The sequence below is a fragment of the Gossypium hirsutum genome, chromosome D01, assembly GCF_007990345.1.
Source record: "Gossypium hirsutum isolate 1008001.06 chromosome D01, Gossypium_hirsutum_v2.1, whole genome shotgun sequence".
Taxonomy (NCBI): Eukaryota; Viridiplantae; Streptophyta; class Magnoliopsida; order Malvales; family Malvaceae; genus Gossypium; species Gossypium hirsutum.
The window spans coordinates 4,151,028-4,295,206 of record NC_053437.1 but is presented as its reverse complement, the minus strand read 5'-3'; the positions used below and the strand labels follow the sequence as shown (position 1 = coordinate 4,295,206).

The 144,179-nt window shown below is 32.0% G+C and overlaps 12 protein-coding genes and 1 long non-coding RNA gene across 16 annotated transcripts in view; 4 read left to right on the top strand and 9 right to left on the bottom strand.

Moving 5' to 3' along the window:
* LOC107928116 (protein SRG1) overlaps positions 1-207 on the top strand; it is a 2,327-nt gene extending 2,120 nt beyond the window's left edge. The window contains exon 4 of the mRNA XM_016859292.2: positions 1-207. This exon is cut by the window's left edge and continues 196 nt beyond it. Coding sequence (XP_016714781.1) covers positions 1-56 — 56 coding nt within the window. The 3' untranslated portion in view covers positions 57-207.
* Positions 208-1,437: 1,230 nt separating this feature from the next.
* Positions 1,438-3,314, bottom strand: LOC107928115 (tyrosine--tRNA ligase, chloroplastic/mitochondrial). The gene is made up of 2 exons (XM_016859290.2): positions 3,176-3,314; positions 1,438-3,041 (listed from the first exon to the last, which is right to left on the bottom strand). Exon 2 carries the CDS (start codon positions 3,022-3,024, stop codon positions 1,549-1,551), a length of 1,476 nt encoding a protein of 491 aa, XP_016714779.1. The 5' UTR covers positions 3,025-3,041; positions 3,176-3,314; the 3' UTR covers positions 1,438-1,548.
* A 796-nt stretch (positions 3,315-4,110) lies between these two features.
* LOC107928111 (mitogen-activated protein kinase 19-like) lies at positions 4,111-9,168 on the bottom strand. The gene is given in 10 exon segments (NM_001327282.1): positions 4,111-4,505; positions 4,619-4,767; positions 4,939-5,040; positions 5,143-5,354; positions 5,515-5,670; positions 5,799-5,948; positions 6,525-6,584; positions 6,670-6,797; positions 7,039-7,447; positions 9,145-9,168. Coding segments are annotated over 10 exon segments (1,785 nt in total).
* A 10,367-nt stretch (positions 9,169-19,535) lies between these two features.
* On the bottom strand, positions 19,536-20,292 carry LOC107928074 (dirigent protein 4). Its single transcript, XM_016859225.2, has one exon. The coding sequence runs from the start codon at positions 20,196-20,198 to the stop codon at positions 19,665-19,667; it is 534 nt and encodes a 177-aa protein (XP_016714714.1). The 5' UTR covers positions 20,199-20,292; the 3' UTR covers positions 19,536-19,664.
* A 1,823-nt stretch (positions 20,293-22,115) lies between these two features.
* Positions 22,116-23,382, bottom strand: LOC107928075 (E3 ubiquitin-protein ligase RING1-like). Its single transcript, XM_016859226.2, has 2 exons — positions 23,295-23,382; positions 22,116-23,191 (listed from the first exon to the last, which is right to left on the bottom strand). Exons 1-2 carry the CDS (start codon positions 23,380-23,382, stop codon positions 22,389-22,391), a joined length of 891 nt encoding a protein of 296 aa, XP_016714715.1. The 3' UTR covers positions 22,116-22,388.
* A 15,830-nt stretch (positions 23,383-39,212) lies between these two features.
* Positions 39,213-109,340, bottom strand: LOC107928037 (putative disease resistance protein At4g10780). Of its 4 annotated transcripts, XM_041086818.1 has the most exons (7): positions 109,168-109,340; positions 109,035-109,074; positions 104,330-104,493; positions 104,175-104,242; positions 41,673-43,878; positions 39,969-40,981; positions 39,213-39,475 (listed from the first exon to the last, which is right to left on the bottom strand). In XM_041086818.1, the coding sequence occupies exons 5-6, from the start codon at positions 43,861-43,863 to the stop codon at positions 40,020-40,022; spliced, it is 3,153 nt and encodes a 1,050-aa protein (XP_040942752.1). In that variant the 5' UTR covers positions 43,864-43,878; positions 104,175-104,242; positions 104,330-104,493; positions 109,035-109,074; positions 109,168-109,340; the 3' UTR covers positions 39,213-39,475; positions 39,969-40,019. The 4 variants fall into 4 exon arrangements, with proteins under 4 accessions (XP_040942752.1, XP_040942753.1, XP_040942754.1 ...); XM_041086819.1 differs by lacking the exons at positions 104,175-104,242; positions 104,330-104,493; positions 109,035-109,074; positions 109,168-109,340 and adding exons at positions 45,447-45,512; positions 45,596-45,657; positions 48,645-48,990; XM_041086820.1 differs by lacking the exons at positions 104,175-104,242; positions 104,330-104,493; positions 109,035-109,074; positions 109,168-109,340 and adding exons at positions 45,447-45,657; positions 48,645-48,990.
* LOC107928077 (secreted RxLR effector protein 161-like) lies at positions 76,044-76,679 on the top strand. The gene has a single exon (XM_016859229.1). It carries the CDS (start codon positions 76,044-76,046, stop codon positions 76,677-76,679), a length of 636 nt encoding a protein of 211 aa, XP_016714718.1.
* LOC121213767 (uncharacterized) lies at positions 84,612-87,314 on the bottom strand. Its single transcript, XM_041086821.1, has 3 exons — positions 87,114-87,314; positions 85,411-86,438; positions 84,612-84,917 (listed from the first exon to the last, which is right to left on the bottom strand). Exons 1-2 carry the CDS (start codon positions 87,232-87,234, stop codon positions 86,047-86,049), a joined length of 513 nt encoding a protein of 170 aa, XP_040942755.1. The 5' UTR covers positions 87,235-87,314; the 3' UTR covers positions 84,612-84,917; positions 85,411-86,046.
* Positions 87,317-89,305, bottom strand: LOC107928078 (probable disease resistance protein At4g27220). The gene has a single exon (XM_016859230.1). The coding sequence runs from the start codon at positions 89,303-89,305 to the stop codon at positions 87,317-87,319; it is 1,989 nt and encodes a 662-aa protein (XP_016714719.1).
* On the bottom strand, positions 95,574-100,445 carry LOC107928100 (probable disease resistance protein At1g61300). The gene is made up of 3 exons (XM_041087845.1): positions 99,638-100,445; positions 98,247-99,500; positions 95,574-96,553 (listed from the first exon to the last, which is right to left on the bottom strand). The coding sequence occupies exons 1-3, from the start codon at positions 100,443-100,445 to the stop codon at positions 95,574-95,576; spliced, it is 3,042 nt and encodes a 1,013-aa protein (XP_040943779.1).
* A 4,576-nt stretch (positions 109,341-113,916) lies between the features above and the next one.
* Positions 113,917-116,928, top strand: LOC121213768 (uncharacterized). Its single transcript, XR_005909188.1, has 4 exons — positions 113,917-113,967; positions 114,417-114,491; positions 116,192-116,269; positions 116,775-116,928. It is a non-coding gene; the product is annotated as an uncharacterized lncRNA (long non-coding RNA).
* A 17,004-nt stretch (positions 116,929-133,932) lies between these two features.
* LOC107928079 (putative disease resistance RPP13-like protein 1) lies at positions 133,933-138,153 on the top strand. The gene is made up of 2 exons (XM_016859231.2): positions 133,933-134,718; positions 134,768-138,153. The coding sequence occupies exons 1-2, from the start codon at positions 133,933-133,935 to the stop codon at positions 138,137-138,139; spliced, it is 4,158 nt and encodes a 1,385-aa protein (XP_016714720.1). The 3' UTR covers positions 138,140-138,153.
* A 261-nt stretch (positions 138,154-138,414) lies between these two features.
* LOC107928045 (probable disease resistance protein At4g27220) lies at positions 138,415-143,372 on the bottom strand. The gene is made up of 2 exons (XM_016859199.2): positions 141,173-143,372; positions 138,415-139,391 (listed from the first exon to the last, which is right to left on the bottom strand). The coding sequence occupies exons 1-2, from the start codon at positions 143,370-143,372 to the stop codon at positions 138,415-138,417; spliced, it is 3,177 nt and encodes a 1,058-aa protein (XP_016714688.2).
* Between the last annotated feature and the right edge of the window lie 807 nt (positions 143,373-144,179).

Sequence of the window (144,179 nt, the reverse complement as noted above, 5' to 3'; positions counted from 1 at the left end):
CTCGTAAGCTTCAGGGAAAATCGTATCTTGATTTCATGAGAATACAACATGATTAAGAATGAAATCAGTTGATTTTCTAGTAGATATAATGCAACAATTGAAGGAAAGCGATCCTAAATATTATGGATCAAGTCTTTAGAATAAAACTGCATGTATATGTACATATATAAGCATGTATGTATATGCTATCATTGAACCTTATAGAAACCCAAAGCAAGTATACTTGCATAAACTTGCAAATATATAAATCATCTTTTCTTTTTAGTAAAAAAAAAAAAAATCCGTGACTCGGAAATAAGGTAAATGTTTTAGAAGCTGAGATTCAAACTAGAAACCTGTCTGATATCAACTCTTAAAGGTTCGAAACTATCTTCTAAGCAAGAATACACCATGAATTAGATGCAAACTTAAAAGATTTATGGAATTTGCTACCAATGCACAGCTACAATATTTGAGGGAAACTTTCCTGAAAAATTGTGAATCCCAGGGTGAAAATAAATCTGAATGACACTTCTAAAGTATTTTAAATATGTAAATAGACCTACGTGCTCACGGTCAATGCATTTACATTTTATTAGTAGAAGTTGAATTATGATGATATGCACATTTCATACACCACTTTCCAGTGAAGATAATAAAAGCAAATAATAACATAAAGAACTTGCACAAATTGAGATGGTCAAGCGCTACCATTGTAAAACTTCGGGCAACCTTTCTCACTTGAGATATAGCAAACTGAGTAGCATGCCACCATTAAAGCTGAGCTCAAGCCGAAGATAGTACAAAACCATTTCTGGAAACTAGTAGCTTTATGAGTTACCTTAAATCCATTGTCTTCAAAAATGCTCCAAAAGCATTAGATAAAGCAAAAGACATAGATCATCTGTGAGGATCAGCAATCTGCATAGAAACCCAATTCAGAAAAACAAAGGTATTGCTGGAGTTTCCAGGCATGTCCATGAAGTAACGAGGTTTATGACTGACCCTTAACTTCCAGAATTTAATCGCAAACAGCCTGCCAAAAGCATTAATTTTAAATTCAAGCATGAGTTGATCCATGCACAAAGATATCACCATTTCCCTAAGCGTCCTGCTTTAGATGTTAGCCTCAAAGGTTCTTTGGTATTTACATTCTTTTCGGCACTTAACTGCAATGCCAGAGGCCCCTTTCTGTTATCAAGCATTCACACAGTATGTACACTTGAAAAGAATATGGCATTCCATGGTTTAAAACATACATGTGAAGACCACTTCACACAAGATGGTCCGTCTTTCCTCGGAAAATCAAAATATGCCTTGTTCATCCATATAATTCAAAGGATATGGATTTGTAAACAAGACAAAGAAGAGAAACTATATATATATATATATAAAAGAAAAATGATCATGTCTAAAGGCTAGAAATAGGAACTCTTGCAACCACTATAACAACAAACAAGAAAAAATTACCTTGATTTGTTCATATACCGTTAAATTCAAAACTTTGTTTAACATACAAGAATGTGGCAACACAGTTTCTAAGAAATAATCAGTCACTGCTACAAGCAATCAAGATATTCTTACAACTACTTTGTTCTTCTTGCCTGCAGATAAAAGAAGAACTTTGCCATCCACAATGTCTTCAGCCTCTATTCTTTTACTTTCATTATCCACTCTATTGTTGTTCAAGTAGATACCCCCTTGCTTCAAAAGACGACGTGCAGCTGATTTGCTCTCAAACAAACCAGACGAGACAGAAAGATCAACAATCGAAAGATTCAACACTTCGGTGTAAGGCAAGGAGCAAGATGGAACATCCTCAGCAATCCCTTCAATAGTTTCCCAATCCAATTTCGTCTCGGATCCTGGTCTCAAAGCTTCAGTTGCCTTAAGAGCCTCGGTTAAACCATCTTCACCATGAACAAAACGAGTAATTTCCTCAGCAAGCTTCCGCTGAGCTGTATTTGGCACATAGCCAGGTTTTTTCATTGCACTTTCCAACTCATTTATCTCTTCCATATTCAAGAACGTAAGAATTTTGAGGAACCTCACCACATCTGCATCTGGAACAGAGAAGAAATACTGATAAAACTTATATGGAGACAACATAGACGGTGAAAGCCAAATTGCACCGTCTTCCGATTTTCCAAACTTGGTGCCATCACTCTTCAACAAAAGTGGAAATGTCAATCCATAAGCTCCTTCAGCTTGTAAAATCTTCCTTATCAACTCAGTCCCAGCAGTAATATTACCCCACTGATCACTCCCACCGATTTGTACATTCACACCTTCATTCTTAAAAAGGTATAAAAAATCATATCCTTGCAACAACTGATAAGTAAACTCAGTATAGCTCATCCCTTGTTCAGATTCCAGCCTCTTTTTAACACTCTCCTTACTCATCATACTCCCCACCCTTGCATATCGACCGACTTGTTTAAGAAAATCGAGCAACCTAACCTCTTTCCACCAATCATAATTGTTTAAAATCACAAAGTTAGAGTTTTGTTCAGAACCTAAATTTGCATTTTTACTAAGAATCTTATTTACAATCTCCATGATCCCAGCAATGTTTTTTTCCAATGATTCCAAATCAAGTTCAGGTCTTTCTTGGCTTTTCCCAGAAGGGTCACCAATTCTACCAGTAGCTCCACCAATCAAGGCAACAGCTCTGTGACCACATCTTTGGAACCAAGAGAGAACAATGAGCCCCAAAAGGTTACCCAAGTGTAAGCTCTCAGCAGTTGGGTCAAAACCACAATAAACTTTGAGAGGACCAGCAGTTTGGTCTGAACAAACCAACCTGAGATTTTCATTGGTTATGGATTCAAGCAATCCTCTTTCTTCAAGTATTTTGACAACATTTGGGGTGCTACCCATTTGAAATTTCGGTTCAACGGTTGGCTGAGGAGTGTTTAGGCTGCAACTTACGGAAGAAAAGCTCAAACTTTTTATGGGTCTTCTAGAAGCAGGAATAAACTTGGTTGTAGTAAAGGGTAGCAAAAATTTCCCATGGTTGAAGCAAAGGAAAGTCCTTGAAGCCATTAACAGTGTTCTGTTTCCTATTTTAAAAAGAAAAAAAGGGAAAAACAAAAGCTTTTAGCTTTATGTAATTAACAATGCCAATCTTTGAATACGAAACTATCATATTGAAATTGATTTAAAAAGGCAAAATGAAATAAAGAGCAAGACTGACCTTGGTGACTATGGCTGTCCACTGAGTCTCAAAGCAGAGAGAATAACAGAGAAAAATTGTGGGATTAGGAAGAGAAGGATAAGCCGCTGTGTGGGTTTGGATTTTGGAAGAGAATTTGGTTTTAAATGGCCTAAAGCCCAAATTTGAAGGCTTTAAAAGAAATATTTACAAATATTATGAATTTATGAATAATTTTATTTATTTCCTAATTCCCACCAAAAAAATATTTTACTTGTATAACACAAAATTGTGGTGATCATAAATAAAAATAAGATTAGGAAAAAATTATGCTTATGCTTGTATTTATATATTATTTATCATATCTATTATTTTTATAAATGTTTTATTTTTTCATTACCAGTAAAATCTGCATTTATATTAATATTTTTATTTTCATAAGTACAAAAATTTATGAGTGAACTACATCACTAGTCACTCAAATATTAACAAGCTTTATATTATGTGTAAATTTTACAGTTAAATTTATTAAATTTAAGTCAAATTAATAAAATTTACATTGAAAAAACCTTGTTAATTAGATCATATTTCAAAATATTTTACCATTCTTCCAATATTGTGTACATGCAACAAAGCCTACAAAAGAAGTCAATATTGTGTGTGTCTGTTGTTTCTGTAATACAAATTGAAATTTGAAAACAAAATAAAATGATTGAACAATATTTTATAATGCTTTGTCCAACTAGGCAAAAATCTGGGTGTGAATGCAAGTAGTGGTACTGAGTCTCCTCCTAACAACTTGAACCAATTTATTTGATTTTTTATAGAATCCAATGATACAACCTATAATTACAAAAGGGAATAAATTAGAAGACAATGGGAAAGAGCAATCGCCAAAAATGGCATTCATAAGCTCAACCACCCTCCACAAATATTTATCCCCAATCTACCCTCATCTGAGGTGCAAATATCAGTTTTTAAGACAATCCGTATTGAACTGTCCCTACATTCATGTGGGCGGCTACAGCCACCGCAGCAGCACCAACTGCACCAAACTGGGTTTGTGCGTGTAGAAGTTTTGCATCAATCGGTAATCTATCGGTTAATTGGTCAGACTTGGTTTGCGGATGGTAATAGAGGTGGTTGTTAATGTCGACAACCATTCCTGGGGCTGGTTTTGCCACCATAGTAAACTGAGGTTGTATTCCGGATTTCTCTTGATGTTTGGTGGTGGTTCGGTAGAAACAATGGGGGGAGATGTTCTGCGGAGGAAGCACTGCATGTCTGTAAATGATTTTAGAATCGAAACCATCTTTAGTGTTTTTCCCATTCTCGTAAGGTACGACAGATCCAACGATTCTCCCTGGTTTAGCTGTACAAAACAAGAGGTTTAAGAAAAAATCTGGCATCAGCTAAATGGCGTAACAAACGGGCATGCATACCTAACGGTTCAGTAGTTTTTAGTAAAAGCATAAGAGTTGGTACCTGATGGCACCCTAGGTGGTGGCCGTGCAGCAGTCTTTGGATAACCAGCAACAGTATCTGTTTCCCTTCTGGGAGCCTCATCTTTAACTCGTTGGTTCTCACACAAAACCGAAGTTGACTGCGTATTAGTGTTCGAATGAACTGTAGACCTGCAATTGAACAGAACACAAATTAAAAAATTTTCATCTCCAGAGGGGGAGAAAATTCATACATAATAAAGAAATACATTTGTCATGTTTATGCTATGTAATTATGGCTCTATAATACATCAGTATGCATTTTTAGAACACAGATTGTCCAAATTCCGAAACAAGTAATACCTTGGGAGGGACACGTGCTTCCTCTCCAGAGGGAAAACTGGTGCGCTTCTACCACCGTTTTCCTCAAGGTATGCAAACTGCTTTCTGAATTGACCAATGGCACTGCAATTTATAGAACACAAACACAAACACACAATATTATCATGTGGATCAAGGGCGAAAAAATACAAGCCGAGAAGCATTAAAATTTGAAGGCATTCAGACCTTGGATAGAGAAAATTGGGTCCTTCGTTTCCATTTATATAGTCTTTGAGCAGCTGAGGATGATATTCTAGTATCTCCCGGTAAAGCAATTCTCTAATGTCCTCCTTTGTCAACCTTCGCCTCTCAAACTCAAACTCTAATTTCGAGATTGGCTGACAAGAAGGTTCCCTCTCGATTTTAGCCAAGCCTTTGAAGTAAGGATCAGCTAATGCCTGTTACATTAATACAGAAAATGTTTCACTATGATGAACCTAAAAATCACGAAAACTTTCAGACAAGACATAGACATGCACAAGAAAGATCCATTTACGATTGATTGGATTGAATCTGAAGGATGCCATATTTATGGCACAAAAGATAAGGAAAACACACCTCCGCAGCAGTTGGCCGGTCCTTGGGATCAAATGCTAACAGCCTCTGCAATAGCTGCACTGCTAATGGGTCTGCATTTGGGAATTTCTTTGAAAATTGAACAGGATGTTTTTTCGGCATTTCTGACAAGTATTTTCTTGCTTTGTCATTTCGAACCTGCAATTGATGAGACACAAATTTTTCTAATTCACTCTCTAGAAAGGAAAAGGAAAATAGCCCCCAAGGTAACAAGACAGATGCACACACACACCCACACCAAAAAAAGAGAGAGCAAGAAGCCGTACTCCAGATATGGTTTCTGCTGAAGGTGTCCCCAAAAGATCGGTGATCAATTCTAATTGATGAACAACGCTTTTTCCAGGAAACAGGGGCTTCCCTGTCAACACCTCAGCAAAGATGCAGCCGATGCTCCAAGTATCGATAGCAGGTGTATACTGCAGACAGTTACCAACAAAAATCAAACCCTTGAAAACATAAATTTAAAAGTCACACCCCAAGTAAAGCAATCCATAGAAACAGACAAAACCCGACACATTTACCTGAATGACAGATATTTCAACTTCCAGGAGAGTTCAAAGTCCTCCCTGAACAACAATTATTTTATCTAGCATTACTGCTTATTAAGAAGCACTTAAGCATTCTTTATGTAATAAAAATGTTTTGAATTGCCAAGTATGGTATAGCTCAACCAAGATTAGAGTGCCTCGATGAGCAAACCCCAATGTCAAACAATATATTCATAATTGAATTTTAATAAAAACACTGAAACCATACAACTAAAATGGAAGGTTCATAAAAAATAACCAATAAAATACAACATAATGCTCTCGGAAGTGAAAACTAGAAGATGCTACAAGGTTCAACCTTGACTAGTTGACTTCAAGTAGCAGATAGGCAAACAACAAATCTGTGCCAAGCTTTTGGTCCATGATACCACATATCTTGCTTCACCATGTTACTATTTACATTGGAAGAAAAGAACTAAAGGCCGTATAGGACAAATTCCATACCTTAGAAGAAAACGATCCACACAGCTCGGGAGCCCTATACCATCGTGTAGCAACATAGTCCTGTAAGGAACAATAAATAACATATAAACATGCATGTTCACTCTTTAAGTGGAAAAGAAAAAATGAAGGGTAGAAAACTACATACTGTCCAGAAGACTGTAGTCGGGGTGTCACTGAATGCAACTCTTGCTAGCCCAAAGTCACAAATTTTAAGTTTACAATTTGCATTTGCCAGTATATTCTTCGGTTTAAGGTCACGATGGTACACATTAGCTGCAAACCAATTTGTAGCAATCAGTGTAAGTTTGCAATTACATTAAGCTCCCGATCAAAGCTAATTTCTGATCTATTAACACATGTAAGAACGTCCATGCTAGGTAATAAAAACTCAGGCAAAGAGAATTTCCTTCAAGTATGGTAAAAATAAAATGTTGATAATATATGGCTAACAACCCAAAAGCTATTGAAAAATCTATCATGATATCATAAACACATAAGAAGCCCAATGTTTTACCTGTATGCATGTATTTCATCGCACGAAGCATTTGGTAAAGGAAAAACTGGTGGTGTTCACGTGTTAAATCATCATTAGCTTTTATGACTTGGTGAAGATCAGATTCCATGAGCTCAAAAACAACAAATATGTCTTTGAATTCCCTCTTTGATGGTGGCAACATTATTCGCTTAATTTCTACTATATCAGGATGTCTAAGAAGTCTGAGCAGCTTGACTTCTCGTAAAATCCTTATAGCATCAGATGCATGCTCAAATACATCTTGTATTTTCTTTATTGCCACTTTCTCCCCAGTATGCGTGTCAAGTGCTGCACAAACAACTCCATAGCTTCCCTTCCCAATAACTTCAAGAATCCTATACCTGTTTGCATCCTCATATTCAGTGAAAAAGTCCATCTCTTTTAGGTCCTGAAAAAATGAAAAAGAGAAAAAAAAAATCAGAATGGTTGGTCCATAAGTAAATTATATATTCTTCAAGAAAAGGAAAAATAACAACGGGAAAAACAACAGAATCATGCATAGTTGAGTCCTACACGAAGTGCCATAAGTAAATTTTCCACAGGTTCAAAAGAAGAGGACAAAGTAAATTATCCAGAGCAATAAATACAACATAGTTGTATAAACAACAAACAACCACAACATGCACCCATTCAAAACCATACATTTAAGTAGACTTGAAGTTAGAAATCAAATTTGACCCGAAAACATGAGCATGTTACAATTTGGAACTCAGTACTGTAAAATTGAACCAGGTTTAAGATGTCAGAGATGTATGCAAGTCTTTACGTGGATTAACTGGATAAGATAAACCCGAAGGTGCTTGAATGAAGCCAAAAACAGCTTTAATAGCCTTTAAAGATGCAAAACTAAAAAATTTAAATATATACATCCAAAAGTCATTGCTTTGAGGAAACAGAATTAGGTTCTAGATGTTGCACTTAGCTTGGCAATTTCTATTAGTCAAAAATCAAACACAGAATCTATTGAAATCGATTCATTTATTGGAATGCTCTCCATATAACTACAGAGGAAACCAATACCACTTTTGATAAAGAAAGCAATCTAGAAAGAAATCCAAAAATATTAGTAGCCATCTTTATCATGCTATGAAAAAGTGAAAACATACATAAAGGAACCAAAAACAGTAAAAATAGAATAATGTTCATTCTTCAAGAAACATTTTCAACATTTGTTGAAAATAGAATAATTTTCAACATACATAAAGGAATCAAAAACAGTAAAAATAGAATTATCTTCATTCTTCAAGAAACATTTTCAACATTAAGCACTAGCTTGATTGAAGCAACCCAGCGGATTATTGGCCACCAATTATTTTAAAGTTAATTCCATACCAAAAAAGGTAATATTCTTAAGACAAGAAATCAAATAATATGATAACAATAATCATTCAATACAAAACCTGTAAATGGAAATATGTAGGATTGTAATTCACACCACAGGCTACAAATGCCAAACATGTCTAGAAAATTTTTTAAGCTTCAAGTTGATTTTAAAACCTGAAATTTAAGCACAAACCAAGCTTCATTTTTCTTCCTTCATCAATATTGATTTCTTTTATAAACAAGTGTGTGAATTAAGTTTTATATTTCCTCTATTCAGTTCCAAAATTAATCCTCTTCAATCTCAGTGAAAATTAAAGCCAAAACTTAACAATTTCATTTTGGTTAAAAAGAATCTAACCCAAACTTCAAAATCTCAACTTATCACCTCACATGACACCTCTAACCTTTTTTTTTTTTAATGATAAAATTTTAACCAAGGCCCTGCCTTCTCCAAATTATTTGATAAAAAAAAATATTAATTCAAATTTTTAATAAAATCTAAACAGGTTTATTAGCTTGAAATCATAGCACCTAAGCCACATCATTTTTCCTACAAGAAAACATCAATAAAGAACAACCTTGAAAGTTTTATCTTCAAACCATGTTCAAAAAAATCAAAAGGTTAAACCTTTTACACTTTGATACACAAAACCCAGATCCTATAATTCCTAAAAACCTAAACTTAGAAGTTCAAAAAAGAAGTAGTAATAAATTCTAAACAAAAAAGAAGAAGATCATGATGAAGAAGAAGAAGAAACTAACCTTCTTCAACTGATTTGGCTGCATCTTCTCTTCAACCCAAGATAAAGGAAACACCAAAAAGATCTCTGCTTCCTTTTCTAGTTCTCCTTCAGTAAATAAAAAGAGACCGAGAAACAGGAAGAACAGAAATTTTCTCGGCAGCCAAACTCAAGCAGACTAGAAAGAGAAAATCGACCACATTTGCCTCCCACCTGGACCTACTTGTTGTCACCAACCACGCAAGGCTAAACCTTTTGTTTTCCTCTTCAAATGGATGCTTTAGAAGTTCCAGAATTCTGGGTCTTTTAAAAATCTACAAGATCTGGTAGATACAGTAGAAAGAGAACTCAAATGGGTTTCCTTTGGATATCAACGAAAGCGAGATGATGATGATGAGAGAAATATGAAGATCGGCGGTGAATGAAAATTATAAAATTTAAAAATAGAAATTGTGATTTTGGTTGGTTTTTTTTCTTTATTTTATATGGAAAGAAATCGTTATATCCACTGATTTTAATATCAACTATTTTTTACCCCCTTTTTTTTTTTTTTACGGGTTTGCTACTTTGTTTCACAAAGCAACTTGCCAAGCTGGTTTTTCCCTTTTCTGATAATTTATTTCCCTTTTTTAAAATTCTAGAATTTAACATTTTAAAATTAAAAAATATATTTTTGAAAAAGGAAAACTTTATCTTATAAAATAAAAAAACCAATAATTCATAAATATTCTAACTCTTTCATAATCTTATTATCAAAAAAGATTTTTTTGTGATAAAAAATTAGTTAAATTTTGAATATTTTAATATTAATTAGTTTATTCTAAACCTAATTTTCATCAGTAATTTTGTTTTTTTATCAACTAAAAACATAATTTTTAACAAAAGATAAAGTTGAAATTTAAAACAAAAAAAATCTTTGTTATGTTATGCAGAATATGATTGAAACAAAGTTAAATTGGTTATGTTTATTAGTTAAATTAATTGATTGTCGAAATAAATATTAAATTAACGAAAATTAGTTTTTTTAACAATTTTTTAAAGAAAATGTAAAAATATGAAATTTAAAATATAATAAAACGTTTAAAACATATGTCTGAATCTACAAACTGGAAACGTGTGTAAAATTTTAGCGGGTAACAATTCATATTTTAATCGTTGACTGGTAAAAGGTCAAATTAATACAACTATAGAAGTCAAATAGTTACTGCTTAATTTTAGAGCTATAAAGGTTAATTAATTGAGTGATCTGTTTCGTAACCCTTTCTTAGAAAGTGCAACTTAAAGTTTCAGTTTTTTAAATATATGGTTAAAATTGTTCGGATTATACATACAAATAATTAACATAGTTACTATTGATATCTTTCTAAGAACTAACCTAAGTAATTTTCATCACTATTGGTTAGATTTTTGGCGTATTTATTAGAATAGGTCGATTTTTGAGAGAAAATATGAAATCATGTTTAGTTAGATGCGTTGTATTGATCATGTAAGAAAAGGCTCTTAATAGGACGCGTTTTTAATTGCCTAATCAGAAATATCGATACCCTTAAAAAAAAGTAGCAAAAAACGTTGATGAAACTAAAAGCTGAATTCAAAAACCCACCACCGTCGTTGCCATTTCTGCTGACCCTTATATCATACTAGACTCCCCCATCATCAAAGCTTACCAATTACAACACCATATTATCAAGGAGGAGGCGGAGGAGAAGGGTATCGATACATGGTGAAAAGTATGAATACTTTCTTTAGGATATCGATATTTTTGGCTAGGCACTAAAAAACGCATTTTGCTGTGCTCGTTTTCTTGCACAATCAAATGAAAACATGTCCAATTTTACCTTCTCTCTTTAAAGTTATCCCATTTCGATAAATATCATAGAAATCAAACTATTCTCTTTAATTTTTTTTAAATGGACGTTTTTGACCGATTTAACCTATTCATTGTATATAGAAAATAAAATAAAAAATTCATCACTATTTTTTTTTCTAAATGAGCTTAATTCATTATAAAATTTGTACAAGAAAGAGGTAGGTGGCAGGCTTTTAGTTAATCAAACTCAATTTGAATTACAACAAACAAAAATATATGATATAAATCGTCAAACAAACTTAGATTTGTTCTTTCTGTCCTTTTTTTTTCCGCAATAATATAATACTAAAATCTAAATACAATTCTAACTTATCACTCTTGATTATCAAAAATTTAGTTGTTGCTCATCTTTAAATAGATATTCAAATTTCAAAAATATTATAATATATTTTCGTAGGAAAGAATCCACTTATACTGTATAAAAAATAAAGTAAATTTACATATGTTCGTAATTATTTATATGATTAATATTTTAACAATTCAACTGTTGAATTTATCAATATAATTGTACTTGTCATGCATATAAATTTTTAAACCAATCTGATATCTCTATCATATTGATTTAAAATACTCTCTCTCTATATATATTAATATATATTTAATGGTTGAATTTTTTTTACGTAAAACAAATAGTTAGTTAGAAGTTTTAAATTTACATCAAATTTGGCATTCATGATCTACATGAATATACCATGAAATATAACGGTTGGGTCATTAAAATATTAATCATATAAATAGTTACAAAAGTGTGTAAAACTACTTTAATTTTTACACCCTATTTTCATTGGTCAAAATATGAAAAATAAAACTTAATAAATTTACATAAAAAGTTAAATTATGTTATCTGCCTCTGTGATAAATTTTTATTTTTAATCATTATACTTAAGAAAAGTTAAAAAATTAAACTTTGTAATTATTTTTTCATTTAAAAAAAATTAGTTCAATGGATAACATTGTTGATTAAAAAGTTTTAACATGTCATAACCTAATTAGCCTGTCATGTAGACAAAATTTGACAAAAAAAAAACTAATCATTTTAATAATTGAATTTAAATTTTAAAAAATAAAAAAAATTATTTATTTTAAGTAGTGTGACTAAATCTTGAATTTTTTAATCAAAATATACAAAACCGACAGTATATATTTTTATGGCCAACGGACAGTATGCTTAAACCAAAACAAAACAAAATAAAATAATTAAAACATTAGAAGGAACAGGTGAGATTTAGGCCACTAATTAAAGAACAATAAATATGGATGGAATGTCATGATCCTTAACGGTAGGATTGTATCTTTCAAAGTGTTTCATGGTCAACCGCCTTCTACCAATCAAATTCATTATAGCTTTAGGAAACTCCATGGAGGTTCAAGAACATCCTTCAATCTTGTTATTATACATATTAGATTATGGCAGATGACGAGTGTGGGAAAATTATGTCAATAATATATAAATGTGGTACAAGTTTCTAATATATTTCGTGCTGCAAATAGTGGATGGGAGTCAGAATAAATTTTGGAGATTGAAATTAAATTTTATATTTTTATAATATTAAAAATATAATTTTATCATTTTAATAGTTTATTTCTTTATAATTTTTAAATAGTTAGATTAAATTTTTATCATTTTTGAGAGGTCAAAATAAAATTTTACCATTATTAATATAAAATTTTATAAATTATAAAAGACTTAAATTAAAATTTTACCGGGAGTGATGGTCTATTAGTGACCAGCCACAATGAGAGCAAATGATTCGAACAAGTTAAAAGGGATCAAAAAGAAAACAACCGATAATAACATGTACCTAGGGTGCAATTTTTTTTTTGTTTTACGTATGATAATGATCTGCGAGTTCTCTTTAATTATTTTTATATTCTATTTTTTTTAATATTCAAATCTCGAACTTATAAAATTGAAAACTGTTTGGTTTCGAGAAATATTGGTTATTTTTGAGGGATTTACCAAAAAAAGCCAATTTTTTTATAAAATTACCGAAATAGGCCGATTTTTTAATTATTTACCGGACTGGGCCATTTTCCCCAAAATCGAGTCACGTCGGAGCGATGTCAGGGGACGGGCAGAAGGTCGCGTCCACGTCAACGCGATGTCAGGGTACACGCAGGAAATCGCGTCCACATCAGCGCAATTTGCTGACGTAGAAGAAAATCGCTCCCTCTAGGACGCGATTTGCTGACGTGGCATGAACAGTGTGTTTTTAGCTTGGAAAACTTTGAAAGGCTATAACTTTTGGCTCGGTTGTCCGATTGAGACAAATTTTTTTTTGATTTCAAATAACTTTTCGAGATCTACGCGCTGGAAAACTTCTTAGAGATGAATAGGGACTAATTTGTAAAGTATAATTTGTTAGTTACGAGTATAGGGACTAAAGTGTAATTATTTCAAAATTAACACGAAATTTTTGTATTTAAGAATATTTGAATTTTATGGAAGGATGAAATTGAATTTGAATTGAAAAACGAAGCTTAGATTTGAAAATATGACTATTTAGGTTTTAGGGACTAAATTGAATAAAATGGAAAATTTTAGGTAACTTCTCAAAAGTGGAATGAGCTGACTTATACCTATAACAGGATGATATAAGACAATTCTGTAAAAAAAGATCCGGTGTTTACTTCAAATAAATGAGGAAAATAACGATTTGAATGTTTCAAAATTCAATTTTAAATCGAAAAAATCAAAATTTAGGGGCAAAAAAGGATCTTTTTCGACTAAAACTTCGCCAAATTTGGCGGTTTGCCAGCGCGTAGATCTCGAAAATTTATTCGAAATAAAAAAATTCGTCTCAATCGGACAACCGAGCCAAAAGTTATGGCCTCAAAGTTTTCCAAGCTAAAAACACACTGTTCATGCCACGTCAGCAAATCGCGTCCTAGAGGGAGCGATTTCCTTCCATGTCAGCAAATCGCGTTGACGTGGACGCGATTTCCTGCGCGTACCCTGACATCGCGCTGACGTGGACGCGATTTCGCGAAAAATGGCCCATTCCGGTAAATAATTAAAAAACCGGTCCATTTCGGTAAATTTTAAAAAAAAACCGGCCTTTTTTGGTTATTTGCCCGTTATTTTTGTTGAGAAATTAAAAAAACAATAAAGAAAATATGTCTTGTCGAAAATTTTAAAATAAAAAACAAACAACAGTTGTTTTCATGCTTTGCAAAAATTAGAAAAGTTGAAAAATATCTAGATCATGCTTTAAATTCATATAAATTATTTTATTTTACTTTTTATGTTTCTATTATAAAAAAAATAAATATTAAAAGTGTTTTTATATTTTCAATATTTGTTAACTAATGTAGATTGAGTCTTAATTTGATTAGTATCGAGATCATTATATATATTAATTGTATCCGAAAGTACCATTCTAAAAATATATATTAAAATAGGTTCCAACTTTTGCAAATTTATATATTAACCCACTTGTTTATTTTTTTCCCCTTTTTAGTTTCATCATGAATTTCTTTTCTTAAAAAGAAGTGGGATTATTATTGTTATTATTTTCTTTTCATACATTATTAAAAAATGGTTGATGAAAGGTCACATATCATATCAAACAATATATGCATTAACATTGGAAACTTTCCATAAAACTGAGGAACCAAAATTGTCTTGTCCCCACCATATTGTGCTGTCTTTTTCCATCGATAAGTTGATCCAAATATTGAATTGCTAAAAATCAAACCATATAAATTCTATTAAATGATCGAGATACGATCATATATATGAGATATAAAAAATTTTAAAATTATATAATATAGTATAAATATATAAATAATATTATCAAGGAGAAGAGAAGGGTAATAAGGTAAATTAATTATATAATCTCTTCAAATTGCACATTAACTCCCTAAAATTTTATTATTGTTGTTTTTTAACCCCTTAAAATATCTATGTCGTGCAAATAATAAATTGTTAAGAAATGTAGGGTAACCAGTCCAAGAGCTTGTCTCATCCCCTCCAATTATACCCACACATAGAAAGCTTTTTATGCTCCACACAATCAAACAAACAAACAAATAATTGTTGATTTTATATGGTTTTGTTTTTTTTCCATAAAAGAATTAATATTTTTTTTTCTTTCTGAAGTAATGGAAATAAAAGCTAAGTAAAGCATTAAAAGGGTCTCAGCTGTCCAAGTCATTCAACATCTTTAAGGCAAAGCATTCCTTTTCCCATCATGCAAAAGGGAGGAAAAAGATGCTGCGGAGGGATTTTGAAAATTTGAAATATATATATTGTGCATGTATAATTTTTTATAAAATTGTACATAGTTCTTCCCAACCCATAAATAAGAGTATAATGCGTTTCAGTGTATTCGAACTCACGTTCTCATGCATTGACAACAATGTACATGCCAATCGAGTTAAAACTCAATCGAATATGAAATACATATGAATTACCATGCAGATTGTCATGTTTAAAAATTTAATATTTTAGTCGGTATTTTCATTAAAAAGACATCAATTCAACTTCTTTTAGCTTAAAAGAGGAATAAAGACCAAATTGACATAAAATATAAATGTTAGGCTAAATATATCAATAAACATTTATTTTTTTGTATTATATTTAAAATAAATAAATATGAATATGCTTTATTGGAATAAATTTTACAGATTCGAATCAAAATTAACGGATATATATTGAACTATACTGTACATATAGTTGCTTTGATGTGACTTTCAAATGGGGTGCCCCATTTGTGAGGTACAATCATCATGTATATTATTATTGGTAGTGGAAAATTATTTATGGATGCAATGGACCACTTTGGAAATTTTGTTGATAGGAAGGGCATTTAAAGCTTCTAAACTTCTCTACTTTAGCTTGATATTTTTATTCTTCACTTTCCAAATATTTAATACACTCTCTCCTTTGGATGCCTTTTTGCTTCAAAGCATATTCTTTTTTATTTTGTAATTAGTGAAAAAAAATAGCATGGATGATAAAAGGTAGGTAGACCCTTTTTCCTTTTTCAAATGAACTTTCTTTGTGTAAAATGATTGAATAAAATGTTAATTTTGGAAATTAAAATTCACAGGATAATAGGTAAAAAGATTATCTAAAGAAACATTAATTTACTTTTCTTTTTACTTGATCATAAATGGTATATGGATGAAATTTTTGGTATATTATATTCAATTAAAACATATTTATTTAACCAACAAGTGGCCGGGCGTAATGATAAGGCACATTGCATTTTCAATGGGAGGACCCAAGTTCAAACATTAGAGACGACATTGTTGGGAGGGACAACTAAAAACCCCGAACATGAACCGTAAATCTGACATGAAAAATATAAAAAAAATATTTATTTAAATAGGGAATGATAATTTCTTAAAATTATTTTAAAATTTACTCAACAAAGCAAGTTAATCTAAGATTTCTTTTTTAATTTACATTTTTTTCAATAGGCAATCAAATTTTTTATTGTTTTTTAAAAAAACAAAAATGGAAATTGAACCACTTAAATTACTATATTTTATTAATTAAAATCAAAAGTTTTAATAAATAGAAAAAAAGTTATATTAGGTCCCAATTGGGAAATTACCATAAACTTATTCGTTTAATAAAATAAATGTAAAATAGGGATTTGAATCTAAAATATTGTAATATTTAATATTTTAAGTTTACTATTTTAATTAAAATTTTATTTTTTTATAAATGTTTTCTATTTTGTGGATGTGTCGTAATTTAATAATAGTTTAAGGACTATTTTAGTGTATTAGCCGAAAATAAATGAAAATGACAAATATATTAAAAAGTAACATAGATTTTCATGTTGGTCCTTCAAAGTATTCAATAAGTTTCAAGACAAATGAAATGTTCTGGTATGGGTTGAACAAAGAAGAAACTTCCTTTCAATCTCTAGCCTCTTAAAATAGCCAATCATTTTTGCCCTCATCAAGAGGATTATCAATTTGGTATCTCCTCGTTCAATTCCTTTTTTTATTCCTTCAACAAAGTTCACAAGCACAACCATACAACTTGTTGCTCAATCTCACCAATCACCCCTCCATTTTCACCAACTTTACTTATTTATGGAAAGTTTATGATAAAAGAAGAAACACAAATGTTATTAGATTAAAGGTGATTTTTATTATTATGTAAAAATAGATATTTATAAATAAATAAATATATATAAAGGCATGATTGAAATTCCATTACTTATATATATATATATATATATATAACAACAACACTCTTAATATTCGTTAATTTATAAAAATAATAGAGCTTTTAACTTTTCAAAAATTTGGTTTAAGGTTTAAGTATTTGATATTGCTATCAAAGTATTTTTGAGAAGTAAAATGTTCATTTTATAAATAATATTGTATGGTAAAAAATGTGTATTTGAATAATATTCAAATTCGTTAGTATTATGATATTTCAATAAGAATATAAAAATAATTTATTGTAACTCATTATTACTATTTTTTATATATGACATATAAGTTTTGAATATTATTTAAGTAATTAATTTTAATTATTTGTAAAATTTAAATTGAATATATAACTTATATTTTAAATATTTAAATATATAATGTTATATATTTTAAATTTTATCAAGGCTAACAAAATATTTTAACCTTTAATTTTTATTCAATTGGATTACATATATTGTATGAAACTGTGATTCCATGTTTTTCCTACCCTTTTTCAACAGGAGAATGACAAATCAGATTTTTTCTCTTGATTTTCACCTATTTCCTCCTAAAAATATTCAAATCCGACTAAAATTCTAAAAATCAGGTGGAAAAATCTGATTTATTGTTCTTATATTGGAAAGGGATGGGGATGACGTGAAATCACAGTTTCATACAATTCATTCTCTCTATAACCATATACAAAATTTATACCCAAGTCATTATGAAGCCAGAAATGGTATTCAATTAGGTAAATTATACAAATGACCATTCAACTTTTATAAATTTTTATTTTAGGTACTCAAAATGTTTTCTTATTATTTTAGGCACTCCTGTTACTATTTATTTTCATTTTAGTCACTCTTGATATTTCTGTTAACAGAATTCTTGATATTTCCTGTTACTATTTGTTAACCTATTAATTTAGTATTTATTATAGCTAACCTAATGCCAATAGGGAAAAATAGATTTATATTTTATTTTTAAATAAAATAGTGTTCAATAATATTTATTTTAAAATTAAATTAAATTATAATTAATTAAAATTTGTTTGGTGAATTACAAGAAAAAGACAAAACCTAACAACAATACGACTAGCACAACTCGAGCCAAAACCATATTTGGGATAGTGAACATCCTGACCATGCCACCACACAAAATTTATTGAAAAAACTTTAGATCCTAGGGGTTAATTCTAGATTATTATATATGAATGAAGCGATTGCTATTTGAAATCGAAGGGGATATGAACAATGTGAATGCAATTGGTAGGGACAAAATAAGGTGTACATTCTTTGGGAATTATTGAAGAATCCAAAGGATGCCAATGAAACATCGTCATGAAGAAAAGCCTTGATTGACCCTACCAAATAAACCCACCAATTGAAATTAACTAAACCAGACAACAATGTCTGCTCCAACTTCTGTGCTGTAGGAAACATCGTTATGAAGAAAAGCCAACGATTGTATGGCTATAGATAAGAGTGTTTCAATTATCGGCATTAAACTATGATAACCTCTATTATTGTAAGAACCTTTTGAAGAGCAACATCGGCTACTTCAAGGTTATAGCATACTTATAATGTTAATAAAAAAGAAATTTATGTAAATATATATATTTATTAAAATTTTATATGAAAACCAAATAAAATTTTAGTTGAAATTGATCGATATTCCTCCAACTTTTAACTCCCGAAAAATCAACTTCAGAGATATATGAATTTTGTTCATGTTTTATGAAAATCTGGTTAAATATGCAAGTATGAATCTTGAATTGCAGCAATTATGTTTTTGTTATCACAATTTATATTTTCATACTTATTTATTCATGATTAATTTTTGAGTACATTATTGAATTGTGTTTTTGGTATATAGAATATATTTTGAGAAAAATGCTATTGAATTATGTTTTAATATATTGAATAATTTTTTGTACATGTTTAAGACACATTACGAGTTATCTAATTTGTCTGTATTTTTTAAATTGCTCTTGATATGTTATGTTTTGGGTTAAATATTGGCCATGTCAACATGTTTTTTGCTATTAGAAACCAATTTCAACCGCGACACTAATTTAAAATAATAATTTTTGTTTCGACCCATGTGGCTGGAGTAGTTGTGGTTATCAATTTTTATCATCGTAGTAAAGGTGGCCATAACTTGTAGAAAGATATGAATTACCTATATATATATTTATGATATGAAAATTTTATTTTGTTGTACGATGAGATTACCCAAAATTTAGAGATTTGAAGAAGTTTTATTTTTATTTTTACTTTCGATAGTATTAGATTTCTTTTTATATGTTCTTTTTTGTTGAATAATTTTATGGGGAATTGAATTCACTCCATGATATATTGAGCAAAAGGAATCAAACACACCAATGTCCACTTAGTTTATTTTAATTTTTAATCACATCAATATGTATATATTCCATACATTTATTCTAATAAAATGAAGTAGAATCATATGACTTTTGCACAATGTAAAAGAATTGAATCTATAAATAACATTTAGTAATTAAATTCAATAATGACAGCGGTGGCATTTAGAAAGTAAGTCGTAAGTAGTGCAAACCCTTTTGCCATCCTGAATTTTCCTCTTCCTCCGACCACTGCAACCTCACGCCCTGGCTCTATTATCGTATTCCTTGAAAATATGCTTATAGAGCTGCCGTTGAACTTACCCACAGTAAATCCGAAATCCGAGTACATCACACCGGTTGTTGTATTTCCAGCAAGCAAGAGTCCAAGTCCCTGAGCATTTCCGATCACCTCAGAGTTATCCTCAGGACCTATCTTGAGAATATCATCAACGGCAGCTAGGGTGGCAAATGGCACCGATGAATTATTGGTAATGTTAGCTTGGGCTATGTTCACTGCTGTTGGGTTTTGACCGTTCAGAGTTTCGTGCAAATAGAAGTGAAGATTGGTGACCTTGACCGGCTCGGGATCATAGGGTAGGATCTCCGAGTAGTACTGGCTCTGCACTGCTATTTGGGAGAGGTAGATGATTAGAATCCAAGTCAACACCAATGTTCCTTTCATTGTCGAAATGTAGATGAAATTAAGCTACTAGAATGGTTACTTCGTTTATACTGTTTGCAACACCAATTTCTGGTAATAAGTCGATTAAGTCCGTTGACTAAAATTTATTTTATATATTACACCTAATTCATGTGTTGGCTTTACAAATTATTTTATCTTCTGCAAACAAAAGTGTCTTTTTCTTTTTAATAAATTAACAGCGTTTGTTAGAAACAAAAACAAATAAAGAAGAAGAAAGAAGCAACTAAAGTTCAGCAGATCAAGAGAAGGGAGATTTACAATCCAAAACCACATCATTACCATACAGAACAGAGCTCATATCCTAAACTCACTTAATTGTTTGCATTTAATTTTAAAGAATTCTAAAATTAACCATTTGGATTGGATCGGACTAATCCGGAGAATAGTATTGAATCAGGTATGCTAAAAATTAGTATAAATCAATTGAATCGGATGTTTTAAAAAATATTTTTTTAAAATTTTAAAATTTTTTAATTAAAACGATTGAATAGAGTTTGATGAATTCAACTATATTCTAAAAATATTACAAGTATATATAATTTCTTGCTAAACGATATATCAACCATAATTATATATATTATATAAATTAAGAACACAGTTAACGTTTTGTTGTTTATATGGCAATTTTCCCCCTAACAATCCAAAACAAAAACTATCGATTAAACTACGGGTGGAGCTACAAAATATATATGATTCAAATGTTTCCATTTTCCTTATTAAGAAAAGTTTTCCTCTCTTCCTTTCATTGCAGTCTTCCTTTCTTTTGCTGCTTTAGATAAAATCGAGTGATTAATTTATTTATTTAGGTTTTAAAATTTATTATTTAATTTTAAAAAAAAAGTAATTTCCTTTATATATTATTTAGAATTTTTTAAAATTTTTAAAATTTTTTACAAATATAAAATTTAGATTGTTTATTTTGAATTTTATTTTTGTAATTTTTATTGAGAGAAATCAATTTGTTCATTTTCAAAATTAATAGCGATTAAAGGGGTATTTACACCAATTTGTTATTCGAATTATTCAAATTGTAAAATTCAATTTAATTCGAACTTGAAACTCAAATTATTCATTCGAGTTGATTAGAAAAATTGAATAACTTAATTCCATTAACTTGAAAATTATATTTTTTTTATCTTTTTAAATTAAATCGAATTTTGTTATGAATCTTCATGGAATTCATTACTGTTTCAATATCGATTAAAGTTCATGGGAAAAATAAACTAGATGCTCGTACTCATTTAGTTTGCTCATGCACTTGTACCGATACAAGCCGACTTACAATAGTAAATAGTGGCGAACGGAGCCGGCAATAGCCTTAACTCAAAAATGGTACAATTATTTAAATGCACCAAAATTGGCTTTTAACCCTTCAAATATGTTTAAATTTACTTATAATCTCTCAAACATTTTCGTACTTTGCTGCTCAAAATAAACGGAGGATATTATAGCAGCAATGGGTCAAAAATGGATTGAAGGTTAAATTGATTTGATAGGGTTAGAATAGTCCCTCCAATTTAAAACAACTAAAAAAATTAAAACAATATTTCAATGTTATATTGTAACCTGTAGTATAATGACAGACGGTTTTTCAATTAACAAAGGAATATGATTATAGTAAAGGGCCATGGTAGCTGCTATTGGCCTCAACGAGAGATGTGTCATGTAACATTCATTAGGTATAATGATTTTTTGGCCACCAAGCTTATTAAAAAAATATTTTAACTTTTCATTTAATTTTTCATCTCTTAAACTTGTATTTTTTGGGTGATTTGATAAAAACACAAATTTAAAGGCTAAAAAAGAAAAAAAATGCTAAAATGACTTTTTTGTAAAGTTAGAAGTTGATATAAACAATTATGAAATTGAATAAGATACTCAAATTTTGAAGTGAACAGCTGCATATAAAATGCTAAAGAATACAACATCCATGCGACCTTGATTCAACTGCTGGAAAACATATTCAAACAGGATTTCAGTGTCTATTAATAGCAATACTATAAGCTAATTAATGGCTGCATGATAAAAAGTCTAATTATGTTCAGTTTCAAGATTTTCATGATCATCTTTGCAAAAGTGAATGTTTGCACAAAATTAAATCAAGTTCAAGCTTCTTCTTTAGATACAATACATATTGCATGTATAAAGTGAAATCAATTAGAATAAATTTTAATTACCATGAGTTCCATAGGTCTCTGGGTTAATTCTCTGATGCCTCCGATGGAAAGGCCACAAATTACTAGCCAGTTGCCTAAGCCTCCAACCTCTTCTGCTGGAAGAAACCTCGGGTTCGGAGAAACAGTCATTGCTAGATTGTTCATCGGTGCTGCTAACAGGCAACTCATGGCGGCAAACGGGGCAAGTATTGTGAAGCCTTAACCAAGGCACAATACAATCGCTGTGGTATATATGGTTACAAGGCAACTCTCTTGCCTCTTCACCAACCTTGAATTTTTCCTTACAGACTGGACATTGCGAATCACTGCGTAGATGCGACTCCGTGATCTTTACGGTTGGAATTGCATCGATTGTTGACTCCGAAGCTGGGGGTACTCCTGGCCTGTCATTTTGTGTTAGTTGGTCTATCAACTCATTCAGTCCTGGTCCGGAAAAGAAGTTCCTTGGATCCAGAGCAGGGCGTCCAGGGATTTCATGTGGAAAAGTTGGTCCAGCTTGGCCTAGGCCAAAAGGACCCTGCGGTGGAACAATAATCCAAGTCCTAGGATGACCTAGAGATTCAGGTCCTTGGTCTCTATCATCAGTTCCATCTAAACTCCGGCTCCTGTGCCTACGAAGACGCTCTAGAGGCCGATTTTCACCTCCGCATTCTAGTAAGTTGTTCCGACGTCTCAACCAAGGCCTGCCCCGAGGTTCTTGGTTATCAGAATTGTTAGTTATTTGCTTAAGGAACGTTAGTTTGATTTCTTGTTTATTTGAAATCCAAGAAATTTGTTTCACAGTTAGAGCATATCCTATTTTGAAGGGAATTGTTAGTATTCTGATTCTCAGAATTGATATTTTTGGAAACAACCTACGTTGTAACTCAGCTATTTAAAGGGCTGAATACTGAATAACTTAAAATACATATACAAATAAAAACTATTCTCTGCAGTTTCTTCTCTGTTAAAGCTTTAAACTCTTTCTTGTATTGCTGCAACTGCATTTTTATTTTTTTTATTCCATTTTCTTCATTTGAATCTTACAATTGGTGTCCGAGCTATTTTGTTAAGGGATCTGTGTGTGAAATGGAGACCGAAACCAGCTTTTCTCAAATTTCTCCTCCTGTTTTTGATGGTCAGAATTATCATCTGTGGGCAGTAAAGATGGAGACTTACCTTGAGGCTTTGGATCTTTGGGAGGCCGTGGAAGAGGATTACGAAATACCTCCGCTGCCGAACAATCCTACCATGGTCCAAATCAAAACTCATAAGGAAAAGAATACCCGAAAAGCTAAGGCAAAATCAACTCTGTTTGCTGCTATTTCAACAAACGTTTTCACAAAAGTTCTCACTCTCCGATCAGCAAAAGAAGTGTGGGACTATCTCAAAGAAGAATATGAAGGAAATGACCGGATACGAGGAATGCAGGTGCTAAATTTAATACGGGAGTGTGAATTGCAAAGGATGAAAGAGTCAGAAACAATCAAAGAGTACTAAGACAGATTGTATGAAATTGCCAACAAGGTAAGATTACTTGGCACTAAATTTCCAGATTCTAGAATTGTTGAAAAAATTCTTGTAACAGTGCCTGAAAGATATGAAGCTTCAATAACCACCTTGGAAAATACAAAAGATATGTCTAAACTCAGTTTGGCAGAATTGATGAATTCTTTGCAAGCTCAAGAACAGCGAAGACTCATGAGGTAAGAACAAATAGTAGAAGGAGCTTTGCTAGCTAGGCACCAGGAAGGAGGAAAGCACAAGAAGAATACTGAGAGAAAAACACAAGTAACATCTGCAGCAAATTCTTCGAACACTCACACTCGAGGTAAGGGTAGAAAATCAAAGAAAGACTATCCGCCTTGTCAGCACTGCGAAAAGAAAGGCCATCCACCGTTCAGATGTTGGTGGAGACCAGATGCTAAATGTACCAAATGCAGTCAACTTGGACATGAAGCCGTGGTTTGCAGAAGCAATAAGTTGAAGCTTGAAGAAGTTCATGTGGCTGATCAAGACGAGAAAGATCAGATATTTGTCGCAGCTTGTTTTTCAACTAAAAGTTCTTCAGAAAGCTGGTTGATTGACAGTGGTTGTACAAACCATATGACTCCGGACAAAACTCTCTTCAAGGATTTGAAGCCGAGAGTCATGAAGGTCAGAATTGGAAATGGTGGCTATATTTCCGCAAAAGGGTCGGGAACCGTGGCATTTACAACAAGTTCAGGTACAAAAACAATCTTAGATGTACTTTATGTTCCTGAAATTGATAAAAATTTGTTGAGTGTTGGCCAGCTTATAGAAAAAGGATTTAAAGTATCCTTTGAAAATTCCTATTGCTGCATTTATGATGTTGCTGGAAAAGAGATTTTACGGGTTAAAATGAGGGGTAAAAGTTTCTCATTTGATCCAACGGAGGAGGAGCAAATAGCCTACGTCAACAAAGTTTGCACTACGGAAATTTGGCACAAAAGGCTTGGTCACTGTCATCTTCAAAGAATGCTGAAAATGAGGAAGAAAGACATGATAAAAGGAATGCCAGAACTTGATGATCATCTTCCAAATTGTGCCGCCTGTCAATTCGGTAAACAAAATAGGCTGCCGTTTCCGAAATCAACTTGGAGAGGTTCTCAAAAGTTGCAACTAATTCATACTGATGTTGCCGGACCACAAAGAACACCATCTTTACAAGGTAGCATTTATTGTATTATTTTCATTGATGATTTTACAAGAATGTGCTGGATTTTTTTCTTGAAATTCAAATCAGAAGCGGCTGGTGTATTTTGGAAGTTCAAGAAAATGGTAGAAAATCAAAGTGGCTGCAAAATTCAGATGTTGAGATCCGATAACGGAAAGGAGTATACTTCGGCAGAATTCAATTTATTTTGTGAAGAAGCTGGAATTAAACATCAGCTTACTGCTTCATACACTCCGGAACAAAATGGGGTCAGCGAGAGAAGGAACAGGTCCGTAATGGATATGGCTAGATGTATGTTGCATGAAAAGGAGTTGCCAAAGACATTTTGGGCAGAGGCAGCCAACACGACAGTTTTTTTACAGAATCGACTTCCAACCAAAGCTTTGGAAGACAAGACTCCATTCGAAGCTTGGTACGGTTATAAACCTTCACTTAGCTTTCTTAAAGTATTTGGCTGCATATGTTTTGTTCATGTTCCAAAGGTTAAACGTGACAAACTTGATAAGAAGGCAATTCCTGGCATCTTCGTGGGATATAGTTCAGTTTCAAAAGCCTACAAGGTTTATCATCCTCAAACCGGAAAATTGACAATTAGCCGAGATGTACATTTCAATGAGGACGAGCAGTGGGATTGGATGATTTCACAAAAAAAAGAGATGTCTCAAGAACCGAAAGGTGCTTTCGAAACAACCAACGAATAGATGAATGAGTTAGAAGATGATCCTCCAGTTAGAGGTACAAGGCTACTTTCAGATATCTATCAAAGATGCAATGTGGCAGTTTGCGAACCAGCCAGCCATGATGATGCATTAAAAGATCCAAAATGGAGGAAAGCAATAGAGGAAGAGATGACAATGATTAACAAAAATGAGACATGGGAGCTGGTAGAAAAGCCTGAAGGGAGAAAAGTTATTGGAGTCAAATGGGTGTTCCGAACAAAGCTTAATGCCGACAGCTCCGTCAACAAATACAAAGCAAGGCTCGTCATTAAAGGGTATGCTCAAATTTATGGTGTTGATTATTCTGATACGTTTGCTCTTGTTGCAAGATTAGATACAATCAGATTGTTGCTTGCAATATCGACACAAAAAGGCTGGAAAGTGTTCCAATTAGATGTCAAATCAGCGTTTTTGAATGGCAAATTACAAGAAGAAATATACGTGGAGCAACCTGAGGGATTTGTGAAGCAAGGCGAAGAAGAAAAAGTTTACCTACTCAAAAAGGCTCTCTATGGCCTAAAACAAGCTCCAAGAGCTTGGTACAGCAAGATCGATGCTCATTTGTTAAGTCTTGGCTTTGTTAAAAGCTTCTCAGAATCCACTCTTTATGTGAAACATAAAGAAGTAGATACTCTCATTGTGTCACTATATGTTGATGATCTTTTGGTGACAGGAAATAATACAAGGCTGGTTGAGAAATTTAAACAAGAAATGATGCAAGTGTTTGAAATGACAGATCTTGGTCTTATGACTTTTTTCCTTGGAATGGAGATCAAGCAATGCAAGAACAAGGTGCTGATATGTCAGGAAAAATATGCAAAAGAAATTTTGAAGAAATTTCAGATGGATGAATGTAAAGCCATGAGCACACCAATGAATCAAAAGGAGAAGTTGATGAAAGAAGATGGAGCTGATAAAGTTGATGAAGGATACTATAGAAGCTTGATTGGATGTCTAATGTATCTCACTGCAACAAGGCCCGACATCATGTTTGCTGTAAGTATTTTATCTCGTTTTATGCATTGTGCTAGTGAAATGCATTTGAGAGCTGCAAAAAGAATATTGAGGTATATCAAAGGTACTGTTGATTACGGTGTCAAGTTTGAGATGTGCCAAAACTTCAAGTTGTATGGGTTCTCGGATAGTGACTGGGCTGGATCTTTTGATGATATGAAAAGTACGTTAGGATATTGTTTCAGCCTAGGTTCTGGAATTTTCTCATGGTCCTCAAAAAAACAAGAGATTGTAGCTCAATCCACTGCAGAAGCAGAGTTCATTGCAGCAACTGCAGTAGCTAATCAAGTGTTATGGCTGAAAAAGATCATGTGTGACTTGCATATGGAGCAGAAAAACGATACTGAGATTTTTGTTGACAATCAAGCAGCTATTGCAATCTCAAACAATCCAGTGTTCCATGGGAAGACCAAGCATTTCAACATCAAACTTTACTTCTTGAGGGAAGTACAACAGAATGGTGAAGTTACTTTGGTTTACTGCAAGTCTGAAGAACAACTAGCAGACTTATTTACAAAGTCACTTCCAGCCAACATGTTCGAGTATCTAAGGCAGAGAATTGGAGTTTACAGTTCCTTAACCAAGGAGGAGTGTTAGTTATTTGCTTAAGGAACGTTAGTTTGATTTCTTGTTTATTTGAAATCCAAGAAATTTGTTTCACAGTTAGAGCATATCCCTATTTTGAAGGGAATTGTTAGTATTCTGATTCTCAGAATTGATATTTTTGGAAACAACCTACGTTGTAACTCAGCTATTTAAAGGGCTGAATACTGAATAACTTAAAATACATATACAAATAAAAACTATTCTCTGCAGTTTCTTCTCTGTTAAAGCTTTAAACTCTTTCTTGTATTGCTGCAACTGCATTTTTATTTTTTTATTCCATTTTCTTCATTTGAATCTTACAAGAATTACCAAGACTGAATAGCCTGATAGGAGGATCCATAATAAGAGAGAGTGCTTCCAACAGACGAGCTTCAGGGGATGGATCAAAAGCAGTGAAATCAACAACCATCCTAGGCCTGTTGATTTCCATCTCGCAAACAAACTGCCCAAAACATCGAGGGCAGACAATCTCCGACGGATTTGTAGAAGCAATCCGGACAGATTGATGGCAGTGGTAGCACCAGTAAAGCCGGTAGTTCCTCCCAGGGGCCGCACCATTGATCCTTGCTCTAGGTGGCTTAGAGACATCTTCTTATTCTGGTTTTCAGATGCTTTTCTCCTGCTTTGATTGATTTGGTTGAGGTTTACGAATTCATCACATTGGAAACAACATATATTATCATACATGAACCAAGATGTGCAGAAAAGTATGGCTTAATTTCTAGGGTTGCATAAAGCAATTCTCTCTTTCTAGGGCTTTCTATCGTCTTCTTTTATTGATGTATGTATTTATTAATGTTTATTGGCCTTCTAGGGTCTTAGTTCACACTGTTATCTTACATGCAAAGGAAAGAATGAGAAAGGTTTTTGGCTAAGGAATTTTGTCAGTAGAAGGTTTTCACGCCTTTGTACCATGAAATAATATTTTTGAATTTCCAGGGAATTTAAAACCCATCAGCAAGCAACTTATATTAACTTCTTCTATAAAAAATATAATTGACTTCAGTCTCACTAATGGCCAATCTTAAAAGGACAGGAAGGATAAAACCCAGCAGCAAGCCACTTATATTAACTTCAATTTATAAGATTAGGAAATGCAACCACATAGCCAAAAATGATGCAAACTAAAATCAAGATTATAATGTACAAAGTTGAATTACAACATTAACATTCAAACCATATTAGAGCAAAATTGAAGTTCTATAACAGATTAAACCACAAGTTAAAAAACCTAGGGAAGGAAGATGGAGCATTAGAGGCAGGGTTATCAACATTGATCTAAGCCAACAAGCATACTTCATTGGTAAAACATATGTAAATCAACTTTAAGTTTGCCATTAGAAATAAAGAGGAAAAAGGGGGCTTACCATTAGATATAAAGAAAACAATGAAGACTCACTGTTTAGGTTGATCAGGAATTTGATTTGAACGGCCAAGGCTTCCAGCAGTGCTATATCAATACCAACCAAGGTAACAGAATCTCCTTAGCATTTGGATAGTCCCACTCTACTGATTCCCACCACTTCTTTGGATGTATGCAGATTGCCTTGAGAGGATGAGCAGAAGGAACTGATTGGTCTGTGTCTTGGAAAAGTGGAATATGTAGAGGCATCCTTTTCAGATTCGTACATTTCGATACTTCAATATTCCGAAGAGAATTGCATACCATTGTCCTATTAGAACTGCATATGCTCTTTAGCTCTGGTAAGTTCTTCAATTCCAACTTCCTTAATTTGGGAAGACTGAATTCCATGGGAGTGTTTATTTCTTGATTCTCTTCCTCTGATGATATTATTTCCTCCATTTGTACGCAATCACAAACCACCAGCTTCTCCAGGTTTTGAAGGTCATCTGCTAGCCTAAATGGGAAGAGCTGCTTCATGTTTAGGCATTCTTTAATCACGAATGATTTAAGATGAGAAAAGATGCCTAGTAGAGGCAGTGACCTAGAAATAGAAACAGCTGATTCTAATTTAATAAGCACATGCAAATTATCCAACCTTTCAAGCCTCAAGTCCTCGAGATTCTCAAGTGGACTGTGTCGAAACCACTTTTTTGAAAAAAAAATTTAGTTGTCGACTTTAAAAAACAAAATGGAGTCGCCACCGATCCTTTATTGAGGTGTGATCAGCTCACCTTAAAAACAATTTTAGCCTATGAAATTCGAGAAAACGGGTTCGGGAGTTAGTTACGTACGAGGAAGGGTTAGCACCCTCGTAACGCCCCAAAATTGGTACCAAAATGATTATTTAATATCTTGGTGTCAAAATTTTGAAAAGATTTTAAAAAGAGAAATTTTAACCCGCAAACGAATCAAAATAATAAAATATTCTTATTTCAAAGAAATAAAGCATCACACCCAGTAAGTTAGGGCACAATGTTTTTAAATCTTCAAAATACCGAATATTGCCTTTTGTTTTTGAAATCCTTATTTCGAGATAGTAAGATGTCATGACCAGTAAGTTAGGATCCAACATTTTTGAATTCCCGAGAATAAGCTTTTATTTAAAATTTGTAAATTTATTGCAAAACAAATACTTGGCTTTCTAAATTCATCGAAAAATAATCGCAATCCAGTAAGTTAGGACACGATCTTTCTCAAGAATCATGAATGCCAAATATCTTGAAAATTTATGAAATATCATGATTTTAATGCTTTGACAAAACCAAAATATATTTCCCAAAAGGTAGGTTAAAAGTTAATGCATAATATGAAACAAAAACTTAACTTTAAGACAAAAATGAATAAATATTTACAACTACATATATATATACAAGTACAATATACAAGTAAATTTGCAAATATGAGTATGCGTATGCTTAATTCGTAAATACAAGTGTACATATAAAAAGGAAAGCAAAGAAACATATAAAAACCAACTTGCAATAATTTCTAAAAATATGCATGGGAGTATATATAAAAAAATGTTTAAAAGGACTCAAAAATATGTATATATATATAATAAAAAATGTGTATTTCGGATTGTAAAGTATGGGAAACATGTGTGGATTTTAAAATGTGTATGTATATATATATTTATGAGAAAAAAATGAAGGATAATATAAAAAAAACATATCTAGAAGTATACGTATGAATTTATTTACAAAAGTAAAAAAGTTTGAAATTAAAATATAACAGTATATGTATATATAGAAGTTTTTAAAAAAAAGAAAAAAAAGAAAAAAATATATGTATAAAGTATAGGTAGACGTGTAACCTAAAACATGCATATATATATATATATATTATAAGAAAACATTATGTGAATACTATAAATATATATTATATATTAAAAACCATGCATGTATACTAAAAACGTGCTTATGTATATGTATTATATAAAACAATGCATGTATGTTATAAAATAATAATAATAATAATAATAATAATAATAAAAAACAGTTAAAAAAGGGTTAAATTGAACTAAAAAGAAAAAAAGGGGTAAATTCGAAGTAAATTTAAAAACAGGACCGCATTGAATGCGCGCGCGGGAGTGGAGGACCAAAAGGGAAATTATTCCCTCCTTCCAAAATGCTGCGCAGCAAGGGACTAAATTGAAACGAAAATCAAATACGCGGCCCAATTTTTTTTAAAAAAAGGTAAAATAGGTCTAATTGGGGTGCGCTGCAAAAGGGAGGGACCAATTGCACAAATAGACCCTTTAAGGTCAGGACGCGCGGACCCTGCCTGCGGGTCAGGTCAACGCGCGGATCTGCTCCCTTAAAACGGCGTCGTTTTGCAGGTTTTACTTAAATCAGTTTTTTTTTTAAAAAACAGAATGTTGCAGCATAAAGAAAAGAAAAAAAAACAAAAAGAGAGCAAAAGCTCTGCTAGGGTTTTCAACCCGTTCTCAACGCCGCCGTTCAACCGCGTGCTGGCGCTCTGATCGCGACGAAAATGGCCACCGTTCGACAACTACGACGAAGAAAATGGTAAAATCCCTCCTCTTTTCTTTATATTTTAAGCAAAAGTTAAAAAACAAAACAAATAATCTAAAAAAACACCGAACAGAATAGGAAGAAAAAAACCTTTATTCAAAAAATTTTCTCTTTCAATTTCTTTTCTCTGTGATTTTTTACATCTCCCCCCCTTTGAATACCGATTGAAATCGGCCTTATATAGCCGAGTAAACCCCACAAAAAATGATGAAAGAATTATTTTTTCCTTATTTTCTGCGTTTACTCTCGTTTAAGTCCGCTTTTGCCGCAGGTATGAAGGTTGTTGAGGGGTGCCGCGCACGTGGAGGCGCAACTCTTGTGGAGGAGGCCTCTAGCTTTGAGTTGTGCACCGATTGGGACTGCTGGAGGCAGGGGCTGCTGCTAGGGTTTCCCAACCCTTCCCTTTTCCATTAGTTTCGGGCCTGGATTAGGAATTAGCTATTGGGCCCGTTTATTGGGCTTGTATTTTTGTTTGGGTTTATTCGTTAATAGGCTAGGCTAAAATTGGTATTACAGCTGCCCTTCTTTGCTCATTATCGTGTAACGAGAATAGAGCAAAGACTCTTAAAGACCAATTTTGCCTGGTCATATGGATCTTGGCGTTCTTCTTCTTCAAGTAGCCCCGTTCCTTCCTACTGCGTCTTCAGAGGTATTGGAACTGGTGCTTCAATCTACTCCACTATAATGTCGGGGAGATAGGATTCATGCGTTGTAGCATCTCAAAAGAACAAAATTTGCTATTTTTAATCTGCTCCACTGCAACTTCAGGGAGATAAGACTTATAACTTCAACTTGTTTTGCTACGACTTAAAGATAAAAAAGGATGCGATCTGCTCTACTGCAATTTTAGAGAGATGAGATCTGTGATTCTAATCCACTCCATTGCAAATCCAAGGAGATAGGACCGGTTATTTCTGTCTGCTCCACTGCAACTTCAGGGAGATAAGACTTGTATCTTCGATCTACTTCGCCACCAGTATGGAAAGACAAGATCTGCTCTCTTTGATCTACTTCATGCCAATACATGAAGACAAGATCTACTTTCTTCGCTCTACTTCACGCCAATGAAGACAAGATCTGCTTTCTTCGATCTACTCCACGCTAATACATGAAGACAAGATCTGCTTTCTTCGATCTACTTCACGCCAATACATGAAGACAAGATCTGCTTTCTTCGATTGATTCCACTGCCGACCAGGGAGATAGAATTCCTGGCTTCAATATACTCCACTGTAACCTCAGGGAGGTAAAATCTACCATCTTTGATCTATTCCACTACTGCCTAGGGAGATAAGATCTGTAATCTTCAATTTATTCCACTGCTGCCCAGGGAGATAGAATCACTGGCTTCAATATACTCCACTGTAACCTCAGGGAGGTAAAATCTGCCATCTTCGATCTACTCCACTACTGCCTAGGGAGATAAGATCTGTAATCTTCAATCTATTCCACTGCTGCCCAGGGAGATAGAATTACTGGCTTCAATGTACTCTACTGTAACCTCAGGGAGGTAAAATCCGCCATCAACCTACTCTACTACAACCGAGGGAGGCAAGGCTGGTATCTTCGATCTGCTTTGCTGTCAATGCAGGAAGGCAAGATTTGCTATTTTCACTGATCTGTTCTTTGGAGAACATGACCTGTATAATGAACCTAATTATGCCTAATGATTAGGATGTCATGATCAAAATGAATCAAATGCTCCTAACTAGACATGTGTGAATGACATTTGAATGAATGCAGAATTTTATTTTTTCGAGAATGATCTTGCTTAGGTTGTCATTACTCGAAGTTTATTAAGCCTTTAACACTGACGTGCTACAACGCCTTCTTGCTTGATAGACTTTTCTTCAATCCTCTCCTATCGCAATTTAAGGATACAGGATCTAAATCTTTCTGGTCTCTTACACCATTCCCAAGGTGTCGTACCAAAGGCTCATGCGCAAATGAAGGCTCTCTTCTCCGAGGCAACCTTTTCCTATTGCCTGGTGATCATTGCTTGCTTGTTTATTTAAGGTTTGTCATCAACATGACCTTCTTGTCCCTTTCAATCAATGTTTTTGACAACAAAATCTAAAGAGAAAGTCCAAATTTAGACTCTTCCTTCTCAAATTTCCAACCTTTAAATTTGGTGTGTTCTAAACAATAGTCCTGTTTCAGGTTCCTATATTATTTAGAAACTTTTCAGAGTAATATGCAAAACTTCTTTTGTGAAAGTTTTATTAGTCCATTAATCATTATTCCAATGCAACATACTTGCCAAAAGGGTCATAACAAAGAATAAGAATAAAGTTGGTTCTAAGCATAACTCGAAAGAAATAAATTATCAAAGTAGTAAAGAAGGATAACAGAGAAATTGATTGGGAATATGTATCTTGGAAAAGAATAAAGTATTCCAAGGACAACAAATTCAATATAAATAGTAAGAAAATTAGGTGCCCCAGATATCGCAGCTTGAATTTCTCTGTACAAACTTTCTTAAGACCCTTCTGAGTTTGACATGTATTTGAGAGATCTGCAATACTCTGTCGATGCTTCAGGATATCGCCTACCCTTTCCTGTTGATTCAGGTATAACAAGATCACCACATGCCCCATTCTAATCAATATTTGAACTGCTCTGATCACCTCATGCCCCATTCTGATCAAATATTTGCTACCCTTTCCGGGTTTTCAACTCGAATCCCCTTTGATCTCAAGGTGCCCTTTGCGGGTTTTCACTTTGGCCTCTCCATTTTTCTCTTTTTTGATTTTTATTTTTTTGGACTCAAAGCACCCTTTGCGGGTTTTCACCTTGGCCTTTTTTTTTTTAGAAATCAAAGCGCCCTTTGCGGGTTTTAACCTTGGTTCCTTCTTCTTCTTAAGCAAAGTATTTATTGACTGAATCTGAGTTTATAGGACAAGGCAGGTTTTTTACCATCCATCTCACTCAAGATTAATGCTCCTCCAGAAAAGGCCCTTTTTACAACGACAAGTCAAGAACAGATTCTATCCCTTTACAATCTTCAACTGAACAGGACCTTAACTGGTTTGTTTGTTGGAAGAATATGGAGATATCGCTTATGCTTCTCACGTTGTGGCATTCCAAAATTCTCAGTAACATAAGATCAGTAGGAAGAACCACTGGATCTTCTCTTCGGATCTGGCAGCTACTTAAAATTACTCTCTTGGGTAAATGAGGCGGATTACTTGGACCCACAGACACTAACTCAACAAAGGTATATTTTCCCAGCTTACGTAAGATTACAGCAGGATCCACCCGACCAACCACTTCCACTACATCATTTTCCCGATAAAAGGACACAGATTCCACACCTTCAACTGTTAAAAAATGCGAAATAAATAAAAGGTATACTCAAAATAAATAAAATACGAATATACAAATGACACAAATTCCGCACAAATTCAATATTTAGCTGCATAAAAGAGTATTTATAAATTATACTTGAATATTGGATTTAATAGATTCTACATTTATAAAGCATTTCTCATGTTTCAATTTCCTCAAAATGTGATTATGAAATGTTGAAAACTGATTTTGATGCGACATAAGCAGGTTTGATTATTGTTTGGACCAGATTAATAAAAATTTTGAAAGCTCAAGTTGCTAAATGCAATTTTTATTTTTTATTTTGGTACCAAATCACATATTAGTATAGTTTGAATAAGTGGCGAAGCCAGCCGTGTCCCCTAAAATATAAAAATATAAATTATTAAAATAATAAAATTACATTTTTATTATTGTTAAAATATATAATTTAATTTAAATTTTCACCCTTAATTTGAATACTGTATTTGTAGTTAACTCGATACATGGTGAATAGAAAATTTTTAACAAAAAAGAATATGGATATCAACACTAACCAAATTAATATCATAGAAGTAGATTAACATAATATGGATTTGATTCGATCGTACCTTTGTTTGCCACTATGATTTTCGCCAGTTCCGAGACTCTGCTGTCACTTACACCGTCACACTTAAGCATTAATTTTTTGGTCATCTCATTGACTTTAAACTTGGCTTTAAGTGGTGCCATGACAACAAATAAGAAGTGAGCTCCTGACCTTGTATAGACTTGGTGTAGGCATTAAAGTCTATCAACTCAATAAATCTCCCTTCAAATATCTCTAGCTTCGTTAATCTGGCATCATCAAATCCATTCATTTCTACACTACTTGATTCAACATATAATACCAAACATTGCAGAGAAGAAAGCCTAGGTAGAATTGCAACTGGCAGCTCCTTTAAGCTTTGAGTACATAAATTAACATATGTTAGATTTGATAACATTTCCAAACCTTTAGGCACCTTTTCAATACCTGTGCTATGGAGGTTTAGCTTTCGTAGAGCCTTAAGCTTTTCTAGTGAAGGTACATATCTCAACTTGTGGCATCCACAAAGCACCAATGCATTGAGCGTTTCCAAGTTTGATACAGTTTGGGCAATTGCTCGATACCGGTATTAGAAAGGTCAAGAATGCTGAGACTATGCATGTGTTGAAAGAATGATTCTGAAATCCTTTCCAAAGACCTATTGTCTTGCAGTAATAAGGTCGAAAGAATTTCACAATTGGGTGACAAGTGCGGAGGAAACTCTAATACGTTAATCCTCATGAAGGGAACTTTTTCAAGATCTCCTCCCCATTCTTGCTTACTTGGCAGTTCTTTTAGTCCGATGCCAGATTTTACCATAAAACGGAAGCCAGAACCTTTGATATACAATGTTGTATCTCTCATTACATCATGCATCTTCACAGTATCTGTACCAGCCTTTTCCAACAAACAATTATTTTCCAGTCTATTTAATATAGTATGACCCTTATCATACGACTCTTGTCGACTCCCAGTTCCAAGAAATTCCTTATCTATCCAGTATTCTATAATTAATTCCTCCCTTGGAATTATATAATCTTTTGGATATAGTGAGCAATAAAGGAAACAACTTTGGATTTTCAAATCTCCCAAACGATCGAAACTGAACTTCAATCGCTCATATATTTCAACATCTACGCCCTTCACGCTTCTTACATGGTCTCGTAACTCTCTTAATGCGTTCCTCCATTCCGCAATATCATATATATTCCCTTGATGCTCCCATATTACAGCTATGGCAAGGGGTAACCCATCACACTCCTTAACAACGTTGTCCAAAATTTCTTTCAAGGATGGAACCTTTAGAACTCCACGTCCAGCATGCTCCAAAATTTTCTCTCTTGGTGGTTATGGAAATTTGTTTGATTTCAAAGTGAAAATGGAGGATTTTTGGTTAGAGGACCAAATTGTAAAGAAAAGAAAGTTTCTTTCTTTCTTTTCTCTTCATACATTGGAATGCATGGGAAGATGATGATTTTTCATCTTCCTTTTCTTATATATATACTAAATAAAATAATAATAAAATAATAAAATATCATTTAAAAATTAAATTAAAATATTAATAAACTAATATTTATTTAATTAATCTAAAATATCTCCAACATCATCATTATCTTCTAGATTCCTCTCTCTTATTAATTGACCATTTTTCCCTTTATGATCTTTTAAAATTCTATTTTTGAGTCATCACTTAATTTCGGAAAATTGTAATTTAGTCCCTCAAAATTTATCACATTTTTCAATTTAGTCCTAATCCATCCATTTTCCTTAGTTTCTAGATCATTCCACCCTTAAAATATTTACACCTTTGGTCCTTCAAATTTTTCATATTTACACTTTAACCCTTCAAATTTTGAGAATTTACTCTTGGGCAATAAAACTTTTCGTACTTTTGCGATTTAATCCTTTCTTGAATTATCATGTTATAATATATTTTCCAATGTTTCCATAACTCAAAATTCCCTTTTTTTTATCACTTCATTTCCTTATTTTATTATACCAAGATAATATCTTACTGTAGAAATTTCTAAAATATTACATTTGTGGTCCTGAAACCACTATTCCGACTAGGTCTAAATTCGGGCTGTTACAGGTGTGCCATAAATCTAGTATAAATAAAATAAATGTATTTTTATGTATTAATTATGTATTTATTCTGAGTATGATCCTACTAATTTGAGCTATTTATGATCTTTTATCTCATAGGGACTAAATTTGAGGCAAAAGTAAATTTAAGGGCCAAAAGCTTGAATTTAGAGATAAAATGGGCCAATGTGCGATACAAGGAAAAGTTGGTGCCAAAAGTGCAAGCATGGAGGACACAAGGGTTGAAATGCAAAAAGAAGAGATTTTATTCTATTAAACTCTATTTTAATTATATTAGGATAATTAATATTGAGATAATTATTAAGGATTATTTTTAGGATTTTATTTTATCTTTATTTATCTTTAATTAAATGTATTTATCTTTTAGGAATTTAAGTATGATTAGAATATCTCCCCTGGCACTATAAATAGGAGGTGAAGTGACTCAAAAGGGGATCCCATCTTTTCTTTTTCTGTAAACACTCTCTCCCCAAAAGTCTAGGCTTTTGTTCTTTTCATATTTCTTTTCAATAAAATCTTTATTTTTATTTTATTTATTTTCTTTTCTACCCCAACCATGAGCCACTAAACCCATCTAGTCGAAGGTTGTCAAAAATCCCCAAAAAGGTTCTTGAGGCTTAGAATCCGTACTTAGCCTTCTCGCTGAGTATTCATCGTTTCTCCGCACTACGGGGCTGACGCTTCCGTCCAAGTCCCTTAAGAAGTAAGTTTTTCAACATATGCAAAGGCGGCCGCTTTGTATGTTTTAGGAAGGTTGCACAGTCGGTTCGTTAGCTTACTGCGTCAGAGATTGGCGAGCCCAAGAGACAAAATGGCGTGGGCTTCGCCATTGAGAAGCGTTGATCTAGCATAAGACGATCTCACAGAAGCGATTGTTAGCTAGAGTCAGGTTCCATCAAATCGTAAGTCTAAATCATTGGAGCTGGTGGTCGTAGGCGTCCTCTTCCACTATAACTGGCTTATTTGGTTTGGGAAGGATCATCTAAAAGCCGAGGATTGAACCCAAGACGGAATGAGACAACTGGAGGCTGGAATCTCCCATAAGAATTTTCTTTCTCTTAACTCTATTTTTAATTTCTCCAATTTTCAATTCAATATTATTAATTCTGTTTTTATTTTATTTTTCGTTTCTAGATCCAACAATTTAATTCTGCTATTGTTTTTATTTTTTTCAGGAACGCAGGTTATCTTGGGCAAGACTCTGCCTGGGATTTCACGGAACAAGATATTTTTGCAAGTCCAGTCCCTGAGGATTTGACCCTACTTCCCTTTTACTATTCTTTTCATTATTTATTAGGGAGAGGATATTTTTAGTGCTTTCAATGACCGCATCATGAAACCACTATTCCGACTAGACCTAAATTCAGGCTGTTACAGGTGTGCCATAAATCTAGCATAAATAAATAAATGAGCTCTAATCCTAAGAAATTGTATAATATGATCCATACACATAAAATTGAAATCCCAGCAATCCTGTAACCCTATTTGCAATCTTTTTCGGGACTTGTTTTGTAAAAAATATAATTGATATGAGACTCACAAAATGGGCAAAATCATAAAAGAAGAGAAAAGCAAACAACTTAGATTATTAAGTACAATTCGCAAGATGAGAAACTACACTTACAATCAAATAATGAAATGATGCAAATTAATTAAAATCAAGATGATCAAAGTACAAAGGCTTCCAGTAGCGCTATAGCATTACCAGGTAAGGTAGCAGATCCTGCTTAGCATTAGGATGGTTCACAATAGCAAAAAGGCCACCTAAATAAAACACCATTTCAGGAAGTGGTATATCCCTGTGGGATGGTTCAATATATATAAATGTGCAAGTTCAAGATCAAATGAGACAATTAAGCCACAAGAAACAAAACCACAGAGTAAAAAATGATGCAAACTAGAAGCAGGATTATCAAGTACAAAGTTGAGTTACACCATCAACAATCCAATCACATTGAAACCAAATTGAAGTTCATTTATTACAGATAAAACCACAAGAGAAGGATGCATCCGACGAAGTACCACATCAAAGATAGAACCACCACAGAAGAATGAAGGTACAGTGATGAGTTGGGTTGACTTGTTTCTCCAAGATTTGATTGTCAAGCCAACTGCTTTGCAAGCTTTAGAATGGCATAAACAACCTGTATTTAATAAGACCCCACAAAGAATTTAAAAAAAAAAAAAGTGGAGAAGTAAGGGAAGCATTAGAGGCAAGGTTTTTGACATTGATCTAAGCAAACAAGAATACTACATTGGAAAACATATTTATATCAACTTAAAGCTTGCAGTTACAAAATAAAGAAGAAAAAGGGGCTGTTGGTTCATTCAAATCATTAATGTCATAATGAGAATCTCAAGGGTTCTAGAGCAAGCCTAACCATTGGGGTTAAACAAAGAAGCAAATGAGACCGTGCTTTACTGAAACCATTTTCAACCAATTTGGCCTACAGCTGGTAACAAAGCATGATGCTAATTGATCTAAATTTGTTTCAAACATTAGTAATAGTTTTGTTCTCTTTGGTCTCTATTTTGCCAATCATAATCCTCTTCTTGCAGATTTCCCGTTTTCTTTTTGGTAGAATAAAAAATCTTCAATTTTTTTTCTAGAAATAAAAACAACAAATGAAGACTCACTGTTTAGCTTGATCCGGAATTTGATATGAACAGCAAAGGCTTCCAGCAGCGCTAATACAAGTTCAACCAAGGTCGCAGAACCTCCTTAGCATTCGGATAGTCCCACTCTACTGATTCCCACCACTCCATTGGATCTATGCGGATTAGTAAAAAAGGATGAGCAGAAGGAGCTGATTGGTGTGTATCTTGAAAAAGAGGAAGATACAGAGGCATCCTTTTTAGATTGGTACATTTCTTTACTTCGATTTTCATAAGAGAGTTGCATACCATTTCCCTATTTGAACTGCATATGCTCTTCAGCTCTGGTAAGTTCTTCAATCTTAACTCCCTTAAATTGGGAAAACTGAATTTCATGGGGGTGTTTATTCCGTTTCCCTTGTGATTCTCTTCCTCTGATGATATTATTTCCTCCATTTGTACGCAATCACAAACCACCAGATTCTCCAGGTATTGAAGGTCATGTGCTAGCTTAAATGGGAAGAGCCGCTTCATGTTTAGGCATTTTTTAATCACAAATGATTTAAGATGAGAAAAGATGCCTAGTAGAGGCAGTGACCTAGAAATAGATAGAGGTGCTTCTAATTTAATAAGCACATGCAAATTATCCAACCTTTCAAGCCACAAGTACTCAAGGTTCTCAAGTGGACTGCACAGCGAGTTCGAGTACGACGAGTCGAGAATGGATTCTATCCCTTTACAATCTTCAACTGAACAGAACCTTAACTGGCTTGCTTGTTGGAAGAATATGGAGATATCGCTTAAGCTTCTCACATTGTGGGATTCAAAAATTCTCAGAAGCATAAGATCAGTTGGAAGAATCACTGGATCTCTTCCGATCTGGCATCCACTTAAAATTACTTCCTTGTGTAAAACAGAGCGAAACCCCCTCCGGTTTGGACCCAGAGACAATTGCTGAAGATCGATATATTTAGTCAGCGTAACATCCGTCCTGTCACCAGTCACTTTCACTTTCACTTGTCCATTTATCTCTTTAATGGCCACATATTCCACACCTTCAACCGTTAAAAATATGCGAAAAGAAATAAAAGGTATGCTCAAAATAAATAAAATGCAAATATACAAAGGACACAGATTCCACAGATATTCAATATTTAGCTGCAAATAAAAGTATTTATAAATTATTCTTGAATATTGGCTTTAATCAATTATATATTTATAAAGCATTTCTCATGTTTCAATTTCCTCAAAATATGATTATGAAATGTTGAAAACTGATTTTGATGCGACATAAGCTGGTTTGATTATTGTTTGGACCATATTAATAAAAACTTTGAAAGCTTAAGTGGCTAAATGTACTTTTTATTTTTTACTTTGGTACCAAATAATTTGAATCAGTGGCTAAGCCGGGCAGCCTGAAAATTTTTTATTTTTAAATTAGTAATAGTAAAACTGTATTTTAATTCCTCAAAAATATAAAATTTTAATTTATTTCTCTAAAAATTATAAAGATATAGACTATTAAGATGATAAAATTATATTTTTACCATCATACAAATATATACTTTAATTTCGATCCTCAAAAAAATTTTCTGTTATTGTCCTTCATTTAAATATTGTATTTATAGTTAACTCGATATGTTTTGAATAAAAAATTCAATAACAAAAAGGAATATGAATATCAACACCGACGAAATTAATATCATAAAAGTAGATTAACATAATATAGATTTGATTCGATCGTACCTTGTAATGCTTCTATCATTTTCATTAGTTTTGGGACTGTGATGTCTCCTGGACCATCATACTTGAGCTTTAATTTTCTGGTTCCCTCTTTGACTTTAAACTTGGCTTCAGGTGGTGCCATGACAAGCAAGTAAGAAGTAAGACTTTGACCTCGTATAGAGTCGGTGTAGTCATTAAAGTCTGTCAACTCATTAAATCTCCCTTCAAATTTCTCTAGCTTCCTTAATCTGGCAGCTTCCGATCCATCCAGTTTTACAGTACATGATTTACTGTAAAATATCAAATATTGCAGACAGGAAAGCTGAGGGAGAATTGCCATTGGGAACTCCTTTAAGCTTTCAGTAGATAAATCAAGATATGTCAGATTTACTAACATTTCCAAACCTTTAGGCACCTCTTCCATAGCTGTATCACGGAGGTTTAGCTTTCGTAGAGCCTTAAGCTTTTCTAGTGAAGGCACATATCTCAACTTGTTGCATCCACGAAGCACCAATGCAATGAGCGTTTGCAAGTTTGATACGGAATTGGGCAATTGCTTGATACTGGTATAAGAAAGGTCAAGAATGCTGAGACTATGCATGTGCTGAAAGAATGATTCTGAAATCCTTTCCAAGCACTTATTGTTTTGTAGTAATAAGGTCGAAAGAATTTCACAATTGGGTGACAAGTGCGGAGGAATCTCTGATACGTTATTCACCATGAAGGAAACTTTTTCAAGATCTTCTCCCCATTCTTGCTTGCTTGGTAGTTCTTTTAGTCCGTTGCCAGATTGCACCTTAAAACGGGAGCCAGAACCTTTGATATACAATGCTGTATCTCTCATTACATCATGCATCTTCACAGTATCTGTACCAGCCTTTTCCAACAAACAATTATTTTCCAGCCTATTTAATATAGTATGACCCTTATCATACAACTCTTGTCGACTCCCAGTTCCAAGAAATTCCTCATCTATCCAGTATTCTATTAATTCCTCCCTTGGAATTATATAGTCTTCTGGATATAGTGAGCAATAAAGGAAACAACTTTGGATTTTCAAATCTCCCAAGCGATCGAAACTGAACTTCAATCGCTCATATATTTCAACATCTGCGCCCTTCACACTTCTTACATGGTCTCGTAACTCTCTTAATGCGTTCCTCCATTCCGCAACATCATATATTCCCTTCATGCTCCCAGCTATTACAGCTATGGCAAGGGGTAACCCATCACACTCCTTAACAACGTCGTCCAAAATTTGTTTCAAAGATGGAACCTTTAGAACCCCACGTCCAGCATGCTCCAAGAATAAATTCATGGACTCCTCATTGGAGAGTGGAGGCACTTTGACTACCTTACAGTCCAATGATATACAAACGTCAATCGATCTACTAGTTAATACCAACTTACTCCCATTGCTGGAGGTTGGTTTAGGAATCCCTACCTCTGCCAGAGAGAACTCTTTCCAAACATCATCTAAGATCAATACATATCTTCTTTGTCCCAATTTATCCATTAATACTGCTACACGCTCTGGTTCAGATTCTGGAAGACCTACAATATTCATAGCATTTGCAAGGTTTTGCTGTAATTTGGGAATGTTGAGCTCCTTTGAAACAGTGACCCAAATGATTTTATCAAACAAAGGTTTAGTCTCCTTCAATAGTTGATAGTATATGTGCTTCACGATAGTGGTTTTCCCGATCCCACCCATCCCACATACTCCAATCATTCCAATTTCATCACTCATTAAATAGTTCCAAATGTCTTCTATCACCATGATTTCACCTTCTAAATGTTCCGATTGAAAAGGCACTCCAACAGTAGATGGATTATCAATTACTAGAGCTTCAGGGAACCTACCTCGTTCAATAATTCCCTCCACTTGTTCAACTGTTTGAGCAATACGTTTTCCAAGGCGTGCACGTGAAAAACAAGACACATTTTGCATTCGTTCATCAATGTCCCGCATTGTATTATTGACGGTTTGCACATCTAGAAGCCACTTCTCTACTTCTTCCCTTAAAAGTCTTCCCCATCGAAGCTCTGCGTTTATTCTCCGCTCCACATCTTTCTTCATGGCATTTAGTCGGACTAGTCTCTCTTGAAGATCATTCATCCTGTCTTTAAGTTTTCTGTGATGCTCTATGTATGTACATGTTGGATCTCCTAAGCACTTTAGCACTTCACAAATTGGTCCTACAAGTTCCATAATTCACCAAATAATCTGCAATGTAGTAATAATAACTACGTCCATTAGTCACACTTACTTCTTTATGAAGGATAGATTTTAATGTACGATTATATATCTATCAATATATAAATTGTCAGCTCCAAAAAGTATTAAAAAATAAAATATTCTTCCAAAATATATAAAATATTCTAAAATACGTATATAAAATATGTAAATAAAACATTTTTACCCTTTTAAAATATTTAATTTTTTATGAGTTCTTTTAAAATAAGATTATTAAGTATTTAATTGATTTTCCTTTTTCGTATAATTTTTATGAATTCTTTTTTTTCCAGTAAAATATTTTTTCTTATTATATTTATTTTTTCCTTTTGTTCTTTTTATTTATTTAAAAAATATTTTTCTTATAAATTTTAAATAATATACTTTCGATAGAATGTGCAAAGTACTTTGATTGAACTAAAAACATTTTAACTTTCTAAAATGTCTAATTAGCTTTTCCCTTTTATTATTATTTTTTGTGAATTTATTTTAGTGTTTTATTATTAAAATATGATTTTCTTATTATTATAGCTTAAATTTTTTTGTCATTTCCTTTTTCATTAATAAATTCTTTTTCTTATTAAATTTTAAATTAAAATATAATTTTCTATTAAACACGTAAATTATTTTGGTTAGACCAATAGTGAATATTTTTATAATTTGGTTATCAGAAATATTAAATTAATAAATATTTTATGAATATTCATTTAACTATTTAGTTTATTATATCTTGGTCAATTAACTATTAATTTTTTTTGTTTTAGCCACCCAATTTTTCAAAATTAAATATCTTAGTCATTCTTTTGTTAATTGCGGATTCTAATGTAATTACATTTCCAACTAAATATTTTGTGATGTCCAAATAGACTTTGAATATTTAAAATTTTCATTTTAAATGGTTTATGAAACACATCCTAAATTGAGTTATATTAAGTAATTTAAAAAAATGAGTTATAAATGATTGCAGTTTCTTTTTAAATAGGATTAAGCAACATGTAATCTTTGAATTTGACAACTTTCTAACTTAGTCTCTATACTTTTTTTTCAAAATAATCTCGAAATTGGACAAATTTTTTCAATTTTGATTTATGTGATAATATGACACTCTGATATTACGTCACATTTACCTAAAAAGTATAATTTTTATAAAAAAGATTTAGGTGATAACATGGTAGAATACTATAGTTTAATATCATTGCAATGATCAAAATTGAGAAAAGTTACCAAATTACAAAACTAAGGTGAACAAAAATATAAGGTCAAATGTTATCCACTTTTAAATATATATATTTGGGTAAACCAAAGTAGCAACAACCTCTAATTTTAGTGTGATGAATATGAAAATGCGTTGTTAGTCTTTTGTTACATTTCATGGCGGAATAAGTAATTTGATCATTTCTATTTAAAATAAAAAAAAAACTAGAGATTGTTGGGAAACTCAAATGTGGAAGTAAGATTTGAAATTCCTTTAAAACCATAGCTTAAAGAAAGAAGAAATCAGATGAGTCTCAAATCCACACCCATAGTCTTTCATCTTTGAAAATAAAAGAAAAGCTTACCTGAAATATTAGACAAAGATGAGGCAAAGGAGGAAAGCGTGTGATAATAGGAATTTGTTTCAAAACCTACTAAGCAGAAAAGCGATTCAAATCAGATATGAATTCAGAGTTAACAAATATACTTAGCTACTGTGGAGAATGCATGTTACCTTGGCGTTGCTTCACCGTGTCGGCTGGTTTTTTCTTTTATATCAACTCTGGAATTGTTTGCCTAAATGATGTGATTCCAACTTAAATAAAATAAATTTCAAAACTAGCTTTTTATTCTAATTTTGAAACCAAATCAATTTAATTTGAAAAATCTAGATAAACGCGCATTTAATCATGTTTTTATAATTTGTTTTAAAATAATATTAAAATAATATTTAATTACTGTTTCTCCCCTTTTTAGTATCTTTTTTGAATTTTTTTGGTGTTTTATTAGTAAAAAATGATTTTCTAATTATTATAACTTAAACGTTTTTGTCCTTTCCTTTTTCATTATCAACAAGCTTTTTTCTTATTAAAATTTTAAATTAAAATATACCTTTTTGTGAACCACGTAAATTATTTTGGTTAGACCAATAATTACCAAATATTTTTACAATTTGGTTATCAGAAATATATTAAACCTCAATTAATAAATATTTTAAGAATATTCACCCAATTATTAAGTGTATTGTATTTTGGTCACTCAACGATTAATTTTTTCATTTTAGCCATGCAACTTTTTGAAATTAAATATTTTTGTCACTCTTCTGTTAGTTGCGGATGTCTAATGTGGCTTTGTTTTATTAATCTAATAATAAATTTAGCCCTTCAATATTTACACATTTTATCAATTTGATCCTAAATCTAAAAATTTCAACAAAATTAGCCATATGTTTACAACAATTGTCATTTAATCCTCACTATAAAAATTCTAAAAAATAAAAATAAGCAAATATAAGTTATAAAAAATACAATTTTTAAAAAAGTAATTATAAAAACACTCCTATAGATTTTTGCACCAAAATTGATTTTTTTATACAATAATATTAGAGGCACAAGATGGGGTAACATAGTTTAAACCTGTGCCAAAATAGGTGTCTAATAAGAACTTTAACTATCGCTCTATACAAATTAAGGCACAAGAACACTAGATCTTGAAATTGGTATTATCACTATTGTAAAGAGTAAGATCATTGGAATTGATGTCATCAACCCAACAATTTTTCCGGATTTATAAATTTGTTAATTTTAAGCTTTTTTTTTATTTTTTTTAGGTTTTAATTAGGTGTTTAGGACCACCAATGGAGCAAAAGAAAAATGAGACTAAATCAAAAGAGATTGTATAAAAAATAACTTTAATTTATATTAGTATTTAGGTAAAATTATGTAAAATATGGAATGCTAGGACAATTAGGTAATTGGATAAAAATGCATATGATGTTTATTTTCTTGTTATTTTTATTAGTAATTATATTATTGATTACTTCCTTAGATTAACATATTACATATGATGATTAATTTCAGTTTCTCTTACTCGTTTAAATTTTCTTTTATAGTGCTGACAATTTTTATAGTAATTAATATTTTTTAATTAATTACAACTTGTATCACGAAACATGACCTATAAATTATGATGTAATTGTGCTCTATTAGTCAAACATGTCTAGAGAATTACAATTCTTTATAATTATAAGAGAGTGTAATTACATTTTCATTTAATTACTTTATATTGTCCAAATAGACCTTAATGTTGAGAATATTCATTTTTAATGAAATAAAAACTCAATGGTTTATGAAATAGACCTGTTCATAGGCTGGGCCACTCAGCTCGTCCTAAAGGCCCACCTAAAAAGTTGGAGGGCTTGGGCAAAAAAAAAGGTCCGTTTTAAAAATAGGTCAGGCCTCGAGTAAGACATTTTTTGCCTGAGCTCAGCCCGACCTAGTCCGAATTCACCAAATGCCAAAAAAAATTTGCTATTTTTTTATTTTAATGATATTTTCTTATTGTTTTCTCCCTATTTTGCTATCATTTCACTATTATATTGTTACTATTTTGTTGTTATTGTTTAGATATTGTGTAACACTTGTTTTATTGTTAATTTTGTTATTATTTTAGAGACATTTTCTTGTTAAGTTGCATCTATTTTTAGTATTATTTAAGTATACATACTTTTTAAAAATTATTTTTGATTTGTTCGGAAACATTTATTTTACTTTTTTAGTATTTTTAATGTATTATATATATTTAAAAATTATGTAAAAATAATATAATATAATATAAAAAATTTACTATGGGTCGGCCGAGTCAAGCCCAAATTTTAGTATTTTTATTTGAGTCGAACTTGGACAAATTTTTAAGCCCATTTTTAGGTCAAGCCTGAACCTAGCAAATGAACCTAAATTTTTACTTAGGTCTAACCCATGATCACCTTTATTATCAAACACACCCTAAATTGAGTTATATCAAATAATTTAAAAAAAATGAGTTATAAATGATTGCAGCCTTGAATTGAGATTCTTATTATATAGGATAAAGCAATAGTTAATCTTTGAATTTGTTAATTCCTAATTTAGTCTTTATACTTTTTTTTCACATTAGTCTCGGAACTTAACAATTTTTTCAACTTTGATTTATGTGATAACATGTCACTCCAATATTATGTCACGACATCACTTATAATTTTATAATTTTTATAAAAAGATTTAGGTGATAACGTGATACAATATTATAGTTTAATATTATTGTAAGGACAAAAATTGAGAAAAGTTGTCAAATTATCAAACTAACATGAACAAAAATCCAAGGTCAAATGTTATCCACTTTTAAATATATATTGGGTAAACCAATGTAGCAACAATCTTTATATAAAGTGACTAAAGAATAATTTATCTTAATTTTAGAGTGATTAACGTGGAAATGTACCGGTAATCTTTTATTATTACCATTTATTGGTCAATTTTGCATATTACTCTTATTTTGTAATGGATAGTTGAAGGGATCTCAACTGAAACTTTGATACGTTATTTATCTATTTATTAAAGCTAAATGTGATTAAACTGGTAAGACACAAAAAATGATCCAACAAAAAAGGAATGAGTTGGGAATACCAATCTCTTTTTCACCTTATATTTTTATCAACACACACTGTTTGAATTGAGTTTAATATATAGCCAAAACAAAAGCAGTACTATTCGGAATAATGAAGAGATTCATGTCTCCAAACTTACCTCAATTCATCACCGTTTATGAGCTGCTGCTGCTCCTGCTACTGGAACTTCAACTGAAGCAAAAACACAAAGTAAAAGCAGCTTTTTTTTTTCTTTTTTGGGCAAATAAAAGAAAAGAAAAGAGAATGGGATTCAAGAGAAAGAGAATAGGAGGTAGCTTCTTCTTTTTCCTGTTAAAAGGAGGAGAGTGAAATCAAAGAAGAAAGGTGAGAAATTAGGTAGAAATTAAAGAAGAAGAAGAAGAAGAAGAAAACAGAGGAAAGAGCAGATTTTAATTTTTCCTGAAGAGAAGGGTTGCAGTGGGAATCTTAAACAGAGATAAAATGCAGAACAAAGAAACAAGGAATACAAAGGGTCCTTAAATAGCAGGATTGATCACAAATATTGTCGACTTTTTTAACTAGTGTTTGGAAAGGGCCCTTAGGAATGGGACTTAAGTGTATTTATACGGTAAAATACGTCTCCAGTCACTTTTTCAAGCAACATAATTATTTACATAATGTAGCATGCATGTCAATGATTGCCATTGATTTAAACTTAATGAATCTCCCACAAACATTATGCTCTTCCCTCTAAACTTTTCTACCAACTTCTAACCTCTAAATCTACTAAATTATTTAACAAACCAATTCCAAAATATAATTTATCACATGTATTAGCAACATTCCTCAAAACGTATGCTACCCAGTAGAGGGACTAAATCTCAAAATTATAAAGCTTAAAGGGCTTGGAACCGAATAAGACCTCTTTTAAAAAATGGTAGACAAGATATAAGAAGAAAGCAACAAGGGTAGAAAAGGGAATAGAGAAAAGCAAAATAAAACAATCAAATCATTGTTTGAGAATGTATCATAAAAGGACCCACAAAAAGAAAGAAAAAGAAAAAGAGCCTCAGGTTTTTTGGGAGTAATCTTACCAAGTTTATTTAAATTACGGAATGAAATTGGAATATTTAAATTTAGATAATTTCAGAAAAAATATTTAACAATATATTTGGGTAATTTAAATTTAATTTAATTTAATATGTAAAATTAATTTGGTGTTAGGATTTTTTTCCATCAATTTAAAAAGGATAATTAATTCATTAAGTTCATGAGCGATTTATAAAATCACAACACCATTAAAATTTTATTTTAAAAAAATAATAATTAAAGCATGATTGAAGAAAAAGTAGGTTATTGTTGTCTAACATAGTGACAGCTCATTTTCTTAAAAAAATTCCATTCGGATCATTTTTATTATTAATTAATATTTTAAGATTATTAAAAAAAAAACCCTCTGACTTTCACACTACTACAAACTACATGTTTGTACTGCTCCTCTTCCTAATCAATGGCGGAGTTACTAAATCCAAGGAGTAAGTTTTCAATTTAGGGTAGGTTTGGATAGGCGATTAGGTGCGGTGCGGTGCGTTTAGCTTACTTTTTGTCTCACGCTACAGTATCTAATCTCACCGCCACTGCTGTTTTTACACTAACCGCCCATCCAAACTCACCCTTAGACTTTTTATAATTTATAAAATTTTAAATTAGTAATAGTAAAATTATATTTTTGCCTCTCAAAAATAATAAAAATTTGATTTAACCCTTTAAAATTATAAAGATATAGACTATTAAAATAATAAATTTATATTTTTACTATCGTAAAAATATATAATTTAATTTCAACTCCCTTAAAAAAAATTTTTAACTTCGCCATAGCTCGTGATAGATAGTATTTTATTATGTAGGCCAAATTCATCACCAACCCCATCAACTACTGTGCTTCAACTGTTGTGATATGATGTAGCGGTTGGCTAATGAGAATTGCCTCTCACTCTGATTAATTCTCATGGCTTTGACGTGCTTCTATGCTCATATCACATGAAATTTTAGACCTCCAGCTAGCTTTGCTATTTTGCTTGGGGTGGGTTTCGATGGGTGATTGGGTTCGCTATGGAGTGTTTAGCCTACTTTTTGTCTTACGCTACAGTATTGCTACAGTATCTAATATCATCGCCACCGCTATTTTTATACTAACCGCAGATAAACGCACCGCGCATCCAAACTCACATTTAGCCCCTATCAAAGCCATAACATTCTAATGTCTAATCAAATTTTTTGACACACCGTAGAGGTGCTACTGTTTCGATTATTTTGTTATTGTATATTGGAAGGCAGTCGATTAACGTTTTTTCAAGTACCATAAGAGCGGTCAAATTTGTCTTAAGAAAATTGTGAAAACAAGTCTCAACATTTAGTAAAATTTGATTCCCTTATTCGATTTCTCGTTTTTTTCAATATCCTATTTATTTAATTATTTTATTTAGATCTACTATTTTTTTTAAAAAAATATAAATATATTTATTTATAATATATGTTCAAATCTTGTATTTAATATAAATGATTTATATTTATAATTATTCGCTAATTTGTTAATCTAACAAATTCATATCCAATAATTATTCTAACTTGATAGCTTAACTAACAAGACAAACCAAAACACCAGCTCCCCGCTATGATGAAAGTATATAGGGAGATTCCATATTATTTGCGTGAATGTTTAATAATCTTCAAAAGGGGTTGCGTTACGTTTGTCTTCGGAACAATTCTAACTGCTCGCCTACTCAATGGATCATACCTTAATGTTATTATAACATTTCTAGGTCCTTTTTTATGAAGTTATTCTTTAATGTAAATTATATATTAGTCTTGATATAGATATAGCTTTTCTTTATTCGATTCCTTGTCGGCTCTCAATTATTGTTTCATTGCTTCATTATCATTTCTACTTTCCTTTTCGGCTGTCATCATATCAAGCAACGATGAAGAATGATCAAGAATAGTGGAAATTTGATGGAAGAGAGTGATGATAGTAATTCATCATAATCAAATCTTTACGAGAATAATATAACCAAATATAAATCAATCAATTAATTAATTTACGTGTACTTTTTATAAAGTAGAACTTCAACTTAAGTGGTAAAGATTCGATTTTTTTTAATTAAAATATTTTAAAATCTTAACATGTCTAGGTTTCGTTGACATTTTTTTTTTTGAGATCACATTTGAAATAAATTATTGAAACTTTAATGCTTATCCATTTATACACTTTATGGTGGTATAAAATGTTAAGATTGTAAGATTGGGTTTAATATAGTATAGAAATATAATCATAAATTCTGAAAGAGGCATAGCACCTTAACTACAAAGGTAGCCTACTGGTGATAAAATCTTCCAATTAAGCAGACAAACTCCAAATTTATCATATCACAATAAATGACAAAGAAAGAAAAAAGAAAGATGGAAAAAAGCCAAAACAAGTAGATCATTTAAGCAAGAAGAGCACAAACAAACAAGAAAAAAAAATCCTTTTTTCTTCTTCTTATTCTATAGGAAGTTTTATGTATTTTAAATAATTACACAAATCTCACATTATTAAAGAAAAATTGAGCCCCTTATTTATAAGTTATTATACTTCATTAAGATAGTAGGAACTAAGTTGAGAGGGTGGACTTGTGTATTGAACCTAAAAGAGAAATGCAATTTACATTTAAGTCCTTTTGTTTTTGAAATGATTTTTTACTGAATTTTTGAGAGTCTGACATTCTTAATTTATAAGACCTATACTTAAAGGACAATGATATTCATACTTCATTCGAGTGTATCTAAATATAAATTATGTTTATATATGGATCCCTACATCGTTACGTTCCATTTAGGATTAGGAATGGGTGTAATTGAGCTTTCTTTTTACATATCTTTTGTTGTTTGGGATCCTATTCGCAACTAAATTATTTAAAAAACCAATACCAAAATATAATTTATCACATTTATCAGCAACATTCCTCAAAACGTATGCTACCCAGTAGAGGGACTAAATCTCAAAATTATAAAGCGTAAAGGGACTGGAAGCGAATAAGACCTCTTTTAAAAATGGTAGACAAGATATAAGAAGAAAGCAACAAGGGTAGAAAAGGGAATAGAGAAAAGCAAAATAAAACAATCAAATCATTGTTTGAGAATATATAAATCATAAAAGGACCCGCAAAAAGAATTTTTTGGGAGTAATCTTTTTGACGAAGTTTATTTAAATTACGGAATGAAATTGGAATGTTTAAATTTTGATAATTTCAAAAAAATATTTAAGAATATATTTGAGTAATTAAATTTAATTTTATTTAATATGTAAAATTAATTTGGTGTTGGGACTTTTTTTAGTCAATTTAAAAAGGTAATTAATTCATTCAGCTCATGAATGTTTTATATAATCACATTTTAGTTTGGTATCACAATGTGTCAGACAATACCACTAAAAAATTATTTAAAAAATAATAATTAAAGCATGATCGAAGGAAAAGTAGGTTAGTGTTGTCTTACATAGTGACAGCATCAATGAATACTATAACAAATACGTCATTTTCTTAAAGAATTTTTCATTTGGATCATTTTTATTATTAATTAATATTTTAAGATTATTTAAAAAAAAAACCTCTATGACTTTCACACTACTACAAACTATATGTTTGTACTACTGCTCCTCCTGATCAATGACGGAGCCACTAAGAGATCCAAGGAATAAGCTTTCAATTTAGATTTTTTATAATTTATAAAATTTTAAATTAATAATAGTAAAATTATATTTTAATTCTCTTAAAAATAATAAAAAATTGATTTAACTTTTTAAAAATTATAAAAATATAAACTATTAAAATAATAAAATTATATTTTTACTATCGTAAAAATATATAATTTAATTCCAGCTCTTTTAAATTTTTTTTTCTAACTCCGCCTTAGCTCCTGATCGATATATAGTATTTTATTAAGTAGGCCAAATTCATCACCGCCCCTTAATTTGTTTGGTTAAGTTCTTACCTTTGAACTTAGATGCTTGAGACACATTCACAAACATTAGGATAATTTCCGGTACTTAATAAAAAGTAGTTGCCAACCCCATCAACTACTGTGCTTCAACTGTTGTGGGATGATGTAGTGGTTGGCTAATGAGAATTGCCTCTCACTCTGATTGATTCTCACGGCTTTGACGTGCTTCTATGCTCATATCACATGAAATTTTAGACCTCCAGCTAGCTTTGCTATTTTGCTTAGCCCCTATCAAAGCTATAACATTCTAATGTCTAATCAATTTTTTTGAAACACCCCAGAGGTGCTTCTATTTCGATTATTTTATTATTATATATTGAGAGGTAGTCGACTAACGTTTTTTTAAGTACCATAAGAATGATTAAATCTGTTTTAAGAAAATTATAAAAATATGTCTCAATATTTAGTAAAATTCGATTCTCTTATTCGATTTCTCATTTTTTTAATATCCTATTTATTTAATTGTTTTATTTAGATCTATTAATTTTTTTTTAAAAATATAAATATATTTATTTATATTATATGTTCAAATCTTGTATTCAATATAAATTATTTATATTTATAATTATTCACTAATTTGTTAATCTAACAAATTCATACCCAATAATTATTCTAACTTGATAGCTTAACTAATAAGACAAACCAAAACACCAGCTCCCCGCTGGGATCAAAAGTAAATAGAGAGATTCCATATTATTGGCGTGAATGTTTAATAATCTTCAAAAAGGGTTGCCTTACGTTTGTCTTCGGAACAATTCTAACTGCTCGCCCACTCAATGGATCATACTTTCATGTTATTATAACATTTCTAGGCCCTTCTTTATGAAGTTATTCTTTAATGTAAACTATATATTAGTCTTGATATAGATATATCTGTTCTTTATTCGATTCCTTGTCGGTTCTCAATTACTGTTTCATTGCTTCATTATCATTTCTACTTTCCTTTTCGGCTGTCATCATATCAAGCAAATTCACAGGGGAAAACGATGAAGAAATGAGCAAGAATAGTGGAAATTTGATGGAAGAGAGTGATGATAGTAATTCATCATAATCAAATCTTTACCAGAATAATATAACCAAATTTAAATCAATCAATTAATTAATTTACGTGTACTTTTTATAAAGTAGAACTTCAACTTAAATGGTAAAGATTCGATTTTTTTTAATTAAAATATTTTAAAATCTTAACATGTCTAGATTTCGTTGACATATATTTTTTTTTGAGATCACATTTGAAATAAATTATTGAAACTTTAATGCTTATCCATTTATACACTTTATGGTGGTATAAAATGTTAAGATTGTAAGATTGGGTTTAATATGGTATAGAAATATAATCATAAATTCTCAAAGAGGCTTAGCACCTTAACTACAAAGGTAGCCTACTGGTGATCAAATCTTCCAATTAAACAGACAAACTCCAAATTTATCATATCACAATAAATGACAAAGAAAGAAAAAAGAAAGATGGAACAAGCCAAAACAAGTAGATCATTTAAGCAAGAAGAACACAAACAAACAAGAAAAAAAACTTTTTTTTTCTTATTCTATAGGAAATTTTATGTATTTTAAATAATTACACAAATCTCAAATTATTAAAGAAAAATTGAGACCCTTATTTATATGTTATTATACTTCATTAAGATAGTAGGAACTAAGTTGAGAGGGTGGACTTGTGTATTGAACCTAAAAGAGAAATGCAATTTACATTTAAGTCCTTTTGTTTTTGAAATTATTTTTTACTGAATTTTTGAGAGTCTAACATTCTTAATTTATAAGACCTATACTTAAAGGGCAATGATATTCATACCTCATTCGAGTGTATCTAAATAGAAACTTTGTTTATTTATGGATCCCTAAATTGTTACGTTCCATTTAGGATTAAGAATGGGTGTAATCGAGCTTTCTTTTTACATATCTTTTGTTGTTTGGGATCCTATTCGCCTCTTTTCTCTTTTTCTTCTATTGAATCAAGAAATAAATAGGTTTGATTGCCCATATTTTTAATATAATCTATTTATGTTTAATATAATCTTAATATAGGCATTCTCTATGTAACACCCCCAACCCGTATCCCTTGCCAGAACCGGGTTACAGAGCATTACAGGAGTTTACAGATCAAACAGACAGAAATTTCAAACATTTCATATCATCAAAACAAGTCATCAAATCATCATTTTAATCCAAATTATAAACATATCAAATCCAAATCAATTTTGCCTAGTTCATGAGCACTTAAACAAAAAATAAAATTCACATGCACCTATCTAGATTTAGTTCAATTTATCATGCCATAATATGGCTTCAAAATCAAACACATATTTATATGTATAAAACCGACCAAAATTAAACTTACACTACAGCAAGACAGGTTTTTAGCGGCGTTTTTTTAAGCCTTTAGCGGCGCTTTTTAACGCCACTAAATCCATTTCCGGCGCTTGAAGAAGCGCCACAAAAAATGCCGCTAACGACAACGTCGCAAACTTTTGCGACGCTTACAGAAAAAACGCCACTAAAGATCATGTTCTTTAGTGGCGCAAAGAAAATAAACGCCACTAAAGATCATGTTCTTTAGCGGCGCTTAGAACAAAACGCCGCTAAAAGTAATGTTCTATAGTGGCGCTTGTTCAAAAACGCCGCTAAAAGTAGTGTTCTTTAGCAGCGCTTATTTCACAAACGCCACTGTTTTGATATGACTTTTAGCGGCGCTTTTTTTAAAAACGCCACTAATTTTGGAATTTTTTTAAATAAATTTTTTTGTTTTTTTCAGCCCTCCTGCAACAGCAAATCAAAAGCAAGCAGATCTAAACTAACCAAAAATAATAAATTTATATAATATTTCAAATTAAATGACTAAAATAATATTAATTGATATAAATAAAAGTGAATTCATACTTTTCTTTACAAAAGCGTTAAAAGTATTTATGCAACATACACTATGACGGCGGAAGTTGCGACTGCTGAAACATCTTCATCATACTTTGAAGCTGCTGTTGAAGGTCGTCGTACTTTTTGCTCTGCTCTGCTTCGCTCGATGCCGCATCTTTTTGAAGCCGTAGCTGTAGTTCTTCATATTTCTTTTGAACCTCTGCTTCTATCGCTGCTTCTCTCGCTGTTTCTCTCGCTGCGACCTCTGCTTCTCTCGCTGTAGCCTCTGCTTCCCTCGCTGCCGCCTCTGCTTTAAGTTGTTGCTGAGGTTCTTCATATTTCCTTTGAACCTCAAATGTGGTCGCTTGCATCTGAGACATCTGGTCTTTTAACCTCTGAACTTCAGCTTGAGATTGACTCCCCAAAGCCATGTATTGGTGCGAGCTGGATCCAAAATATTGGGTTGGGCTGATAAAAGATCCTTGAAATCGAACCCGACCATACTTTTTAAGACTCAAAACTTCAGTAATAATCCGGTTATCAATGTCTTCAAGATGAACAGAACTATCACTAGAAGCAATCGCTTCGTACTCCGTCTTTTTTTCCTTTAGTTTTTCCTAATAAATAAATAACATAGTTAGGAACGCAATATATAGTAAAAAAACAAATGCAATATAACAATAGTCGCATTACAAGCAATGAATTAAACCATTAGAAAATAAACACTATAAATAACTAAAACAAGTGAAATCGTATTAAGTAAACGTACCATAATTTCACCAGCTTCAGGAGTCATAGCAGATCCGTCTTTCTTCTTATGTGTAATTTCAAAAAGTTGTAGGCGTCCAACTTTTTGACCGGACGACCGTTCCTACAATATAGTAGTAAAAATATTATTTAATAGAAAGTTATACATATTGAGAATATTAAAAAATTCATAAATACCTCCGCCTCAGCTACACATGCAAAACTTCTCGACCCGGCTGTGTGAGTGAATTTTTGTTGCTGCCGGCTGCTTTTTCCAACTCGTTCACGATCCTACGTTATAAACTTTTTAGTACGTAAATAGTAAATACTATAAACCAAAATAATTAAAATAGTTTGGAAGTACGTCATACCTCGCCTTTTTGAGAATGCCAAAATCTAACCGCATCTTCCCATTGGTACCTCAACATACCCGGCGGGACATGTAAGTTATGTAAATTATTTAATTTATGTAAGGTATGTAAGTTATGTAAGTTATATAATTTAAAAATTGTTATGTAATTTAAAAATTGTTATGCAATTTTATATGTAAGTTTATGTATTGTATGTTATTTAAGATATGCATGTATTATGTAAGTTTATATATAAGTTATGATATGGTTGATAAATTTAAGTTATGCTATGATTGATAAATTTTGAAAAAAATATAGATTTTAAAAATATATATTAAAAATGTATATAAATATTTATAAGTTATGTAAGTTATATAATCTAAAAATTGTTATGTAATTTAAAAATTGTTATGCAAGTTTATATGTAAGTCTATGTATTGTATGTTATTTAAGATATGCATGTCTTAGGTAAGTTTATATATAAGTTATGATATGGTTGATAAATTTAAGTTATGCTATGATTGATAAATTTTGAAAAAAATATAGATTTTAAAAATATATATTAAAAATGTATATAAATATTTATAAGTTATGTAAGTTATATAATTTAAAAATTGTTATGTAATTTAAAAATTGTTTACTAATAAATTTGAAATATAGGTTATATATCCAAAGGACATTTATTCGATAAATTATAAAATTTATTATTAATAAAATTGGAATATAGCTTATATGTCCATATTAATATATGTTATATATTAAAAAAAGTTTGTCTTATAATATATGAGTAATATTTGTGTCCCAAAATGATTGCGTTTTTTGCACGAAAGGTTGCGCACTAAATTCGGTATTCGTAGATGGTTGATTTCGCAGCAAAAAATAATAAAATGTACCATCTTAGCAGCAAAAACAGATGAGAAGGTACAATCTAATTAGCTGCAAAAGCCAATTAAAATCCTTTATATCCTAAATCCAAAACCATTTAAATTACAAAACCTAAGTAATGTTTTCTAAACTTATGCATTATTTAATCATTTGAAATATATAATTACAAAGAACTCAAATCAAATCTGAACCTGAAACAAAATTACATGAACTAAAAACTTTAAATCAATTCAGTTCACAATTGCAATTATATTTGATTTCAATTTGGATCTTTACAAACCATGGGAATACTGTATAATAGTTGCAATTATATTCCATAACAGAAATTAATTCAAACACTTAGTAGAAAGATGGAGCAAAAAACATCTTCAAGACCAGAACAATAAGCAGAAATAAATACAATAAGCAGCAACATTAACCACAACGTGCAGCAAAAAAAGAACTGAGTTGATTTTAATCCCTAACATTAATCAGCAACATTAAGCAGAACTTCCAGCAAAAAAGAACTTGCAGCCACATTAACCAAATACCAAATTATAACAGTCCCAAATACAAAGATACCAATTATAAAAACAGTCCAAAATCACATGTCAAATTATAAAACGAAAAAACAAGTTAAAATAAAGGATCAACCTACCTTTCTATGTATTGCTTCAAACCAGTGAGAGGTACCAAATTTGCAGACTAGATTGCCAAAACTAAAATGCTGCAACCAAACGAAAGAAAAAATTAACTAAGGAAAAACTAAACTTGTTCAACTTCATAACTAAAACAAATTTACATGAACTTAAGTGAAAAATCAACTGTCAAATTATCTAAATCAAAATATTATAATAGCGTATTTTATATATAAAATTTTCTTAAATTTTATACTGATTAAACCTAAAATTTAATATTGATTAAACCTAAGTAGAAAGACTTTAAACAAAAACAATTAGAAATACAAAAACAAGGTTTACAATATGCTGCAAAATCCTTTTTAATTAATCAATTAACTTTAACCACAAACAAATTACAAAAACATATACATACAAAAATTACTTAGGCATTCGAAAGCATACCATTCCTCTGTCAAAATGTAATACAGTTACATAAAATAACTGTGGGGTAACATAAAATAATAATTAAAGTGGGTAAAAACCTAACGTAAAGAAAAGATTGTGAATTAAACGCTTTATTCATGTATGGTGGTTGCAGAGTTAGGGATGATGTTTGCTGCTTCAAATTTTCATAGGGTTTTGCTAAGAGTGTATTCGGCAAAATATGTATGTGCATGCTTGTGTGTGTAGCATACAAGAATTTTGGTAAACACTAACAACTATATTCCCCAATTACATCTTGACTGAACCTATTCCTTAAACAATAGCAACAAGTGTATTCTTCCCTTCTGAACAATTTTATTTTTCTTCTCTTAGTCAGACTTGTTAACAAAACCGAGTAACAAATCATCAAAACCCTAAACAAAATAAATTCGTAAAGCTACATTTAAGAGATGCGAATTTCATACCTAAATGAAGACGAAGAGTTCTGGAAATCGGGTCAGATGTGATTCAACCATACTAAAAAATTCCACTGTTTTATGTGTTCGGCAACCCTAAATCCATGGACGAAATGGATTGTTAACGATATTGAACCGAACATTCGAAAAAAAAGAGGGAAATCATTCCAACTCGTGCTTACCCCAAAAACTATTCCACTGTTTGTCTTCCTCTAAATGGCAAAGATTTGAACGCACTATACCGACGAAATGAAGAACCGAATAGACAAAATCACTCCGTCAATGACTCAAATTAGGGGAGTGGAGGAGATATCGGCTAAGGAAATTAGGGATTTGGAAGGGGAAGGGGAAGGAAGCTGAGTTTAGGGGCTGGGTACGGGTTTTAGGGTTCGAAAGGGCTCAAAATTTGTGACGCCAAGCAGAACGACGACGTTCTGATTAACAGAACTGTTCCTCAACCGAAACGGCGACATTTTAAAAAATTTTTAATACACATTTGTGGCGCTTTCATACTAAACGCCGCTAAAGCTTACAGTTGCGGCGTTTTAAATACAAACACCACTAAAGAGTTCAAATCATTCAAGAAAATGACGCCGTTTTCGTTCACAAAAACATATACGGATTTGCGGCGTTTCTATAAAAACGCCACTACTGTATCCCTTCTGTGGTGTTTTTCATACAAACGCCACTAAAATTTAAATTCATGTAACGAAACGGTGACGTTCTGAACATTTTGCAATATACATTTGTGGCGTTTCTACACCAAACGCCGCTAAAGATAACATTTTGCGGCGTTTTAAATAAAAAAGCCAGTAAGGAGTTCAAATCATTTAAGAAAACGACGCCGTTTTTGTACAGAGAAACATTTATGTATTTGCGGCGTTTCAATATAAAACGCCACTATAGCATACCTTCAGTGGCGTTTTTATTAGAAACGCCACTAAAATTCAAATTCCTTTAGCCAAACGGCACCGTTTTACGTAATTTTAAACACATAATTTTAATTCTATTAAATGGGAAATTTGATTTTTAGTGATGGTTTTTTTATTAAAATTTAAGGTAGGAACTTAATCCGTAGATAGTGTTTGTATTTTTCTAAAACATCAAATTAAAAATTAAATTCGGTGAAGTCAAGTTGTAATCTTCAAAAATACTAATTAACCTAGACCCTAAACCACAACCCTTATCCCCTAAACCTTAAACCGTAAACTCCATTCATTAGACCTTAAACCCTAAACTGGTTTAGGGTATAACCCTAAACTTTTAACCCTAAACACTAAACCCTTAACCCTTGATCCTAAATTGACCTAGACCCTCTTATCCCTTCAACCCTAAATCTTAAACCTATAATTCATAAACCATGACCCTTAACCCCTTAACACCTACACCTTAAGCCCCGACATCAAATGATAAACCACAAACCATAATACATAACCCTTAACCATATCCCCTAAACCTTCAATCATAAAACATTAACTATAAACCCCTAACCCCTAACCTTTAACCCTAAACACTTAAACCTTAGACCCCAACCATTGCACCATAATCCTTAAACCCCTAACTCAACCTAAACCTTAAACCCTGAATCATAGAACATATAAACCTGCTTAAATCCTAAACCCTGAATCATAAAACATATATAAACTATAAACTATAAACTTTAAATCTTAAACCTCAACCCTTAAACAATAAACAATAAACCGTAAGGCCTAAACAGGCAATGCATTGAAAGCTCAACAAAAAAATTATTGTTTTGCTTAACAATTTGCGGCGCTTTCCCAAAACACGCCACTAATGTCTCTAAACCTCCACCGCAAAACGATGCTGTTTGCTTAAATCTTTTTGCGGCGCTTACAACAAAGCGCCGCTAATGCTTAACTTATGCGGCGTTTTTAAAGGTTGCGCCGCTAGTGTACCTAAACCTATACAACAAAACTACGTCGTTTTAATTAAAATTATTCAACATAGCAGCTAAGCTAATGCTTGACATTTGCGGCGTTTTTAACAAACCGCCACTAATGTTCCTAAGCACAACATAAAACGACGGCGTATGCATAAAACTTATTGCGGCGCTTAATTGGAAGCGCCGCTAATGGTTTACTTCAGCGGCGATTTCGTATAAGCGCCACCATAGTGTATAAAACTCATCACGAAAACGGCGTCGTTCGGTAAAATCTTTTGTGGCGTTCCAGTAAAGCGCCGCTAATGAATGGCTTTCGCGGCGCTTCATTTAAAACGCCACTATTTCTCTATAAAATTTAATAGAAAATGGCGTCGTTCGCTAGAAAACTTTGTCGCGCTTTTGTGAACGCGCCGCGAATACAGGATATTTTGCGGCGTTCACTTATAAACACCACTAATGTCATCAAACGTAAATCAATACGGCGCCATCTGTTAATCACTTTTGCGGCGCTTCTGGATAAAGCGCCGTTAATGTTTGTATTTTGCGGCGTTTTCATTGAATCGCCACTAATTTCTTTGAATCTGACTATGAAAACGGTACCGTTTACCTAACTCATTTGCGGCGCTTGTGGATAATTGCCGCTGTTGCTTGTAATTTGTGGCATTTTTTAACACTCGCCACTATTGCTCGGGTTTTTGTGGCGTTTGGATTTTAAACGCCGCTAAATGCGCCGCTAAAGGCCTCTTTTGGTGTAGTGTTATAACCTCATTTACAGTCAAACCACAAAATAACTATTATTTAGACACCTTAGGTACATGCCGACACAAAGGATAAATATCACCACATTTGAGTTCGGGATCGTTGTTGGATCTGAATCGGCGATCATAAGTTAAGTACCTAACCTGCGTACGGGAAACAAAACCGTACGCTGAGTATAAACTCAGTGGTATTTCTATAATCCGAATATTTAAAGATAAGAAATTACAAATATACAATTGAAATATAAACACATATTAGTATTTAATTATTACAACAACCATATCATATTTCATTTGTTTCACAAATATCTCAATTATCATATTTGCTATATAAATAGCTTTTCATAATTTATTTCATATTTCACATTCTATTTTCAATTCACCGTTTTACTTCGATTTCTCATACCATATCATACCATTTCAATATCAATTATAAAACTTTATTATTCATTTACCCTCGACTAGGACTCGGACGGATACACGGATCCAACCAAAACACACCAGTTTGGTACCCAGTGCCTCATCGGATAATTCGAAGCAATAAGTTGACACCTAGTGTCTCATCAGCCATGCCGAAGTAAATTGGTACCCAGTACCTCATCTAAAATTTATATGAACACCTAATGTCTCATCGACTCGAAGTCGAAGTATCCCTGAACTCTTCCAATCCTAAGGCATGCCATCTATATTCGACTCAGCCCGATACAGTTAATAGAGTTCTAATTCACTTTTCAAATTCAACCGATATTCATTTCAATTCAAATAATCAATATATCCAACATGTATACCAATTTAATCAATATAAATTCAATAAATTCATCACATACTAAAACAATCCATTTCAATTGCAAAACACAATAATCCTCACCTCAACACTTATCATATACATTAAATTAAATTATAACAATAAACAACTAAATTCGGATTATAGAAATACAAACCAAAAATTTCGAGCTATTCCTCGTCGGCTTTATCTTTTCCCTTTTTAGTTAAGGATTCTGGTACGACGTTAACTACGGAATTAAAACAATTAAAATTCATCAATACAATACAATTCAATTTCATATTGCATATTTCAATTTTTACTCAACATTTGTCTAAATTCCAATTTAGTTCCTAAATCGAGACTAATTTTATTTCTTCACAATCAATTATATATGTTCATTCAATTTCCACTGTTATTTATAGTTCATTGGAAGCTATCTACTTGAGTGGTAGTCACTAAATTATTTATATCTTAAGCTACAGAATTCCAAATTAAAAACTGCTTGGTGTTTCTGAAACTAGACTCAAATACCTTTCTAGCATAAACTTTTCAGAATTTTTGGTTTAGCAAATAAGTACAGTAAAATCTTCAAACTTACCCTTGTTTTGCTGTCTGACAACTTCGACCTTTCTTTGCTAAAAATTAATTATCTCTTAGTACAAAATTTGGATGATGTTTCTGTTTGTTTCTATTGAAAATCGTCTCATTAATAATTTAAACATGTAAATTTTAACCCATAATTATTTTTCTCTAATTTTTAATTATTTTCCAAAGTCAGAAAGGGGAACCCAAGTTCATTTTGACATTGTCTCACAAAATTTATTATATATCATGATTTACATTTCCATTACCTACATCGTTTTTCTATGAGAAACTAGACTCAATAAGCTTTAATTTCATATTTTGTTAATCCTCTAATTCGATTTCCACAATTTATGGTGATTTTTCAAATTTAGCCTACTGTTGCTGTCCAAAACTGTTTTAGTCTAAGATGTTTATTACTATTTTTCCCCTAAGTTTTTAATAAATGATAATTTCATCCCTGCTCAATTAATCTCTCAATTGAGCTAATTTTTCTCAATTAACACTTTATTTTATCACTTTAAACTACTTTATAACCTTTGAGAATCAGAATTTCAGCACTATACTTTAATTCTAACTTTTTCACAATTAGGTCCTAAAAGATCAATTTCTATTGAAATTACCTAATAAAATCATCTCATAAACAAATTAAAGCTTTAATTTCATGCTATTTCATCATAAACTTATAGCACTCAACCATGGTGACTTTCAATTTCATCCATGAAATAAAAACCTAATGAATTTAATAGTAGAACCTAGTTGTGAAAGTCTTAAAAAAACACAAAAATTATAAGAAAAAGGCAAAGATTAACTCACCTGGTGCAAAATTTGTGAAATACTAGCTTAAAGAACCCCTCCTATGGCGTTTTGACTTATGAGAATGAAGAGAAATCGCAAGAAATCTAGATATTTCCACATTAGTCCTAATTTTATTTATCTAATTATGCAATATTCCAATTTTTCCCTTAAATCATCCATTTTCTTGCTGATTTCATGCTCTTGCCGTCCAGACCAAATAAATTTTGGGTCTAATTGCCTTTTAAATCCTTCCTCATTAGACACTTAAGCTATTTAATCATCCCAGCCACTTTTACACATTTTTCAATTTAGTCCTTTTCATTTAATTAACCATCGAAACGTTGAAATTTCTTAACGAAACTTTAATAGCACCTTAATGACATTCTGTAAATATTTATAAAAATATTTACGGCTCAGTTTATAAAAAAATGTCCCGATACCTTATTTTCTAAAACCACTTGCTATTATATTGGCCAAGCCCATTTTTCGAACCTATATTTTTGCCCAAATCTTTTCACATTTCGGGATGGCCTTCAGGTCGGGCCTAGGTCTACTAATAAGTAGCTTAGTCATATATTTTTATTCGTCTTTTTTCTCTCAACCAATCAAAGAATACGTCTTTCTAGTCTAATTACCCTTCTTTTTTTTGTGAAAGAAACTTTCATTAAAAAAAAGTTACAAACAGTGGAGGAGGTCTAAGAGGCCGGAAAACCCAAAACATACCGGGGAAAGCAGAGGAGGTCTAATTATTATGGATCTGCATAATCCACTCTAATTATTATATTATATTATATAAAATAGTTCAATGACTAATATTTAAAAAAACTATAAAAGCTAAGATTGTTGCGAAACTCAATTCTGGGAAGTCAGGTCTGAAATTCCTCCAAACCCCATAGATTAAACAAAGAAGAAATCAGATTACTCTCAAATCGACACCCATAGTCTTTCATCTTTTAAAATAAAAGAAAAGCTTACCTGAAATATTACACTCAGATGAAGCAAAGGAGAAAAGCGTCTGATTAACCAATTTGCTGTTAGTAATATACAAAACCTAATAAACAGAAAAGCGATTGAAATCAGATATTGATTCAGAGTTAAGAAATATAAATAGTTGCTAAGGTGGAAGATGCATATTACCTTTGTGTTGCTTAGGGTGTTCAATCGGTTAACCGACATGAATTACCATTAACCGAATTAATCTATCCTTTTAAATCTTTAACCATTAATCGAATCAAATTTTTTTTAAAAAAATTAACCGAACCGAATTTTTTCGGTTAATTCTATCAGTTAACCGAATTAACTGAAATTTATATATATATATTATTTTTGGTTAAAACAAGTATAAAATATATAAAAAACTAACCGACTTAACCAACCGATTAATTTATATTTCCAAAAAAATTAACAGAACCGACCGAATAATTATATATTATAATGTTATTTATTAAATTCGGTTAATTTAGTTAACCGATCGATTTCGAACTGAATTAACCGTTAACTGAACTTTCAAAAAATTATTAATCGACCCCTGACCAAATTAATTCAGTTAACCGACCGATTAACCAAATTTGATCAGTTAATCAAATTAATTCGGTTTTACACGAAATTTACACACCTTACCTGTGCTGGTTTTTCTTTAATATAAACTCCGGAGTTGTTCGCCTAAATTACGAGAAAAATACTGGTATTATAGCTACCCAGTGTTGAAGATAAAAAGCAGATCAGCTTGACTTATGCCGACTTTTGTTTAATTGATTGCAGGGCACTCTCGGAATTTTAGATTCTCCCATGATAAAACATTATAGGGTGTTGGATTCGGCGGACATCTCTAATTATATGATAAACTTCAATTATTGCTTTTTTTTTTCATTCCCATTAAGCCGTATAATAGTTAAAATATCGATATAATAATAAATTTAATTTTTAATTTTTATATATTATATAGATTTAATTATAATTTTAAAAAATTTATAAATAATTTCAATTTGATACTTAAAATTTAACACCTTCTTTCTTTTCCCTCACCGCCACTACTGTCGGTGCCTCTACCTCTCTACCTTCCCCTCCACCTTGGTGGAAAAGTAGGTACCAGCTGAGCTCCACCGACCTTTGTCATAAATTACCACCAGCTTATTAACCAATATTAATTAATACTAGGGGAATTGGAAATAGATTAGTTATTAATACCAAAAACAACTTTCTTTTACAACCAAGGAAGTGTTAGCGATCGAACCCAAAAAAAGAACACAAAAACCAAGGCAGTGTTGGCTAACCTGTCCTCTTCATCCGTGATTTTGTACCATTATTAGTTCATCATTGTAGAGGCCTGCAACGGTGCTAAGTCGTCTTCTTGTTGGCTTTCAAGATGCTTTAAACACATATCAATAGCTTCTTTTATTTAATGTCTTTCATATGGAGAATCCTACATGGGTGTTAAACCAAAATAATGTTTGATAAAAAATTCTACACAACTGCTGGATCAAACCAAGTTCACGAAATTATCCATTTGAGTTCAACTTTAAATTCAACGGTGCTTTTAAATGCAGTTGTAAATTTTGAATTTTTTAAAAAAAATAATTTTTTGGAGAAGGGAAGCGGAAGCAGAAGGTAAATTTTGAGAATCAAATTGAGATTATTTGTAAATTTTGAGAATTAAATTTTTAAGTAATTACTAAATCGATATAATATGTAAAAGTTGAGTGCTAAATTTATTATTATACTATTTTTTAAACTGCCACGTTACCTTCTTCTTACAGATTCAATAACACTTAATAAAAATGGGCAAAAAAAATACAATCCCGATTAGTTGGGTGATCAAATTAAAAAAAATTGATAATTGAGTGATTAAAAAAAGAAAAGGAGCAATAGTTGGATAACCAAATTTAAAAAAAAATTATAATTGAGTGACCAAAAAAGATTGGGACAACAATTGAGTGGTTTGTGGTGTAGTTTACCTTAACAATATTAATAAAAAAGTCAAATTAATTTTTATCCTTCTATTATGTCCAAATTTTAAAAAATTAATCCTTATTCTTTTTAATGTGACATAATTTAATCCTCTATTTTTATAATATCATATATTAATTCAAATAGCTAACTATTTGAAGTAGATTTTTTCTTAAAACACACATCCAACTCATCATATGTGATAATTTTTTAAAAAAAGAAAATCACTTTAGCATTTAAATTTAAATATAAATAGTTAATCAGTGTTAATTGTTTTGACTAATAAAAGTAAAAAATAAATTATGTAAAATTAAAGTTCAAAAGACCCATGATTTAAGAGATTATGTTTATATATCTACCGACAATAAAATTTGATTCGATTAAAAAATAAAATTAATTAAATTCTTAATCTTAAAATTAATTAATTCTTTTTGAAACAATTTGAATAATAGTTTGAGTTAAATGATTTAGTTTGAATTCTTGAGTTATACCAATAATTCAAATTTAGAGCATGTTCTTTATTGCTTAAAAAAAAATTTCTGACTCAAAAAATACCTCTAATAAAGAGAAGCTAAAAATTTTAACTTTTCCTCTTCCAAAAGCACTTTTGGTGCTTAATTACTTTTTCACCCCCTCCAATAACATAGTACTTTCATTTTTTTTCTTGGTGTTTAATTACAAATGTGTTAAAATATTTATTAAAAATAAAAAATATATTTTTAAAAAATAATAATTACAAATATTTAATGGTTATATTTAAATATTTAAAATATAGTTTATGTATTCTAATTAAATTTTATAAATAATTAATATTTATTGCTTAAAAATATTTAAAATTTATATTTCACATATTAAAATATTAACAACAAGTTATAATAATTTTTTTATATTCTTACTAAAATATAATAATATTAAATAATTTAAATATTATTTAAATGTATATTTGTTACATGATAATAACATGTCTAAAATGGACATTTTATTTCTCAAAAGCACTTTTTGACAGCAATGCTAAACACTAGAGCTGCTCATGGGCCGGGCGGCCTGGCCCGGCCCGGCCCGACGGCTCGCCCGAAATATAGGAGGATTTTGGTAAAAATATAGGCCCGAAATATGGGCTTGGGCAAAAAAATGAGGCCCGATTAAAAAATGGGCCAGGCCTCGGGCACCACTTTTTTGGCCCGGGCCCGGCTCGGCCCGAATATAATAAATATATTTATTTATTTTTATTTTTTTAATTTTAAAACACTTTTTAAAAATTTTAAAATTTTAAAATATTTTTAAAATACTTTTTAAATTTTTTTTAAATTTTAAACTATTTTTAAAATACTTTTTTTTTAATTTTTTTAATTTTTAAAATAAATTTTTGGTATTTATTTAAAAAACAGGCCGGGCCGGGTCGGGTCGGGCTCGGGCTTATGAATTTTTTCCCGAGCCGGGCCTGGGCAAAATTTTAGGCCCATATTTCAGGCCGGACCAGGGCCTAGGACCCGGGCCAAAAATTTTTTCCGAGCCTGGCCCGGCCCAGCCCATGAGCACCTATACTAAACACTTTTCAAAAATATTTTTCCACGGCACTTTTCAAAAACACTTTTTAAAAGCATTGCCAAACTAACCCTTAGTGTTTTATACAAATTTAATAAAGTTAATTATCAACTGTGATCTGGTCAAGCTTTTTTTTTTCTTTTTCACAATGGTTAGAGGACTTGTAGATGATGGTTTTAAATGGTTGGATTAGTATCTAATAAATATAGCCATTTGATTTATAGTGTCAACAAAAAGTAATATATTTTTTTGTTAAATTTCTACTTTTCATCATTATATTTAAAAAAAAATTAAAAATAAAATTTTAAAAAATTCTTTTTGAAAAACCTACATATGCTTCACAAAAATTATCTTCACATTGATAAAGAAATATTTTCTAAGGGTGCACTCCAGTTTAACTATTTAAGTTTTGGAAAGATTACATAAAACAAGCAGTCTAAACATGAACCCACCATCAGATGCAAGGAATAGATAGAGTTTTGGACCCTCTCCATTAGCTTGAAAGCCTCTTGGTGCTGGGTATTTGTTGAGCATGGACTGCAATGCAACAGTCGACCATGATGCTGACCAACATAGCAGACCAGCTGTAACAGCCCGATTCTGGGCCTAGTCGGAATAGTGGTTTCGAGACCACAAATCTGACGAGGGAAAATATGGTTATTATTATATTTTTATGGTCTACAAATTTTACGGAAAATTTTCGTAAAAATTTCGTTCGAAAATTTCGACGTTTGAGCACTCAATTTAATCAAAAGGACTAAATTGTAAAAAGTGCAAAAGTTGAGTTCTACATCTTAGAGGTATCTAATTATTATGAAATTTTAAATTGGAGGTCTTTATGTGGTAATTAGACCATTAGTTACTTGATGGACAAAAATGGGCATAGAATTAGTGAAATAGATTTTTTTAAGTAAGGGCATTTTAGTCATTTGGAAATTAAATAGAATTAAATGGGAAAAAGATGGCAAAATATGCTCATCTTCTTCATGGTGAACGAAATCAGCAAGGGGGAAGCCATAGTTAGGGTTTTCAAGCTTCCAAGCTCCATAGTACGTGGTCCCAAGCCCCGTTTTTAATGTTATTTACGTTTTTGGAGTCCCGGTAGCTTAATTTAGCTTATTCTAGCAATAATTCGTGCTAGGGTTCATATTTGGAAAAATACCCATAGGTGAAATGTGTTTATTTTGCTGTTTTATGGTGGAATATGAAGCTAGAAATTATGTTAAACAACTTTTGCTAAGCGATTTTAAATGAAAACAGGTAAATAGACATAATCGGTAAAAATACCTAATGTTCAAAAGTGTGTGTTAGAGTGAGAATTTGATGTTGTCATAGAAGGGAAAAATGTTCAGCATGTCATAAAACATAAGAATAAGAGATGAAGTTTTATTTCCGAGCTTAGGGACGAAAATGTAAATATGCAAAAGTTTGGGGGCAAATTTGTAATTTTACAAAAAGTTGGGTGGAGGATTATTTTAATAAATGTGAACATTAAACGAGTTAAATTTGTTATTATAAATCAAGAAAGACGAGAAGAATACATCAAACGGGGAAAAGAGAAAGTAGTGGAGTAAATTGCAAAATTTCAATATTTTGCACCGAGGTAAGTAAACACGTAACTTAATGTATTATTTTGGTATTATTTGATATGTGTTGAGATTTATTTGGATATAAAATAAATGTTTGGCAAGATTCCAAAAATGTTGTTAAATTGAGAAAGGTGGTAAGGGGTTTGCAAAACACGGTTTTTGGTTGAACACTCGGAATAGGCCGAAGCATATTGCTTATAAAGGGGTTGCTGTGTGCTGATTCCCCTATTCATTGGTGGTTGCTAAGTGCTGATCCCACCGTATTTTAAATGTGAAAGGGGGTTGCTAAGTGCTGATTCTCCCGAGGGGTTGCTAAGTGCTGATTCCCCTACCTATTGGTGGTTGCTAAGTGCTGATCCCACCGTATTCTAAATGTGAAAGGGGGTTGCTAAGTGCTGATTCCCCCGAGGGGTTGCAAAGTGCTGATTCCCCGACTCATTTGGTGGTTGCTAAGTGCTGATTCCACCGCATCTGAAATGTGAAAGGGGTTGCTAAGTGCTGATTCCCCCAAGGGGTTGCTGTGTGCTGATTCCCCGATTCATTGGTGGTTGCTAAGTGCAGAATCCACCGATAACGGTTAACATTCCGAGTGTTCAACGAGTAAATTAAGAAGGTGAATATTCATATATGTGGTGGACAAGTTTATGGGAGGAATATTGGGTTTGATACTTAATCAACCCATGTATAAGATGGGAGGAAAATCAAAAATACAAAAAGAGACAATGTGAATGCAAAACTGTTTTGAATGGCAGCAGTTGGGAAACTTTGAAAAATCACCATAAATGGTGGAAAATGAATTAGAGGTTAAATAATATATGAAATTGAAGCTAAGTGAGTCTATTTTCATATGAAATAAATAGAGCAAGAAAAAGAGTTGTATTTTCAGAGATATTTGAATTTTATTGAGACAACGCTGGATTGATTTCGAAATCCCCTGTTCCAACTTTGGAAAATCACCAAAACTTATAAAAAAATAATTATGGCTTGAAATCTATATGCCTGGATTCCTTTTTGAGTATATTTTTAATATAAACAAACGAGAACATTTTTTGAAACTTGTACAGAGAGTTATGTGAATTTTTATAAGGGGAGGTCAGGACTATTGGGAAGTGAAACAGGGGAAGATTTAAAGAATAAAATGTACTAATTGGCCCAGCAAAAAATTCTGAAAATTTTATGATAGAAAGATATATGAGTCTAGTTTCAGGAAAAAATTACGGAATTCAATTTGGAGCCCTGTAGCTCTGGATAAAAATAAATTAGTGGTCACGATGCAGAAAACTAGCTTGCTGGAAATTGCACAAACAATGAAATTTATTTGTGACTAAATTTATACTATGGTGTAGTCATGTGAAAAATTTATTTATTTGTCATATGTTGACTTACTAAGCTATATGCTTACTCGTTTTTATTTTTCCCTTGATTATAGTGATTTCCATCAACTCGGAATTGGGACGGAGTCAGATAATCATCTACACTATCATCAACGTTTTGGGTATTTTGCTACTAGTATTCCGGAAATTATGGCATGTATAGACGACTTATGTAATGTGGCGTCACCATGTAAATATATGTTGTGGTTCAATTTAAAATGTAGTGTTTATTAATGGTTAAATTGTGTATGTTATTACAACTGAACTTGGTTGGAATATTGAAATTGTGTTTGAAAACTTGCAGGAGGTTTAAGCAAAAATAAGCAGAAATGCTGTCGAATTTTTTTTTAAAAAATTTAGTAATACCTCATACTCTGTTCCGATCAGGAATGCGGGTAAGGGGTGTTACACCAGCATTCGAGCAGGACCAGAAGTGTTTCTTTTGTTTAGTTCATTTTGTAATCTTTTTGTAAATGAAACAAGTTGATATGTAACTTGATTTCATAGTTAGTAGGATTTGGATTTGATAGATGTATAGCTGAATCAATTAGCTTTTGAATTTGTATTATTTTTGTATTGCAAGTTACTAAAACTGATGGGAGCAGTTACATGTGTTAGGTAATTGTCATACTACTTTTGTAACAACATATATTTCAAAGATTTAAGGAAAATACAATTATCATTATCGGTTACTTGCTGTTTTCTATCTTTTTTGGTTCTTTGTTTTTGAGCTTGCTGTCTCCTAAGCTTATGCTTAGTGGAATTTGTTTTGTTTTGTTTGTTGCTGCTGCCATTTTTATCCAACAAATGGTAATCAGAGCCTCTTATCTTTGAGGACCTTCTGTGTTTATGTTTTAGCTTTCAAAACAAAATCAGTTTTAGCAAGCATGAGTTTTGCTCCTCCTCCACCACCAGTTTTTGCTGGAGATAACTACCATATTTGGGTAGTCAAGATGAAGACATATCTTCAAGCACTTGACCTCTGGAGTGCAGTCGAGAGTGATGTCGAGCTAGCACCTTTAAGAGCAAATCCTACCATTGCTCAGATCAGGCAACATGGTGAGGAACGAGCCAAGAAACACAAAGCAATGGCCTGTTTGCATATTGGAGTGTCAGATGTTATCTTCACTCGCATCATGGCCTGTGATTCTCCTAAGCAGGCATGGGACAGGCTTAAAGAGGACTTCATGGGATCAGACAAGACCAGGCAGCAACAAGTCATCAACCTGAGAAGGGAGTTTGAAAACTTAAAAATGAAGGAGTCAGAAACTATCAAACAGTATTCTGACAGAATTATGGCAATAGTGAATAACAGAAGACTCCTAGGAGAGGACTTTAGTGATAGTAGAGTGGTTGAGAAGGTGATTACAACCCTTCCAGAGAGGTTTGAATCGAAAATCTCCTCACTGGAGGACTCGAGGGACCTTACAACTATTTCATTGTCTGAACTGGTTAATTCTCTCTATGCACTTGAGCAGAGGAGAGCTAGCAGACAGGAGGAGAACTCTGAAGGAGCTTTTCAAGCAAGAGCCAAGGAAAGTTCTAGCTCAAATCAGAGAGCTAAGAAACCTTGGTTTGAAAGAAAGGACAAGTAGAAAGAGAAGCAAACAAAGATACAGGTAGAAGGAGGTTTCCACCATGCATTTACTGCAAGAAGACCAATCACTTGGAAAAATTTTGCTGGACCAGACCAGATATACAGTGCAAAAGCTGTAAGCAGTATGGCCATCATGAGAAGATTTGTAGAAGTCATGAGAAGGAGCAAGCTAAACCAGTACAAGCCAAGATTGCTGAGGATACACAAGCTCAGGAGGAGCATGTGTTCACATCTTCATGCTTTGCAGTGAACAGCAAATGTAGTTGGCTTGTGGATAGTGGTTGCTCACACTACATGGCTGCAGATGAAAGCCTATTCAAGAACCTTGACAGGAGTTTTGTCTCAAAGATCAGGATAGGCAATGGCAACTTGATTGAAGCAAAGGGCAGAGGTGATGTGGTGATTCATACTGGTTCAGGTAACAAAGTCATTTCTGATGTGCTCTATGTGCCAGAAATAGACCAAAATTTGCTTAGTGTAGGCCAGTTAGTTAAGAAAGGCTTTTCACTAGTTTTCAAGAATGATTCTTGTGTTATAAGTGATGCTCAAGGTAGGGAGATTGTCTCAGCACCTATAGGAGATAAATGTTTCATGTTGGATGTAAATCAGCTTGAGAAAAGTGCTTACACAAGCTCAGTTGACTATACGGATCTTTGGCACAAGAGGTTTGGCCATGTTAGTCTCAAGTCACTCGATTTGCTGTACAAAATGAGCATGACAGAGGACATGGTGAAGGTTAATGCAAATGATGCAGTGTGTGAGGTGTGTCAACTTGGTAAACAGGCCAGGTTGCCCTTTTCAGCTAACCAGGCATGGAGGGCTCAAAACAGACGTGAGCTGGTGCACTCAAATGTCTGTGGACCAATGAAAGACACCTTCATTGAATGACAGTAAGTACTTTGTTTTGTTTATTGATGATTTGACCAGATTTTGTTGGGTGTACTTCATGAAACAGAAGTCAGAGGTGTTTGCCATGTTTGTAAAGTTCAAAGCTTGGGCAGAGAATCAAGCAGGCTGCAAGATTAAAGCCTTAAGGACAGACAATGGTACTGAATACTTGTCTGAAAGGTTCCAAAAGCTATGTGAGCCGGCTAGAATCCATCATCAACTAACCACAGTGTACACTCCTTAGCAAAATGGAGTGAGTGAGAGAAAGAACAGGACAGTGATGAACATGACCAGGTGTCTGCTGTTTCAAGGCAAGCTTCCAGGCATCTTTTGGGTTGAAGGTGTCAATACTTCAGTTTATTTGCTTAACAGGCTGCCAACACATGCTGTGAAGGACAAGACCCCTTTTGAAGCATGTTATGGTCTCAAACCTGTTGTTTCACATTTAAAATTGTTTGGATGCATATGTTATGTGCTTATACCAGCAGAAAGAAGGACCAAACTTGAGAAGAGGTCAATTGATGGCATATTTGTTGGCTACAGTGGCTACAAAAAGGGCTACAGGATATTTGATCCCTTGACCAAGAAGATTTTGGTAAGTAGGGATGTTAAGTTTGATGAAACAAGGTTTTGGGACTTTGATGGTCCAGATACAAGTCCATTTGAAGAAGTGGAAGGTGATAGCAACCTGGACTTGGCAGAAAGTGAGGTCAGTACTGCCAATGTTGATGATGCTCCTATGAGAGGGACTAGGTCCATTGCTGACATCTACCAGAGATGTAATGTGGCTATTGTTGAACCTTCAAACTATGAAGAAGCTGTAAGAAGCAAGAGCTGGAGGAAAGCTATGGAGGCTGAAATCGATATGATCCACAAGAATGATACTTGGGATCTAGTGGACAAACCTGAACAGAGTAAGGTCATTGGTGTCAAGTGGGTTTACAAAGAAAAATTCAATGCATATGGCTCTCTGAATAAGCACAAGGCAAGGCTTATGGTGAAAGGGTACAGCCAACAATTTGGCATTGATTTTGAGGAGACTTTTGCTCCAGTAGCAAGGTTGGACACTATGAAATTGCTGTTTGCCTTGGCTGCACAGAAACAATAGAAGGTTCACCAACTTGATGTCAAGTCAGCTTTCCTGAATAGCATCCTTAAAGAGGAAATTTATGTTGAACAGCCTGATCGATTTAAAGTCTAAGGAAAGGAGGACAAGGTTTATAGGCTAAAGAAAGCACTTTATGGTTTGAAACAGGCTCCTCGAGCCTGGTATGACAAAATCGATGAGTATCTGTCCAAACTCAGCTTTGAGAAAAGCTTGAGTGAACCAACTTTGTTTGTGAAGAAGTCAAATGATGAGACACTGCTGATTGTGTCAATTTATGTAGATGACTAGCTGGTTACTGGAAGCAAAATTGAACTGATTCAAGAGTTCAAGGAGAAAATGCAGATTATGTTTGAAATGACAGACTTAGGAATTATGAGCTATTTGCTTGGTATGGAAGTGTGTCAGATTGACCAAGGTATTTTCATTGGCCAACATGCTTTTGCATCAAAATTACTCACTAAATTTCACATGGAAAATTGCAAACCAGTGAGTACTCCTCTGGTTATAGGCCAGAAGTTGAGCAGCTATGGAGATGAAGAAAAGGTGGATGAAAGGGAGTACAGAAGCTTAATTGGATGTTTGTTGCATTTGACAGCAACTAGACCTGACCTTATGCATTCGGTCAGCTTGCTATCTCATTTCATGCATAGCTGTAACACATCACATTTAAAGGCAGCAAAGAGAATCCTCAGGTATTTGAAAGGAACCTTGAAGTTTGGAGTGATGTTTAAGTCAGGAGGCCAACTGAAACTATCTGGCTACTCAGACAGTGACTGGAGAGGTTCGATTGATGATATGAGGAGTACCTCAGGCTATCTTTTTTCACTTGGTTCAGGAGCTTTCTGTTGGAGTTCCAAGAAGCAACAGACAGTTGCTCAATCAACTGCAGAGGCAGAGTACATTGCAGCAACTGGAGCAGTAAGCCAGGCTATTTGGCTTAGAAAATTGTTGTGTGACCTGAATGAGGAATAATTCGAGCCTACTGAGATTATGATTGATAATCAATCAGCAATAGCTATCTCCAAGAATGTTGTTTTCCATGGGAAAACAAAACACTTTAAATTGAAATTTTATTTTGTTCGAGAGGCAGTGCAATCAAAGGATGTAAGTCTTGGATATTGTACTTCTCAAGACCAACTGACTGACATTTTGACGAAGCCTATTGGTACTATGAGGTTTGAACTTCTGAGGGAATCGATTGGTGTTTGTTGCCTACAGTCCAAGGAGGAGTGTTGAGCATGGACTGCAATACAACAGTCGACCATAATGCTGACCAACATAGCAGACCACCATTCGAGCAGGACCAGAAGTGTTTCTTTTGTTTAGTTCATTTTGTAATCTTTTTGTAAATGAAACAAGTTGATATGTAACTTGATTTCATAGTTAGTAGTTTTTGAATTTGATAGATGTATAGCTGAATCAATCAACTTTTGAATTTGTATTATTTTTGTATTGCAAGTTACTAAAACTGATGGGAGCAGTTACATGTGTTAGGTAACTGTCATACTACTTTTGTAACAACATATATTTCAAAGGTTTAATGAAAATACAATTATCATTATCGGTTACTTGTTGTTTTCTATCTTTTTTGGTTCTTTGTTTTTGAGCTTGCTGTCTTCTAAGCTTATGCTTAGTGAAATTTGTTTTGTTTTGTTTGTTGCTACTGCCATTTTTATCCAACAGTATTGGATATAACAACACCTTGAAATCAATGCCTAAATTATTATTGTCGATCCATGGAAATGGGTTGATTGCTATGTTGATGTGCGATGGGCATTTCTTTTCCTAGGTAATGAGGATATCGTATTCTGGTAAAGGTCCCAAATATGGAGGTTTCTTGGGTAGTCGCCAAGTGGCGCTAGTCTAAGGTAATGAATGTGAGCATTAGTGTCTAAATCTGCCAATAAACAGCTCAAACAATAAGGCGTGAACCGTGTCAATTGAGTAAACAAATTCAGTTATGAAATTTAGGGAGATTAATTCTAAGCTGGATGTCTCATATTTTTTTTAAATTTTATATGTGAATCTCACTAAATTTTTCGGAACTTATAAATTTTTAGCTTAAATGCAGGTTAGCTAAAAATTTAAAATTTGAAAGAGATCAAGTTAGACTTCCCTAAGAGCTAGGCGAAATGAGACAGTTGTGTATGCGTATAAAGGGACACCCATAAAGACTGTCTTACGATTAAGTATCATTTTATGTTAGAATTTTTGTCCAAAAATTTGTAATCGATCGACGAAGCTTTAAAGTTTTATTATTAGTTTAACACAGGTTTTTTAAGTATGTAATTAAAACATAGTTAAATTATTTAGGTTAAAATGGCATTCGATACCCAAAGCTGGCGAACAGATCAGGTAAAAGCTGTAACAGTTTCAGTTCAATTACACTTTCAATATAAATTACGTCACTTTCCTCTTGCCTTTGTTGAAAGCTTTTTCTCAAAAATTCCAACACTGGTGTTGAAGAAATATTAGATTTTTACCTCAAGGGTTAAACAAGCTCAACTATGTTGAGAAGATCAATATTTTGCAGTGTCAAAGTTTGGTTTCATTGACAGCAAGCGGTTTGCCAGCCCGAAAACTCAAGTCATTTTGTATTAGAGGCTGTTAGATTTTAGGAGACCTTCCCAACATGTAGAACCTCGCTGCTCTAAAGAAACTGTCCCTATCATACCGCTCACCTGACTTTCCATTTCCAAAATAGGGTCTTCCTACGACTTTAACATCACTTTCAATCATAGTGCCTAAACCTTGTCACGCATTGCTTCAATGAGGACTGCATACACTCACCTCTCTTAAAGATATCTTCATTGGCGGGGAAGAATGTCCACATGTGGTGACATTTCCACCAGAGGGATGTGTGCTACCTCCCACTCTCACTACCATAACCATAAGCGGATTTGGAAACCTGAGAAGCTTATCCACAACGGGGTTTCAAAATGTGAACTCTCTTCGAGAATTATGGATACTCGATTGCCCCAAACTCGAATCTCTTCTAGAAAAATAAGTGCTTATTTCGGTTTGGAAATTATATATTAGGAGGCGTCATATAACACTGATAGCGCAGTTCATAATGAATGGTGTGTTGAAAGGTCAACAAAGGTAGGAAGCAACTTGTTAAAAAGGTTGGGCAAGTTGCACCGGATGTTGAAAAGTTGAATGGGATAATTGCAATTTTGGTCCCTAATTTTTTAGGCCATTTGCAAGTTAGTCCCTGAACTTCAACTATAAATAGGCCTTTTCATTTTTCATTTCAACCATCCCAACCAATCTTTCTCTCTTAGTTTTCTCTCTTCTCCCATTTGAGAATTCTTAAGGAATTCTATTTGTTTGTAATATTTTGAAGATAGTAAAGTTATCATCTGGTGTTAGTGCCCAAGGACGTAGGTATAAATTACCGAACCTCGTTAAAACTCTTATGTTCTTTCTTGTCCTATTTTTCTTTCAATATTTGAGGGTATAATAGTAGTATTTAATTGTGCTATTAAATTACTATAGAAGGGATATTCTATCTAAGGAAAGACTTGGTATTTAAGAGATCCATGTGATCCACCTCTCTTCCCTGGGAATTGAACTTTGTGTGATTTTTTTAGTACAATAATTTACACGCTTCCGACCCTATTGGAACAACAAGTGGTATCAGAGCCGAAGGTTAATCGTAGTATGCTCTGTGGTTGCAGTTTGAACTGATCTTCTACATCAGAAAAGATTTCCTTAGGTATATTGAAAGATTATGGAGAAAACGGTCGGTGTAGGAGCTTTAACATCGTCCATGTGGACAAGACCGACAATTGCAAATGCAAGACTGGCTGTGGAGATCTTTGATGGCACGGGCCATTTTGGTATGTGGCAAAGTGAGGTTCTAGATGCCATTTTTCAGCAGGGTCTAGACATTGCCATTGATGAAGAGAAACCAGATGATGTACAGGAGAAAGATTAGAAGGCGATCAATCGGTTGGCATGTGGCACAATTCGATCATGCCTTTCTCGATAGCAGAGGTATGCTTTTTCAAAGGAGACTTCTGCAAATAAGTTGTGGGTGGCACTTGAAGAAAATTTTTTGAAGAAAAACAGTCAAAATAAGCTCCACTTGAAGAAAAGACTGTTTCGCTTCACATACGTCCCAAGTACCACAATGAATTATCACATCACCAAATTTAATCAGTTAGTCACTGATTTGCTGAATATGGATGAGACATTCAAAGATGAAGATTTGGCTTTGATGCTGTTGGGGTCACTTCCTGAGGAGTTTGAGTTCCTAGAAACTACTCTACTTCATAGCAGGAGTGATATATCTCTGAGCGAAGTCTGTGCGGCCTTATACAGTTATGAACAGAGAAAGAAGGACAAACAGAAAAACTCAATCAGAGATACAGAAGCTTTAGTAGTCCGAGGTCGTTCATACACTCGGAAGAAAACTCAAAAGGGGAAATCAAAGTCAAAGTCCAGACTCGGGAAAGATGAATGTGCTTTTTGTCATGAGAAAGGCCACTGGAAGAAAAATTGTCCAAAGCTGAAGAATAAGGGAAAAGCTGCTGTAGATGCTTGTGTTGCAAAGCATGATACTAGTGACTCTGAACTATCACTGGTTGCATCATCATCGTCGTTCCATTCAGATGAGTGGATATTGGATTCGGGTTGTACCTATCATATGTCCCCTAACCGGGAGTGGTTCTCTCTGATTTAGTAGAACTAAATGGAGGAGTTGTTTATATGGGCAATGACAATGCCTGTAAAACTGTTGGGATAGGTTCAATCCAATTAAAGAATCAAGATGGATCAACCAGAGTTCTGACTGATGTTTGGTACGTGCCCAGTTTGAAGAAAAATCTCATCTCATTGGGAGCCTTGGAATCTAATGGTTCAGTTGTTACTATGAGAGATGGGATTTTGAAAGTGACATCTGGCGCACTTGTGATATTGAAGGGCATCAGGAAAAATAACTTGTATTACTACCAAGGTAGTACAGTTATTGGAGCAGTCACTGCAGCTTCCGGCAACAAAGAATTGGACTCAATACAGTTGTGGCATATGAAGTTGGGACATGCCAAAAATTCTTGCAAATTCTGGCAAAGCAAGGATTGTTGAAAGGTACAAAGGCTTGCAAATTAAAATTTTGCGAGCATTGTGTTCTGGGAAAGCAAAAGAGAGTGAAATTCGGTACTGCTATCCATAATACAAAAGGTATTTTGGAATATGTTCACTCAGATGTGTGGGGGCCTTCCAAGACGCCTTTATTGGAAGGAAAACACTACTTTGTTACTTTTATTGATGACTTTTCCAGAAGAGTTTGGGTGTATACCATGAGAACTAAGGATGAAGTGCTTAGAGTTTTTCTTAAATGGAAAACTATTATCGAAAACCAGACTGGCAAGAAAATCAAGCGGCTTAGGACGGACAATGGAGGGGAATATAAAAGTGATCAGTTCTTCGATGTGTGCCAAGAGTATGGTATTGTTCGACACTTCACAGTTAGGGATACACTACAACAGAATGGATTGGCAGAGCGTATGAATCGAACATTGCTGGAGAAAGTTCGATGTATGTTGTCCAATGCTGGGTTGGGCAAGCAATTTTGGGCTGAGGCTGTGACATACGCTGGCCATCTTGTTAATCGTTTGCCATCATCTGCATTAGAAAGAAAAACTCCTATGGAGGTATGGTCTGGAAAACCGGCTACAGATTATGATCCTTACATGTGTTTGGAACCACTGCATATTACCATGTGAAGGAGTCAAAGTTAGATCCGAGGGCAAAGAAAGCTCTCTTTATGGGAATCACTTCTGGATTGAAGGGATTTCGTCTTTGGTGCTTAAGCACAAAGAAAATGATCTGTAGCAGAGATGTTACCTTTGATGAATCTGCCACATTGAAAAATGTAGCAGATAAAGATATTCAGACGAGCAATACTCCACAACAGGTGGAGTGTACTCCAAAACAGGTGGAGTTTGAGCAGATGGGGATTTGCCCAGTTAATAAGTCTAATTCTCCAGCCACAATGGAGGAATTAGAGGTTGAAGAGGTTCTGACCCAAGAACCACTAAGTACACCAGAACCAGTTGCAGTTGCAAGGCCACGGAGAGAAATTCGTAAACCTGCTCGATTTACTGATATGGTGGCCTACGCCCTTCCCGTTGTTGATGATATTCCTATCACTTATCAAGAAGTAATGCAAAGCTTAGAAAGTGATAAATGGAAAAGCGCCATGGATGAAGAAATACAGTCTCTCCGGAAGAACAATACTTGGGAATTGGCGCAATTACCGAAAGGTAAAAGGGCAATCGGATGCAAGTGGGTATTCGCAAAGAAAGATGGATCTCCTAGCAAGAAGGATATTCGCTACAAGGCAAGATTGGTAGCTAAAGGCTACGCTCAGAAGGAGGGAATTGACTACAATGATGTATTTTCCCCTGTTGTGAAGCATTCCTCCATTAGATTTTTGTTGGCCTTGGTAGCACAGTTGAATTTGGAGCTAGCTCAACTTGATGTTAAGACGGCTTTCTTGCATGGTGAGTTAGAAGAGGAGATCTATATGACTCAGCCCGAAGGATACACAGATGCTGGTGGTAGAAATTGGGTTTGTAAGCTGAACAAATCGCTATATGGATTGAAGCAATCCCCGAGGCAGTGGTACAAGCGATTTGATAGCTTTATGAGAAGGCAGAAGTACACAAGAAGCAAATATGACAATTGTGTATATTTGCAGAAGCTGCATGACGGATCTTTCATTTATCTACTCTTGTATGTTGATGATATGTTAATCGCTTCGAAGAGCCAAAAAGAGATAGATAAGCTGAAGGCTCAGTTGAATCAAGAGTTCGAGATGAAAGATCTAGGTGAGGCCAAGAAGATTCTCGGCATGGAGATAAGTAGAGATAGACCGAGAGGCAAGCTCTGTTTAAATCAGAAGCAATATCTGAAAAAGGTATTACAATGTTTTGGTGTAAATGAAAACACAAAACATGTAAGTACCCCACTTGCTTCTCATTTGAAACTTAGTGTTCAATTATCTCCGAAGACTGAAGATGAAAGAGAATATATGGCGAAAGTCCCATATGCTAATGCAGTTGGGAGTTTGATGTATGCGATGGTGTGTACGAGGCCTGACATTTCACAAGCTGTTGGAGTTGTGAGCAGGTATATGCATGATCCTGGAAAAGGACATTGGCAAGCTGTGAAATGGATTCTACGGTATCTTCGAAAAACCGTAGATGTTGGTTTAATTTTTGAATAGGATGAAGCACTTGGTCAGTTTGTAGTTGGATATGTTGATTCCGACTTTGCTGGTGATTTAGATAAACGTCGTTCAACTACGGGGTATCTGTTTACTCTTGCGAAAGCCCCAGTGAGTTGGAAGTCTACCTTACAGTCGACAGTAGCTGTGTCTACTACAGAGGCAGAATATATGGCAGTTACAGAAGCTGTTAAGGAGGCTATTTGGCTTAATGGATTGTTGAAAGACTTAGGAGTTGTTCAAAGTCACATAAGTTTATATTGTGACAGTCAGAGCGCTATTCATTTAGCGAAAAATCAAGTCTATCATTCAAGAACCAAGCATATCGACGTAAGATATCACTTTGTGCGGGAAGTCTTTGAAAAAGGAAAAATTCTACTTCAGAAGATTCCGACAGCAGATAATCCCGCAGATATGATAACCAAAGTGGTAACAACAATCAAGTTTAATCATTGTTTGAACTTGATTAACATCCTGAGAATTTGAGCACCTATAGGTGTATGGCGCTCGAGAGCGCATTTAGAGGCACTACAAAAGATAACTTTATCGAATTTGGGGAGTTAAAGGAAGTGTGTGAAGATGTAATTATCCTAATCAAATCTTCAAGGTGGAGATTGTTGAAAGGTCAACAAAGGTAGGAAGCAACTTGTTAAAAAGGTTGAGCAAGTTGCACCGAATGTTGAAAAGTTGAATGGGATAATTGCAATTTTGGTCCCTAATTTTTTAGGCCATTTGCAAGTTAGTCCCTGAACTTCAACTATAAATAGGCATTTTCATTTTTCATTTCAACCATCCCAACCAATCTTTCTCTCTTAGTTTTCTCTCTTCTCCCATTTGAGAATTCTTAAGGAATTCTATTTGTTTGTAATATTTTGGAGATAGTAAAGTTATCATCTGGTGTTAGTGCCCGAGGACGTAGGTATAATTTACCGAACCTCGTTAAAACTCTTGTGTTCTTTCTTGTCCTATTTTTCTTTCAATATTTGAGGGTATAATAGTAGTATTTAATTGTGCTATTAAATTACTATAGAAGGGATATTCTATCTAAGGAAAGACTTGGTATTTAAGAGATCCATGTGATCCACCTCTCTTCCGAAGGGAATTGAACTTTGTGTGATTTTTTTAGTACAATAATTTACACGCTTCCGACCCTATTGGAACAACATGGTGGAGCAAAGTGGTTGAAGATATCCCACATTCCTGATGTTATTGTTAATCATCAAAGCATCCCAAAGTCAACTTGGGTTCAGCACTGATTTCTCCCGTGCTCAAGGTATAATTCATTCCAAAGTTATGGCAATTTAAAAGCTTTTCTTTATGCTTTATTTGAATTTTTTTTCTCATAAAGAAACTAAAGTTAGTAGGAAGAATTGTGTTTTTGAATTTCCCAGTATTGAGGATTTATTGTGGAAGTTTAATGATCTCCTAATAATAAACATGTCTGATTACTTCTCTAAACTCTCTTTTGAATTCATGCCCTGCCTCTCCCTGCAAGTTGGGGATGTAAATAGAATGGGATCTAATTTAAGTTTTGCAAAGATTCTATTAAGCAAGCAATCTAACATCAACACATCACAATAGCAAAAAGCCCACCCAAATAAAACACCATTTCAAGAAGTGGTATATACCTGTGGGATGGTTCAATATATATATATACATGTGCAAGTTCGAGATCAAATGAGACAATTAAGCCACAGGAAACACAACCACATAGTAAAAGGTTATGCAAACTAGAAGCAGGATTATCAAGAACAAAGTTGAATTACAACATCAACAATCCTATCACATTGAAACCAAAATGAAGTTCATTTATTACAGATAAAACCACAAGAGAAGGATGCATCCGACGAAGTACCACATCAAAGATAGACCACCACAGAAGAATAAAGGTACAGTGATGAGTTGGGTTGATTTTTTTCTCCAAGATTTGATTGTCAAGCCAACTGCTTTGCTAGCTTTAGAATGGCATAAACAACCTGTATTTAATAAGACCCCACAAAGAATTTAAAAAAAAAAAAAGTGGAGAAGAAAGGGAAGCATTAGAGGCAAGGTTTTTGACATTGATCTAAGCAAACAAGAATACTACATTGGAAAACATATTTATATCAACTTAAAGCTTGCAGTTACAAAATAAAGAAGAAAAAGGGGCTGTTCGTTCTTTCAAATCATTAATGTCGTAATGAGAATCTCAAGGGTTCTAGAGCAAGCCTAATCATTGGGGTTAAACAAAGAAGCAAATGAGACCGTGCTTTATTAAAACCATTTTCAACCAAATTAGCCTACAGCTGGTAACAAAGCATGATGCTAATTGATCTAAATTTGTTTTAAACCTTAGCAATATTTTTGTTCTCTTTGGTTTCTATTTTGCCAGTCATAATCCTCTTCTTGTAGGTTTTCGCGTTTTCTTTTTGGAAGAATAAAAAATCTTCAATTTTTTTCTAGAAATTAAAGCAAGAAATGAAGACTCACTGTTTAGCTTGATCCGGAATTTGATTTGACCAGCAAAGGCTTCCAGCAGCGCTAAACACAGCACAACCAAGGTCGCTGAACCTCCTTAGCATTCGGATAGTCCCACTCTACTGATTCCCACCACTCCTATGGACATATGCGGATTCTTTCGAAAGGATGAGCAGAAGGAGCTGATTGGTGTGTATCTTGAAAAAGAGGAAGATACAGAGGCATCCTTTCCAGATTCGTACATTTCGATAGTTCAATATTCCGAAGAGAATTGCATACCATTTCCCTATTTGAACTGCATATGCTCTTCAGCTCTGGTAAGTTCTTCAATTCTAACTCCCTTAATTTGGGAAGGCTGAATTTCATGGGAGTGTTTATTCCGTTTCCCTTGTGATTCTCTTCCTCTGATGATATTATTTCCTCCATTTGTACGCAATTACAAACCACCAGATACTCCAGGTTTTGAAGGTCATGTGCTAGCTTAAATGGGAAGAGCTGCTTCATGTTTAGGCATTTTTTAATCACAAATGATTTAAGATGAGAAAAGATGCCTAGTAGAGGCCGTGACCTAGAAATAGAAAGAGGTGCTTCTAATTTAATAAGCACATGCAAATTAGTCAACCTTTCAAGCCACAAGTACTCAAGGTTCTAAAGTGGACTGCACAGCGAGTTCGACAAAGACGAGTCGAGAATGGATTCTATCCCTTTACAATCTTCAACTGAACAGAACCTTAACTGGCTTGCTTGTTGGAAGAATAAGGAGATATCGCTTAAGCTTCTCACATTGTGGGATTCAAAAATTCTCAGAAGCATAAGATCAGTTGGAAGAATCACTGGATCTCTTCCGATCTGGCATCCACTTAAAATTACTTCCTTCTTGGGTAGAAGAGAGCGAAAACTCCTCCGGTTTGGACCCACAGACAAGATATCAACATGGATATATTTTCTCAGCTTCATTAGGATTCGAACAGGATCCATGTCACCAATCACTTTCACTTGTCCATTTTCCTCTTTAATGGCCACAAATTCCACACCTTCAACTGTTAAAAATAAGCGAAAAGAACTAAAAGGTGTGCTCAAAATAAATAAAATGCAAATATACAAAGGACACAGATTCCACAGATATTCAATATTTAGCTGCATATAAAAGTATTTATAAATTATTCTTGAATATTGGCTTTAATCAATTATACATTTAGAAAGCATTTCTCATGTTTCAATTTCCTCAAAATATGATTATAAAATGTTGAAAACTGATTTTGATGCCACATACGCAGGTTTGATTAATGTTTGGACCAGATTAATAAAAAAGTTTGAAAGCTCAAGTGGCTAAATGTATTTTTTATTTTTTATTTTGCTACCACATAATTTGAATCAGTGGCTAAGCCGGGGGTTCGCAGGCGGTCAGCCGGAAAATTTTTTATTTTTAAATTAGTAATAGTAAAATTATATTTTAATTTCTCAAAATTATAAAATTTTGATATAGAATATTAAGACGATAAAATTATATTTTTACTATCAGACAAATATATAGTTTAATTCTGATTCTCAAAAAATTTTTCTATCCTTGTCCTTCATTTAAATATTGTATTTATAGTTAACTCGATATGTTTTGAATAAAATATTCAATAACAAAAAGGAATATGAATATCAACACTGACGAAATTAATATCGTAAAAGTAGATTAACATAATATAGATTTGATTCGATCGTACCTTTGAATGCTTTTATCATTTTCCTTAGTTTTGGGACTGTGATGTCTCCTGGACCATCATACTTCAGCTTTAATTTTCTGGTTCCCTCTTTGACTTTAAACTTGGCTTCAGGTGGTGCCATGACAAGCAAGTAAGAAGTAAGACTTTGACCTCGTATAGAGTCGGTGTAGTCATTAAAGTCTGTCAACTCATTAAATCTCCCTTCAAATTTCTCTAGCTTCCTTAAATCTGGCAGCTTCCGATCCATCCAGTTTTACAGTACATGATTTACTGTAAAATATCAAATATTGCAGACAGGAAAGCTGAGGGAGAATTGCCATTGGGAACTCCTTTAAGCTTTCAGTAGATAAATCAAGATATGTCAGATTTACTAACATTTCCAAACCTTTAGGCACCTCTTTAATAGCTGTATCACGGAGGTCTAGCTTTCGTAGAGCCTTAAGCTTTTCTAGTGAAGGCACATATCTCAAGTTGCAGCATCCACGAAGCACCAATGCATTGAGCGTTTCCAAGTTTGATACGGAATTAGGCAATTGCTTGATACCGGTATAAGAAAGGTCAAGAATGCTGAGACTATGCAGTTGCTGAAAGAATGATTCGGAAATCCTTTTCAAGGACACATTCATTTTCAGTAATAAGGTCGAAAGGTTTCCACAATTGGGTGACAAGCTTAGAGGAATTTCTGATACCTTATTCATCATGAATGAAGCCCTTTCAACATCTTTTTTCCATTCTGAATTGCTTGGTAATTCTTCCAATCCGGTGCCAGCTTTTACAATAAAATGAAGTTGTTTGATATACAATGCCATATCTCTCATTACATCATGCATCTTAACATCATCTCCGGCCTTTTCCAACAAACAGTTGTTTATCAACCTATTTAATATAGTATGACCCCTATCATGCAATTGTTGTCGACTCCCCATTTCAAGAAATCTCTCGTCTATCCAGTATTCTATTAATTCCATCCTTGGAATTCTATAGTCTTCTGGGTAAAGTGAGCAATAAAGGAAACAATTTTGGATATTCAAATCTTTCAAACGGTCGAAACTGAACTTTAATCGCCCGTATATTTCTTTATCTGTGCCCTTCACACTTGTTACATGGTTACGTAACTCTGTTAATGCATTCCTCCATTCAACAACATCATATATTCCTTTCATGCTACTAGCTATTACTTTTATGGCAAGGGGTAACCTATCACACTCTCTAACAATATCGCCCAAAATTTTTTCCAAAGATGGAACCTTTAGAACCTCATGTCCGGTATGAACCAAGAATAAATTCATGGACTCGTCAAAGGAAAGTAGAGGCACTTGGACTATCTCATGACAGCCTATAGATTTACAAAACTCTTTCAATCTACTAGTTAATACCAACTTACTCCGATTGCTGGATATTGGTTCAGGGATCCCTACCTTTTCGAGAACGAACCCTTCCCAAACATCATCTAAGATCAATACATATCTTATTTGTCGCAATTTGTTCCTTAACACAGCTGCACGCTTTTCTTCAGATTCCGGAAGATCTTTAATATTCATAGCATCTGCAATGTCTTGTTGTAACCTGGTGATGTTGAAGTCCTGTGAAACAGTGACCCAAATGATTTTCTCAAACAAGGGTTTAGATTTAGTCTCCTCCAACAGTTGATCGTGTATGTGCTTCATTATAGTGGTTTTCCCGATCCCGCCCATTCCACATACACCAACCATTCCAATTTCATCACTCATCAAATGCTTCCAAATGTCTTCAATCACCTCGGTTTCACCTTCCAAATGTTCCAACTGAAAAGGCACTCCAGCAGTAGATGGATCATCAATTACTAGAGCTCCAGTGAACCTGCCTTGGTCAATAATTTCCTTCACTTCTTCAACTGTTTGGGAAACTTGTTTCCCAAGGCGCCCACGTGAAAAACAAGACACATTTTGCTTTCTTTTATCAACCTCCTGTACTTTGCCATTGACGGTTTGCACCTCTAGAAGCCAGTTCTCTACTTCTTTCCTTAAAAGTCTTCCCCATCGAAGCTCCGCCTCTATTCTTAGCTCCACATCTCGCTTCATAGCATTTAGTTGCCGTTGTTTTGCCAGAAGATCATTCATCCTGTCTTCAAGTTTTCTGTGATGCTCTATGTATGTACATGTTGGATCTCCTAAGCACTTTAATGCTTCACAAATTGGTCCTACAAATTCCATAATTCACCAAATACTCTGCAAGGTAATAATAACAACTACATTTAGTTCTTTATAAAGGATAGATTTTTAGGGTATGATTATCTATCTATCTATAAATTATGTGTCAGCTCCAAAAAGTGTTAAGAAAAACTAAAATATTCTTCTAAAATTTTTAATTATTTTTATGAGCTCTTTTAAAATAATATTATAAAGCATTTAATTAACTTTTCCTTTTCATATCATTTTTATGAATTCTTTTATTTTTTTCCCCTCTTTTTACCCGAAAAATACTTATTATAATTAAATTATTTTCTTTTGTGCTTTTTATTTATTTAAAAATATTTTTCTTATAAAATTTAAATAATATACTTTCGATACAACGTGCAAAGTACTTTGGTTGAATTAAAAACATCTTGACTTTTTAAAATGTTTAGTTATTTTTATAAATTGTTTTAAAATAATATTAAAAAATATTTAATTACAATTTTCCCTTTTTGTATTACAGTATTTTTGTGAATTCTATTTGTGTTTTATTATTAAAAAATATTTTTCTTATTTTTATAAGAAAATATTTTTCTTATTATTACAATTTTTTTAAAAAAATTCTTTTCATTTTTTCATTATTAAATATTTTTTTCTTAATAAGTTTTGAATTAAACTAATTTTTTTTTGTGAAACTATTAAATTGTTTTGTTAGACCAACAATTACTGAATATTTTTACAATTTGATTAACAGAAATATGTTAAACCTAAATTAAATTAATATTTTAGTTGTAAAGTACAAGAATAGTCATCTAACTATTCATATTGTTCTATTTCAATCACCCAACTATTAAATTTTTTTGTTTTAATTATTTAATTTTTTGAAATTAAATATTTTAGTCATTTTAATTATTTAATTTTTTGAAATTAAATATTTTAGTTATTCTTCCGTGAGTTAGTCTAACGTGACTTTATTTTATTGGCCTAATAAAAAATTTAACCCTTCAATATTTACACATTCTACTAATTTGATCCTAAATTTTAAAAATTCAACAAAGTTAGTCCTCAATGTTTACAAAATTTGTCATTTTAGTCTAAATTTTAAAAATTATAAAAATATTTAAAAATTCTTAAAATTTTAAAAATTAAATATAAATTATAAAAAATTTAAAAATTTTAAAAGTAAAAAAATATTTTAAAGATTTTATATAAAAAATGACTTTCAAAAATACATTTTTTTATTCAATTGACAAAGTTGGAAATATAAAATGCCATATCCTTTACCTGTAATCTCTCTCCAATGCTTGAGCTAAAAATAGATTAAGACACAAGACCACTAAGGCTTGAAATTGATATTATTTTTGTAGCAAAAAGTATGGTTGTTAGTGTTGGTATTATCTCCGTGAAATGATAAAGACATTGTTAAATCAAACAAAAGTGACCATAAGTGTAGCTTACCCTTAATTTTATATATTATTAGTATGCATATATAAATTAAATCAAACTTTAATCTAATTTTTTTAAATACTTTTTATTTTTTGAAATTTAATATTTAATCATAAATTTTTAAGAAAGAGTTGTTATTTTACCTTTATTTAAATCATAACAATTATTAAAATAATCCATCTTTAATTATATTTTCATTATTACTTAAACTATTCAATTTAATCAATAAGTAATATCTTATCATTTTAAATTCTTTTATGATTTTATTCACATCAATTTTGTAGCATGTCCCTCTTGTACAAAATAATAATAATATAGATGTGCACGAGTTTGATATATATAAAAGTACGAGTTTAAAATATTTTTTTAAATAATAGAGTTTTTTTTTCATTTGAAAATACGGTCACATGCATTCTAAATATTTTCACACGAATATGGGTATGATAGGTATACTAGTAATAGATAAAGTCTCAATAAAAGTTAATAGATAAAATTATAATAATAATATTTTTTGTATAATAGAGTTTTTATTGGTTTGAACTATACAATTGAGTATATTAATTATTAATAATAAATATTATTCAACAAATGAAGACAGTTAGATTAATAAGTTTTAAGTATCTAAAAAATATTGAGTATTAAAGTAATAGGTTTTCGAAGGAAATTTTAAGTGATTGTCAAATGACAACGGGATAAGAAATGAAAGATCATTTAAATCGATAATGATGCAAAATTATAATCTTCATTCATTATGATCACACATTTATTTAGTTTAGTTTATATGTTATACTAAATTATTTTATTATAATATTTTAATTAATTTTGTAAAGAAAAAAAAAATATGTGATATATCCATCTTTCAAACAAACATAAGTACTTCTTTAATATTGTAAAAAGAATAATAAAAATATAAACATGGGACATGATGTCAAAGACTAATATATATAAAAAAACGAGTTTAGATTCGAACTAATCAATATAATTTTTATTGTTTGTTATATTATTAAATTTATTATTTTAAAATATTTTATTATTTATAAGATTAATCATATTTATAAAAAATTAATTTTACTAAAATGTTTGGTTAAAAAATTTTATTTGATAATAAAATTTATCATCTTATAAATTAAAAAAATTATAAAAAATTTGATTCTGCTAAAATTTAGAATAGTAAATAAAAAGTTAATATTTATATTAAATTAATTTATATTTTAATCATTGCGTTTCTATGGAAAATATATGTTGGTTCTAAATAGCAAATTTAAATAATTTATATAATAAGTATTTTATATTTCATATATAAAAATTTAATGAATAGTACATTGAATAATGAAGACTTCAATAATTATTTAAAAAATATTAGCACTATATTTGAATGATAAAATAATTGGTATATGTTAATTATGCTATTATTTTTAGTAATGTTACTTTGTATGAATTATATGAAGTAAAAGTTGAATATAATTAAAGTGATTTAATTATAATTTGAAAGTTATCATTATTATAATATTTGAATTATTAAATAAAATAAAATAATTTAATTATATTTAATAATTTAAAAATTACAGGAATTAAGACCGATTAGAAAAATATAATGGCTTAAATTAATCAAGTTAAAATATAAATACTAATCCACAACTTATGGAAACTAGAAGTTGTAATATTTGCTAGACAAAAGTCTAAGAGGCCGGAAAACAAATATGGGGGAAAGCAGAGGAGGTCTAATTATTATGGATCTTTTCTATAATCTACTCTACTTATTATATTATATGTAATATAATATACTTCCCCATGTTGACTTAGCTCTAAAATTTTCCTTTTTTTTTTCACTTTATTTCCTTATTTATTATATCAAAGATAATATCTTACTGTAAATTTTTTTGGGTATTACATTTTGTTATAAAAATATTTTATTTATATAAAAGAAATAAATATCTCTGAACCTACTCAAAATCTCAAAACTCCTTATTCTTTTTCTTTTTAATATTCATCACTTTCTCCAATATTTTTCGTATTCTCTTTTTCTCTCTAGAATTTTATATGATAAATATTAATTTTTCAAGATTTTCAAGTAGGTTTTCCTAATTTGATAATATATATATTTTTTGTTTTAAAATTTATTGATTAATATCAAGAAATTTATTATTATGACTTTATTTGGGATAGATTGGAATTTTGTGAAGATTAAATTTTTTTTATTAAGTGATTTTATATATGATCCCTATGATATATTACTTTTTTATTATAATTTTTACAATTTTTTTATTAGCATTGCATTTGAATGACAAAATAAAATTTATATGTTAATTATATTATTATTATTAGTAATGTTGTTCTGTATAAATTAAATGAAGTAAAATTATATTCTACATTAAATATAATATAAATGCTTTAATTATCATTTAAAATTTTTTATTATTATAAGTTTGATTTTTAAAATAAGATAATATAATTTAATTATCTTCAATAATTTAAATAACGAATATACTAATTATTATAATTAAAAATACATTATTTACCTGCGACAAAGAGATTAGTAACTACTATCTACTGTGGATATCTTGATTACGATAAAAAAATTATATTATTAAAAAACTAATTAAAAAATAAATCTGAAATATCACTGAAAAACTGTGAGTGTAACTTTTCTTTAATGGAAGACAATGAACGTAATTGACTTTCATTATTTATATATTATTGTTGTTTCTTACATAATCTAATGATAAATTAAAATTTTAATTATTAAAAATTTAACTACTGAATTTTTACCCTTAAATTTTATAAGTTTTAAATTTATATTAAAAATTATTTGATAAATTAGTAAATATAAGTATCGAATATAATTATATTGTTTTAACAAAAGTAAATATTGATTTTAAAAGATTATTTGTTTTATTAATTTTAATTTTATTAATATAATATTTTATATTATTGTAGATAGTTTTGGATAAAAGATACATAGGGTAATTTGAATATTTCATTTTAAAAAATAATTTATTTTAATATTTTAATAAAATAAAAGTAATTTAATATTTTCTACATTTAATGATAAGTAGCTATCTATCATCTTATAATTTTTTAATAAAAATCTGTTTAGGGTCTTTCTTTATATTTAAAAGATTAGGGATGGATAAAATTTAATTTATTAAAAAATTGATTAAATATTTTTAATCTGAAAAGAAATTATTAAAGTTGATTAATTTTTTTAAAACAATTTAAATTATTTGAGTAATTCAATTCTAGCTCCTGTATACAATCTTGATCAAGCTGATTTTTTTTCATAAAGATGGTTTTAACGGTTGGAGTAGTCATTTAATAAATATAGCCGTTTGATCTATAGCCTCAACAAAAAGTTTTTTTTTTTAATTTCTCAACTTTTCATTGTTATATATATATTTAAAAAATTAATTATGGATAACTAAAAGTAGAGTTATATAACTACATGAATGCAAATTGTGATGATAATGAAACTATTCAAGAAGACTCATAAGTAGGATGAAAAAGAGTAAACTATATCATGTTCACTCTATGATATTTTAATTTTTTTAATGTAATTATTTCAGTTAAGATAAATTTTTGAACTAGTTCCATTAATCACTAATAAATTGCTTAATCAACTAAAAATCTTGACTTAATATATTAAATTAAAATTATTTTATTAATTAAATTAGACTCAAAATAAAATACATTCCAACTTAAATAAAATAAATTTCAAAACTAGCTTTTTATTCTAATTCTGAAACCAAATCAATTTAATTTGAAAATTCTAGATAATCAAATCCAAATCTAGATTATGTCTAAACATTACCCCACCATCAGATGCAAGGAATAGATAGAGTTTTGGATAAAGCCTTTCAGTAGCGCTATAGCATTACCAAGTAAGGTAGCAGATCCTGCTTAGCATTGGGATGGTTCTCAATAGCAAAAAGGCCACCTAAATAAAACACCATTTCAAGAAGTGGTATATACCTATGGGATGGTTCAATATATATATATATAAATGTGCAAGTTCCAAGATCAAATGAGACAATTAAGCCACAGGAAACACAACCACATAGTAAAAGGTTATGCAAACTAGAAGCAGGATTATCAAGTACAAAGTTGAATTACAACATCAACAATCCAATCACATTGAAACCAAAATGTTCACTTATTACAGGTAAAACCACAAGAGAAGGATGCATCCGACGAAGTACCACATCAAAGATAGAACCACCACAGAAGAATGAAGGTACAGTAATGAGTTGGGTTGATTTGTTTCTCCAAGATTTGATTGTCAAGCCAACTGCTTTGCTAGCCTTAGAATGGCATAAACAACCTGTATTTAATAAGAACCCACAAAGAATTTAAAAAAAAAAAAAGTGGAGAAGAAAGGGAAGCATTAGAGGCAAGGTTTTTGACATTGATCTAAGCAAACAAGAATACTACATTGGAACACATATTTATATCAACTTAAAGCTTGCAGTTACAAAATGAAGAAGAAAAAGGGGCTGTTGGTTCATTCAAATCATTAATGTCATAATGAGAATCTCAAGGGTTCTAGAGCAAGCCTAACCATTGAGGTTAAACAAAGAAGCAAATGAGACCGTGCTTTACTGAAACCATTTTCAACCAATTTGGCCTACAGCTGGTAACAAAGCATGATGCTAATTGATCTAAATTTGTTTCAAACATTAGTAATAGTTTTGTTCTCTTTGGTCTCTATTTTGCCAATCATAATCCTCTTCTTGCAGATTTCCCGTTTTCTTTTTGGTAGAATAAAAAATCTTCAATTTTTTTCTAGAAATAAAAGCAACAAATGAAGACTCACTGTTTAGCTTGATCCGGAATTTGATTAGAACAGCAAAGGCTTCCAGCAGCGCTAATACAAGTTCAACCAAGGTCGCAGAACCTCCTTAGCATTCGGATAGTCCCACTCTACTGATTCCCACCACTCCTTTGGACATATGCGGATTCTTTCGAAAGGATGAGCAGAAGGAGCTGATTGGTGTGTGTCTTGAAAAAGAGGAAGATACAGAGGCATCCTTTTTAGCTTCGTACAGTTCCGTACTTTAATTTTCCTAAGAGAGTTGCATACCATTTCCCTATTTGAACTGCATATGCTCTTCAGCTCTGGTAAGCACGTCAATTCTAACTCCTTTAATTTGGGAAGGCTGAACTTTGTTGGAGCTTGCGTTCCATTTCCCTTGTGATTGTCTTCCTCTTCTTTTGGTCCTATTATTTCCTCTATTTGTCCACAGCCACGAACTATGAGGTTCTCTAGGTTTTGGAGGTCATGTACCAAGTCAAAGGGAAAGAGCTGCTTCATGTTTGAGCATCCTTCAATATAAAATGATTTAAGATGGGAAAAGATGGCTGGAATAGACTGCGAACTCAATGTAGAAACAACGGATGCTTCTGCTAGTTTAACAAGCACATGAAGGTTCTCTAAATTTTCAAGCCACAAGAGCTCAAGGTTCTCAAATGGGGTGCATGATTGGGATGGTGACGACAGATCAAGCACAGATTCTATCCCTCTACAATCGTGAATCGAACAGAACCCCAACTCATTTGTTTGTTGAAAGAAGGGCATATCACTTACGCTTCTGATATTGTGGCACCCAAAAATTTTCAGAGCCCTAACGTCACTTGGGAGCTCTGCTGGATCTGCTCTTCCTATCGGACACCCGCTTAATATCACATATTTCATAGGTAGAAAGGTAGGGTCCCACCGCTCATCCACGAGCTGCACTTGTACACCTCGTTTCTTCGAATTTGCCGCAATTTTAGTGGGTCCCATTTCTAAGTCACCAGACACTTCCAGAATCTTCGTATTTCTTTTGAGGCCAATAGTTTCTACACCTTCACCAATCAAGAATGATAGTACTTATCAAACTCAATTTCTAATATAATTAATCATTAGTGTTACTATTGCCAATTGTATTTTTTTTTGGGGGGGGGGGGTACTACATCAGCCACCATACCGTATTAAAGCACAGGAGCATAAATAAATAAAAATTTAAAGGTGTAGTTAGTTTGTGGAATATTATATTATGTTTTATAATAGGATTATCGGTGGATATAAAATTATTTTATTTGGTTAGAATATAAAATTTAAGTGTTTAAATAAATAATAACTTAAATAAACCTATAAAGAATGAAAACTACATAATTTGTAAATATATGATGTTGAGATAAATAAGTAAATCATTATTATTATTATAAATTTTATAGTTTAGTTTTGATTATAAAAACTTAAACTAACTTAATTTGGATAAAAACTTATGTTATAACTATTTTTATAATAAATAAATCAGGTAAAAAATAATATAAATTTTATAATATAAAATATTTATAAAAAATTTATATAGTGTTCAATAACTTTCATAACATTTCTTACAAATTATATAATTTTTTGTCATAACTTAAAAAAAAATAGACTGTAAGGCTTTTTATAACATATAAATTATTTTTTACAATATAATTTTTAGCATAATTTTAGAATTTTTTAAAATTTAAATAATATAATTTTAGTACAACTTTATAAAATACACTCGGTAGATTCATATATAATTTTTTTAGAATTTAAATAATTAGTTTAATATTGAAAAGGTTTGTAAAAGAGAATTTAATTACTCTACGTACAAGTGACTATAACACAGTAAAACCAAAATCGATAATACGAAGTAATTAGATAATAAAAACAAGTGGCAGTGAGTAAATTATATTAACAAAACAAATACAAATGCCAAACTAAAGTTTGAGTGTAACATAATTTTTAAATAACTTGACATTTATGTCATAAATAAATTTTATTAAAATTTTTTTATGCAAAATAGTAGTTTTACTATAAGTAATGGGAAATTAATAAAAAAAAGAATTGATAATAACATATTCACATAAATTAATACTTAAAAAATAAATATTTTTGTTTGTTTTTATATGTATTTTAATATTATTTAACCCTTTTTTTGTCCTAATAACATTATTTAACATTTAAAATCTTAAAAATTATTAATGGCAATTTATTCGATTATTTCTTGATTTATTTATGTATTTATATATACTATTCTTATGCTTATATTTTTGAATTTATAATGTTCTAGCTCTTTACTCTTATTTGTAATTAATTAATTATAAAGCTATTTTGTGTAATTAATTATATGTGTAAAGTATTTACTCTAAACCTTTATTATGTTAATTTTATAAATTCATTTATAACTAAATAATTAACTAAAAGCCTTGAATAAATAAAAGGGAAAAAAAACCAACAAGTAACAAGAAGATGGGGGGGGAATAAAGGCTTGTCCAATAATAATAATAATAATAATAATTAGGAGATATAATGGGAAGGGGAGTGCGGTGAGTGGCACTGGACCTTTAAGGGTCCAGTCAGAAAACATGGGTATGCAGCAGGGTGGAGATACAGTCTCCACAGCGCTACACGATGACATTCAACACAGTCGGGACTACCAACTTACCCGCACTGGCCTTAATCGGCCTTCTAAATGGTCCCTACTCTATTGAATTTTTATGGATTTAATTGCATCCGTACCTTGGAGCCCGCTTGCGCACTTCATCACCTTCTGCCACCCTTTCCCGCTGTCCACATTCAACAACTTGAAACGGTAAACACAATTTATGCCTTTTATACGTTTGTTAAACTTGGCTTCAAGTGGTGCCATGACAAGCAAGTAAGAAGTGAGCTGTTGACATTGTATAGACTTGGTGTAGGCATTAAAGTCTATCAACTCCGTAAATCTCCCTTCAAATCTCTCTAGCTTCGTTAATTTGGCAGCATCGAATCCAGTCATTTTTACACGACTTGATTCAACGTATAATATCAAACATTGCAGACAAGAAAGCCTGGGTAGAATTGCAACTGGCAGCTCCTTTAAGCTTTCAGTACATAAATTAAGATAAGTTAGATTTGATAACAATTCCAAACCTTTAGGCACCTTTTCAATAGCTGTACCTCTGAGGTCCAACTTTCTTAGAGCCTCAAGCTTTTCTAGTGAAGGCACATATCTCAAGTTGTAGCATCCACGAAGCACCAATGCTTTGAGCTTTTCCAAGTTTGACACAGAAGTTGGCAATTGCTCGATACTGGTATAAGAAAGGTCAAGAATGCTGAGACTATGCATGTGCTGAAAGAATGATTCTGAAATCCTTTCCAAGGACTCATTGTTTTGTAATAACAAGGTTGAAAGATTTTCACAATTGGGTGACAAGCTTGGAGGAATTTCTGATACCATATTCATCATGAATGAAGCCCTTTCAACATCTTTTTTCCATTCTGGCTCGCTTGGTAATTCTTCCAATCCGGTGCCAGCTTTTACAATAAAATGAAGGTGTTTGATATACAATGCCATATCTCTCATCACATCATGCATCTTAACATCATCTCTAGCCTTTTCCAACAAACAGTTGTTTATTAGCCTATTTAATATAGTATGACCCCTATCATGCAATTGTTGTCGACTCCCTATTTCAAGAAATCCCTCGTCTATCCAGTATTCTATTAATTCCACCCTTGGAATTCTATAGTCTTCTGGGTACAGTGAGCAATAAAGGAAACAATTTTGGATATTCGAATCTTTTAAACGGTCGAAACTGAACTTTAATCGCCCGTATATTTCTTTATCTGTGCCCTTCACACTTGTTACATGGTTACGTAACTCTGTTAATGCATTCCTCCATTCAACAACATCATATATTCCCTTCATGCTACTAGCTATTACTTTTATGGCAAGGGGTAACTTATCACACTCTCTAACAATATCGCCCAAATTTTTTCCAAAGATGGAACCTTTAGAACCTCATGTCCGGTATGAACCAAGAATAAATTCATGGACTCGTCAAAGGAAAGTAGAGGCACTTCGACTATCTCATGACAGCCTATAGATTTACAAAACTCTTTCAATCTACTAGTTAATACCAACTTACTCCGATTGCTGGATATTGGTTCAGGGATCCCTACCTTTTCGAGAACGAACCCTTCCCAAACATCATCTAAGATCAATACATATCTTATTTGTCGCAATTTGTTCCTTAACACAGCTGCACGCTTTTCTTCAGATTTCGGAAGATCTTTAATATTCATGTCATCTGCAATGTCTTCTTGTAACCTGGTGATGTTGAAGTCCTGTGAAACAGTGACCCAAATGATTTTCTCAAACAAGGGTTTAGATTTAGTCTCCTCCAATAGTTGATTGTATATGTGCTTCATTATAGTGGTTTTCCCGATCCCGCCCATTCCACATACACCAACCATTCCAATTTCATCACTCATCAAATGCTTCCGAATGTCTGCAATCACCGCGGTTTCACCTTCCAAATCTTCCAACTGAAAAGGCACTCCAGCAGTAGATGGATCATCAATTACTAGAGCTCCAGTGAACCTGCCTTGTTCAATAATTTCCTTCACTTCTTCAACTGTTTGGGAAACTTGTTTCCCAAGGCGCCCACGTGAAAAACAAGACACATTTTGCATTCTTTCATCAACGTTCTGTATCTTGCCATTGACGGTTTGCACTTCTAGAAGCCAGTTCTCTACTTCTTGCCTTACACATCTTCCCAAGCGAAGCTCTGCATTTTTTCTCAGCTCCACATCTCTCTTCATAGCATTTAGTTGGCGTTGTTTTGCCAGAAGATCATTCATCCTGTCTTCAAGTTTTCTGTGATGCTCTATGTATGTACATGTTGGATCTCCTAAGCACTTTAGCGCTTCACAAATTGGTCCTACAAATTCCATAATTCACCAAATACTCTGCAAGGTAATAATAACAACTACATTTAGCTCTTTATAAAGGATAGATTTTTAGGGTATGATTATATATCTATCTATCTGTAAATTATGCGTCAGCTCCAAAAAGTATTAAGAAAAACTAAAATATTTTTCTAAAATATTTAATTATTTTTATGAGCTCTTTTAAAATAATATTATAAAGCATTTAATTAACTTTTCCTTTTCATATCATTTTTATGAATTCTTTTATTTTTTCCCTCTTTTTACAAGAAAAATACTTATTATATTTAAATTATTTTCTTTTGAGCTTTTTATTTATTTAAAAAATATTTTTCTTATAAAATTTAAATAATATACTTTCGATACAACGTGCAAAGTACTTTGATTGAATTAAAAGCATCTTGACTTTTTAAAATGTTTAATTATTTTTATAAATTGTTTTAAAATAATATTAAAAATATTTAATTACAATTTTACCTTTTTGTATGACAGTATTTTTGTGAATTCTTTTTGTGTTTTATTATTAAAAAATATTTTTCTTATTATTACAATTTTTTTAAAAATATTATTTTCTTTTTTTCATTATTAAACTTTTTTTGTGAAACTATTAAATTGTTTTGGTTAGACCAACAATTACTAAATATTTTTACAATTTGATTAACAGAAATATGTTAAACCTAAATTAAATTAATATTTTAGTTGTAAATTACAAGAATAGTCATCTAACTATTCATATTGTTCTATTTCAATCACCCAACTATTAATTTTTTTTGTTTTAATTATTTAATTTTTTGAAATTAAATATTTTAGTCATTCTTCCGTGAGTTAGTCTAACGTGACTTTATTTTATTGGCCTAATAAAAAATTTGATCCTAAATTTTAAAATTTCAACAAAGTTAGTCCTCAATGTTTACAAAATTTGTCATTTTAGTCTGAATTTTAAAAATTGTAAAAATATTTAAAAATTCTTAAAATTTTAAAAAGTAAATATAAATTTTAAAAATTTTAAAATTTTAAAAGTAAAAAAAAATTTAAAGATTTTATATAAAAAATGACTTTCAAAAATACCTTTTATTTTTTTTATTCAATTGACAAAATTTGAAATATAAAATGCCATATCCTTTACCTGCAATCTCTATCTAATGCTTGAGCTAAAAATTGATTAAGACACGAGACCACTAGGGCTTGAAATTGATATTATCTCAATAGCAAAAAGTATGGTTGTTAGAGTTGGTATTATCTCCGTAGAAATGATAAAGACATTGTTAAATCAAATAAAAGTGACCATAAGTGTAGCTTACCCTTAATTTTATATATTATTAGTATGCATATATAAATTAAATCAAACTTTAATCTAATTTTTTTAAATACTTTTTATTTTTTGAAATTTAATATTTCATCATAAATTTTTAAGATAGAGTTGTTATTTTAACTTTATTTAAATCATAACAATTGTTAAAATAATCCATCTTTAATTATATTTTCATTATTACTTAAACTATTCAATTTAGTCAATAAGTAATATCTTATCATTTTAAATTCTTTTATGATTTTATTCACATCAATTTTGTAGCATGTCCCTCTTGTACAAAATAATAATAATAATAATATAGATGTGTACAAGTTTGATATATATAAAAGTACGAGTTTAAATTTTTTTTTTAAATAATAGAGTTTTTTTCATTTGAAAATACGGTCACATGCATTCTAAATATTTTCACACGCATATAGGTATGATAGGTATACTAGTAATAGATAAAATCTCAACAAAAAATAATAGATAAAATTATAATAATAATATTTTTGTATAATAGAGTTTTTATTGGTTTGAACTATGCAATTGAGTATATTAATTATTAAGAATAAATATTATTTTAAATTAATTATCATTTAATTAGTGTTATATGTATATATCAATTAAAATTAAGATCTATCATTATAAATATTATTCAACAGATGAAGACTGTTAGATTGATAAGTTTTAAGTATCTAAAAAATAATGAGTATTAAAGTAATAGGTTTTCGAAGAAAATTTCAAGTGATTGTCAAATGACAACTGGATAAGAAAGTGATGAAAGATCATTTAAATCGATAATGATGCAAAATTATAATCTTCATTCATTATGATCACACATTTATTTAGTTTATTTTATATGTTATACTAAATTATTTTATTATAATATTTTAATTAATTTTGTAAAGATAAAAAAATAAATATATGCTATATATCCATCTTTCAAACAAACATAAGTACTTCTTTAATATTGTAAAAATAATAATAATAATATAAACATTGCACATGATGTTAAAGACTAATATATATAAAAATACGAGTTTAGATTCGAACTAATCAATACAATTTTTATTGTTCGTTATATTATTAAATTTATCATTTTAAATATTTTATTATTTATAAGATTAATCATATTTATAAAAAATTAATTTTACTAAAATGCTTGGTTAAACAAATTTATTTGATAATAAAATTTATCATACTTATAAATAAAAAAAATTATAAAAAATTTGATTGATCTGCTAAAATTTAGAATAGTTTATAAAAAGTTAATATTTATATTAAATTAATTTATATTTTAATCATTGTGTTTCTATGGAAAATATATGTTGGTTCTAAATAGCAAATTTAAATCATTTATATAATAAGTATTTTATATTTCATATATAAAAAATTAATGAATAGTACATTGAATAATGAAGACTTCAATAATTATTAAAAAAATATTAGCACTATATTTGAATGATAAAATAATTGGTATATGTTAATTATGCTATTATTTTTAGTAATGTTACTTTATATGAATTATATGAAGTAAAAATATATTTATATTGAATATAATTAAAGTGATTTAATTATAATTTGGAAGTTATCATTATTATAGTATTTAAATTATAAAATAAAATAATTTAATTTAATTATATTTAATAATTTAAAATTTACAGGAATTAAGAATGGCTTAAATTAACCAAATTAAAATATAAATACTAATCCATAACTTATGGAAAGTGGAAGTTGTAATATTTGCTAGACAAAAGTCTAAGAGGCCGGAAAACACATATGGGGAAAGCAGAGGAGGTGTAATTATTATGGATCTTCTCTATCATCTACTCTACTTATTATATTATATTATATTATGAGATGTAAAATCGTTAATATTAAAAAAAGATAAATTACAAAAATAGTTACTTGTTTGACTCAGATTATATTTTAGTCATTTACGTTATCATTTTGTTACGAAGTGGTCACTCTACCGTTAAGCTCTATTATCTCTCTAATAGTGGTCTTACGTGGCAGTCTAAATGAATTTTAAATACCAACTTGGATGTCCTATGTGGCAGTCCATATTAAATTTATTTAATTAAAAATCTATTTTCATCTTAGCAAATAGCTACTGGACATTCAATTTGGCATTTAAAATCTATTTGGATTGCCACGTAAGACTGCCATTAGGGAGGTAACGGTAGAGTGATCACTTCGTAACAAAACAATAACGTAAGTCACTAAAACATAACATTTCAAACATATATGATTAAAATGTAATCTAAATAAAACAAAAGTGACTATTTTTATAATTTACCCTTAAAAAAACCTAAAAGGTAAGATTGTTGCGAAACTCGGAAGTCAGATTTTTGGAATTCCTCCAAAACAAAGAAGAAATCAGATTATTCTCAAACCCACACCCATCGTCTTCCTTCTTTTAAAATGAAAGAAAAACTTACCTGAAATATTACACTCAGATGAAGCAAACGAGAAAAGCGTCTGATTATACGAATTTGTTGCGAGTAACCTACTCCACAGAAAAGCGATTCAAATCAGATGTTGATTCAGAGTTAACAAATAAATATACTTAGCTACTGTGGAAAATATACGTTACCTTGGCGTTGCTTCACCCTGTCTGCTGTTTTCTTCTTTAATATCAACTCTGGAATGGTTTGCCTAAGTGATGAGAAATATACCGGTATTTCAGCAGTCAATGTTGCAAAATCAAAGGAGATCAGCTTGACTTCAGTTGACTTGCTTATATGATTACACGGCAGTCTCGGAAAATAAAACATTATAGGCGGTTAGGTTCGGCCCACGTCTTATAATTATATAGGTAAACTACATTATTGCTCCTCCTTTTTTTCATTTAATTAAATTAGATTTTTTTTGTATATTTTTGTCAAGTGCCATGAAATTAAAATTGATATAATAAATCAATATAATATATATAATTTGGGGTTATCTTTGTTATTATACTAATTTTTTAACTATCACGTCTTTTTCTTGTCAAATATTTAATGATACTTAATGGAAATGGACAAACAAAAACAATTTCAATTAGTTGTATGACCAAATTTTTTTTTTTAAAAAGATAGTTGGGTGACAAAAAAAAGTGCAATAGTTAGATGATCAAATTAAAAAAAATGATAGTTGAGTGACAAAAAAGAAATAGAGCAATAAATGGGTAATTTGTGGTGTAGTTTACCCTATTATATTAATAGACAAGTCAAAGTTAATTTTGGTTCCTCTATTATGGTCAAATTTAAAAATAAATCCATCTACTTTTTAATGTAACATAATTTGGTCCTCTATTTTTATAATATCATAGGCTAATTCAAATAACTAGTTAATTGAAGTACATTTTTTTCTTAAAACACACTTCCAACTGATCACGTGTGATACAATGTTTTTGAGAAACAATTAAATTAGCATTTTAGTTGAAATAATTAATCGATATTAATAATTTAGACTAACAAATAATATTAGAAAAGTAGAGGATAAATTATGTCAAATTAAAATTCAAAAGACTAGATCTCAAATTTAAAGATAATAAATTTGACTAAACCATGATTGAAGAGATTATGCTTGTTTGGGTTCAATTTAGTTGAAATTATAAAAAATTAAGGATGGGCACTCAAACTATCGTCTTATTACATTGACAATAATATTCATATCAATCGAACTAAGACTTAACCAATTAAAATATCATACTATTTATATTTTAAATAAATCACATTATGTAGATAAAATAATTAAAATAGAGAAATATTATATATTTATTTTTTTATTTATATTATACTTTTAATATGTGGGCGATGTCAATAAAGGATCTGGACTCAAAGTGACTTCAAAAAATAAAAATAGAAAAAAATTGTTTGTTATAAAAATATTTTATTTATATAAAAGAAATTAATATCTCTGAACCTACACAAAATCTCAAAACTCCTTATTCTTTTTCTTTTTAATATTCATCACTTTCTCCAATAATTTTCTTATTCTCTTTTTTTCTCTAGAATTTTATAAGATAAATATTAATTTTTCAAGATTTTCAAGTAGGTTTTCCTAATTTGATAATATATATATTGTTTTTAAACATTATTGATTACTTATTTTATTCAACACTTTTTTGTTTAAATTTTTATAATAAGTAAAAAATTAAAATGACTATCAAACACGTTTAAAATATTAATGTAGTATTTGAAAAGTCACCTAATAATTGAATTTGGATATAATTGCTTGTAATTGTACAAGGATAGTATGTTTGGATAACCATTATTATTGATGGGTCCTATCAAATTGAATGTAATTGGAGCATCTAATTACACTTTTCAATTCTTAAAGAGAGGGTGAGAATTGGAGTAATTACACAGGTATTCACACCCAAATTTAATTACCCTATGACTTTCGAAACACTCATTCATGATTTAATTTTAAAAATTATATTTATACAATTTTAAGTTATAAATAAATTATTATATATATAAACACATATAAGTGTTGGGGGTGATTATGACAAAAAATTTCTAAAGTTATATTATAAATTTTAAAATATATATTATAAAAAAATTTTATGTATATTTTATGAAATTGTAACAAAAAATTATATGATTTAATTATTATAAAATTTCTAAAGTTATGATTAAAAAGTATATTATAAAATATAATATACATTTTATTTAAGTGTTATAATTAACATATTTATAAAAAATTATGACAAAAGACAAAAATTTTCAAATTATATATTAATATAGGTAAAATTGCACGTTGCCCCCTTAAAAATGATAAAAATTTGATTTAATCCTTTAAATATTATAAAGTTATAGACTATTAAAATTGTTAAATTACATTTTTACTATCGCAAAAATTACAATTTAATTTCGGCCCCCCTAAAAAAACTTTTTGGCTTCGCCTCTGTTCATAGGTGAAATTAAGATAATTTATATTTCTAAGAATACATGGAAGAAGATCTTAATAATCTTAATGATACATGTTAGAGGTGTCCATGGGCCGGGCGGCCCGCCCGAAATATGGGAGGGTTTGGGTAAAAATATAGGCCCAAAATATGGGCTTGGGCAAAAAACGAGGTGCCTGAGGCCCGACCCGGACCGGCCCAAAAATATATTAAATATATATTTTTTATTTTTAAAATATACTAGTTTTAGTTTTATTTTAAGTTTTAAGTTACAAAATGTTAGATTTTGTTACAACAATTAATACAATTAACAATTAATAATTTGATATAATTTGATAAATTTACTAACAATTAATACAATTAACAATTAATAATTTTACTAACAAAATGTTAGTAACAATTAATAATTAACAATTTGATAATTTTAGTAACAATTAATACAATTAACAATTAATAATTTTACTAACAAAATGTTAGATTTTACAAAATGTTGACTGGTACAAAAAAATATATAATTTGATACAATTTTAATAACAATTAGTTTTAATTTTAATAAAAATATAATTTTAATTTTAATTAAAAAAGGGTCGGACACCATCGGCACCTCGGTGCTATGATGTGCGGGAGCCTCGGACACTGTCGGTAACCTAGGCCCTTGGTCGTGCGGGAGCCTCGAGCACCATCGACACCTTGGTGCTTGGATGTGCGGGAACCTCGGGCACCATCGGCAACCTCGGGCACCATCGACAACCTAGGCCCTTGGTCGTGCGAGAGCCTCGGGCACCATCGGCAAACTAAGCCCTTGGTCGTGCGAGAGCCTCGGGCACCATCGGTAAAATACGGGCCGAGCTCGGGTTCCATATTTTTTCCCCGGCCCGGGCTTGGACAAAATCTCAGGCCCATATTTCGGGCTGGGCCGAGCCTGGGCCTAGGAAACGGGCTAAAAAAATTTTAGGGCTCGGCTCAAACCCAGTCCAGCCCGGCCCAGCCCATGGACACCTCTAATACATGTTTAGATTTAGATGATATTAAATGTTAAACGCTAAAAAAGAGATAACCCAACAAATATAAAATGCTAGAGCGATTATGTTTATTTTCTTGTTATTTTTGTTAGTAATAGTATTACCGACTACTTTCTTGGACTAACATATTACATATGATAATTGATTTCAGTTTCTCTTACTCGTTTAATTTTTTATAGTATTTAATATTTTTTAAAAAGATAAATTATGTAATTGTGTAATTATAATTTATAATTACAACTTGTACTACCAAACATGATTGATAAAATTATTATGTAATTACACTTTGTTAGCCAAACACGTCTAGGAAATTATACTTCTTTGTAATTACAAAATAGTGTAATTACTACCTAATAATTATATTTTCATCCAAATACTTTGTGTTGTCCAAATAGGTCTTAAATATTGAAAAATTTCAATTATTTATTAAACACACTTTAAATTAATTTATATCAAGTAAGTTTTAAAAAATGAGTTATAAATTATTGCAACCTTAAATTAAGTTCCTTTTTAAATAGGATAAAACAACATTAATCTTTGAATTTAACAACTTTTCTTATTTATTGTCTATATTTTTTTCTACATTAGTTTCGAAACTTGACAATTTTGATTTATATGATAACATGACACCTCAATATTATGTCCAGTTCACCTAAAAATTATAATTTTTATTTAAAAATTTAAGTAATAACGTGGTAAAATACCATAATTTAATATCATCACAAGGACTAAAATTGAGAACAGTTGTCAAATCACAAAACTAACATGAATAAAAATCCAAGGATTGATGTTATCCACTTTTAAATATATATTTGGGTAAATCAAAGTAACAACGACCTTTATTTAGAGTGATGGATGGGTAGTTTATCCTACTTTTAGAGTGATTAATGTGAAAATGTATCGTTAATTTTTTATTACTATTTAACTGACTAATTTAATTAATTTCTATTTTGAAACTAAATTAGCAATTTTTTTTTAAAAATCGTCAAAATAAAAATGACTAATAAGTAGCTTATCTATATATTTTTATGAAAGAAACTTTCATTAAAAGAAGTTACACACAGTGGACTAAAGTTCTCAAAAGGTTGTACAAAGAAAATGCTAGACAAAAAGTCAAATAGGCCGGAAGACCCAAAACATAGCGGGGAAAGCAGAGGAGGTTTAATTATTATGGATCTATGTAATTTACTCTAATTATTATATTATATTATGTAAAATTGTTGAATGACTTAAAATTAAAAAAAAAAACTATAAAAACCAAGATTGTTGCGAAACTCAAATCTGGGAAGTTAGATTTGAAATTCCTCCAAAACCATAGCTTAAACAAAGAAGAAATCAGATTATTCTCAAATCTGAACTTTTAAAATAAAAGAAAAGCTTACCTGAAATATTACGCTCAGATCAAGCAAACGAGAACAGCGCCTGGTTATACGAATTTGTTGCGAGTAATATTCAAAACCTACTACACAGAAAAGCAATTCAAATCCGATATTGATTCATAGTTAAGAAATATACTTAGCTACTATGGAAAATGGATGTTATCTCGGCGTTGCTTCACCGTCTCTGCTGCTTTTTTTTCTTTAATATCAACTCTGGAATTGTTTGGCTAAATCATGAGAAATCTACTGGTATTTCAGTAGCCAATGTTGAAAAATAAAAGGACATCAGCTTGACTTATGTTGACTTGATTAAATGATTGCAGGGCAGTCTCGGAATTTTACATTCCCCCATTATAAAACATTATAGGAGGCCCACATCTTTTAATAATATGGGAAAATTGCATTACAGGTCATCTAACTATTGCTTCTTTTTTCTCATCAAACCAAATAAGATTGTTTTTTTAGTATATTTCTGTTAAGTGTTATTAAATTTTTGACGAGAAAGTAATATAATAATAAATTTAAATCTTAATTTTTATATATTATATCAATTTAATTATAATTTAAAAAATTTAAACTTCAATTTTTAAAATAATCTCAATTTAATACTCAAAATTTACTATTCTTTTTCGCTTCCCATCGGGGTTTTTTACACAAATAGGGTAAGAAAAAAAATTTACTGAAATAGGGTGTCAGAAAAAGTATTTACCAAAATGGGTTACTTTTTTCATTGGTGCCTATTAGATAGGCGCAAATGAATAAAAAATAATAAAATATTTTTTTATATTTTTAATAAATTTTAAAAAAATACTAGTCAAAATACGGTCAACTGGTCTGGTCGGGTCGGGTGGCGCCTATCAAGTAGGCGCCAATGAAGGTGCCTCATAGAGAGGCGCCAATGAAGGTGCCTCATAAATTTAGGATTATGTTATAAATTTTTGTGTTTGTAATTATTTAAAATTTAATTTATTAGTAATAAATTACTAAATTACTAATAAGTTACTAATAAATTTATAACATAATCCTAAATTACTAACAAATTAATTATAAAATAATTACAATATTCATACAAAAAATTACAATATTACAATATATCCCGACATTACAATATTCATACAAAATTACAAAATTACAATATTCATACAAAATTACAATATTCATACAAAATTACAATATTACAATATTCATACAAAAAAATTACATTATTCATACAAAATTATAACATTCATACAAAAAATTACAATATTCATACAAAATACTAATTCAAAACTATAAATACAAATTTAATTATAAAATAATTACAATATTCATAAAAAATTACAATATTCATACAAAAAAATTAGAATATTTATATATGCAAAATTCTAATCCAAACTATAAACACTAAATATAGATAATTTATAATTAATAATTAATAACAAAAATTCACAATATCTTCTAAATTATCTTCTAAAAAATTCACAAACTATAAACTTTTTAAATTATAAACAAAATTATTTACTCAAATAATACATAAATATACTAAAATAATACATTACCTTAAATTATAAACAAATTTATTTACTAAAATAATACATTACCTTTATGTATAAACAAAACTATTTACTAAAATAATTTACTAAAAGGTGATGTATAAACAAAATTAAATAATTTTAGTAAATAATTTTGTTTATACATAAAGGTAATGTATTATTTACTAAAAATTATTTTTATAATTTGTTTATACAAATTATTTACTAAAATTATTTACTAAAATTCACAATTACCTTTTAGTAAATTATTTTAGTAAATAATTTTGTTTATACATAAAGGTAATGTATTATTTTAGTAAATAATTTTGTTTATAATTTAAAAAGTTTATAGTTTGTGAATTTTTTTAGAAGATATTTTAGAAGATATTGTGAATTTTTTGTTATTAATTATTAATTATTAATTATCTATATTTAGTGTTTATAGTTTGGATTATAATTTTGTATATATAAATATTCTAATTTTTTTGTATGAATATTGTAATTTTTTGTATGAATGTTGTAATTTTGTATGAATATTGTAATTTTTTTGTATGAATATTGTAATATTATGATTTTATATGAATATTGCAATTTTTTTTGTATGAATATTGTAATATTGTAATTTTGTAAGAATATTGTAATTTTGTATGAATATTGTAATGTCGGGATATATTGTAATATTGTAATTTTTTGTATGAATATTGTAATTATTTTATAATTAATTTGTTAGTAATTTAGGATTATGTTATAAATTTATTAGTAACTTATTAGTAATTTAGTAATTTATTACTAATAAATTAAATTTTAAATAATTACAAACACAAAAATTTATAACATAATCCTAAATTTATGAGGCATCTTCATTGGCGCCTCTCTATGAGGCACCTTCATTGGCGCCTACCTGATAGGCGCCACCCGACCCGTTGACCGTATTTTGACCAGTATTTTTTTAAATTTATTAAAAATATAAAAAATATTTTATTCAAAAAAAAAATTATTATTTTTTTATTCATTGGCGCCTATCTAATAGGCACCAATGAAAAAAGTAACCCATTTTGGTAAATACCTTTTCTGACACCCTATTTTAGTAGATTTTTTTTCTTTCCCTATTTGTGTAAAAAACCCTCCCCATCGCCTCCACCATTATTGCCTCCATCTCTCCCTCTAACTTTTTGTAACGTCCTGAATAAGCTATTTCTATTTCTGTAAATATTTGACATAAATGTGTATCTACTTCAGTGACTAAGTGTTTTGGGTGGGTGTACGAGGTCTTGGGTTCAAGTCTTACCTTTGCCAAATTTTGTTTTTTTTTCTACACCTTTGCCAAATTTTGTTTTTTTCTAACCCTGGCCTTACCCTTGCCTAGTAGGCTTATGTAAAATTGTCTGTTAATTTCTATCAGAATGAGCTTGTTGGTTTGAGTGGTAAGGGGGCTTGTTGTGTTGGAGGTCTTGTGTTTGAATTCCTGTAGTAGTGAAGGTGTTAATTTTTGCTCAGGGGTTTGATAGAATTTCGGTTGAGTTGAAATTCTGAGAGTTATGAGTAGTGGGTTAGTGGGAGAAAAATAATGGATATTTGAAATATATTTTATTTTTATTTTTCTTCTGTTAAGAATTTTCTCTCTTTTCCAAAGAAAAGTTTGACGTCAGTTCTTCTCCCTTTTTCTCTGTATTTCATTATTTTTCCTATTATGTTAGTCTGCTGTCAAATCCTTGCGTTTTGAGAATTCTGTCATTCCTTGTTTGATTGGTAAGTGAAGTTTTGAGTATTCTATAACTTCTATTTTCTAACGCTGGTTAGGGTTATATCTGTTGTTCCGGAAAAATGGTGAGTAGTTAAGAGATTGATTTCTGCCAAATCGTGGTGTAGGTGAAGGTGATGAGCGGTGAATGTTTACTCCAGCAGTTTAAATCGCGCTAGGGTATGTTCGTGTTTTCGGTACGTCTTGAGCGTTATTTTGGGTTTTCTATCGATTTGTAAATTGACTGCTAAATTGGTAGTTGGATGCTTTTCTTAGGTTTCAGGGACCTCAGAAGTGTTTTTTCATAAAAAACGTACCAGGTGTGTACCTGAAACGCAGAAAATTGAGATCGAAAAACCTTACTATCGATGCCACACGGGCATGTGCATGGCTGCGTGGTTGCCCGTGTGCAAGACACAACCGTGTATTCTATGAAAGCATGGTCGTGTGCAAGACATAACCGTGTGGTGATGTGAGTGTGGCCGTGTAGGCCACATGGCCTAGGCCAAGCTGGGCGTGTGGGCCACACGGGCATGACACACGGGTGTGTGGGTTTTAGGCCATACCGTGTGGACCACACAAGCAAGGCCAATCTGGACGTGTGGGCCCACACGGATAAGCCATATAGGCATGTGAGCCCAATTTTTTAAAATTTTCCCTAGGGTCGTTCGGGTCGTTCTGATAGACTGTGGGCTTATCATAGGGTCGGTAAAGGCTAAGCAAACCCTCGATTATGCGATTTGATATTCTGATTGTATGCTCTGAGTAGGACACTTTTTATGCATATCTGACTATTCTAATATGTGTATATTTGATATTTGTACACAAGCATGATAAGTACGTTACATCTGTATCTGAATCCATATTTTGTATCTGTTTTTGGGGTGGGATTGTATATATGGAGGAAGTGTAACGACCCAAAATTTGTAGGCACCCAAAAAAAATGTTATCGGGCCTCCGTCTTAATAAACTGAGTTAGTAAATAAATATTAGGAGTAATTATGAGTCTAATAGTGTGTTTAATTAGATTTTTATTTAGTGAATTTAGCCCAATTTAAAGTAATTAGGAAAAAGGATCAAATTGAATAAAGAATAAAAGTTTAATTATAGATTAAAAGAAAATAAAAAGAACCAAAATGACAAATAAGCCATTTAGCATAAGTGAGGCGGCATAAGCCTTTAAAATCTAAGATTTTTATATGATTTTATTATTAAGGTTTTATCTAAATTATATTAATTATTATATTATTATATTATGAAATAAATAAATTAATTAATTAAGACATAACAAATGTAGGGTGATAAGTGGTACATGTGTAATATGTGAATATATATACACTTGTATTAAAATTATTTATTTGCTTAAAATTTAAGTAAAAAGATATTTATAATATTAATTAATATTATTATCATGATATTATATTGTGCCAAATGTATGGTGTATATGATGACATGTGGAAAAATAAAATACATATGTTAGTAATTATTACATATTTATTTTTAAGTAATAAATTTATATTATTATCATTATTATATATATATATATAATAAAGTAAGATAAAAGAAAAGAAAGAAACAAAACAAAGAAAGAAAGAAACAGAGAGCAATTCGAAACAGGGGAAAGGAAAGAAGAAAAGAAAAAGAAAAGGAAAAACTAGGGTTTTGAAGCTTAAAGTTTTAATTGGTAAGTCAATTAAGTCCTTTTTACTTAATTTTGATGTGTTAGAAGTCTTAGAATAAAGATTTTGATGAAATTAAGTTGGGACTTTGGAAGTTTATAGGTTTTTAAGTATAGTTCATGTTGAACAAATGTTTGAATTAGGGGCTTAATTGATAGACTTATTGATTAGAATTGATTAAAGGATTAAATTGTAAAGTAAGCTATAAGTATTGCATAGTAGGGACTAAATTTCAAGAATTTCGAAATTAGAGTTTTATGATGAAATTTAGATAGTTATGTCTAAGTTTGGTTGAAATTTGAATTGAAATAAAGTATGAATCGAGATAGAAAAAAATAAGTGAATTTAGTTAAGACTAAATTGAAATTAAAGTAGAAAATTGAATAGGATTTAATTAATCAGATATAAATTAATAGTGTATTATTGGTTATAAAATTATCTTAATTTTTCGTAGCTAGCAAAGAACTAGAAGCATCGGCACGGAAGGGAAAAGAGGAGATTGTCGAGGAGTAAACTCGAGAAAATCACGGTTTGTATTACTATAATTCAAATCTATTTATTATTAATTGTTATATTTTAATTAAAATGCATGGTAGAAAAAATTAGGTAAGCAATTGAAATGGAAATATTGAATTGAATGAAATTGATTCAAAAATGTTTATGGCTATTGAAATTGAAGGAGAATAAATTAGAAATTAAAAATGATTTGAATTAAGTAATTGAATTAAATTGAATTGAATTAAAAATAAATAAATAAATAAATAATTATGTGAATCTTTTAAATGTATATTGATTGAAAAGTAATTGGTGATTTGAATTTGATTGGAAAATAAATAAATAAATAAATAAATATATATATATATTTGAATTGAATAAAAGTGAATTAAACTATGAATAAGTGTGAATACGTAAATCGAAGTATGATTACATGTGAATATCTGGAATATGTATTAGTAGATTACGAAGTGGAAAATGAATTTGAATTGAAATGTGATTATTGAATAAAAATTGAAACGGTTTGAATTGAATTATTGAATTGAACCGGAATATTGAAATTGGTTATTGATCATATGGATTTTATTGGAATTGAAATTGAGAAAGTGGAAATTGATATTTGAGACTGATACTGAACTGAATTATGGAATACTGAGTATTGTTATGTGTACTGCATTGAATTGTGAAAATACTGAAGTAATAAATTACTGCAATACTGTGAAACTGATTGAAATAATGAATCATAGTTGATATTGAACTAAGATGGAAATCTTTACTAGAAAGTGAATTAAATACCCTATTAACTAGTCGGGCTGAGTCGGATATAGTTGGCATGCCATAGGATATGGAAGAGTACGGGGTATTTGCCGGCTTACTGATCAGGCACTTATGTGCCGAATACTGTTACTGTTACTGATTCGACACTTTGTGTGTCGAATACTGTTACTGTTATTGTTACTGCTACCGTTACTGATTACTGTTTACTGGTGTGTTCGGTTGGAATCCGTGTATCCGCCGAGTCTGAATCAAGTTAATAGGGGTAAATGAAATAAATTTATTGATAAAACTAAATCTGAATGATATGACATATGTGAAAGGTAAAAATTATGGTTTAAGAAACAGATAGGGATAAATTTTATGAAATAGATTTTACTATTATGAAATGATGTAAAAATGAGAAGTGAAAATAAAATAATTTGAAATAGTGAAATAATACTTTAATTTAATTGAATACAAGTTATTGAAATATATTTATGGATTTAATATATGAAGTGAGTATTTAAAGACTCTAACTGTAAATTGATTATAAAAGAACGAATTGACAATGAAAATTGATGATTGATAAATTATTAAAATGGAATGGGAAATTGAAATGAATGTGAAATAGTTACTGAAAGACTAATGTTGTAAGGTTTTAGATATGAAATAGAATAAGTTATTGAATTGAGATATAGAAATGAAATATATGAAATAATGATTTTATGAAATGGTTATTGATGAAATGCATGAAATAGATACTGATATAGTATGAAGATAAATAAGTTAAAATGAAGAGAAGCTATTTAAAATACATACATTTGAAATAAAATTAAAGTTTAAATGCATGAATGATTTACTAATGGTAAAATAGTGGTAATATTAATGTATATATATATGTTGTTTTTACCTCAAGTATTTGAATTATAGTAATACCACTGGGTGTATACTCAGCGTACGGTTTGTTTCCGTGCGCAGATTAGGTACAGAAATTTTTGAAGAGTTGAATTTTAGATTGCAAGTTTTCATCTCATCACATCTTCAAGCAACAACAGGGTATGTTTTAAAGTTTTTGATTAGAATGGCATGTACTTAGGAAAAAAAATTATTAGGTATGTTCCAATTTTTAGTTTTTGTGTTCAAATATATTAGAAATTAGCCAAGAATTAATTTGGCACCAAATGTAATATTCCTATATTAGGTTCCTTAAGTCGAACATGGTATAGGAGTGTTACAGGAAGTGTTCTAAATGGTGGCCCTTGCCTATTTTTTGGCAGCTTGGTTTAATATTATTTGATACGTGTCGTAATGACACAATACGGTGTGTAGGGATGGGTAGGTATTTTTAACCCCATATAGTGTGTTGGGATGGTCGAAGATGGTGTGTAGAGGATAGGGGTAGGATTCTGTATATCTGATTCTGTTATATGTTTCTATAAAGGACTTAGGTTCTATCTAAATCTGAATGTATATGTGATTTCTGTATAAATTGTATGCCTATTTTTGTTGGCTTGCACACTAAGTTTACGAAAACTCACATCTATTTATCTATTCTGTTCAGGTAATCCATAGACTTAGGCGGATCAGTGCGGTGGAGACTCAGTGGTGATCACTTGACCGTAAACTATTTGAACTTAGTAATTTATGGTTTATTTAAAATTCAGGATTCATTTGAGAGTTTGTAATTTCTGGGACTCTCTGGACTGTATGTTTTTAACTAGGGGTGAGCAAAACTTGATTCGACTCGAGAAAATAAAAAAAATTGAATTTCGAGTTAAACGAATCGAGTTATTCGAATCAACTCGAATTTTTTTTAAATTTCGAGTTCAAATCGAGTTGAGTTTTCGAATTCGAATAACTCGGATAATTCGAATAATTCGAACATCAAACTATAATATTTTACATTTTTACCCCAAACTCCCAAATTTTTTTACTTTTTCTTCAAAACTTTTACTCCTTCCCACTTCCTCCTAAAACTTTTACTCCCCTCCATCTCAACCCCCCAATCTACCCAAAATCCATTTCCCACCAAAATTTTACTCTCCCATTTACTTTTTTTTCAAAATTTTACTCCAAAAAACGCTTAAAACCTTTTATTTTCCCCCAAAATTTTTACTCCCTCCCACTTTTTCCCTAAAACTTTTATTTCCTTCCCATCCCACCTCTCATCTACCCCAAACCCTCCTCCTCCAATTTTTTTTAATATTTTCCCTCTAAAATTTTACTCTCTTTTATTTTCTTTCCCTCAAACTTTTATTCCCCAAAATTTTTTATTTTCCCCCTAAACTTTTACTTCTCACCCTTTACTCTCAAATAAAAAATCAAAATTATCCAAAAAAAGCACTAAACATAAATAGTAATAATTTTATTTATATCTACTATTTTATATTATTAAATTAAATTTCACATTTTATATTATTTATATTATTGAATTGTTTAGTCATATTGAATATTTATATTAAAATTGAATTATTAATTATGGCATAAAATATTTGTGTAAAAATTTTATATTGGTATCAATTTCACATTTTATTTTTAAAATAACTTTTATTAAAAAACCATATTTTTAGATTTAATATATATTTTAATTTAAAAATACATAGTGATAAGAATCTGAAGATAATTGAAACAACTAAGCAAGCAAAGAAGCTAACCAATATATAAAAAATTAATAAATAAATTATGAGATGATGAAAGTTAATAAAAAAATTGATTAAGGTAGACAAATTTTATTACGATGGGTGACAGTAGTTATAAGGACTCAATATTATTTTTTTAAAATTTAACTCGAACAAATATATTCGATTTGAATTCCATCTTACTCGACTCAATTCGAGAAAACTTTAAATAAAGTTAGGATGATAAAATGAGATTCGAAAATTTGATTAACTTGAAAATTTTTGATTCGATTCGATTTGATTCGATCGAAAACTCACCCCTATTTTTAACTGTTGATTTTTGGTTTGTTTGATAATTTTCTGCTTCTATAAAATGTTTTATGAATACGACGGGTTTATGCAAATAAACGTTTTTTTGCTAAAAATACAAATCGAATTTCTAAAATGTATCGATTTTATTAAACCTCTACTATAATATGTGATTTGACAAATGAACTAATTTTATGACATTTTTAATAATAATCATGAATGAATATGAGTTATAAAAGTGAACGGTTTATCAAAACAACTCAATTTTCAAAACTCTTGTGACATTTTTGAATTTGGTAATAACTCTAGGCGGGGTCTACGTTGTTACACTTTTTCTAAAAAATGTTTTCCCTGAGTTTGCACATAGCTGTCGACAGCTTTGGTGGAAAGTAGGTATTAGCTGAGCTCCACCGACCTTTGTCTGCCACCAACTTATTAACCAATATTAATTAATACTAGGGGAATTTTAAATAGGTTAGATATTAACCAAAAACAACTTTCTTTTACAACCAAGGAAGTGTTAGCGATTAAACCAAAAAAAAGAAAAGAAAAGAAAAGAAACCAAGGCAGTGTTGGCTAACCTGTCCTCTCATCCGTGATTTTGTTCCATTATTAGTTCATCATTATAGAGGCCTACAACGGTGCTAACTCGTTATCTTGTTGGCTTTCAAGGTGCTTCAAAAACATATGAATATATTCTTTTATTAGATGTCTTTCATATAGAATCCTACATGGGTGTTAAACCAAAATAATGTTTGATCACAAATTCTACAGAACAGAAAACTCATTTGGAAGAGCTTTGTACAACTATTAGATCAAACCAACTTCGTGAAATTAACCATTTGAGTTCATCTTTAAATTCAATGGTGCTTTACATGCAGTTGTAAATTTTGAATATATTTTTAAAATATCTTTTAGGAGTAAGGTGGAGGAAACTATGGTTGTAGCGGTGGGGAAGTGAAAGATGAAGGTAAAATTTGAGGATTAATTTTTTAAAAGTATGACTAAATCAATATAATATGTAAAAATTCAGAGTTAAATTTGTTATTATATCAATTTTTTAACTATCACATCATTTTCTCGTAAGATATTTAATGACACTTAATGGAAATGGACAAAAAAATCTTGATTAATTGGGTGACCAAATTAAAAAAAAAAAAGTTGGGTGACCAACAAAGAAAAAGGTGCAATAGTTAGATGACCAAATTAAAAAAAATGATAGTTAGGTGATCAAAAAAAGAAATAGGACAATAGTTGGTGAACTGTGGTGTAGTTTACCCTATTATATTAACAAGTCAAATTTAGTTTTGCTCCCTCTATTATGCTGAAATTTAAAAACTAATCTATGTACGTTTTTAATGTAACATAATTTGGTCCTCTATTGTTATAATATTGATGTGTCGTTGAGAGCACAAAAAATAACCTATCCTTATGAAATAATGAAAAAGAATAGTATAAGGGATATAGGGTTAATCCTTAGGGACTGGATTTGCACAACATCTTGTTCCTCGAGATCCCAAGCACAGTCGTGCCCAAGAAAAAGCGGCATATTTGGAAAAAAAATAGAATTAAAAATATGAAGGGGTTGAAATTGTATAAATTGAAATCAAAATTGTAAAGAGAAACATAATTGAGAAAAGAGAGTTTTTGATTGAGAGATTCCAGCCTCCGATTATCTCGGTCCTCCTTGGTTCAATCCTATGCTTTAAGGTGATCCTTCTCGAACAGAATAAGCCAGTTATAGTGGAAGAGGATGCCTACGACCACCAGCTCCACTTAGATTTTAGACTTACGATTTAGAGGAACCTAACTCTAGCCAACCGTCACTTTTGTGGGACCATCTTACACTAGATCATCACTTCTAAAACTAACTTCCAAACAATTATAAACTTGTTCTCCTATCATGAACCATCTTAATGAGATTATTTGTGATTTTAGTTTTGTTCTCGAGGAATATGTTGTAGTCTCCAATGTCTTATAATTAGTCAAGCGTTGATGGATTTTTCTAACTAAAACGGAATTGGAATTCCCGAATAATCCATCCTGAATGGCATTAACAACATTAATTTTTTTTGATATCTTATTTTTGACAATTAATAATTAGAATATCTTAAAAATATTATTATGATGTATTCGTGACTCTTTAAAATTCTTTTTGCATGCAAAACTTACATACGCTTCACAAGATTTATCTTTATAAGTTATTAGTAACTCACTACGTAATTATGTCAAAAAAATAAAAATAAAAACACTACCTTAATTACAATGTGTAAGAAATAGTCTAAAGGTGCACTCCAATTTAACTATTTAAGTTTTACAAAGATTATATAAAGCAAGCAGTCTAAACATGAACCCACCATCAGATGCAAGTAGTAGACAGTGTTTTGGACCCTCTCCATAGCTTGAAAGCCTCTTGGTGCTGGGTATTGGATATAACAGCACTTTGAAATTAATGCCTAAATTATCATTATAATTATCATCTATATCTATTTATATAATTATATTAAGTATTTTATTTAATTGGTGTCACGAGTCAAAATATTCACTTCTATATATACTTTAAGTTTTTTTTAAGAGAGTATTTTTGTCTTGTTCTATATAATATAAATTAATAAAAATGAACTATAAAGAGATTTGAATTTAAAACTTCACACGTGATGTGAATTAACTTTATCATTGTAACTGAAACTTGCATTATTAGGTGTGCCATAAATCTAGTATTAATAAATAAATGAGCTCTAATCCTAAGAAATTGAATAATATGATCCATACACATAAAATTGAAATCCCAGCAATCCTTTTACCCTATTTTCAATCTTTTCAGTGACTTGTCTTGTAAAAAAATATAATTGATATGAGTCTCACAAAATGGGCAAAATCATAAAAGAAGAGAAAATCAAACAACTTAGATTATGTAACGCCCTAAAATTTTAAGAAATTAATTGTGAGAATCTGTAGTAATTAAAATTTTGTATCTTTGGTTCTGTGTTTTGCTATTGTGTTTGTGGTCTGGAGTTCGAGTTGCATAGTTAAAAGTTTAATCCTTTTAGAACAACCCTTATCCATGCAGTACATAGTTAAGTGTAATTCTATACAGATTTATGTTAGGAACGAGCTTATTGGTTCATTGGTTAAGCATTTGTTTGTATTTTGTTTGGTCCTGAGTTTGAATCCCACTATAAGCATTAGGAGAATTTTTGCTTGTTGTCGAAAGTACGTTGGTAGTTAAGACAAAAACATCATTAAAATTTTTTCCCTTCTTCTTCCCCTTTTTGATTGTGTTCAACAAGTGAATATCGGAAATTAGTGAGACCTTTACGTTATTGGGAGATTTCTGTGTAAGTTCTGTCAGAATCCTTCAACTTTTAAGAAGTTTTGTTAGTTTTCTGTTACATTGTTAGATTGGGATTTCTTTGATTATTTTACTTAAACTCTTTGATAACTACTTGTTTTGTTCCCTTAGGCATGAGTACGGAGGGAAGTGACCCTTCATGTGTTGTGCCGATTTAGCACTGTTGAATCGTCGGTAAGCATTCGTTGTTGAAAGTGTCTTGGTGTCGATTTATTCGACATAATTGATTGAGTATTAACGTTTGCGTTATCTAGTCATTTTAGTCAATTGATTGATTGTCGAATGGTTAATTAAGTTCTGGGTAGTCTCTGCATTGTTTTTCAATTAAAGCGAGACCAGGTGTGTGCCGAAAACCTTAATTTTAGTGTAGGGTTTACACGGGCAAATGACACGTGTGTATGTCTAGGCTGTATGTCCAGGTCATATAACTCTCTATTTATGTTTTAAAACCACACGGGCAAGGATATGGGCGTGTGCCCTGGTCATGTGGGCATGTGTCCAGGCAGTGTGGCGTATAAAAAAGGCTCGAAAGCCATTTTTGAGGCCGTAAATGTTACTTAAGACTGATATTGACGTCCCATGGTATGAATAGTCTGAATTTAACTGAATAAGAACTTTATGATACTTTGTGACATACACATGAATTCCATACCTGTATGTGTATTGTGATACTTAATCTGATATTGAATTGTGCTATCTACTTGTGAAACAATTTGGAATAATTGAATACATAGTGGATATTTGTACTCTGTGTTTGCAGGGGTTGGGATATTGTGAAGAAGGAAGTAATTTGTTCTAAACTAGTAGCTAAGACACGATAAGTATAATTATGATTCTGACGCTTCGTTGCATTATGATCTAGCAGCTAAGCTGCGTTTCTATAAACGTGTCAAACAGACAATCTATGGTGTGTAGGGTTGGCTAGGCATTGAATGCCTTTACTGGTTTGTTGGGATGACCGAAGATGGTGTGTAGCAGATGGGGGTTAGGAATATCTGCATCTGACTCTGATCTGTTCTGTATAAGAAACTGAAATTGTTTTTGCATCTGTAATTAATCTGCCTCAAATTTGAACTAGAAATGCTTCTGTTACCAGATCGAACTTTGAATACGAACACTATATGATAAATGTGTCTGTTTAAACAAACTTCTTTATGCACTGAATTTACAAATCACTTTATTATTGGTTGGATTTCAGGTGGTTCTCAGTCTTGAACGGGTCGACGCCGCGGGAGCTCGGTTAAGCTTTTATCTTTTGTTCAAATACTACTTTAGGAATTTTGGTAAACTATGATAATATGACTTTTGGAAGATTATTTTCTTAACTAGTCTTTGTGATGGACATTATGCGATGTATGGTTCAATTTTATTGTGTTATATATATGTGGTATTTGAGTATCGATGATGTAACCCTCTGGACTTGGGCTAAACATCTAGGCCAGATTTAGGGTGTTATAGATTATTAACTCCAATTCGCAAGATGAGAAAATACACTTACAATCAAATAATGAAATGATGCAAATTAATTAAAATCAAGATGATCAAAGTACAAACATGATTTATTAACTCCAAATTGAAGTTTATTATCAAGTACAAAGGCTTCCAGTAGCGCTATAGCATTACCAAGTAAGGTAGCAGATCCTGCTTAGCATTGGGATGGTCCCACTCTACTGATTCCCACCATTCCTTTGGATATATGTATATTACTCCAATAAAAAAGCAGTTGATTGGTCTGTGTCTTGGAAATGAGAAGGATAGAGAGGCATCCTTTTTAGATTCCTACATTCCAGTACCTGAATTTCCATAGGAGACTTGCATATCATTATCCCATTTGAACTGCATAAGCTCTTCAGCATTGGTAAGTTCTTCAATACTAACTTCTTTAGTTTGGAAAGACTGAATTCCGTGCGAACTTTTGTTCCTTTTCCTTCAGACCTTTCTTCCTCTTTCTTAGGTCCTATTATTTCTTCCATTTGCCAACACTCACAAACCACCAGTTTCTCCAGGTTTTGGAGGTCATGGGCTAACTCGAATGGGAACAACTGCTTTATGTTTGAGCATCCTTTAATCCGAATTGATTTAAGAGGGGAAAATATGCTTGGCAGAAGCAGTGACTTGGGAATAGAAACTGATGCTTCTGTTTTAACAAGCACACGCAAGTTATCCAACCTTTTAAGCCACAAGTACTCAAGCTTCTCAAATGAGTTGCATGGCGAGGAAGATGATGACAAGTCCAGCACGGATTCCATCCCTTTACAATCTTCAACTGAACACAACCTCAACTCATTTGTTTGCAGGAAGAACAATGAGATATCATTTAAGCTTCTCACATTGTGGCATTTAGAAATTCTCAGAACCCTAAGATCAGTTGAGAGCACCGCTGGATCTTCCTTTTGGATATGGCATCCACTTAAAATTACTTCTTTCTTGGGTAAAAAAACTGGAAACTGTGAACTTTCAGCCTTAGAAATGACCCTATAATAGCCATGTTGTCGCAACTTAAATTCTACAGTTTCCCACACACAAACCCCTTTCACTAGTACTTTTTCCAGATCAAAGGACACAGATTCCACACCTTCAACGGTTAAAAATGAGTATATAAATAAACGGCATGCTCACAAAAGTCAAACTCAAATTTTGATAGGACAACTATAATTATTATTATGTACAAGTGGAGACATAACTAATTAATCATTACTGTCAATATTGCTGTTTCACTTCTTTAATTAACATTCTTAAATATAAAAGATTATGTTACTTGATCATTAACAGAGAATTTATACTATTCTTAGGTGTTGTTGGTGTTTAGAACTCGAACTTTGATGGTTGATCGAGAGATTTAAAGCAGAAAGAAGAGACAGGAAGTTTTAAGTAGAAAAAATAAATGAAGGCTAGAATATATTAATTGATTTGCACCTCAACTATTTAAATACAAAACTTCAAGCTAAAATAGAAAAAAAAAGTTCTAAAAATCTGCTAGTAACAAAATAACAAACAAATCAAAAATCTAATCTCCTAAAGTCAAGGAGAATTATTCAAACTTAGTAACAGAAAAATTTAAATGGCAGCAATCTTAAACATATTATCTTAACACTCCTCCTTGTTTAGATGCTGCAAACTCCAAGTTTCTTTCTGAAGCTTTCAAACTTGCTAAGTGGTAATGGTTTGGTGAAGATATCTGCAATTTGATCTTCAGATTTGCAGTAACAAAGAGACACATCACCACTCTTTTGAACTTCTCGAACAAAAAATAACTTGATGTTGAAATGCTTAGTCTTCCCATGAAAGACTGGATTGTTAGAGATTGCAATGGCAGCCTGGTTATCAACTAGAATCTTTGTGCTTTGCTTCTACTCCATGTTTAGATCAACAAGAATCTTCCTTAACCAGAGAGTTTGGTTAACTGTTGCTGTTGCAGCCACAAATTCTACCTCAGCAGTGGATTGAGCTACAGTTTCTTGCTTCTTCGAGCTCCAAGAGAACATGCCTGATCCAAGGCAAAAACAATAACCAGAGGTACTCTTCATATCATCAGTTGAACCACCCCAATCACTGTCAGAGAAACCAATCAACTTCAATTCCCTGTGCTTTAAAAACTTTACTCCATAATTCCAGGTCCCCTTGATGTATCTGATAACTCTTTTTGCAGCTCTCATGTGAGTCTCATTGGGACAATGCATGAATCTGGAGAGAATACTTACAGCATTCAAGATGTCGGGTCTGGTTGCTATTAAGTACATTAGACAACCTACCAAACTCCTGAACTCAGCTTCAATGACTTTGGCAGAACCATCATCTTTGATTAGCTTCTCTTTTTAATTCATAGGAGTACTCATTGCTTTGCAATCTTCCATATAAAATTTTCTAAGTATCTCCTTCGCATACTTTCTTTGACAGATGAACACTTTATCTTGGCTTTGTTTGATCTTAATGCCAAGGAAATAAGACATCAGACCAAGGTCTGTCATTTTGAAGACCTTTTGCATTTCCAATTTGAACTGATTAACTTGATCGATATTGCTCCCTGTAATCAATAAGTCATCTACATAAAGAGAAATGACTAAAGTGTTTGTACCTTCATGCTTGACATACAGTATGAGCTCAGATTGACTTTTCTGAAAGCCAAGTCCCATCAAAGGATCATCAATTCTACTATACCATGCTCGTGGAGCCTGTTTTAGGCCATACAAAGCCTTCTTCAGCAAGTAAACTTTGTCTTCATTGCCTCTGCTTACAAAACCTTCAGGTTGCTCAACAAATATTTCTTCTTGCAAGACTCCATTTAGGAATGCAGATTTAACATCTAACTAAAAAACTTTCTAGTTCTTTTGTGCAGCAAGAGCAAACAGCAACCTTACAGTGTCAAGCCTGGCAACAGGTGCAAATGTTTCTAAATAATCGGCTCTAAAGACTTGTGCATATCCCTTCACAACAAGTCTTGCTTTGAATTTGTTAACTGAACCATCGGGATTTAGTTTCGTTCTGAACACCCATCTTACTCCAATTATCTTTCTGTCTAGAGGTCGATCAACCAACTCCCAAGTTTTGTTTTTCTCGATCATCGAAAGCTCCTCTTTCATTGCAGCCATCCAATGTTGACTATTTTTTGCATCATGATACCCTGCAGGCTCACAAATAGCCATGTTACATCTTTGGTAAATGTCGGAGAGCAGCCTTGTACCTCTGACAGGCGCATCATCAGCCAAAACATCTTGCCCTTCATCTTCAAGCTCTTTTAACGTGCTTCCAATTGTAGAATGATTTGGTGCACTAGACCTTTGGTTTGTCTTGATCGAGTCTTCCTAATTCCATTGCTCATTTTCAACAAAATAAACATCTCTGCTCACAATAACACATCCAGTGTGTGGTTGAAAGACTCTATAAGCTTTAGATACAGTGCTATACCCAACAAAAATGCCAGCTTCTGCCTTTTTGTCAAGCTTATCACGCTTGACCTGTGGAATGTAAGTGAAACACAGACAGCCAAACACTCTAATAAACTTTAAAGAATGTTTGTAACCATACCAAGCTTCAAATGGCGTCTGATCCTTCACAGCTTTTGTTGAAATCCGATTTTGCAAAAACACAGCAGTGTTTGCAGCTTCTCCCCAAAAGCTTTTTGGAAGATTCTTCTCATGAAGCATACATCGAGTCATTTCCATTATGAATCTGTTCCTCCTTTCACTGACTCCATTTTGTTGTGGAGTGTATGGTGCCGTCAACTGATGCTCAATTCCAGCCTCTTCACAAAACCTATTAAAAGTTTCTGAAGTGTACTCATTGCCATTATCAGATCTTAAAATCTGAATGCATCCACTTTCATTCTCAACCCTAGCTTTGAATTTCCAGAACACACCAGCAACTTCTGATTTTTGCTTCAACAAAAAAATCCAACACATTCTTGTTAGATCATAGATAAAGGCTATGTAATAGAGGTTACCATTTAATGAAGGCGTTCTCTGAGGACCACAAAGATCAGTATGAACAAGCTGTAACTTCTTCGAGGCTCTCCAAGCTTGTTTAGGAAAGGGTTGTCTATGTTTTTTCCCAAATTTGCAAGCTCGACAATGAGGTAAATCATCATCAATGTCTGTAAGTCCTTCCACCAACTTCTTCGACTGCATTTGAAGCAATCCTCGATGGTGAAAGTGCCTAAGTCTCTTGTGCCAAGTCTCAGTAGCACTAATTCTGGATTTAAAAGCCATTTGCTCCTTTTCCATTTGATTAAGAGCAAAACTTTTTCCCTTCATTTTGACGTTGAACAAGTTTTTGCCATTAGCATCTCTGATCAAGCACTGCTTATTCTCAAATAGCACTTTATAGCCTTTATCCAGCAACTGGCCAACACTTAAGAGATTTTGATCAATTTTAGATACAAACAAAACATCTGAAATAAATTTTGTACCTTCATAGCTTGTAATAGCTATTGTGCCTTTTCCCTTGACTTCCAAGTACTCACCATTTCCGATCCTCACTCTTTTGGCTTCAGTGTTTCTCAATTCCTTGAAGAGCCCCTTGTCATACGTCATGTGATTTGTGCACCCACTATCAATCAACCAGCTCTCACTTGATTCTCTGCCTGAGAAACAAGTAACCACGAACAATTGATCTTCTTCTTCTTGATCAGCTACCTGTGCATCTACTTCTTGCACCTGGCCTTTGACCTTGCAAATCACTGCTTCATGTCCAAGTTGATTACATTTGAAGCATTTGGCATCTGGTCTTTTCCAACATTTGAATGGTGGATGACCTTTCTTCTCACAATGGTGACAAGGTGGGTAGGATTTCTTGACACTTCCTCTTTTGCTCTTCTGATAATTGCCTGATGAATTTTCTCCACTCGTCGACTGGTTCTTAAAATTTTTCTTCTTTTTATACCTGTTGTTGTCTTGATGCTTGACAGGTAAGGCCCCTTCTATCACCCCCTCTTGCCTCATGGATCTTCTTTGCTCTTGTGCTTGTAAAGCATTAAAGAGCTCTGCAAGAGAAATCTTTAACAGGTCCTTGGTGTTCTCCAGAGTAGTAATGGTGGCTTCAAACTTCTCTAGAACAGTGACTAGCAGCTTTTCTACGATTCTAGAGTCATTCAACTCAGAACCAAGCAATCTCACCTTGTTGGCAATGCTGAGAAGTCTGTCAGAATATTCTTTCACTGACTCAGACTCCTTCATTTTCTGCAACTCGAAATCCCTGATTAGATTCAGGACTTTCATTCCACGAATCCTCTCATCTCTTTCATACTCAGCCTTGAGGTAATCCCAGATTTCCTTTACTGATTTCAGAGACATTATCCGTGTGAAAATCATTTGAGACACAGCTACAAATAAGCAAGCTTTTGCCTTTGATTTCCTTGTCTTCTTTTCCTTTTGTGCTTTAATCTGTGCCATAGTAGGATTTGCTGGAAGAGGTGGGACCTCGTAATCCTCTTCTACAGGTTCCCAAAGATCCAAAGCCTCCAAGTAAGTCTCCATGCGAACTGCCCACATCTGGTAATTGTCTCCATCGAAGACTGGTGGTGCAACAATTGAAAAACTGGATCCTCCTTCCATCTTAACATGCAAATAACCTCACAGATCCCTCAAGAAAACAGCTTCGATACCAATTTGTTGGTGTTTAGAACTCGAACTTTGATAGTTGATCGAGAGATTTAAAGCAGAAAGAAGAGACAGGAAGTTTTAAGTAGAAAAAATAAATGAAGGCTAGAATATATTAATTGATTTGCACCTCAACTATTTAAATACAAAAGTTCCAGCTAAAAATAGAAAAAAAAAGTTCTAAAAATCTTCTAGTAACAAAATAACAAACAAATCAAAAATCTAATCTCCTAAAGTCAAGGAGAATTATCAAACTTAGTAATAGAAAAATTTAAATGGTAGCAATCTTAAACATATTATCTTAACAGGTGTGCCTCCACAAATTTGAACCCAAAACATTACACACAAATGAGTAATATGGATTTGATTTGATCGTACCTTTGTCTGCCATAACCACTTTCATTACTTCTGGGGCTTCCACCCTACAACCATCATACTCTAATAGTTGGCGTCTCTCGTTGACATCAAACTTAGCTTGGGCTGGGGCCATAACAAGCAAGTAAGAAGCGAGTCTTTGACCTTTTATAGATTTGCAATATGTATTAAAGCGTAGCAACTCACTGAACCGCCCTTCAAATATCTCTAGTTTCCTTAAACCTGCTGCTTCCAATCCATCCATTTTTATAGTATACGATTCAACATACAAAATCAAACATTGCAGACAGGAAAGCCGAGGAAGGATTGCGATTGGCAACTCCTTTAAGCTTTTGGTAGCTAAATCAAGATATGTTAGATTTACTAACATTTCCAAACCTTCAGGCACTTTTTCAATACTTGTATCACGGAGGTCCAGCTTTCTCAAAGCCTTAAGCTTTTCTAATGAAGGCAAACATCTCAACATTTCACATCCACGAAGCACCAATGCATTTAGCTTTTCCAAATTTGACACTGAATTTGGTAATTGTTGGATATTGGTATAAGAAAGGTCAAGAATGCTGAGACTATGCATGTTCTGAAAGAATGATTCTGAAATCCTTCCCAAGGACTTATTGTTTTGCAGTAATAATGTCAAAAGATTTTCACAATTGGGTGACAAGCTTAGAGGAATGTCTGATACCTTATTCATCATGAATGAAACCCTTTCAAAATATTCTTTCCACTCTTGCGTACTTGGTAATTCTTTCAATCCGATGCCAGCTTTTACCATAAAACGAGGGCCCAAACGTTTGATATACAATGCTGTGTCTCTCATTACATCATGCATCTTCACACCTCCTATAATTTTTTCCAACAAACAATTGTTTACCAACCTATTTAATATAGTATCACCCCTATCATATGATTGTTGTCGACTCCCGATTTCAAGAAATCCCTCATCTATCCAGTATTCTATTAATTCCATCCTTGGAATTATATAGTCTTCTGGATATAATGAGCAATAAAGGAAACAATTTTGGATATTGAAATCTCCTAAACGATCAAAACTAAACTTTAATCGCCTATATATTTCATCATTTATACCCTTCACACATCTTACATGGTCACGTAACTCCCTTACTGCATTCCTCCATTCAGCAATATCATATATTCCCTTCATGCTCCCGGCTATTACGGCTATGGCAAGGGGTAACCCATTACACTCTCGAACAATATCGCCCAAAATTTGTTCCAAACATGGAACCTTTAGAACCCCATGCCCGGTATGAACCAAGAATAAATTCATGGACTCCTCATTAGAAAGTGGATGCACTTTGACTATCTTACAGTCCATAGATCTACAAACATCAATCGATCTACTAGTTAATACCAACTTACTTCCATTGCTGGATGTCGGTTTAAGGATCCCTACTTCCGCCAGAGAGAACTTTTCCCAAACATCGTCTAAGATCAATACATATTTTCTTCGTCTCAATTCCTCCATTAACACTGATACACGCTTTGGTTCAACTTCTGGAAGAGCTCCAATATTCATAGCATTTGCTATGTCTTGTTGAAGTTTGGTGATGTTGAGTTCCTTGGAAACAGTGACCCAAATGATCACATCAAACAAAGGTTTAATCTCCTTCGATAGTTGATTGTATATATGCTTCATGATAGTGGTTTTCCCGATGCTGCCCATTCCACAAACTCCAATCATTCCAATTTCATCACTCTTCAAATAGTTCCAAATGTCTGATTTCACGATGGTTTCACCTTCTAAATGTTCCAATTGAAAAGCCACTCCAACAGTAGATGGATCATTAATTACTAGAGCTTCAGTGAACTTGCCTCGTTCAATAATTTTATCCACTTCTTCAACTGTTTGGGAAACTCGTTTTCCAAGGCTTGGACGTGAAAAACAAGACACATTTTGCATTCTTTCATTAATTTCCCGCATTGTATCATTTATGGTTTGCACATCAAGAATCCACTTCTCTACTTCTTCCCTTAAAAGTCTTCCCCATCGAAGTTCTTCTTTTATTCTCAACCCCACATCTCTTGGTAGCATTTAGTTGTTCTACTCTTGCTCGAAGATCATTCATCCTTTCCTCAAGATTTCTATGTTGATCTATGTATGTACATGTTGGATCTCTTAAGCAATTTAGCACATCAAAAATTGGTCCTAAAAGGTCCATAACTGAGCAAATACTCTGCAATGCAATAACAATAAGTACATGCATTAGTCGCACTTATTTTTTTGTGCGTACATATATGCATACACACATGTATAACACACATTTTTAATCTCATCATAATTAACGGTTCTCAATAAGAATTGACTTTAGAAAAGGTTAGATATATAGTTAAGATTCACTACTAATATAAAAGAAGAAACATGAATAAAATATCGCACTAAATCTAATTAAAACAATCCATTAGCATAACGGGTCTTCATTATGCAACTAAATCAAAATAACACGTACTACATGTAACGAGATGTCTAAAAAACTTTAAAGTTGTATTAATAATACAAAATTATAAATACTTATATATTTTTTATATTTAAAAAACACTACCTACAAGTAACTTTCTTGTTTAGATATAATATTTTACTCCAAAAAGAGAGTGTTTACCATAAGTTTTCATATAAAATAAAATTTGTCGGTTATCCAATTATTTCCTTAAATATTTTAGTGCTTCGTTAGGTACTACATTAAAAATTTGGGTATTCTTTTCAAATATTGGTATCGTATTAGAAGTTTGGTATCCCTTTAAAATATTGATACCGTGTTAGAAATATTGGTATTGATTTGGAAATTAATACTATAATAGAAAGTTTGGTATCCCTTAAAAATTTTAATATTTCTAAAGTTAAAATTTTGGTATTACTTTAAAAATATTGGTTCACCATAGAATTTTGGTATATGATTAAAAATTTTTGTTTACCAATAAACCAAAATTTATTTTTTTACGTATTAAAATTTTTTAATACACCAAAAATTATTATTTTTAATGTGTTACAATTTTTTTTCACATATTAGGAAATCTTCTTATATCACAATTTATTTTCAATGAAATTATGAAATTATAACACCAAAATATGTTAGTATGGATCAAATTTTGGTTCTTATATCCTATACCAGGATTTCTAAAGGATATCAATATTTTTCAAGGGATTCAAAAATCTGAAAGGAAACTAAAATATCTGAAATCTTTGAAGGGTACCAAAATTTCTTTAAGGTGTACCAAATTTTTTAAGTAATACCAACAGTTTTGAAGGGATAACTTAATTTCTAAAGGTGTACCAAAATATTTGAAGGTATACAGATTAATTTGGGAAAACACTCATAAAAAAATTGATGTAAATTATCTATAGCTTCTCCTCAACCCATAAATAGAATGATAATGCACTTCAGCACATTCAAATCCACATCCTCTCGTATTGGTAATAATATCCATACCAATCAAGCTAAGACTCAATCAACCACATTAGTATAATTTTATATATTTCAGGTTAGATTTTTGGGTATACTAAAAGGTACTCTTAGAAATTTTGATATCGATTAAAAATATTGGTAGTCCATTAGAAACCTTGGATTATGGTTAGAAATTTTTATAGCAATTAAAAATATTAGTATGGTGTTAGAAAATTTGGTACATGTGATTGGAACACACACGAGCAGGAAAAAGAAAATTCTGAAGATAAAATTAGGGAAAACAGGCACCAACAAGAACCGTGTGTACTACAAATATAATAATCTCCCTTAAAAATTTTAATATGTTATAAATTTCAGTGTTTTAAAATATCTAATGCTTTTAAGAAATTTTATATCTATTAGAAATATGAAAATTTTGATTCTGGAAATCTTGATACTGCCTTAAAAATTTTGATAAGATTGTTATGAAATCAAGTGAAATACCATAGCTGCAACAAAATAGGTGAAACAAAAGCTATAACAGCTAAGATTGTTGTGATAGGAAACTCAAAAGAGGTGAAGTGAGATTTGAAATTCCCTCAAAACCCATAGCTGAAACAAGTGATGAACTCAGATTAATCTCAAGTAGCCTTTAAAATGAAAGATAAGCTTACCTGACCAAAGTTGCAAAGCGTCTGATTTTACCAATTTGCTGCCAGTAAGATTCAAAGCCTAAAGAACAGCAAAGCGATTCAAATCAGATAATTATAAAGTTTTTCAAAATTAGCTACCGTGGAAGACGATGTTACCTTTCCCCAATATCAACCAATGTTGAAGATAAAAGAGGAGGTCTGCTTCAGTTGACATTTGGTTCAAAGATTGCACGTCAGTGCGGGAATCTTTTAAGCTTCCCACCACCATGACGAAACAATGATTTGTTTATATTAATAGAGAGTAGAAATTTTGATTTTAATTTTTCTATTATGCTTAAATTATTTTTATACCATCAATAAGTATTTTTGAAAAAAAATTATTTTACAAATATAAATAATATTCGCAGCAGATGATAAGATCGAAGACTCGTTTATTTTAATTGTACATTGTTGGACTTGAATCTAAATATTCAAGGACTTAAAGCTATCACTTTAAATAACTTGACTTGAGTCGATCACTATTGAAGGATTCAATGAATGATATTATAAAAATTATTTGGATTAATTAATATGATGTAAACTAGAATATACTGAAAACTTCAACTCTTCCCCATGCTCGTTGTCTTTTCGTCTTTCACACAGCTAAATTTTCATTGAAAAGATCAATAAAAGTTATGATATATCTTCAAAGATTATTTTTTTACTCAAGAAAATATATTAGTTTATTCAACCATGCATGTACGTTGACCTCCAACAATCACATGGGGATCATTGACAGTTTCAACGTTCCAATTCAATACTTCATAACTAAGTTAGATTAAAAAAGTAAAGACTTTCAACATTAAGCTTTTACAAATCATTTTACCACTCTCTTTTTCTCTAATTCAATCCTCCATTGTTGCGTTTCTTTCACAACCATGTCCATTGCTGGTGGAGAAACGGCACTTTCAGTCTTTCTGGAGTTTTTCGCTAAGCTGGCTTCTTATGATCAGATCCTCAACTTCGTCACTCAAAAGCAGGTCAACCAGCAACTCAAACAGTGGCAAAAGATATTGCCAAGTATTCAAGCAGTGCTCAATGATGCAGAGGAGAAGCAAATGAAAGACCCCAATGTGAAGATCTGGTTGACTCACCTCCAAAACTTGGCTTACGATGTGGGTGACGTTTTGAATGAATTTGCAGTCGAGGCTTTACATCGAAAGCTGCATGAAGGTGAAGCCAGCACAAGTAAGGCTCAAAAGTCCACTGCTTCTTGGTTTACTAGTTTCATTAATTCAAGAGCTTTTACGTTTAATAAGAAGATGATTTCCAAATTACAAGAGATCACTGATGAACTAAATGGTTTGGCAAGAGAAAAAAACAGATTGGGTTTGAGACAGATTGATGAAACTGCAATGTCTAAAAGAGTTAAAGTAAGCCTGCAATTTATGTCTTTAGTGCATGAATCTCATGTTTATGGTAGGGAAAAGGAGATGGCTGAAATACTTGAATTGCTATTGTGCAATAATGGGAATGGGAATGGGAATGGAGCTTCTTTGATTCACATCTTTGGGGATGGTGGGATCGGCAAGACAGCTCTCGTTCGATTCCTTTATTGCAGTGATGATGTAAAGAAGGCCTTCCATCACAGTTTCTGGATACGTGTTTCAAAAGATTTTGATGTCACTCTGGTGACAAAGACAATTTTGCAGTCCATCTCCGATGTGCGTTGTATAGTTCCTTCTTTGGATAATCTTCAGGCCTTTGTTGAAGGATAAGTTGTTCAGCAGACGCATTTTGCTTGTGCTGGACAATGTTCGGCACGAGAATTACAATGATTTGACCCTCTTGTTAAAGCCTTTTTCTGTTGGAACAAAAGTTATTTTGACAACAAGGAGTTGCAGTGTTGTTTCTTCAGTTGTTAGTAGTGCTAAAGCTTACTTGTTGCAGAAGTTATCACATAAAGATTGTCTCTCTGTGTTTACTCATCATGCATTGAAAGCAAATGATTTTAGTGAGCATCAAGAGTTGGAAACATTTGGGGAAAACATAGTGAAAAAGTGCAATGGCTTACCTTTGGCAGCTAAAGTCATTGGTTGCTTGCTTGGCACTCATGTGGAGTATGGTGTATGGAAATATGTATCAGAGAGTGAGATATGGGATTTACAGCAAGAGCAATGTGGAGTTATCCCGGCTTTGCTATTGAGTTGTCATCATCTTCCACCGTATTTGAAGCGTTGCTTTGCATATTGCTCTTTACTGCCTAAAGGTTACGAGTTTGAGAAGGAGGAGATCATCTTGTTATGGAAAGCAGAAGGCTTTCTAAAACAAGCGGACTCGAAAGCTCACATTGAAGATCTTGGTAGCAGATACTTTCAAGATCTAGTGTCAAGATCGTTTTTCCAGACTTCTGTTCGGGATAAATACCGGTATGTAATGCATGATCTAATCAATGATCTAGCTCAATTGGTCTCAGGAGAAATATGCTTGAAATTGGAGGATGATAAACAACCGAAAATTCCAAAGGGCACTCGACATTCATCTTATGTTTGTGGCTTGTACGACGGAGTGGAGAAGTTTGCAGTGTTTGATCACATGAAACACTTGCGAGCCTTTCTACCATTTATGATGCCAAGAGATGGGACTTGTTATATAACCAACACTGTGCTCGTTGATTTGTTGCCGAAACTTCGATGCTTAAGGGTGCTTTCTTTAAAAGGGTATGGCATCACCGTGTTGCCGGACATATTTGAAAATTTGGTACAGTTACGCTACCTAAATTTCTCACACACTTTAATCAAAAGTTTGCCTGCTTCAATATGCACCCTTTACAACTTAGAAACCTTGATATTAAAGGAGAGTTTGTTAGAGTGGTTACCCTCAGACATAGAACGCCTAGTAAACTTGAATCATATTGATATCGGTGGTGTAAAGATGAAAGCAATGCCCTATGGTATAGGTAAATTGGCCGATCTACGAAGGCTGTCAGATTTTATTTTGGGAGCAGGTGATGGATATCGAATACGAGAGTTGAAGAATTTACATCTTAAGGGTGATCTTTCCCTTTCAGGGCTGGAGAACGTTGTCGAAGCTCGAGATGCATTGGAAGCTAAGTTAATTCACAAGCCAGGCCTTGATGCATTAAGGCTAACGTGGACCAGTATTTCTGGCAGTAGCATAAGAGATAAAGTAGTTGAAGAAGAGGTGTTGAACATGCTTGAACCTCATCGGGATCTTAAAGTGCTCGTCATAGAGAGCTATGCGGGTACGAAGTTTCCGAATTGGATTGCAGATTCTTCGTTTAAGAACTTGTGGTCTTTGGATCTCAACAACTGCAGAAACTGCAAAATCTTGCCGTCAATCGGAAACCTGCCACTACTGAAGGATCTTTGTATAAGGGGAATGCATACGGTGACTAAACTCGGCATCGAGTTCTACGGAGAGAACCACTTGAATGCATTCGTGTCATTGGAGACGTTATGCTTTAAGGATATGTCAAATTGGAAGGAATGGGACATCGATGAGCATGCTGTGAAATTTCCCTGCCTACGCGAGTTTTGTATCGTAAACTGTCCTCAATTGTCAGGAAACTTTCCAAGCTCTCTTCATTCCTTAGAGACACTTGTAATTCGTCAATGTACACAATTGGTCGTTTCAGTTTCAAACCTCCCTCAGCTGCATGACTTAGAAATAGATCGGTGTGCAGAGTTGGTGCTTCGAGATGACGCAGACATGCCACCATTGAGAAAAGTCTCTCTTTCAAATGTTTCAAAGTTTTCTCCCCTAACAGAGAGGCTAGTGCCAGGCCTAACCAACCTGGATCATCTGAGGATTAGTAATTGTAATGAGTTGGCGTCCTTGTCATGGAAGCAGTTCAGTTTGGTCCGGCATTTGAGGTCTCTCCGTAGTCTGGAAATGTCAAGTTTTCCACTACTTGAGGTTGAAGTACAGCAGTTGCAACTTGAGAAGGTCTGCACTATTGAAACTTTGACAATAGGGAACTGTGAAAAGCTTCAGAGGCTACCACAAGACTGGCGTTTCCTCACATTTCTAACTGAGATGCAAATCAAAGGGTGTCCATGCATAGTTTCTTTTTCGAAGAATAACTTGCCCCCAGCTTTAAAGAGGTTAGTGATTCAAAGTTGTGCGAATTTGCGGTGTTTGGTGGATCAAGGAGAAAATACCAGCATCGATAACACATTTCTTCTTGAGCACTTGGAAATTATGGATTGTCCATCTCTAGTATCTTTATCATTGCCCAATAGGCTTCAAGTTCTCATAGTTTCATATTGCTCAAAGCTTTCCTCCTTATCATCAAGTGGTGAGTTACCTGTGGGGCTTAAACAACTAGTGATAAAGGACTGCCTTGTATTGGAATCTATTGTGCACACAATCCATGAAACATCTTTTCTTGAACTTTTTGAAATCTGGCGTTGCAGAAACATTAAAGCTTTACCTCAAGGATTAAAGAAGCTCGACCATGTTGAGAAGATCAATATTTTGCAGTGTCAAAGTCTGGTTTCTTTGACAGCAAGTGGCTTGCCGGCCCGAAAACTCAAGTCGCTTTGTATTATGGACTGTCAAAGTTTAGGAGACCTTCCCAACATGCAGAACCTTACTGCTTTGAAGGAACTGTCATTGTCATATTGCTCACCTGACTTGCCATTTCCAAAAGAGGGTCTTCCTACAACTTTAACATCACTGTCAGTCACAGGGCCTAAACTTTGTCGCACACTGCTTCAATGGGGACTGTATAGACTCACCTCTCTTAAAAAACTCTCAATTGACGGTGAAGAATGTCCACATGTGGTGACATTTCCACCAGAGGGATGCGTGCTACCTCCCACTCTAACTACCATCACCATAAGCGGATTTGGAAACCTGAGAAGCTTATCCACGACTGGGTTTCGAAATGTGGACTCTCTTCGAGAATTGTGGGTACTCGATTGCCCTGAACTTGAATCTCTTCCAGAAAAAGAAGTGCTTGTTTCGGTTTGGAAATTATATATTTGGAGGTGTCATGTAACACTACTAGCCCAGTTCATAATGAATGATGGAGCAGAGTGGTTGAAGATATCTCACATTCCTGATGTTATTGTTGATCGTCAAAGCATCATCCCAAAGGCAACTTGGGTTCAGTACTGATTATTTCGTTGATCCTGCCTCTACCTGCAAGTTGGGTATAATATGGAATACACAACCAATCCTTTCTCCTATTTTCTATCTTTTATAATTGACTTGAGTCTCACTAAGGGGCAATCTTAAAAGAAGAGATAAGCAAACAACTTAGATTATCTCCAATTTGTAAGATGAGAAAAATACATCCAAACAACGAAATGATGCAAACTAAAATCAAGATGAAAACTTGAATTGCAACATCAACATTCCAACCAGATTAAAATCAAAGGCTTCATCAGTTCTCAAACAAAATATAACCAAGGTCGCAGAACCTCCTTAGCCTTGGGATAGTCCCACTCTACTGATTCCCACCATTCCCTTGGAGATATGCAGATATCTTCGGAAGGAACTGATTGGTGTGTGTCTCGGAAATGAGGTAGATAAAGAGGCATCCTTTTTAGCTTCATACATTCCCTTACTTCAATATCCCAAAGAGAGTCGCATATCACTGCCCTATTTGAACTGCATATGCTCTTCAACTCTGGTAAGTAGGCCAAAACTAACTGTTGTAATGTGGGAAGACTGAATCTCGTGCGAGTGTTTATTCCTTTTCCCTTGCGACTTTCTTCCTCTTCTTCTGATGATATTATTTCCTCCATTTGTACACAATGACAAACCACCAGCTTCTTCAGGTTTTGGAGGTCATGTGCTAGCTTACATGGGAAGAGCTGCTTCATGTTCGGGCATCCTTTAATCACAAATGATTCAAGATGGGAAAAGATGCCTGGCATTGGCAGTGAACTCGATGTAGAAACAACAGATGCCTCTTCTGCTACTTTAACAAGCATATGAAGGTTATCCAAATTTTCAAGCCACAATAGCTCAAGGTTCTGAAATGAGTTGCATGGTTGAGATGTGGAGGACAGGTCAAGCACGGATTCTATCCCTCTACAATGGTGAATCGAACAGAACCCCAACTTATTTGTTTGTTGGAAGAAGGGCATATCACTTAAGCTTCTGATGTCGGGGCACTCAAAAATTCTAAGACACCTAACATCACTTGGGAGCTCTACCGGATCTTCTCTTCCTATTGGACACCCGCTTAATATCACGACTCTCTTGCGTGGAAGAAATGGAGGCTCCTGCTCCTGCACATCCACGAGCTGCACTCCATACCCCCTTTTCTTCAAGCTCTCTACAAATGTGGCAGGATCCCTTTCCATCTCACAAACCACTTCCAGCTTTTTCTCCCCCCAAGTTAAGGAGACAGTTTTCACACCTTCACCAACCATTAATGACAAACCGTTAAATGGCATGCTCAGATGATGAAACTCAATTTCTTACATAATAATGATTACTTCGCACAGGTAACGATCTGATTAATCATTAGTGTTTCTCTTGCCATTGTACCACTTTTTAATGCCTAAAACCAGCAGAAACTTATATATTATCCATTTTATTAATACATAAAAATTAAATATTTTACTATGATCTTAATTTAAGTTATTCCCATTAATTATATATAGTTATTTTATGTAATTAATTAGATGTGCAAAGTATTTACTCAAAACTTTTATTATTTATTACCTAATTTTATAAATTTATATATTATTACCTAAAAACTGCTAACTGGAGCAAAATTAGATTAGGAGATTAGGAATTTTAAAAGTGTAAATTTGCATTTATATTATCATTTAATTTCCAAGATATTGAAGGCTTTAAAAAGTGAGTTTTACCATTTATGTTATCGTTCCCTACCCAAAAAAGAAAAAGCTAGAATCCTCTAGAAACAGAAGAAAAACAACAAAATGTGGGAAGAGAGATAAAGGTTTATCCAAAAGAAGACTTAATCCTCAATTACATATGTTTTCCTTTTTGAATTTTTATTTTCTCGGATTATTACTTTAACTATAATTCTGTTATCTAGCTTGGTTTTTTTTTTGTAACTGTGTTAAAGAATGCCATTGTCACACTCACATGACATCAATTAAAAAATCCAACCACATGATAATTAAATTTATAAAAAATTAAATTATTTTATAAAATTCTAAAATATATAAATATAAATATTAATATTAAAATATCAAAATAATATATAAAGTTGAAATTTTTATAAGAATTTAAAAAGCATTTAAATTTTAAAAAAATTGCAAAAAAACCCTTAAATTATCAAATATATATTCTAAAAAATTTCTCATAAATTTTATTTTTCAAAAACTTTAAATTAATTTAATTTTTTATAGAATATATATTTTTTAAATTTTAACTTTTCTTTTTGCAACTTTTTAGAATTTAAATACCTTTTTTAATTTTTATAAAAAATTTAATTTTCATATTTGACTTTTTGAAATTTATATTTATATATTTTATAATTTTATAAAATTTTTAAAATTTTTAAATTTTTTTGAATTATTTATATTATGTATAATTTTTTTATAATTTTAATCAATATAATATGTATAATATTAAAAAAAAAGATACATTGCACGTTCTAAGTGCCCCATGAATAGTTGATGGCAATCAACAATGGCCAACGTTGGTCAGCGGCAATCTAACATTAATCAGGGCCACAATGTCGGTCAACAGCTAGTCAACAGTAAATCAAAGTTGAAAATATTTTTTATTTAAATTTAATATTTTTATTTTAAATAAATTTAATTGTCACATGTCACACTGTGATTGGTTGAATGTGTCCTGTGGCATATTTTAGTTAATGCCACTTGGTGGATGTGTTTTTTAATGTTGGTAAAAAAAAGATGAAACTATAAAAAAAAAATTCAAATATCAAAATTCAAAAATAAGCATGGCCAAACTTAGCATTAAGCCCCAAAAAAAATAAAGAAATAAAGTATTAGAAGGTATAATGGGAAGGGGACTGCGGTAGTGCCACTGGAGCTATAAGGGCAGGGTGGAGATACAGTAGTCTCTACCGCGCCACAGGATAAGCACAAATGGGGCTTCAGCACAGTTGGGACTACCAACTTACCCGCACTGACATTAATCGGCCTTCCAAATGGGCCCTACTCTACTAAAATTTTATAGATTTGATTGCATTCGTACCTTGGTGTCCTGCCACGATTTTGAACACATTCCTGACGTCGCAATCCCCAAGCAATTCGAAGTTGAAAAAGAAAGCATTGTTTAACCCTTCTACAAGTGGTCTGTCGTCAAACTTGGCTTTAGGCGATGCCATGACAAGCAAGTAAGAAGTAAGCTCTCGACCTTGTATAGACTTGATGTAGGCATTAAAGTCTATCAACTCATTAAATCTCCCTTCAAATACCTCTAGCTTCCTTAATCTGGCAGCTTCCAATCCATTCATTTTTACGTTAGGTAATTTAACGTATAATACCAAACATTGCAGACAAGAAAGCCTAGGTAGAATTGCTATTGGCAGCTCCTTTAAGCTTTCAGTACATAAGTTGAGATATGTTAGATTCGCCAACATTTCTAAACCTTTAGGCACCTTTTCAATACCTGTACCCCGAAGGTCTAGCTTTCGTAGAGCCTTAAGCTTTTCTAGTGAAGGCACATATCTCAACTCCTTGCATCCACGAAGCACCAATGCATTGAGCATTTCCAAGTTTGATACGGAATTGGGCAATTGCTCGATACTGGTATAAGAAAGGTCAAGAATGCTGAGACTATGCATGTGCTGAAAGAATGATTCTGAAATCCTTTCCAAGGACTCATTGTTTTGTAATAACAAGGTTGAAAGTTTTTCACAATTGGGTGACAAGCTTGGAGGAATTTCTGATACCATATTCATCATGAATGAAACCCTTTCAACATCTTTCCATTCTTGCTTGCCTGGCAATTCTTTCAATCCGGTGCCAGCTTTTACCATAAAATAAGGGTGTTTGATATACAATGCCATATCTCTCATCACATCATGCATCTTAACATCATCTCCAGCCTTTTCCAACAAACAGTTGTTTACCAGCCTATTTAATATGGTATGACCCCTATCATGCAATTGTTGTCGACTCCCCCTTTCAAGAAATCCCTCATCTATCCAGTATTCTATTAATTCCACCCTTGGAATTAAATAGTCTTCTGGGTACAGTGAGCAATAAAGGAAACAATTTTGGATATTTGAATCTTCCAAACGGTCAAAACTAAACTTTAATCTCCCGTATATTTCTTTATCTGTGCCCTTCACACTTGTTACATGGTCACTTAACTCTGTTAATGCATTCCTCCATTCAACAACATCATATATTCCCTTCATGCTCCCAGCTATTACTGCTATGGCAAGGGGTAACCCATCACACTCTCCAACAATATCGCCCAAAATTTCTTCCAAAGATGGAACCTTTAGAATCCCACGTCCGGTATGCGCCAAGAATAAATTCATGGACTCCTCATTGGAAAGTGGAGGCACTTCGACTATCTCAGAACAGCCTATAAATCCACAAACCACATTCGACCTACTAGTTAATACCAACCTACTCCCATTGCTGAATATTGGTATAGGGATCCCTACTTTTTCGAGAACAAACCCTTCCCAAACATCATCTAAGATCAACACATGTCTTATTTGTCGCAATTCGTTCCTTAACACAGCTGCACGCTTTTGTTCAGGTTTCGGAAGATCTTCAATATTCATAGCATCTGCAATGTCTTGTTGTAACCTGGTGATGTTGAAGTCCTGTGAAACAGTGACCCAAATGATTTTCTCAAACAAGGGTTTAGATTTAGTCTCCTCCAGTAGTTGATTGTATATGTGCTTCATTATAGTGGTTTTCCCAATCCCGCCCATTCCACATACACCAACCATTCCAATTTCATCACTCATCAAATGCTTCCAAATGTCTGCAATCACCGCGGTTTCACCTTCCAAATGTTCCAACTGAAAAGGCACCCCAGCAGTAGATGGATCATCAATTACTAGAGCTCCAGTGAACCTGCCTTGTTCAATAATTTCCTTCACTTCTTCAACTGTTAGGGAAACTTGTTTACCAAGGTGCCCACGTGAAAAACAAGACAGATTTTGCGTTCTTTCATCAATGTTCTGTATTTTGCCATTGATGGTTTGCACATCTAGAAGCCAGTTCTCTACTTCTTGCCTTACACATCTTCCCAATCGAAGCTCTGTTTTTATTTTCATTTCCACATCACTCTTGATAGCATTTAGTTGGCGTTGTTTTGCCAGAAGATCATTCATCCTTCGTTCAAGTTTTCTGTGATGCTCCACGTATGTACATGTTAGATGTCCAAAGCACTTCAGTGCTTCACAAATTGGTAGCACAAGTTCCATAATTCACCAAATACTCTGCAAGGTAATAATAACAACTACATTTAGTTCTTTATAAACATATATAAATTATGTGTCAATTCCAAAAAGTATTAAGAAAAAAACAAAATATTTAATTAATTATTTATATCCCTATATAAAATCTTTTAAAATACCCATAAAATATTTAAATAAAATTTAATTATTTTTATGAGCTCTTTTAAAATAATATTATAAAGTATTTAATTAATTCCCCCTTTTCATATAATTTTTATGAATTCTTTTATTTTTTCCTCTTTTTACGAGAAACATATTTTTCTAATCATACTTAAAAAAAATTCTTTTGTTCTTTTTATTTATTTAAAAATATTTTTTCTTATAAAATCTAAATAAGACACTTTTTAATTTCTAAAATGTTTAATTATTTTTATATTATTTTTATAAATTATTTAAAAATAATATTTAATTATAATTTTTTCTTTTTTATTTTTCAATGTATCTACTACAGTAAGCCTAATAATTAATCTTTTGCATTCTATAAGTCCATTAAGGAGTGGATGCTGGTTACGAACTTGTATTACAGTATTCTTTGTGAATTCTTTTTCTTATTAAAAATTATTTTTCTTATACCATTTAATTATTTTTCTTTTCCTTTTTCATTATTAAAAAGTGTTTTTCGTAATAAATTTTAAATTAAAATATGTTTTTTTTAAACTCCTAAATTGTTTTGGTTACCAACCATTACTGAATATTTTTATAATTTGCTTGGAGAAATATGTTATAGTCAAAAGACAATGGGACATCATTTTAATTGATTGCAAAATTATAATC

What these genes read in the sequence shown, in the direction of transcription:
- LOC107928115 (XM_016859290.2), bottom strand. Translation starts at nt 3,024, where the DNA reads ATGGCTTCAAGGACTTTCCTTTGCTTCAACCATGGGAAATTTTTGCTA.
- LOC107928074 (XM_016859225.2), bottom strand. Translation starts at nt 20,198, where the DNA reads ATGAAAGGAACATTGGTGTTGACTTGGATTCTAATCATCTACCTCTCC.
- LOC107928075 (XM_016859226.2), bottom strand. Translation starts at nt 23,382, where the DNA reads ATGCAGTTGCAGCAATACAAGAAAGAGTTTAAAGCTTTAACAGAGAAG. An exon ending in TATTTGTATATGTATTTTAA is followed by an intron (nt 23,192 to 23,294) that starts GTTATTCAGTAT and finishes CCTTCAAAATAG; the next exon opens with GATATGCTCTAACTGTGAAA.
- LOC107928037 (XM_041086818.1), bottom strand. Translation starts at nt 43,863, where the DNA reads ATGGAACTTGTAGGACCAATTTGTGAAGTGCTAAAGTGCTTAGGAGAT. An exon ending in AATGATAGAAGCATTACAAG is followed by an intron (nt 40,982 to 41,672) that starts GTACGATCGAAT and finishes TAACGGTTGAAG; the next exon opens with GTGTGGAATATGTGGCCATT.
- LOC107928077 (XM_016859229.1), top strand. Translation starts at nt 76,044, where the DNA reads ATGCAGATTATGTTTGAAATGACAGACTTAGGAATTATGAGCTATTTG.
- LOC121213767 (XM_041086821.1), bottom strand. Translation starts at nt 87,234, where the DNA reads ATGGCACCACCTGAAGCCAAGTTTAAAGTCAAAGAGGGAACCAGAAAA. An exon ending in AATGATAAAAGCATTCAAAG is followed by an intron (nt 86,439 to 87,113) that starts GTACGATCGAAT and finishes TATTTTTAACAG; the next exon opens with TTGAAGGTGTGGAATTTGTG.
- LOC107928078 (XM_016859230.1), bottom strand. Translation starts at nt 89,305, where the DNA reads ATGGAATTTGTAGGACCAATTTGTGAAGCATTAAAGTGCTTAGGAGAT.
- LOC107928100 (XM_041087845.1), bottom strand. Translation starts at nt 100,445, where the DNA reads ATGGAATTTGTAGGACCAATTTGTGAAGCGCTAAAGTGCTTAGGAGAT. An exon ending in ACCAATATCCAGCAATCGGA is followed by an intron (nt 99,501 to 99,637) that starts GTAAGTTGGTAT and finishes GAGGTTCTAAAG; the next exon opens with GTTCCATCTTTGGAAAAAAT. An exon ending in GTGCGCAAGCGGGCTCCAAG is followed by an intron (nt 96,554 to 98,246) that starts GTACGGATGCAA and finishes TGATTGGTGAAG; the next exon opens with GTGTAGAAACTATTGGCCTC.
- LOC107928079 (XM_016859231.2), top strand. Translation starts at nt 133,933, where the DNA reads ATGTCCATTGCTGGTGGAGAAACGGCACTTTCAGTCTTTCTGGAGTTT. An exon ending in TTTTGCAGTCCATCTCCGAT is followed by an intron (nt 134,719 to 134,767) that starts GTGCGTTGTATA and finishes CCTTTGTTGAAG; the next exon opens with GATAAGTTGTTCAGCAGACG.
- LOC107928045 (XM_016859199.2), bottom strand. Translation starts at nt 143,372, where the DNA reads ATGGAACTTGTGCTACCAATTTGTGAAGCACTGAAGTGCTTTGGACAT. An exon ending in AATCGTGGCAGGACACCAAG is followed by an intron (nt 139,392 to 141,172) that starts GTACGAATGCAA and finishes TGGTTGGTGAAG; the next exon opens with GTGTGAAAACTGTCTCCTTA.